At 38.5% G+C, this 140,558-nt stretch overlaps 13 protein-coding genes, 1 long non-coding RNA gene and 1 pseudogene across 34 annotated transcripts; 8 read left to right on the top strand and 7 right to left on the bottom strand.

Annotated features, from left to right (window-relative positions):
* Positions 1-1,815: 1,815 nt before the first annotated feature.
* Positions 1,816-5,927, bottom strand: LOC133739756 (glutamate receptor 2.7-like). 2 transcript variants are annotated; one of them, XM_062167554.1, is made up of 5 exons: positions 4,952-5,927; positions 3,557-4,818; positions 3,052-3,355; positions 2,584-2,981; positions 1,816-2,458 (listed from the first exon to the last, which is right to left on the bottom strand). In XM_062167554.1, exons 1-5 carry the CDS (start codon positions 5,205-5,207, stop codon positions 2,033-2,035), a joined length of 2,646 nt encoding a protein of 881 aa, XP_062023538.1. In that variant the 5' UTR covers positions 5,208-5,927; the 3' UTR covers positions 1,816-2,032. The 2 variants fall into 2 exon arrangements, with proteins under 2 accessions (XP_062023538.1, XP_062023537.1); XM_062167553.1 differs by having other exon boundaries at positions 3,557-4,845.
* Positions 5,928-6,017: 90 nt separating this feature from the next.
* LOC133735731 (uncharacterized) lies at positions 6,018-7,687 on the top strand. Its single transcript, XM_062163161.1, has 2 exons — positions 6,018-6,112; positions 6,509-7,687. The coding sequence occupies exon 2, from the start codon at positions 6,510-6,512 to the stop codon at positions 7,617-7,619; it is 1,110 nt and encodes a 369-aa protein (XP_062019145.1). The 5' UTR covers positions 6,018-6,112; position 6,509; the 3' UTR covers positions 7,620-7,687.
* An 8,359-nt stretch (positions 7,688-16,046) lies between these two features.
* On the bottom strand, positions 16,047-19,726 carry LOC133740974 (glutamate receptor 2.5-like). Its single transcript, XM_062168909.1, has 4 exons — positions 17,690-19,726; positions 17,183-17,486; positions 16,713-17,110; positions 16,047-16,588 (listed from the first exon to the last, which is right to left on the bottom strand). Exons 1-4 carry the CDS (start codon positions 18,929-18,931, stop codon positions 16,217-16,219), a joined length of 2,316 nt encoding a protein of 771 aa, XP_062024893.1. The 5' UTR covers positions 18,932-19,726; the 3' UTR covers positions 16,047-16,216.
* A 714-nt stretch (positions 19,727-20,440) lies between these two features.
* Positions 20,441-22,321, top strand: LOC133740911 (protein DCL, chloroplastic). The gene is made up of 2 exons (XM_062168851.1): positions 20,441-21,046; positions 21,896-22,321. Exons 1-2 carry the CDS (start codon positions 20,591-20,593, stop codon positions 22,070-22,072), a joined length of 633 nt encoding a protein of 210 aa, XP_062024835.1. The 5' UTR covers positions 20,441-20,590; the 3' UTR covers positions 22,073-22,321.
* Positions 22,322-25,412: 3,091 nt separating this feature from the next.
* LOC133736264 (bZIP transcription factor 46) lies at positions 25,413-29,267 on the top strand. 4 transcript variants are annotated; one of them, XM_062163701.1, is made up of 5 exons: positions 25,413-25,565; positions 25,911-27,013; positions 27,850-27,921; positions 28,029-28,058; positions 28,712-29,267. In XM_062163701.1, exons 2-5 carry the CDS (start codon positions 25,925-25,927, stop codon positions 28,784-28,786), a joined length of 1,266 nt encoding a protein of 421 aa, XP_062019685.1. In that variant the 5' UTR covers positions 25,413-25,565; positions 25,911-25,924; the 3' UTR covers positions 28,787-29,267. The 4 variants fall into 4 exon arrangements, 2 of the variants coding, with proteins under 2 accessions (XP_062019685.1, XP_062019686.1); XM_062163702.1 differs by having other exon boundaries at positions 25,447-25,565; positions 25,898-27,013; XR_009859475.1 differs by lacking the exons at positions 25,413-25,565; positions 28,029-28,058; positions 28,712-29,267 and adding an exon at positions 27,540-27,637 and having other exon boundaries at positions 25,603-27,013; positions 27,850-27,877.
* Positions 29,268-29,696: 429 nt separating this feature from the next.
* LOC133736262 (THO complex subunit 5A-like) lies at positions 29,697-33,475 on the bottom strand. The gene is made up of 7 exons (XM_062163697.1): positions 33,243-33,475; positions 32,521-33,148; positions 32,004-32,341; positions 31,595-31,854; positions 30,670-31,255; positions 30,448-30,579; positions 29,697-30,275 (listed from the first exon to the last, which is right to left on the bottom strand). Exons 1-7 carry the CDS (start codon positions 33,456-33,458, stop codon positions 30,009-30,011), a joined length of 2,427 nt encoding a protein of 808 aa, XP_062019681.1. The 5' UTR covers positions 33,459-33,475; the 3' UTR covers positions 29,697-30,008.
* Positions 33,476-33,623: 148 nt separating this feature from the next.
* Positions 33,624-38,511, top strand: LOC133736263 (uncharacterized). Of its 3 annotated transcripts, XM_062163699.1 has the most exons (13): positions 33,624-33,717; positions 33,824-33,869; positions 33,961-34,009; positions 34,162-34,247; positions 34,377-35,455; positions 35,579-35,770; positions 35,847-36,013; positions 36,106-36,337; positions 36,852-36,987; positions 37,318-37,412; positions 37,545-37,668; positions 37,848-37,869; positions 37,950-38,511. In XM_062163699.1, exons 1-13 carry the CDS (start codon positions 33,641-33,643, stop codon positions 37,991-37,993), a joined length of 2,349 nt encoding a protein of 782 aa, XP_062019683.1. In that variant the 5' UTR covers positions 33,624-33,640; the 3' UTR covers positions 37,994-38,511. The 3 variants fall into 3 exon arrangements, with proteins under 3 accessions (XP_062019683.1, XP_062019682.1, XP_062019684.1); XM_062163698.1 differs by having other exon boundaries at positions 37,848-38,511; XM_062163700.1 differs by having other exon boundaries at positions 36,121-36,337; positions 37,848-38,511.
* Positions 38,512-41,038: 2,527 nt separating this feature from the next.
* LOC133740290 (uncharacterized) lies at positions 41,039-44,492 on the top strand. 2 transcript variants are annotated; one of them, XM_062168224.1, is made up of 8 exons: positions 41,039-41,320; positions 41,407-41,545; positions 41,654-41,734; positions 41,801-42,463; positions 42,602-42,965; positions 43,144-43,225; positions 43,537-43,785; positions 44,209-44,492. In XM_062168224.1, exons 1-7 carry the CDS (start codon positions 41,153-41,155, stop codon positions 43,738-43,740), a joined length of 1,701 nt encoding a protein of 566 aa, XP_062024208.1. In that variant the 5' UTR covers positions 41,039-41,152; the 3' UTR covers positions 43,741-43,785; positions 44,209-44,492. The 2 variants fall into 2 exon arrangements, with proteins under 2 accessions (XP_062024208.1, XP_062024209.1); XM_062168225.1 differs by having other exon boundaries at positions 41,663-41,734.
* Positions 44,493-44,589: 97 nt separating this feature from the next.
* LOC133737978 (triacylglycerol lipase OBL1-like) lies at positions 44,590-71,247 on the bottom strand (annotated as a pseudogene).
* Positions 46,603-56,425, top strand: LOC133735533 (uncharacterized). Its single transcript, XM_062162937.1, has 12 exons — positions 46,603-46,768; positions 46,927-47,002; positions 48,886-48,993; positions 49,181-49,283; positions 53,320-53,458; positions 53,553-53,806; positions 53,882-54,088; positions 54,167-54,256; positions 54,346-54,432; positions 54,563-54,865; positions 54,986-55,123; positions 56,165-56,425. Exons 5-12 carry the CDS (start codon positions 53,329-53,331, stop codon positions 56,219-56,221), a joined length of 1,266 nt encoding a protein of 421 aa, XP_062018921.1. The 5' UTR covers positions 46,603-46,768; positions 46,927-47,002; positions 48,886-48,993; positions 49,181-49,283; positions 53,320-53,328; the 3' UTR covers positions 56,222-56,425.
* A 3,654-nt stretch (positions 71,248-74,901) lies between the features above and the next one.
* On the top strand, positions 74,902-77,014 carry LOC133736313 (uncharacterized). The gene is made up of 5 exons (XR_009859504.1): positions 74,902-75,059; positions 75,614-75,904; positions 76,166-76,220; positions 76,562-76,640; positions 76,774-77,014. It is a non-coding gene; the product is annotated as an uncharacterized LOC133736313 (long non-coding RNA).
* A 3,621-nt stretch (positions 77,015-80,635) lies between these two features.
* On the bottom strand, positions 80,636-85,778 carry LOC133740210 (triacylglycerol lipase OBL1-like). The gene is made up of 5 exons (XM_062168147.1): positions 85,313-85,778; positions 84,410-84,597; positions 84,279-84,312; positions 81,704-82,338; positions 80,636-81,555 (listed from the first exon to the last, which is right to left on the bottom strand). Exons 1-5 carry the CDS (start codon positions 85,623-85,625, stop codon positions 81,292-81,294), a joined length of 1,434 nt encoding a protein of 477 aa, XP_062024131.1. The 5' UTR covers positions 85,626-85,778; the 3' UTR covers positions 80,636-81,291.
* Positions 85,779-106,175: 20,397 nt separating this feature from the next.
* Positions 106,176-107,296, bottom strand: LOC133741193 (transcription factor HEC2-like). The gene has a single exon (XM_062169130.1). The coding sequence runs from the start codon at positions 107,060-107,062 to the stop codon at positions 106,304-106,306; it is 759 nt and encodes a 252-aa protein (XP_062025114.1). The 5' UTR covers positions 107,063-107,296; the 3' UTR covers positions 106,176-106,303.
* A 3,880-nt stretch (positions 107,297-111,176) lies between these two features.
* LOC133738364 (protein ROOT INITIATION DEFECTIVE 3) lies at positions 111,177-114,817 on the bottom strand. The gene is made up of 8 exons (XM_062165892.1): positions 114,492-114,817; positions 114,286-114,399; positions 114,069-114,202; positions 113,833-113,977; positions 113,230-113,429; positions 112,622-112,749; positions 111,743-111,981; positions 111,177-111,569 (listed from the first exon to the last, which is right to left on the bottom strand). The coding sequence occupies exons 1-8, from the start codon at positions 114,684-114,686 to the stop codon at positions 111,396-111,398; spliced, it is 1,329 nt and encodes a 442-aa protein (XP_062021876.1). The 5' UTR covers positions 114,687-114,817; the 3' UTR covers positions 111,177-111,395.
* A 6,457-nt stretch (positions 114,818-121,274) lies between these two features.
* LOC133739993 (probable linoleate 9S-lipoxygenase 5) lies at positions 121,275-129,930 on the top strand. Of its 14 annotated transcripts, XR_009860961.1 has the most exons (7): positions 121,275-121,461; positions 121,736-122,031; positions 122,131-122,371; positions 127,748-128,827; positions 128,962-129,006; positions 129,269-129,314; positions 129,591-129,930. XR_009860961.1 is itself a non-coding variant. In XM_062167819.1 (4 exons), exons 1-4 carry the CDS (start codon positions 121,275-121,277, stop codon positions 127,813-127,815), a joined length of 792 nt encoding a protein of 263 aa, XP_062023803.1. In that variant the 3' UTR covers positions 127,816-129,930. The 14 variants fall into 14 exon arrangements, 3 of the variants coding, with proteins under 3 accessions (XP_062023803.1, XP_062023805.1, XP_062023806.1); XR_009860959.1 differs by having other exon boundaries at positions 127,748-129,006; XR_009860960.1 differs by having other exon boundaries at positions 129,269-129,930.
* The last annotated feature ends 10,628 nt before the right edge of the window (positions 129,931-140,558 follow it).

Here is a 140,558-nt window from a genome sequence, read left to right on the forward strand (position 1 = left end):
CAATGAGCTAAGTACATCATATGTAGTGATTTCAAGCACTAAAATAAATGAATGAATATAAATTTCTGCATATATATCATATCATATATTATATCCATCCAAAGATAAAGTAGTGCTTGGTACCTATACTGTATGGTGGATGTTGAGTTTATAATACTCTTAATAAGCAATATGGAAAGTACTATAATTACAGGGGTACTACATGCTTACCTATATGAGTGTAAAGGTGGTGCCACCTTTTATGCTACTTGGACTAGTCTCTAGAGCACTCATAGACACAAGGCCAATTCACATGTCGGCCTGTAAAAACACTTTAAATGGAGTAGAAAGATAGTGTGCGAAATGTGTCGGTTAAGTGACATAGAATCACAAGTTCAAAGCTAAGGCCACTTCGCCATTCTGACTTAACTTTAATGTGTTCTCACCAAGCTAAAATTCAAGTCCACAAGACACCTTAGTTTATGCACTAAGCTTTCCAAGATTATGCTCAAGAATTTTCAAAAAAAATTTAAAATTATATTTTCATTATATATATCTTTATATTTTGAAAATGGTGGAGGACTGTTGGAGAAATTTTCAAAATATAAATTTTTATTAAAGAAATGAAAAGATGTTATTTATGTTTACACCTTTTGGATATGTCTGATTGAAGTAATATGACCAAAATTCAAATGATACAAATGAAAAGGCACCTTACCATTTGAAACGGTACATATACTTCTATATAAATGAATCATTCTCTATAGAATGACACAATCCAAGAGAATCCTAAGAAGATCTAAGCCTCCAAGATTCACTATTGTCATGTTTTCTTACACATAAAACTACTAGAAATTAATAGTGCACAATTAGTTCCTAGTAACATTGAGTCATCTTGTAAACCTTCTTTTGAGATTTAGGTTGGTTTTCGTGAGTGCAAAACAAAGACCAACAACAACATTGTGCCGGGCTTCATTGCACCCTAGAGGTATATTTGATCATCCCCTTTGCACACTTGATAGTGGGGTAAATAATGTCTAAAGGAAAGTATTGCTACAATGTGCCTTAAAAGTATAAGCGCTCTCATGATCCATACCCATAAATTTGGTTCTAACAGGTTTTCTAGTGGAATTTAACATGTTGTAATGAAGCGGATCAATTCTCTACCCATAACAGAGGAAGTAACCCGGTCAAACCAATAAGTTATCGGACCAATGGGATGGTATCACTAACACTATTTAATTTCAATTTAGTACCTAGTCTTTCAATATCAAACTCAATTTTAGATATTATCTTGATATTTGTGCCTTTTCACTATAAAAGTTAATCAGAAACTAATCAATTTGAAGATCGGTAAAGATAAAAAAAAAAAAAAAATTTAAATGAAAAAAAGTTTGGATTAAAAGAAACCTACAAATCTGTTATTGAAGTGTAGGTGTTTATGTATATTTTATTTTAATTCCCACCCCACTCATCTCTAAAATCAGGAAGATTTGAACCCGTAATCTTCAACGTGCACATTAATAGTCACACTCTTGGAGAAAACTAGCAATCTCGATAAGTCAAGTGTTGTCCATTTATATTTAGTAAAGTGTTGTCCATTTATATTTAGTAATCCTAGCTTAACTGGAAAATGTCCCAGTGAATATGATGCTAATGTAATAGCAGTTCTGTACATTTCCAACATTTCCATTTAGTTTCGTCTATTCCTATCTCAACTAGGAAATGCCCTTGTGAAGATGACCAAGCAACGTTTGATGTGCCAACATTCCTAATTTATGTAATAGCTTCTTCTGTTTCATCTTATTATACTTTGTGACACAAAACCTCTTTTGTTTCTATAAAATGTAGAACGTACATATAATCAATAAGGACTTAGTACAAGGGACTTCACTAACAGTGCTCACAAATTTCCACTGAACCTCAAGTGGAATTTCGTCAACTATACATTTCATTCAATCTATAACATGTAAAAAGTTACATCTCCGTTTTTACAATTTGTCAGATAAGAATTAAATCTTGAGAGCTTACAATAAAACTCTGTAAACTAATCTTACTGGTGCGTGATAATCACTATATCACCACCACTGCTCATGTTCCTTGTAGAGCAAGTTTCCAGGATGGAGGTTGTGGAGCAATGCTTTTGAGATTTTCTGCAGCTCTGAATCAAGTACATAAAAGCCCATCTTAGAATTCCTGTTTTCATTAGTATTGCTCGTATGCAGCTCATATTCTGCAGATGTCTACCGGCGATACGCCCACTCGTAACCAATAGAGCAAATGCACAAACCAAACCTGAAATTAGAAATAGGCCGGAAAAGGGCTCATAACCTATTGGACCATCGTTCAAGTTGAGTGAAGGGGAGCAGTTAAAGGAGGAGAGCATTTGTTTTTCTAATAGCTCCACTTGCTTCCTCTCGTTTACATCTAGGATTGCCTTTGACAGGTCAATGGCCAGGGGAGATCCCTTCGGAAAAACCTGAAGCAAACAATTGAAAAATGCCCCAATGATCAGTTACTAGTTCATTTTCTAAAAACTCGATCACAAGCAATGTATTCGATAAAATGTCTCAAAGGAAAAGATAAGGAGGGAGAGTTACGCACAAATGCAAAGCCGCTAGGCTTGTATATAGGACCTGCTTTCGTATAGCCCTTGCAGTAACATGCGAGAAAGACTTTAGCATGGGGGGCGACGAAGAAAGCTGCTTGAATATCTCCATTCTGGAAGGCCTTTGGGTAGTCACTTATGGAGGAAATTCTCTTGATGTTTTCTGGTCTGAACTCTAGAACATCGATCAGGTACCTTACTATAAAAGAGTTTCCATTACATCCAACAGTTCCATTTTCTTCCTTAAGTGTTTCAACATTGAGCACAGATGGCTGGACTCGAGAGATGGTCATCATGGAAGTGAGGCTCGCTGTGAAAGTGGCTGTTACTACTAGAATCACTACTAACCATGGAGCTAGCACCAGCCTTGCCCAATTACTCTGAACTCGTTCTCCTGCATAGTGTAGTTGTACGTTAAGACAATCACTTGACTCTAAAAACTTCAGATACTTACAAAGACTTACTTTGCACGAAGAATAAGACGGTGACAGAGAACCACAGGATGGCCCCAATGCCCTCTAATTCAAAGTTTTGCCCATGTTCGCATTCAATAAACCAGACAACAAAGCATACAGAAAGGTGTGTAGTGATCATGAGCAACCACATGCTTTTGCTGAAGGCATTCATGAACATCCATTTTTCCTTCAGCTTATCTGGCTTTACAGTGACTACCATCTGAAGTCCAGAGCTTATATATGGTTGTGAGAACTCAACATAATGATACCGGTCAGCTATGACTTCTATATCACCAACAGCTGCATCCAAGCCCTGTTTTACATTAATAAAATGGTCATAGATCAGTCTCTGTAGAGCCTTACACACAGGCATACATGTTTGACACCTGTCATTGTGTCAAAGAAACTTCAATGTTGCATTTGTTAAGTTTTGATACCATGTTAGACAACAACGGGACTCCAAACCTGTGTCTTTTGGACCTGGGATTAGTCTAGAAGAAAAAATAATGTATACCTTGTAGTAGACCTGTTCCACCAATTCATCATATGAGCCATTGAAGGGAACATACACATAAGAGAACTGATAAGGCAGGTTTTTGACAGCTGCTTCAAAGATATCAATTGAAAACCCTGAGATGTGTGTCTGCTTCTTGTCCTGGTCATATGTGACTTTCACAAATTGATTGAAGGCACCCCTCGCCGGAATCCCTATCTTCAACGGTCTCTCTCCATCAACAAGAGTCCACCCCTTTGGAGCTGCTTGTAAGCCACCTGGCCAGTTGATTGGACCCAAAACTTGAACATAATTGTGGTTAGTCCTCTCCTTCATATCAAGGTGTTTGTTCATGTCCTCTGAGAAACCAAAGCTTGGTGACCAGAATGCAATCTCACTGTAGCTTCTGCCAAACACATTAATGATTTGAAAGGTTGGTTGTTGTGATAGCATGCCATTTTTGAACTCCATCATGCCACTTAGACCTTGGAATTCGGTGGACACAATTTCTTGAGACAAATGTTTTGAAGTAGCATTTTTCATGGCTAGAGCAATGGCGTGCATTGCGTCATAAGTTCGAAGAGCAAAGATGCTTGGACTAGAGTTTTCTTCTTCTTCAGGGTATTGCAGTCCATACAGTCTGCGGAACCTGGTTTTGAACTTGGTGAAATTGTGGGTTGTTTCGATGAAGTTGGTTTTGATACCAATCACACCTTGCATGTTGTACTTGATAGAAGAGTCAACAGAGTCAAGAAGGCTTGCAATTTCATCTGTGACAATCCACACATAGCCTTTGCCCATCATCCCCCTTTCCTTTGCCTTTTCAAAGAGAAAAACTGCTGTATTTAAAGAGAACTGGGTAACTATGAAAACCCTGTTGCTCTTGCTCCTCAACTTCTTCAGCTCTTCATCAAAAAAGGCATCCGGATAGAAGAGAGAAGAGCGGGTTGGGAAAGCTTGGTGGTGTTCAATCTCTGAGTTGACTAATTTAAGTGAATCAGAGAGGAGGGTTATCATTCCAGAATTGGAGGAAAAGTCAATGTTTTGTTCATAAATTGCAGTCACCTTTCTCCATTGGAAATGACCAACTAAGGCTGCCAAGCATTGCATATGGATAACAATGTCATTTGCTGCTTGGAGAAAATTTGGCAGTTGAAGTGAGGCTGATGGTGGATTTATGGCAGTGGAAGGAAGCGATATGATGGTGAAATTCTGGCTGCGATTGTCAATCTCGGAGACCAGAGCAGCTTCTTGCTTTGTCAGTGTTCCGATGATGGCTTCAACTTGTTTGACATTAAGTAGATTGATTACTGCAAAAGAAAACAACCATAGATAGCCAAATGTAAACAAACTAGCTAGTAATGTTTCTTTGGTTTTCGATACTAAAAGCTTGGAAATAAAGTGACTATAGATTACCAGCAGCAGTTGATTTAGCTGAATTGCCTTGTGAATCTCTGAGGTCTAAGTTTACTGTAAGGCAGCTCGAGTGAAGAAGGTCTTGGATAGCCAAATCCATGGCTATTCTCTGTTCTTTGCCCACACGAGAAGTGAAATCAACTACAGCTCCTATTCTTGCAACTCTGTGTTGTTGGGTTTTTTGACATCTGTCCCCTCTTCCATTGGCCAGGGCTGAATTCACCAGCAACAGCAAAACCAAGAGACCCCAAGACATTCTTTTGCTTATTTTCTTAGCTTGATATTCTTCTGAGAATCATATGAGAATCGAATCCTGGGTTTTAATTATTGACCTTGAGTGACTTGAGAAAGGAACCAAAGAAAGTTTCATATGTTGAAGGATATCGACATAATGTGTGCCTCTACAAACTAGGGTTTAGAGTTGTAATAGGAATGTGTTCTAGGTATTCAATTGTAATCGGATTCTATTACCTTTTTGGTACCTTGTAACTCCCTATTTAAAGGGCTCCTATTATCAATAATAAACACAATTTTATTCTCCTACAACACGTTATCAGCACGAGTTCTAACCCTAGCTTCAGAAGAAAAAACCCTAGAACTTCTTCACTGCCGCCAACCCAAAACAAAAAAAAAAAAAAAAAAAAAAAGCAAAAAAAAAAAAAGGAGAGGCCGACTAACAGCAGCGCCCCCGTGCCCACGTCGAACTACACCAGCAGCCCAGCCTCCCTGCATCCTGCAACCCGCGCACCACTGCTGCCCCAGCCCTCCTCCGATCAGCACACCGCCTGCTTCCCTGCACCCATACCACCGGCAAAACTGCAGCAGCAAGCCCTCCTCCGCATAGCCCAGCAGCCCTCCGCCCTGCCCAGCAGCCCAGGCCGTGATCTGCAACAGCCCAGCCCTCCTCCGATCTGCACACCGGCGAACTGCAGGGAGAAGAACCAGAGGAAGAAAAGTCGCGAAAAAAAAAAAGGGGGAGGGAGGAAGACCGAAAAAAAAACAGAAAAAGAAGGGACCCGACCCGAAAAGAAAAAAAAGGGGAAAAGGAAAGGAGGGGACCCGGCCGGCCAGAAAGAAAAAAAAAAGGGGAGGAAAGCCCAAAAAAAAAAAAAAAAAAAAACACGCCTGCTCCAACACGCGCGTGTCCTCAAGCAAAATCACGTAAGTTTTTGTAATTAAGGTTGTTGCTTTCTTGTATTTAAATTCCTTTTATTTTCTGCATAATATTGGAATATATGTTGCCAAATGATTTTGAGTACTTAACAAAGCGGAATTGTGGGGATTCACGCTTAACGAACTAAGAGTGTTCGTATGAACTAAGAGTGTTCATAATTAAACGAACTAAGAGTGTTCGTGTGAACTAAGAGCGTTCACAATGCTTGGACTAAGAGCGTCCGTAAGCATCAAATTGTGACCATATTAAACATCATTGTTGGTCTAATCCAAAAGAGATTCTTGGAAAATGATTTCTTGGTAGCATAGCTCGGAAATCTTATTATTTTAGTTTTCGTGGAAGTTTAGCTCCGAAACTAATATATCTTCTCTTCTTATTTTCAGGATGTCGAATGAACCTAGACTCGACTTTTCCATGCTTGACTCAACAGGCTCGGATTACCACAGTTGGGTAACCGATGTTGAGAACCATCTCACTTCAAAGGAAATTTTACCCATAATCCAGGCACCTAACCCGGATCTTATGTTCAACCGAACATCTACAAAGCATGCTCAAGCAGTTATCTTGATGCGACGCCATATGGACAAGGCACTCAGATTGGAGTATATGTCGATCAAGGATGCAAGAGAGCTATGGGTAGCGCTAGAAGAGCGCTTTGGCAATGTCCAAGATTCCCTCCTCCCTGACTTGAAGGTTCAATGGAACAATCTGCGCTTTGCTGACTTCAAGTCTGTTGCTGAATATAATTCAGAGGCTCTTCGCTTACAATCCATGTTGAGATTCTGTGGGCAACCTGTCACAGAGCAAGAGCTAATTGAGAAGACTCTCTCCACCTTCCCCGTTTCAGCCATTGTGGTATCAAAGCAATACCGTACTGAAGTCAATGCTGGACGGATCACGAGGTTTCATCAGCTTATCAATATTATATCTGTAGCTGAGAAACATGATAACATACTCGTGAGGAATTATAATTCAATGCCCATTGGAACTAAGAGCGTTCATGAGGCGAATTATAATGCACCCAAAGGAGGGCGCAAGGAGCGGAACCCTATGAATAAGGGATATGAGGGACGTATGGGTCCATATAACCGCCCTAACCAGGAAGGAAACCGCAAGTTTGGTGTGGATACACGTGGTGGTAATGCCACACGTGGGAGAGGAGGTCGTGGTATCCCTAGCCGTAATGGTGGCGCCATGGGTCGTGGTGGTGGCACCAACCCTCCTAGGGAACGCCCGCAACGTGCACAACGTGCACCTCAATTAAAGGGAGGCAACCACAATGATGAGTGTCATCGATGTGGATCAATTGAGCATTGGTTCAAGCAATGCAAGGCAAGTGAGGCACTAGCTGAAAGATACAGGGCATACAGGGACCTGAGAGAGCAAGAAGTGTACCTTGCAGAAGAAGAAGAAGATGGTGGAGATGTCAATCTCACCATAGAGGACTTCAAAGCTGAAGATGAAGTGCACATGGATGCAACAGACTTTGATTAGATTAGTCCTTTTTATTTTTCCAAGAACTTTTGTAATGGCAATTTGCCTTAGTCAATAAATGACAATTGTATTAACTCTTTCTTATATGGCAGACCCAATAAAATGTGATGTCTAGGAAAGTCATTGAGATTCTTGGTACTTAAGAGAGCCTCGCTCCACCAACATCTCTCTCTACTTTCCTGGTCATATTTGATTGGAGTTACCAAACGGATAGAGTGACTACAATGTGTCTTACTTTGATTTTATTTTGGATTAGACTTTGGAAACTTTGATGTAATCATTGGCTATTAATAAAGTGTCAATTCTTTTACTTAATGTCTTGGACATACCTTAATTCGAACTTTATTATATAAGAGCCAATGATTTTCATGTGGAAACACATTATGAGAATGGACAGAGTTCCTTTGCATCACCTCTAATGACTACGGACATAAACGAGTATTAGAGAAACTTATGTGTCGCTCTAGTGGGTTGTATGCAACCACTATTTGAGTTATTGAATCCAACTATGTCATGAGAGACGACTTATGGGATTTTGACACATATAGGCTTTGACATGATGATCCGTGTATTAAAGACTTTACACGAACATCCATTTTCAGAACGAAGAAAAGTAAGAACCAAGAATTGGTTCGAGGAGCTGCACATGCGCCTCATGGCGCCATGATTGTGCAAAGATAGGCCATACATGGCCAGTGCCGCCTACCCCCTGCGGCAAATACATGGCATTGACGCCATAAACTCCTCTATCTACTTCTCAAGTCTATTGTGACACTATGGCTTCACCAAAACCTTTATTGGTTGATTATAAAGCCCATGTTTCGTTCTGTAAAGCCTGTTATTTAGGATTGAGACCATCCTATGCAAAGGAGATTGAGGAAATAATTCCATTCTTACAAAGAATCTAAGGGAATTCTATGGATTTGATCAACCAACTTGCGGACCGTATAGATGTTTTATGGTGTTGGTTGATACGCAAACACGCTGGTCATGTGTTGTGCCATTATCCACTCGTAATGCTGCTTATACTACACTCCTAGCACATAACATATGGCTACGGGCTCACTACCCAGATCATCCCATTCAGTCAATTTGACTTGATAATGCTAGAGAGTTTACATCGACAGTTTTCGATGACTATTGCATTTCATTGGGTATTGATATCAAGTATCATATTCCCATGTACACACCCAATTGGTCTCGCGGAAAAGCCACCATTAAATGACTACAATGGTAGCCCGGACATTGGTAATGCGCACCAATATTTCCGCTTGGGTTATGCAATAACGCATGCAGCTATGCTAATTCGTCTACGACTCATAGCAGCCACTCAACTTTTATTTGCGTTACAGCTAGTGACTGGGTTCGAGTTTAATATCTCGTATTTATGCATATTTGAGTGTGCAGTTCATGTGCCAATTGCGCCGCCACAGCGCATCAACATGAGTCATTGCAACGAATGCATATATATATTTGTTGGACATGAGTCTCCAACTATAAGTCCGCTATATAAAACCCTTGACAGGCGATCTCTATTTCGCTGGATTTGCGAATTGTCACTTTGATGAGACAGTCTTCCCGTCGTTAGGGGGAGATTAGAACGTCAATGTTCAACAGGAACGACAGGAATTGTCGTGGTCTGTCCCCACTATGTCTCATCTTGATCGCCTAAAAGTGACGAGATCACATATACCTGCTGCAAACATGCCTGCAAGGATTGATGTCCCCACAAGAGGACATGGTGCCACCCAGAAGATGGGTACGGCAACACCACCATGGATGGTGGTATGGTGACGCCACAAAGGTGGCATAATGGCGTCATAGGCCATGGGTTCCGCTAGAGAGAGTAGGAGACCCATAGGTTCGATGGATTCTCGCCCTAAGAAGAGAGCGAGTTTGGCACAACTTGATCCATTGATCATTGATACTCAAAATCCGTCTCATGAGAATATTTTGGATTGTGGTTATGTCCAAGAGACATCATTGGGGGACGCCTCAATGTTAGAACCAATTCCTGAGAATATAGAGATCTCTACGAACTACACTAGTGTACATGGGGACGTGGAATTATTGAGACCAATGACATCGAACCTTACTCCGTTGAAGAATGCTAACGTAGAGAAAATTGGCCTAAATGGAAAGATGCGATCCAGGTTGAATTGGATTCACTAACGAAGAGGAAGGATTTCGGGCCTGAGATGCCAACACCTCCTAACATAAAACCTATTGACATTAACAGGTCTTCGTTAGATAGCGTGATGAGAAAAAGAGATGATAATCTCGCCTTATGGCGCAAGGCTTCTCACAAAACGCCCTGGAATCGACTACGAGAAGACATATTCTCTCGTAATGGATGTCATTGCACTCCACTACCTTGTCAGTTTGATAGTTTCCAAATAACTGAACATGCAGCTTACAAATGTGGTCACTACATATCTTTATGGGGATCTAGATACGGAATATAATGAAGGTTCTTGTGAACTTCATTTACCCAAGTCAAGTGGCTCTAGACCACGGAGCGCGTTTGCAACGAGGTTGAAACGCTCACTAAAGTGACTACTTGATTGGGAAGGGATATGATGAACTATGCCCACGCGTTTCCATGACAAGTTCCGGATTTGCAATTGTCGCGGTTTATGTTGATAAACATAATTGGAACCCTTGTGAGTTAAGGAAAACCGCTGAACACCTGAAATCCGAGTTTGAGAGGAAGGACCTTGGGAGAACACGGTTTTGTATACCGTGTCAATAGATGCTTAGGCATTTTGATAAAGTCAAAGATGCACTCCCATGGTCGTCCGTAGTCTTGGCCCTAAAAGGGATCCGTTTCGTCCCAGGGATGATGACGAAGACGTGTTAATAGCAGAAGTGCTTACTTATGTACAATAGGCGCATTATTGTACTTAGCACAATACAAGACCGGACACCTCAATTATTATGAACTTGTTGGCTAGATATAGCCCCGCGCCAACGCAACGTCATTAGATTGACATAAAGACAATCCTTCGATACTTGAGAGGTACGATTGATATGGGTTTGTTCTATCCCTACAGAGAAAAGAGATAACGGAAGTGTGGGATCGGACCCCACAAGGCAAAATGCCACCTTCCGTGCTCCTCCTCCCCTCCATCAAAATGACAACAGGCACTTCTAAATATTGAAGTGAACCAAATCCGATCTGAGGATAATGTAGCGGACTTATTTACTAAGTCGTTACCAAAATCCACCTTCGAGAAACATGTGAAGAGCATCGGATTAAGGAAGTTATCCGAACTCCCATGATTGTAGCAATCAGGGGGAGATATGGACATCAGGGGGAGGTATGATGTCTACATGTTCGATCTCGAAGAGTGAATGACGTGTTGTGCTCTTTTTGTCCTTCGACCAGGGTTATTTTTGTCCCACAGGGTTTTTGTTACCTGGCAAGGTTTTTAACGAGGCAACAATCAAAGCGTCATCACTAAGTTTGAGCGGCACAAGGGGGAGTGTTGAAGGATATCGACATAATGTGTGCCTCTACAAACTAGGGTTTAGAGTTGTAATAGGAATGTGTTCTAGGTATTCAATTGTAATCGGATTCTATTACCTTTTTGGTACCTTGTAACTCCCTATTTAAAGGGCTCCTATTATCAATAATAAACACAATTTTATTCTCCTACAACATCATAGTTTGAAAATGCTATTATTGGCATTGTTTCGGGGACACTTGCGGTGAAGGTTATGTAACTGTCACCGGGCTAATAGTCAACGCCGGGTTTAGTTTTCTTCTGCTTAGAAATATTCATGTTTTGGTTGGGTGCATTATTTTATGAGAAGTCAATACTCAACAGAACCAGTTTTTCTTCAGTTGAAAACTTGCAATTGATCAAGTTGGGCACTAAACAATGGTTTTGTATTAGGCCCTGGCTAATATCAGAGGCCTTCCCCGCAACTTGCGATATACATTGATAATGCAAACATTGCAAAGACATAGTTCCACTATTGTTTGAGGTCTTCACTCTTCAACTGAAAATTCCAGACGCAAATGGGGGCCCTAGCTGCATCAGAAAACTTCCTGCATTACCTCTCAGAAATAGCATGTAGATGATGAGTCCTTGTTTTATGCGATGGGGGTATGTTAACTGTTAAAATATAAAGAAAATCTCTTGGCATACGTGGAGTGGTGGACTATACAGGAAATATATATCTCCAAGATGACATAGTCGATGTGTGAGAGAGAGAGAGAGAGAGAGAGGAAGTAAAAATTTATTCAACTGGTTGTACAAAGTACACTCTAACTGTAGTGTGAATTTTAATTTAGTACACCGAGTCTTTAGAACCTTTCAATGTCAAACTCAATTTCTTGGAAATCTTTTCAATGCTTTGATCTCCGTCACTTTAATATATAGTTATGTAAAAGTCCTGAACATACGTAACAATATGATGAGATTCATCTCATGTTAAAAAAGTATTTATCATTTGAAATCAACTTAAAAAAATGATAATGAAAACGCAGATTGTTAGTTACGTCCTGAAGGAGATATCCTACCAAAAGTTGTTCACAACATCTGCGTGGATTAATTAAATCTCAAATCGAGTAATACATAACCCTTTTACCTGACGCTTAAAGCGAGATAGTGCTTGTGACCAAAGCAAAGCAATTGACAAACCTCGGGTCTTATATTGAAAGATTTTGAACTTCATGCACATAGTTGAAATTAATTCTCTAGAACTTAACAATTGTAAAATAAGTTTTACGTTTTGAATTTCGAATTTGACTCGATAAAGATTGGTTGTCTGTCGTATAATAAATAGTAGGAAGTCCAACTTAGTAATTTTGATTTTCAATATTTTTGTGAAGTTTGTGTTGGGCCTTGGACTTTGGTGGCAGCAGAGACCCAGGCAGGCCCGAAAGTGAGAAGCAGAGCTAGAGACTGGAGAGCCGAACGCGCATCGTTCAGTTCTTTATCTACAGACTTTCTAAGAAACAACCGACTCTGATTGATGATGATGATGAAAAATTCTATACTTGAAGAACCATGACAACAGCTAATTGAGCTTTACTCGCTACCACCCAAAGCCAAAGCCGCCATGGCCTTTCTCTCCAAACTACTGCTGCTCGTCCACGAAATAAATAAGGGGAAATTCATTATAGACCAATTTCGTATAAAATTTAGTGGAAAAAATCCACCAATTATTTTTTTTCAATCTACACCCAATTATGCCAACTAGGATAAAATATTGTCTTTTTTTTTTTCCTGAAAATTACACATATTGCCACTATTTAAATCTGATAAATAGAAGTCAACTAGTAAGATTAACGTTCTTTTCTCAAAAAAAGTAAGATTAACGTTCTTTTTAAATACCTTAATTGTAGATTTTTTTTATTAGTCCCATTATTCCAGCAATTTTCCTTCTACTCATCATTATGGCTAGAATTATGGAGTTTTTCTTTGCACATTTTTTAATTCAAATGTTTTATAGATTTAAATGAATTTAGAATTTACTTTTTGGCAATTTAAATTTCCTATTTTAAAGGTAGATTTTGTGCTCTGAAACTCAACTAATTAGTATTAGTTGTTCTTATTTATCTATTGTGTTTTGCAATACAACTCTAGATTTATGTTTTTCATCCATGCATTTACTTGCAACTTGACTTAAAGGTAGAGGCTTAAGTTTTTAACCTAGCTAATAGAATTTTTTTTTTCCTAATTACAACCTAAAGATTAGACACGTATGTTTAACTAACCTCACTTATAGGAAATTTCATATCAACCTATGATTCATTTTTCACGTCAACCTCTTTCTTAGGTATTCTATATATCATTGCAATTTGACCATATTTCTTAGGTTGAATCTCTAACTTATTCCTATATGCATACACCTATCTATTAGGTAACAATTGGGAATGAACAACCATCAAATTAATATGACAATATACAAAAGGAAAAGTTCAAACTTAGAACAAGATACTTTACCACAAGATTTAGGGCAGAATGATGAAAAAAGAAAAGATTTGAAAAAACTAAATCTAATGAATAACATACCTTGTTAGTAGATACCACACTTTTGAAAGCCAAAAATTAGAAAGAGAATATGATCACGAATGCATAGGTGATACACAAGTTCTCAACAATAATTTGAAATTTTTTCTTACTTCTTTCTTCTGGTCTTAAGGAACATGAACTAGTATCTCTATAGTTTGAAATCACGGTGCTGTATATAAAAGTTTTGAAAAAAAAATTTGAAAAATCAAAGCATGCACGAATTAAGCCATATGATTAACTCTTTCCATATGACTTTCTACAAACTACTAAAGGGTACAATGCATGGGATCACAAAAGTGGATGAAGATTGTATTAATTGAACAATCTACTCAGTATGGAATGTTTCATGATGTGGATTGGATGTAGATTGAAAAGAAAAAGTGATTGGGTTTAACTTAATAAATCATTGTAAAATTGGGTTTAAAGCTAATTTTCTCAATAAACAAAGATATATTATTATTGTAGTCATGTAAATTGTCCGCGACCAAGCCAAAATCTAATATGAGCATTATTTTGTGTTTCACAGACACTAGTTAACATTGTACCTAGTCTTTCAATATCAAACTCAATTTTAGATATTATCTCAATATTTGTGTTTTTTCACTATAAAAGTTAGTCGGAAACTAGTCAATTTGAAGATCAGTAAAGATAAACATAATTATGACTCAATAAGTCAGCTTTCGTGACCTAGCAAAACGCTCTGCTAGGGTTTGTGGTGCGGCTGCCATTCTTGGTGGTCGTGTCCTATACCTACTCCATTCATGGAGAAAATCTCAGGCTTTTGCCTCTTCATCTTCGTCTTCCTTGTCTTCCGAGGCAGTGCGTCTGTTGAGCGGAGGTTGGGCGCTGATGGGGCTGTGTTGGTGGGCCAAGTTGTTGTTGGTACACCATCGGAGGGATGCGGTGATTACTGGGAGGAGTGGGATCCGGGGAGCAGTCTCGACGATCTCAGGGTTTTGGGGCAAGGTCTCGCTGCAGATACGGTGGTGATGGGAGCTTGGTCGGATCGTTGGTTGACGGATAAGGGCAGAGGGGATCTGGTTTTTTCTTCTGCTGGTGGCTTTGGATCTTCATCTGCGTGGGACTACGACGCTAGGCTGAAGAACGTCGGATTTTGGTGCGAGGTGAGGGGATGGGGTTCTGGTGGTGATGGCCGAGCGATGGGGTCGGTGTGTTGGGACTTCGATGGCGGTGTTTTGTTCGTCAGCGTTGCTATTGCAGTTTGGCATCCTCCATTTTGGCATCCTCCATTACAGGTCCTTGGGACGCGTCCGCCGGTGCTGTTGTCCAGCTCGTTAGCATCAGGATCCGAATCTGGGATCCGAGTGGGCTTGGTAGATGGAGCCGGATCTGGGATCCGGGTGGAGTTTGGTTTTGGCCTGTGGCCCACAATCTTTGTTGGGCTTTTTATGATTTGCTAGAATGGATTGGGGCTCCTGTGCCTTATTGGTATTGGATCCAGGACCCAATTCTAAGGTATTTGTTCGTGAAAGATCGTCTGCCAACATGGCCATGTTCTGACACCCTTGGCCGACTTCGATCTTTAGGTGGGAGAGTGCCTTCATTCCGAAGCCAAGTTGATTTTTGTCAATTTGTGCGTGGGAGTTCGATGGGTAGTCAAACCACCGACTACTCAATTCACTACACGGCTGCAATTCGTAGTGTACAATCAGCACTGCGTCTCGACGTTGCTGCTCCTTGCGTTATTAAGTTTTTTTATATTTCATATGTATTTTTCTTTTCGGGCTGTTTTATTCCTTTCTTGATGTCTTTTGGCATCGTATCGTTGTAATCTTTCACTTTCAATAAATGGCTAACCTCCTTCGATTAAAAAAAAAAAAAAGGATCAGTAAAGATAAAAACAAAATAATGAAAAAAAAGTTTGGATTAAAAGAAACCTACAAATTTGTTATTGAACTGTAGGTTTAGATTTTTATTTTTTTTAATCCCCACCCCATTCATCTCTAAATCAGTAAGATTTGAACAAGTAATCTTCACTCTTAGAGAAAACTAGCAATCTCGATGGGTCAAGTGTTGTCCATTTCAATTTAGTAATCCTAGCTTAACAGGAAAATGTCCTAGTGAATATGATGCTAAATTACTAATGTAATAGCAGTTCTGTATGTTTCCAACATTTCTATTTAGTTTCATCTATTCCTACCTCAACTAGGAAATGCCCCTTGTGAAGATGACCAAGCAACGTTTGTTGTGCCAACATTCCTAATTAATGTAATAGCTTCTTCTGTTTCATCTTATTATACTATGTGAGTTTGTGATACAAAACCTCTTTTGTTTCTATAAAATGTAGAACATATAATCAATAAGGACTTGGTACAAGGGACTTCACTAACAATGCTTACAAATTATTTTCACTGAACCTCAAGTGGAATTTCGTCAACTATACATTTCATTCACTCTATAACATGTAAAAATTTACATGTACGTTTTTACAATTTGTCAGATAAGAATTAAATCTTGAGAGCTTACAATAAAACTCTGTAAACTAATCTTAGTGGTGTGTGATAAACTGATAATCACTATATCACCACTACTGCTCATGTTCCTTGTAGATCAAGTTTCCAGGATGGAGGTTGTGGAGCAATGCTTTTGAGATTTTCTGCAGCTCTGAATCCAGTACATAAAAGCCCATCTTAGAATTCCTGTTTTCGTTAGTATTGCTCGTGTGCTGCTCATATTCTGCAGATGTCTACCGGCCATACGCCCACTCGTAACCAATAGGGCAAATGCACAAACCAAACCCGAAATTAGAAATAGGCCGGAAAAGGGCTCATAACCAATTGGACCATCTTTCAAGTTCAGTGCAGGGGAGCAGTTAAAGGAGGAGAGCATTTGTTTTTCTAATAGCTCTACTTGCTTCTTCTCATTTACATGTAGGATTGCCCTTGACATTTCAATGGCAAGAGGAGACCCCTTTGGAAAAGCCTGAAGCAGACAATTGAAAAGTGCCCCAATAATCATTTACTAGTACGTTCGTTTTCTAAAGACTCGCAAACAATGTGTTCAATAAAATGTCTAAAGAAAATGATAAGAAGGTAGAGATACTCACAAATGCAAAGCCGCTAGGATTGTATATAGGACCTGTCTTCATATAGCCCTTGCAGTAACATGCCAGGAAGACTTTAGCATGGGGGGCGACGAAGAAAGCTGCTTGAATATCTCCATTCTGGAAGGCCTTTGGATAGTCACTTATGGAGGCAATTCTCTTGATGTTTTCTGGTCTGAACTCTAGAACATTGATCAGGTACCTAATAATAAAAGAGTTGCCATTACATCCAACAGTTCCATTTTCTTTCTTAAGTGTTTCCACATTGAGCACGGATGGCTGGACTCGAGAGATGGTCATCATGGAAGTGAGGCTCGCTGTGAAAGTGGCTGTTACTACTAGAATCACTACTAACCATGGAGCCAGCACCAGCCGAGCCCAATTACTCTGAACTCGTTCTCCTGCATATTGTAGTTGTACGTTAAGACAATCACTCGACTCTAAAAACTTAAGATACTTACACATAGACTTACTTTGCACGAAGAATAAGACGGTGACAGAGAACCACAGGATGGCCCCAATTCCTTCTAATTCAAAGTTTTTCCCATGTTCGCATTCAATAAACCAGACAACAAAGCATACAGAAAGGTGCGTAGTGATCATGAGCAACCACATGCTTTTGCTGAAGGCATTCATGAACATCCATTTTTCCTTCAGCTTATCTGGCTTTACAGTGACTACCATCTGAATTCCAGAGCTTATATATGGTTGTGAGAACTCAACATAATGATACCGGTCAGCTATGACTTCTATATCACCAACAGCTGCATCCAAACCCTGTTTTACATTAATAAAATGGTCATAGATCAGTGTCTATAGAGCAGAGCCCTACACAGCCATACAAGTTTGATATGTGTCATTGTGTCAAAGACACTTCAATGTTGCATTTGTAAAGTTTTGACACCATGTTACACAACAACGGGACTCCAAACCTGTGTCTTTTGGACCTGGGATTAGTCTAGAAGAAAAATTATGTGTACCTTGTAGTAGACCTGTTCCACCAATTCATCATATGTGCCATTGAAGGGAACAAACACATAAGAGAACTGATAAGGCAGGTTTTTGACAGCTGCTTCAAAGATATCAATTGAAAACCCTGAGATGTGTGTCTGCTTCTTGTCCTGGTCATATGTGACTTTCACAAATTGATTGAAGGCACCCCTCGCCGGAATCCCTATCTTCAACGGTCTCTCTCCATCAACAAGAGTCCACCCCTTTGGAGCTGCTTGTAAGCCACCTGGCCAGTTGATTGGACCCAAAACTTGAACATAATTGTGGTTAGTCCTCTCCTTCATATCAAGGTGTTTGTTCATGTCCTCTGAGAAACCGAAGCTTGGTGACCAGAATGCAATCTCACTGTAGCTTCTGCCAAACACATTAATGATTTGAAAGTTGGGTTGTTGTGATAGCATGCCATTCTTGAACTCCATCATGCCACTTAGACCTTGGAATTTGGTGGACACAATTTCTTGAGACAAATGTTTTGAGGTAGCATATTTCATGGCTAGAGCCATGGCCTGCATTGCGTCATACGTTCGAAGAGCAAAGATGCTAGGGCTAGAGTTTTCTTCTTCTTCAGGGTATTGCAGTCCATATAGTCTGCGAAATCTGGTTTTGAATTTCGCGAAATTGTTGGTTGTACTTATTTCTATGAAGTTGGTTTTAATACCAATAACACCTTGCATATTGTACTTGATAGAAGAATCAACAGAGTCGAGAAGACTTGCAATCTCATCTGTGACAATCCATACATAGCCTTTGCCCATCATCCCCGTTTCCTTTGCCTTTCCAAAGAGAAAAACAGCTGAATTTAAAGAGAACTGGGTAAGTATGAAAACCCTGTTGCTTTTGTTCCTCAACTTCTTCAGCTCTTCATCGAAAAAGGAATCTGGATCAGAGAGAGAAGAGAGGGTTGGGAAAGCTTGGTGGTGCTCAATCTCTGAGTTGACTAATTTAAGTGAATCGGAGAGGAGGGTTATCATTCCAGAATTGTAGGAAAAATCACTCTTTTGTTCATAAATTGCAGTCACCTTTCTCCATTGAAAATGACCGACTAAGGCTGCCAAGCATTGCATATGGATAACAATGTCATTTGCAACTTGGAGAAAATTTGGCATTTGAAGTGAGGCTGATGGTGGGTTTATGGCAGGTGAAGCAAGTGATAAAATGGTGAAGTTTGCGGTTTGATTATCAATCTCAGAGACAAGAGCTGCTTCTTGCATTGTCAGTGTTCCAATGATGGCTTCAACTTGTTTGCCATTCAGAAGATTGATTGCTGCAAAAGAAAACAACCATAGATAGCCAAGTATATATAAGAAAACTAGCTAGCCAGTAATGTTTCTATGGTTTTCGTACTAAAGCTTGGAAAGGAAGTACTATAAATTACCAGCAGCAGTTGATTTAGCTGTACTTCCCTGTGAATCTCTGAGGTCTAAATTTACTGTAAGGCAGTTCGAGTGAAGAAGGTCTTGGATAGCCAAATCCATAGCTATTCTCTGTTCTTTTCCCACACGAGAGGTGAAATCAACTACAGCTCCCATTCTTGCAACTCTCTGTTGTTGGGTTTTTTGACATCCGTCCCCTCTTCCATTGGCCAGGGCTGAATTCACCAGCAGCAGCAAAACCAAGATACCCCAAGACATACTACTTTTGCTTATTTTCTTAGCTTGATATTCCTTCTGAGAATCATATGAGAATACAATAAAAGGTTTTAATTTAATGGATCCAAAGAAAGATTCAAAGTTTGAAAATGCTATGACTGGCCTTGTTCTTAGGACGCTGCATGCAATGAGGGTTATGTAACTGTCACCGGGCGTCATCAACGCTGGGTTTAGTTTTCTTCTGCGTAGATCACTATTTTGGTTGGGTGCATTTATCAAGTCAATACTCAAAGTTTTCTTCTGCGTATATCAAGTCAATACTCAAAGAACCAGTTTTTCTTCAGTTGAAAACTTGCAATTGTGATCAAGTTGGGAACTTGGTTTGTATTAGGCTCTGCCGCAAATGTCATCCTTTTTTTTTTTCGGGAAGGGATTGACTATGTCATCTTGAGAGAGAGTGACCAGGCCAAGGAAAAACATAGTCAAGTGATTGTTAGAAAGAATATTCTAACCATAGTGATAAATTTAATTTAGTACACCGAGTCTTTAAAACTTTTCAATGTCAAACTCAGTTTCTTGGAAATCATTTGAAGATTTGATCTTCGTCACTTTAACAGTGATGTAAAAGTTATGAAATACGTAACAATATGATGAGATTCATGTCATGTTAAAAAAGTATTTATCAATTGAAAATTTGAAATAACTCAATAAAATGATAATGAAAACACATTGTCAGTTACGTTCTGAAAGAGATAGATAGTCTTAACGTATCAGAGTTGTTCACAACTTCTACTTGAATTAAATCTCAAGTATCGAGTAATACTTAACATTTTTACTCGACGCTTAAAGTGAGATAGTGCTCGTGATTGAAGTAATCGACAAACATCAGGTCTTATGATGAAAATTTTTGAACTTCATGCACAAAGTTGAAATTAATTCTCTGAAACTTATGATTGTAAAATAAGTTTTACTCTTTTAGTCTCGAGTTTGAGTCGAGAAAACTACCTGTTATACACGTTGTAGATTTTGATTTTTAATCTTTAGATGAAGTTTATTTTGGGCCTTGGGCTTTGGTGGCAGCAGAGGCCCGAAAGTGAGAAGCAGAGGTGGAGACTGGAGAGCCGAGCGCGCATCGTTTCAGTTGTTTATCTACAAACACTCTCAAGAAAAACAACCGACTCTGATTGATGATGATGATGATGATGGGTCTTCTCTACTTGAAGAACCATGACAACAACTAATTGAGCTCTACTCCCCACTACCCAAAAGGCAAAAGCCGCCATGGCCTCTCTCTCCAAACCACCGCTGCTCGTCCACAACCACCTAAGCTCCCTCGCTCTGATTGGTCCCGCAACTCTATCCTTCCCCATCGCCAAAACGACGTCGCTCCGCACCCGCCTCTGCGCGCTGAAGACCGGCGCCGACGGCGGAAGTAGAACCGGGCGGCAGGAGGCGGACGGGCCGGAGCTGCTGCGGAAGCCGGTGGTGAAGGACTTGGACGTGGATGGGATTTCGGAGGAAGATGAAGGTGAGGAAGGGAAATGGGTTGATTGGGAAGATAAGATTCTGGAAGACACGGTTCCGCTGGTTGGGTTTGTGAGGATGATTCTTCATTCTGGGAAATATGAGAGCGGAGATAGGTTGAGTCCCGAGCATGAGAAGACTGTTCTTGAGAGGCTGCTTCCGTTTCATCCTGAAGCTGCGAAGAAGATCGGTTCCGGAATTGATTACGTCACGGTATAATAATTCTTCTCTTCCCTGGTTTCAATCTTGTTCATACATGTGGAATTTTGATCCGTTTAGCTTCCATGGATATCATTTTTAGTGTACAATTTGGATTGTGAATACTAGTATTAATACTGAAAAAGTGAAAGTGGTTTAGTTATTATAGGCATGCATGTAATGTTGGCACTCCATCATTAAACTAGGAGCTCCTGCTTTGAAGAGTGCTGAGCTTTTTACACAGCTGCATTCCAGTTCCGAAGAGGTTGGGGCTCCATTGGGGTATACTTTTTTAGGGCAGGAGGGGCTTGAGTGAGTGCTGATAGTGCTCCATTTAGTTGGTGGCATGATAATAAGGTGTAGGGTGACACTTCTACATATCTGTTACTCTACCATTTATATGATTTTAGATAGGAGGAACTATTCACACTCCCCCTTTGAGGAGTGCTTAGTCTTCTAAACAGCTGCACTTTGCACTCTCTGTCACTCGAGTTCGGATGGTGTCGGGGGGCTTTATTGCTGTACACTGTGCAAGAGGGGGATTGGGGGTGTGATTACTGCTTCCCCTTAGATATGGGAGTATATATGTTTCTGATATGATAATGCTTGCATTCTTTTGGGTAACACTTATAATTTCCTGAAATGATACTACTTCATTGAGAATGTGCGTTTTGTGAAATGATGGCGGCTGACTTCAGTGTCTGTCATGTCTGAAGGATTGACCCAAATGTGAAATCTTCTTCTGCACTGAATACGTTGTCATAGATGAGTGATTTGGTGGTATTTTCAAGTATATAATATATATTTGTATTCTAAGTGAAGTGGATTCCAATATGATGCATTTTGCTCTTTATGGGTTGACAGGTTGGTTATCATCCAGATTTTGAAAGCTCAAGATGTTTGTTCATTGTTCAAAAAGATGGCACATTGGTCGACTTTTCATATTGGAAATGCATAAAGGGGCTGATTAGGAAGAACTATCCCTTATATGCTGACAGCTTCATTCTAAGACATTTTCGAAAGCGTAGACGCGGTGTATGAAGCCAGAATCATCATTCATCTGACTCTGTATTAACCTGTATGTCAAGGAAAAATTTCATCGATTCTGTAATGCTTGTTATATGTCAATTTTTGATCCAAATATTATGTCATTTTTACGTGTTAAGAGTGAGATGTCAGAAAGTAATAGTAGATATTGAAAATTCTTTCAGAGTACATGCAATTTGTGTAGTAAAAATGTGGTAAAGAATGCTGTGAAATAAAATTGTATTTGGTCTTCGTTTTTAACTCCAGTAACTTGGATTTTCAAAAGTTTTCATTCATCATCATCATCCGGTCCCTACTCGCTTTTTTGTGATTATTGGTTCTTCTGGATTCTCAATTGAGTTTCCACTTTCCAGAGAGGAAAGTTAACCCCTTTAATCATATCTGCTTACACTTATAGGTTATGGATGCCCTGTACATGATCTTTCTGTGAGCGTCTTTGTTGTGTTTGAAGCAGATTTCTTTTGGACCTGGTCATACTAAACTCGTCGAGTAATTTTGGGAAAGATACAGCACTGTAGACCTGGTCATGCTTTAAAAGACCACTATGAAAGCTTTAAGACTTCAACCTTTACACATGGTTCCATCTTGCCATTCTAACGAGACGACGGCCTAACATCCTTCGGATTAACATATCTGTTGATGAGTGAGTGGTCACCTGCACCCGAATTTTCTTTCTTTCTATGCATGAAGTTGTTTTAAACGATTCTGTTGATGTATTTAAAGTTAGGGAAACATGTTCGACGCAATGACTCACAGAAAAGAAACAATTTAAAGCACTCGATCTCTATTACACTTAATTCTCCATCACCCCCGGAATAAAATTGCCTCATAAATCGTCAGCCCCAACTCTCGAGCTCTCAATTTTCATCGAGTCATGTACATACGTGTCCCGGACATGATCGGAACACCAACTGTCATCTGCATCATTCTCGTCTGCCCCCAATCCAGTGACAAGAGGATCAAGCATGCCATTGGAGGACCCAGATAGCCTATCTGCACTTAAAAGCAACCACAACCAAGACCCTTTTCATGTGGGAACATCACTCAATCAATGAATATATGATAATTTTTTTGCCACGTTGCCGATTGATTGTGATTTTTTTTGGGGACCAATTGGTTGGGAGATCTCTCCTGCTTTGCTAGTCACTACTACTGTGTTCTGCGTCGATATCCATTTTTGGTGGGTGCTTTGATAGGGTTCAAACACGTTGCATTATCACCTACTCAAAGCACTAGCACCGGAGAATGCTATCATAAACTGTGGATTTGTTTACTGGAACGTGGCACCATGTAATGGAAGTCTACCCTTTTCCTCTTTCGAATACGTAATTTCAGTTCTCTCCTGATTCTTCTCAGTGTATACAATTATACATCTTTATCTATCTTTAATGTTTCGATAAATTTATTCTATTCAATCAATCCGACTAATTCTTAAAAAGTACAACTACTACCAAATAATTAAGGGTTTTGATTAAACCAACCAGGATTAGTCTAGAGAATTCCTGTGAGTATGATAGCCATCCGTAGCCCAGATACATGTCTGAGTCATGAGTGGGCTTGTAAAATAATATATTTCAAACTTGCCATGATTGGTAAAGATTCTATAGTTAACCTAACCAGTCTCTTGTCAATTTCATCATACACAAAAGAAGAACAAAAATCCAACCCCAAAGAGGTAATTAAAGTATACAAAAATGAACCCATCTAGCTAGGCAATATTTAATCCTAAAGTCTAGAAGAGGGAACATGCTAGACAACTTTGGTCCATTTTGCTTTGCTTCCAATCCCAGAATGCCAGCAACCATGATGTTAGTGGATAAATTATCCTAAATAAACAAAGGATCGCATCACATAACTTTGGACTTTTCAGTCGAGTCATGCCCTAGCTCCATGTGCCTCTCTTAAACATCGTCAATTCTGGTCTGGCTTTTTCTTTATACCCCAAAACAAGAAAAGGATGAAAATTCGTAGTGCATGCTTTGAATGCAGGGAAAGATATAGCTATGTCTTACATGGCCTTACTTCAGAATCAAACGCCGCACATCCACATCTCGATCTCGATCTAAGCTTTCGACCTTCTGATATGAAAGGGACGAGCTCTGATGCTATCGGATTAAACAAATGGCGGGAGTTTATGAAAGTCATACTAGCTAGGGAAACCATAAACACCGGCCATGTAATAGTTTATGGATTTGTATGATCAAGGAGACAGTGAGACTTGAAGGTCAAGATCACGGCTTCTTACTTTCTTCAAGGGTATCTCAACTAACCAATTATGGCCATACAAATGTCTAAATTGCGTATGCTACAGGATAAGGATCACATTATATATGGTATAACTTTTCGACCGGGTTGCCCTCCCATACAGATATTTTCAACAGTATAGTGTATAACGCCATTCCGTAACGGTTGGGGATTCCTGGTCATTGGTTGATATCCCTTAGACTAGTCATGGAAAGTGTATTACGGAGTGATTAGCTCCTAATTCCCTTAAAAAAAAGTGATTAATTACTAATTACGGTTAATCAAATTCGGTTTCTATGCGTGTAATTTACATCAAAAATCATATGCATGTTTTTAGACATTATAAAATTTAGACTTTTACGTATGATGCAACGTCTTGTTCAACTTCACGCATGTGCGATTATGTACATATTTTAATAAAAACATCAAAAGATAGTGAGTAAAAAAAGCTAAAGTGACAACGCTCCAACTCTATATTCTGCATGCTACTCATGTCTAATGAGTCATGTTTTAATCAAGTTTGTGTCAAACAATGGTAATCCAAACATGCTATTTTCACGATAAGATTTTGTCAAATTTGAATAGTACAAAACCCCTAATAAACCATAAATGATTATTTTAATTTTTAATTTTTTTTTTTTTTTTTTTCCGACATAAAAAATGTTAGGTACACACTTGATGAGCCCTTCGGATGAATATCCTCTTTAAGACTTTAACAATTGACAAGGTTATTTTGGTACAAGCAGGCAAATAAGTCGGCCCTTAAAACCGTCGGTTCATATACACAGTAAAAACTAAAAAGCGAATAGAAACGGACGAAACTACCCTTGACGTCCAATCCAACCGCACCTAACAAAAGTCGGACCATGCTTTTTCCGTGTGAGCGTAGCACAGCCCATGCTTGCGTCGCTGGTCCTTATCCAACCCCACTAAAATCCAAACAACTCCCATCCAACCCTTGACTGCACCAAAACGTGTACGGCCAGCGTTCCCCCAGATTGCGCCATCCCATTGGCTGGGCGTCAAATTCAGAGACCCTCTACCCCCATCCCCATTGGTCCACGTCTCCCATTATAATAATTGTACGCCCCCACGATTCAATGGCTTAAAAGCCAAAGGGGGACTGGCGAAAGAGCTGCAGACACTTGGCGCTAGCAGCACAGCCCTAAACGCAAGCACCAATTTTCAGCAGCCACACACACACACACACCAAAGTTCAAAAATTCCCAAAAATAGTAACCAGGTAAAAAGAACAGAGCCTATATTAGGAATTTTTATTAATTTGTTTGGATAATTTATTTCTTCTTCATTTTGAGGGTTTATATGTGTGTTAATCTGTATTTGCTGGAAATTTTGAGCTGGGAAAGTTGTAGGTTTTGTTCTTGTTGTTGTTGCATGAGAAAACTGAGCTTTTGGCAAGTGATTTGGAGTAAATTATTACTGATTAGGGTTTAATGAGCTGAAGCGTTATGTGTGTGTTTTTTGATTGGCTGAGACTTGAAAATGGTCAATTTCTGTGAGCTTAAATGAGAATATATCAAGTAGTATTTTCCAGCTTTGAATAAGAAGCTTTAGCCCTTTGTTTCAGTGAGACGGCCAAATATGAATTTCAAGGGGTTCATGACCGATCTACAAGGCGACGGCGGAGGTCGGCCACTGGTAAACAACAGCAACAACAACAACAACAACGCCTTGGCGCGGCAGTCGTCGATCTATTCCCTCACGTTTGACGAGTTACAGAACACCATGGGAGGCCCAGGTAAGGACTTTGGGTCCATGAACATGGATGAGCTCTTGAAGAGTATCTGGACGGCGGAGGAGACGCAGACTCTGGTCCCTACTGGTGGTGGTGTGGTGGTGACGGGTCAAGATGGGTTTAATCAGGGCCTGCCTCTGCAGAGACAGGGGTCGTTGACGCTGCCTCGGACGCTGAGCCAGAAGACGGTGGATGAGGTGTGGAGGAATTTGTCGTCCAAGGAAGGAAATGGTGGGTCGAATGTGGTGCAGAGGCAGCAGACTTTGGGGGAAATGACGTTGGAGGAGTTTTTGGTCAGAGCTGGGGTTGTGAGAGAAGATGGTTCAAAGCCGCCGGGTAATAATGGGAGTGGGTTTTTCGGAGAGTTGGCTCGGTTTGGGAACACTGGTGGTTTAGGATTCGGGTTTCAGCAGCCGGATCGTAGTAGGATTTCGGAGAATGGTAATCAGGTTCCGAATCAGAGTTCCAATCTGCCACTGAATGCTAATGGGGTTAGAAGTCAGCAACAACAGCAGCAGATCCAAATATTTCCCAAGCAGCAACCTGTGACTTACAGCACTTCACAGATGGGTATGGGGCCGAATTCGCAGCTTGGTAGTCCTGGAATGAGGGGTGGGATTTTGGGGATTGGTGAGCAGGGTATGAGTAATGCTCTGGTTCAGAGTCCAGTGCTGCAAGGAGGAGGGATGGGAATGGTTGGATTAGGAGGTGGGAATGGTCGAGTGGCTGCAGTGTCTCCCGCGAATCAGCTGTCATCGGATGGGATTGGGAAGAGTAATGGTACTGATACGTCGTCCGTGTCACCAATGCCATATGTGTTTAACAATGGTTTTAGGGGAAGGAAAGGCGGGCCTGTGGAGAAAGTTGTTGAGAGGAGACAGAGGAGGATGATCAAGAACAGAGAGTCAGCTGCCAGATCAAGAGCTCGCAAACAGGTGAATATGTCTTTCTTTGTTTTACTGCTTTTTTAAGCAAAGTTCTGAAGCGATAGTTAGGATATTGTTAACCTTATCAAGTGAAAATACGAGCTCATTAATTTACTATTGGCTGGGGGTTCATATAATTGCAACTTGTCATTATAAGTGAATTCCATAAGTTTTTGGGTCATTAGTAGTGGAGTGGAGAGTGTTAGGGTCTAGAAATAAAGTCAAAAACTTTATACTCTAGGAGAGAACTTATGGTGTATCAAATTCAGCTTTTATATTGCCACTGTAATAGATTACCAGAGTTCCAAGAGTGTGGGGAATATTGAGTCATGCACTTTCAGCACATGAAGGGGAAACAGAACCTAAATATACTATTATCTTTTTTCAGTATTAATCCAAAAACTTTTTTATGTTACTTATTCTGGAGAAAGTTAAACAAATTCATCTTGTTGTCGATTTTCACTTTTGCTAGACATTGACCTTCTGCTTTTATCATCTATTGACTTTTTGCATCCCAAAACTTCATGAAAGATAGCCGCAGAAGGGTAATGTGATAGCGATTCGACATGACAAGAGATGAGATTTTGGGAAGTTACGGTCATGGGAAGTTTTAAGGATCCAGTTTGTTACAAGGTAATGGAACATTTGTTTAAGGAACATAACATAAGTCGGGAGTATAGTCCCAAAATCATTAAAAGCTTTGAATAAGTTCCATACCTTTGACCTCGGTTCTGTTTTGAAATTGAACCTCATGGGAAAAACGGATGAGTATGGTACTTCAATACACCATCATCTCGTACTTCCTTCTTCTTTCTCATATGTTTTGTATCTTGTGCTTTTTACAGGCTTACACAATGGAGTTGGAAGCAGAAGTTGCAAAGCTAAAAGAGGAGAACGAAAACTTGAAGAAAAAACAGGTTCGTTTAGTTATAGTTGACATGGTTGATGCATATACCAATTAATGACTATGATAAACTTAAGTTCATGTGGTTGACTCTCTTTCACTGTCTATTGGTTGCCACAGGATGAAATGATGGAACTGCAGAAGAATCAGGTACTTTGGTTTTTCTGTTTCCTTTTTCTAGTTGGGAAATGGGGGGTGGGGAGGGTGATCTCTTATTATTAACAAAATCTACTGCTGATGAGAAATCACTCTATCTCTCCATAATAAGAATCTGCTATAGAGTATATACATACTTTCTCAGTTACTTGTCCTTAAGAACTCGATCTTGACCTTCAGCTTTCCTGGGATCTGCTCTATAACTCATCATCTTCATTCATTTTCTAGCCAAGTACTTACAGCCCCTTCTTTTGTCCCTGTGGCAGTTTGAACTTTAAGTTAACTACTGATATACAGTTTTCTTAGAACAACTAACATGTGGTACCTCTTTCTGTTAGTTCCAATTTTTGTTTCCTCATTTTCATTCAAATTTGTCTCTGCCTCTGTAACGGTTTTAAAGATTTGAAGATAATAATAGTAATGCATAGCATGTTTTTGCTCGATTTTATTATTCCTAGTATCAGAAAAAACATTTGAACTTGTCTGCAATCTATTTGTAACTAGTTGCCATGTTACTGTTTCATCAATGCACACAAAGACAGATGAGATGAATTCTCAGATTAAAATTGCTGCTTCGCTTTTTTTTTTTTATCACGACTGAGGTGCTCTATAATTGATTGACCGTCTGGAATTTGATAATTTCGCAGGATATGGAGATTCAAAATCTTCAAAGAGGAGGCAAGAGACGTTGCTTGAGACGAACGCAGACCGGTCCGTGGTAAAGTGCAGGGATTGGGATGGGAAATGCGTTGTGGGGTAGGTGGTGGCTGTACATAAGGATCATGTGTTTTGTGCCGTAGATTTTTTGAGAGGTTTAGCGTGCTGTAGGTTGAACTTACATCTATTTTCTACATATGCTTCTCTTTTGAACAGTGAGTAGGTAGGTGAGGGGAAGCAAAATATGATCAGGGAGATATCTTTGATACATATTATAGAATATGTGTCCAGTTTCCTACAAATTAGTCAGACATGTATTTTAGCAGCATCTACCTCGGACCCTTTGCAGTATCTTTCTTTTGTTATCCTTTTTCGTATTGTTATTTCAATTTCTTGAACAATAGAGATCATTATTATGGAGTATGTATTACCACTACTGGATGCTGTATGTTGTACTCCCCGAGCTTAAGCTTCAGACCCGAAAGAGAGAATAAAAATGAAACAATAATAAAGCTTCGAGTAAAGAGTGGCAATTCTTTATGTCAAGATTTGTGCGTGTTTTATTTATTATTATTTTTTTTTTATATATTTTCTGTTTGGAGGCAGAGCATGCAGCCATGCATGATAACACAAGCTTATAAGGTGTTTGCTTTTCCCTTCTCTGGGAGTAGTCAGTGTTGCAATGGTGATCTGGGGTTATGCCATGTTCTTTTTTGGATCGAGGGGTTACGCCGTGTTCTTCAAGTTTTACTTTTATTTACTGAAATGTTCGTTACTTTGATAATTTTCAATGATGGACTGCTGAACAGAAGTAAAGTTGAGAAAGCAGACAGAAAGTTTAAACGAAGCTTGCTCAGTTCTTTCCTGAAGATGCTGTGCAAATAGAGCCAAGGGTTATTCATGATGCCCCTTTCACAAACCTCAAATCTTCAACAGTTTGATTTGTTTATATCCAGACCTAATATCAAGGATCCCTGAAAGCTGAAACTATGACCATTTTCATGAATTTATATCCAAATCTAATGTGATACATTTCAAGGATCTGCGTAACTATGGTCATTTCATGTTCCACACAATTTTGGATGGTGAGTTGGGAAATAATAATAACGCTCAACAGTACTACAGTAGAACATGAACTAAAATAATGTTTTGAAGGAGCAAGAAAATCTATTGGAATAGATAGAATAAATATCCTCCTCTGATTTCTTCCGTCACTTGCTTAATGCCACAGCAGTCGGGCAGCAACAGTTTTGCCATATTCAGATTATAGTTACCGAAGCTATACATTTAGTATGGATAGCCAGGAGTGCATTCCATGTCCTTCCAGGATATCATCTTCCTGCGATCCCTTCCTCTAAATGATCTGGCAATAAGCTGACCACTAACAGGCTTACACAATCCAACATCAACCACCGAAGTACTCTTTCTCTTCTCAGAAGATGGGGATGCCTCATCCATGTAATAGTCAAACAACATTGCTAGACAACAAACTTGATGACCTAAGATGTTATTTTCTTCATTTTGAGGTAACATCTTCACTATGTGAAGATTGACCTACAAGAAGCAACAGGAAATTGTGAAGCTACAGCACCCATTCAGAAGGGGAAATGTAAAATCAGTCCTAAATTGCACCACAAACAAGGTAAAGATGAAATGCTACACCGATGCAGGTCACATAAATGAAGACACAGATGAGATTGTCTATGAAAGTGCATGAATTATTTACCTCTGCTTCGATTGCACGAAGTTCATTGTACAACTCAGAATCATCACTTTCGTAAAGGTTTTCTCCAGACATAGTGCAAATACTCAATGTGAAAAAGGGAGGCCTCAAAGGATACTCCATGCTGATCTTAATCTGCCAGAATAGAAATGATAATAAAATGCCAGAAGTAAAAAATAATGCAGAAGCAAGACAAAAATATGACAAAAATGAATTATTAGCTACCTTGGCTTCTAACTTCACATTCCTTTTCTCTAAGTCCATACTCCTGGTTAAAACAAGATGAAATTCCCTTGCCCCAGAATCCACCCATGACTTTCGAGCTACCTCAAAGCATTGAATAGGCACCCCATTTTCTTCTTCTGGCACAATATGTGCAGGTTCATCCACATCACTCTCAGTATCCAGCAAAAAATCTAATTCTTCATTATGTCTTTTATAACTTAGTGGCTTTGCCTTACTGACAGGAGGTCTTTTTGAAAGTAATGATATCCCCCTCCTGGAGTCTCCTTTGTGCTGAACAAGTTTATCATCACTGACAGATGCAACTTGAACCAAAGATGGAAGTTCCCCATCTTCCCTCATACTCTCCAACTCTTCTTTTGAAGAACCAGATCGCCCAACCGAATCAGCATCTATAGGTTCCTGAACCTGCTCCTTATCTATGACCGGCAAAGATGATGCCAGATTAGGTGGAGGTCCTACAGGTGAACAACCATGCAATCTGCACAAAGGAGCATGCAAAGCCCATGGAACACTTTCACAAGACAAAGCTGGCCATTTAAGCTTCATGAGTGATTCAAGCTGTTCCCTGTAAGCCAATCAAAGAATGGCAATTTCTCAACATAGAGGATACCGTACCACACTCACACACAAAACATCAAGAGACTTCCAAAAGAAAGGAAAGCCCTGATATAGGTATAGAGGTTATAGATAGATAAAGCAGATTAAGTTTCCAAAGAAAGCAGCAGGGAACAAAAAACACAACACTAGCTAATTTATATCAGAAAAAGATGCCAGTACAAGTAACAACCAAGTAAACAAAAATGTTAATGCTAACATTCAGAATTGATCAACGATGCAGTATCCTTATCCTACAAATTTTCTAGACTGTCCTTGCAAGACTCTAAATTACAGAGGAATGACTCACACGAGAGCCATCTGAGCTTTCTTCCGAGAGCGAATTCTTCGCACAACTGTCTGTACTCGACTTTGCTGGCGATAAAGTGACAGACCAGACATAACAGCCTCAGTTTTAGTTATGTCACTAGTTGGAGCATCATGGACAGCAAGCAAAGGTGACACCTCAGGCAAGAAATCAATTCCAGCCAAATGCTGGGCCCACTTATATGGACGGGACGTTCTGTTTTCATCAAATGCAGGAGTCTCATCAACAATGAGCTTGGCTGACTGTATCAATGAATGCAAGGTAGCGATCAGTGTTATATGAATGCAGATAAGAGACAAGAGAGAGAGAGAGAGAGAATGGTGGGGAGGGAAGGAGAAGCAACAATGGATAACCAAAGACCACCAGCAACAAATATAGAAAGCATTCTGACCTGATGGGGAAGCTCAAGGCCAGTGTCATCTGGGAATAGGTTGCATAAGATGTTATTCTCCGCTGCCTCATGAGATCCTTCAACTCCAACACATACGACATTCAACTTCAACAAATACTCAAACTTGAGGGTTATAAGTTTTGCAGACTTGGGATCAGAAGCTTCATCGTCATAAACATTAAGGATAACTTTCAATGGGTGCACTTGATATACTCCTGATTGATCAGGGTTCTGCTTGATTGGAGCTCTCTTGGACCTCTTTCTCCTTCTCTGCCCATCATCTTCCTCATCTGGTGCATCATCCTCTAACCTACTAGTCTCTCCATTTGTAGAAACACCTGGTCCATTACACAATATTAGACTACTAGTTTATTTCTTCTTCCTCTAGTTTCAGACTAATAAGCAGGATCGAAGCCCAAAAACTAAAACTTAAAACAAAGCACTCAATAATCCATACCACACCAGCAGTAATCAACTACATTGTATGCTAAACTAGCTACATAGCATGAGTTGTTACCTGTGTCTCTATTTGCTTGTTGGTGGGCAAAAGCTTGAGCATCCTTCACACTTCCTACTATCTCCAAATCAATCTTTTCTTCAAATGCTTCCTTCTGCGCCAAGAACTGCGAGTAAACCACATAGAGAGGCGGTGGCAGCAACTCGGCCGAGTGGTGCTGCTTGAGCTTCTTGGTATGCATATTCCCAAACTGGTTCTGCACCGGCAGTGACGCCTTCTTCAGAGACTTGAGGTGCGAGGGAAGACTGTTCAAGAACTTCTTTCGATTCGCAATAGTCTCCTGCAAACCCTTCTTATGTATCTCCAGCTTCTCATTAAGCTTACACAGCTCTTTGCGCTGAAACAGTTCGAAATTGAGCCTCTTGAGCATCAGGTCCTGCGCCGCGTCGTTCGACAATGTAGGCTCTTTGATATTAGCAGGAGCATCTCGGAAGAACTCTTCTTCCGGCACAAGGTCAATGTCCGGGTACTTGGACTTGAAGTCTTTGCAAGCTTTGATGGCCTTCACGTAGTGACTCTTCTCGTACATCAAATTGTGGAGCTGCAACGTCGTCAAGTCCACCGGAGTCTTTGCGCTCTCCGTCTCCGATTTCACGCGGTCCTCCTCAAGCAAGATCGAACGGTTCGCCTGCAAAATGCAATCCACCAAATCTGATAAAAAAAAAAAAAAAGCCCTAATTCTGATCAAAAGCTTCACAAAAGCCCTAATTTCGATTACGAACCTGGCGGAGGGTGACGAAGTTCAGGAACATCTGAGTGACGAGCTCACGGAGCTCCGATTTAGGTTTGGCTTCTTTTTTAATCGAGAGCATTTTGGCCACCACGTTTTCCACCGACGATTTGCTCTCTCGCAAAACTTCGTACGGCGACTTCTCCGGCTGCGGCGGAGCAGCTTCTTCCTCCACCAGCATCCCCTCCTCTATTTCCTCGTCTTCCATTTTACTCTCTCTCTATCTCTCTCTTCGCTCTCCCTTTTCTTATATTCGTCTTTCCACCAAAACGCACCGTTTTGAGTTTTTCTTTTATTTGTTTCCCTCCTAGAGTGGACGGCGTCGTTTGGCTTTTACGGCGGAGCTATAAAAACGAGGACGCCGAATAATTCGAAGCCTGAGAATCTGAGATGGTTGAAGCTGAAGACGAGGGGCCTGCTGTGAGAGCTCTCGGATCTCTCTTGAAGCTCACCCAAGTCTTTCTCTGGTGCGTTTCTTTGTCTCTGTTTCTCTTCCACAAAGATACTAGGGTTTTATGAGGCAGTAGGGCTCTTTGATTGTTCGGTTTTACTGAGTTTTTGTGTGCTTGACAGGGACGATGGCACAAGAAACGACAGGTCGTTTTCCCTGGGACGGACTGTAAGTGTTTGCTTTCCTTTGAGCTCAATTTCAATTTTTCTTGCTGAAAGTATGAGACTCATTACTGAATGAATTTCGCCTATGATTACAGAAACCAGCTCAGGATGAAGGAGACGATGGCTCAAACGCTCTTTCCTCAGGCTAGTGGATTCATCTTCATGCTTTCTTTGTTATTTTTAACTATCTGTTTTGAATTTCTAGGAGCTTGCCGTGTGTTTAGTTTTTTTCATTGTATAATTTTGTCTACTAAGGTATCTAGTAGTAAGTTTTAGTTGGAATTTCTGGGTTTCAGAATGTGGAACTTTGCCGGAGGATATGGAACTTACTAGACAGATGAATGAGTTGGGGCTTCCGGTCTCATTTCGCACAAATAAGGAGGTAAATTAAGCTTAGATTCAATTGAAGTATTAAGTAGTGCTTCTTCAGATTTCATATTTAGCACTACAAGCACAAGTAATATTAATGATGTTTTGTTATGCTGAGACTGAGACTGAGACTGATTTGCAGAAGCAGAAGAGAACAACTCAAGGAAAAAGAAAAGGAATGCGACAGAAGGATTCGAACGAATCTCAAGAAGTTGTGGGTGGAGCCCTGGACTCTTCCAAAGTGAGTGTGGAGGAGATTGTATCTCCTATTATATTTGATGATAACCCAAGCAGTTCTTTGTGTTGTATGTCAATGATGGGCCAAAGTGAATCATCTTCCTCTGATGTTGCAGCTGATGCCAATTATCCAGCAAGTTCAGCTAAGATTACTGGTGATTCTATTAAGGAACATAAGCGTGATGGAATAGTCGGCATTGTTTCTAATGAAGGCCAGGATTGTGATTCCTTACACAATGGTGCCATGCTCACTGATGCAACAACAATTTTAGCAAGTTCAACTGGGTTAGATGCTGTACTTTACCCAGGCAGCTGCTCTGCAGATGCTGCTAATGGTCATGATAAGACGGAGCCAGGTGAAAGACTTATGCAGCATGACCACGTAGAGTGTGCAATAATGGTTACCAGTGAAGCAGAAATAACCGAAAGTTGTGAGGAGCATGTCCCTGAGCAGCCATGTGTTTCTGAATCAGTCTCATGTTCCATATATCCAGAAGGTCTTGAGAATGGTGCAATTGACAGCCAACAAAGTGGTGATTTTGGAGACTGGATGGTATATTGGGATTCTTACTACATGAGAAATTACTTCTATAATATTAGAACACATACTTCAACATGGTACCCACCCGTGGGCATGGAACATTTAGAAAATGTTGATAGCACATATAAGTCAAATGAAGGTGTTGCTGGAGTAACTCAGATGGATGTTACCACAGACTTAAAGGCAACAGATTTATGTGGTTTGAGTAAGTTTGACTCATTTGAAGAACCAATAAATGTTGATGTTTTACAATATCAACGATATGAAGAGGTTTCAAGGGATGTTGAAATTACTGCTGCCAATACTTTATCGGATACATCCACTTCAACTGTCAGTGTAAGCATATGTCCTGAGCTTCCAGATGAACTTAATCAGAGCAATAACAGGTGCAATGATGGAAATGCATCATGCTTGTCATCAAATGTCCAGGACCACATTGCTAGGTATTTCTATGTTCAATCGATGTGTTTTTGTTTCTTGGAACTCACTATTCTGATTTATGGTGTAATATGAGTATATGAGATTGAGACTTTTCTTTTCATTGGATTGTGGCATTGTGCTCGCAGTTGCAGAAACCAAACCATGGAGCAGGTTGCTGATGAGGTCTGCAACAGTGATTTGCAACCAATTTTTGCAGGAAAAAGTGCTGAACCAGATACTTCTGATCTCTATGATAAACCTAATGAAGTTTACTTTTGTGAGGAAATTCCTAAATATGGTGAACATGATGAGGCGATTCAAACATTAGATACAAGCAGGTAGGAGTTAGAATATTGTTCTTGTTTGTTGCTTGTTTATCTGATATCTATAAAGTTTCTATAATCTTTTGTCCAGCATGTCCAATTCATGCACTGAAGAAGTTGAGGATTGGAATATGCATTCTGAAACTGGAGCTCCTGCAACAAATGAGTTGGAAATGAAATCTGACCCTGCTTTAGTAAAACGGAAAAAGAAAGTGAGAAGAATTCGAAGTCACAGAAAATTCTTCAATGAGAATGAAGGTATGAACTTAATTTTGCTGCTGCCTTTTTAGTGCATTTGCAATTTCTTTCTTCAGTAACTTTGTTTTCCAATAAACATTCTCATATTGCAGAAGTTCTATTTGAAGGATTGCTGGAGAAGTGTTCCACTGATATTGGTAAATATTGGTCTCAGAGATATCTATTATTCTCCAGATATGATGATGGTATAAAAATGGATGAGGAAGGATGGTTTTCAGTTACTCCAGAAGCTCTAGCTATGCATCATGCCCAACGTTGTGGTAGTGGCATTATCATTGACTGTTTTACTGGAGTTGGTGGTAATGCCATCCAATTTGCTCAGATGTAAGTAATATCATGATTGTTTTTATGATTTTTAGTTTTCTGCTAGTTCCTCCTGGTCTCATAGACTGTGGATCTGATCTTGGCAACCTAAGCATACTTTATTTTGGTTGATAACTTTGAATATGGAAGTTCAGTTACCAAAGACGGTCAGGTATGTAAATACATGCGCACATGCAACTGCAACTGTATGTATTTTGCTTGCATGCATTGTGTCCATGCGTACATATGGTAGTAAACTTCTGACCTGATCAAGCATTCACCCAAGCTTCTGAAGTTGAAGTTAACAACGCACCCTCAAATAATGATCAAACTAGATGGTGGTTTACCCTTAATCGGTTTAGGTCTAACAGAGTTGATCGTTTCTCACTGATATAGTTATTTCAAACATCTTGATAGGGTACTTGCATACTTTTGGCATTATGCTTTTAGTGGATACTTTGGACAGTTTCTTTTTTTTCCTTTGATGAATAGTACTCTGACTTGACTTTTCTTGTTATAAACACTTATATTGCAGAAGCAAACATGTAACTGCCATTGATATTGATCCAACAAAGATTGATTATGCTCAACATAATGCTGCTATCTATGGAGTAGACGAAAGGATAGATTTCATAAAGGGGGACTTTTTCCATTTGGCATCAAGGTTGAAGGTACTATAGCTGACTCCTTCTGTGTTTTCCAATGTTGTGATTGGTATAGATGGGGTTTGCAAAATGCTTTCAGTGATGCTTTGGCAGACCTTGTGCTAGTTTGATTTCTCATGCTTCACCTCTATTTGACTATTTGCTGAGGAGTACCATGACAATACGTTCTACAGATATATTTGGCATTTCTAATTTTTGTTGACATTATCCTGGTTTTGTTGAATGAACTTTAGACATATTTCTGCTAGATTATGCAACAGATCCTAACACCCCATGTAAATATATTTGAAGTCATTCTTTTAATTTCTTCAATTATCAATATTCCTCTTACTGCAGGCAGATACAGTCTTTTTGTCACCACCATGGGGAGGACCTGGTTATGCAAGAGAAGAGACATATGACATTATGACAATGCTTAAGCCACATGATGGGTATGTTCTCCTCCACTTTTTAAATCTTTACTCTTAAGTTTCCAAGCTCGGTGGCTTGGGGGAATCATATCAATTTTCTGCCCCTTCCCCTCTTTCATTACTTCATTGTAACTCAGTGATGTACTTGTGCAGATATTTTCTCTTCAACACTGCTAAGCAAGTTGCTTCTAAGATTGTCATGTTTCTCCCAAGAAATGTTGATGTCAACCAATTAGCAGAGTTGTCTCTTTCAGGGACCCCACCATGGTCGCTAGAGGTATTTTCTTTATCTCTCTTTTAACGTTCATGCCTTTAATTTTCTTCTCTCCCCTCTCCTCTTCCTTCTGTCACTGGCAAACTAGTAAATATATTTTGGAGCCATCTTTCAGACTAAAGACATAATTTGAATAGGTTGTTATACACTTAATTAATGAGTGTTGTTGTACTTGGTCTCAGGTGGAGAAAAACTTTGTAAATGGTAAGTTGAAGGGAATAACTGCTTACTTCAGTGACACGGCAAGGAGAGAATGATATTCAGTTTTATCCTTACTTTGCCAGATAATGAACAGCTATGGAGGATTGAGGGTATTGCCTTCACATAACAGTAGTGTATGAGCTGCCATGAGAGACTACGCCTTAGCAGAAAGAAACAGCCTCCTTGGAAGAGGCGTGCGGTTGCTTCTAACTTACTCTCCTCCTGCACTTGATCTTTTTTATTGATATCGAAGTCACAGAGATTTCAGCATTGTGTTAACATACAGTCCTGCAAACTAGGAAACTAGAACTAGAAAACTAATGTCCTCCCCCAAGCAGTTAGGGAAAAGGGGGTTACTGTTAGCATTTGTCCTTGGCGGCCTGTTAGAGACTAAAGAATAGTAGCTCAAAGTCATATTCCATTTTATAAACTCGGAATCAATGTGTTTGGTGACCAAGGATGGTCCTAATGGGAGGTCTAATATAGGGTGACTGGTGAGGAAGGTGGAGAGTAATGCCCGCCAAATACATTATTATTATTCAACGGATGTATGATCCAATGGAATGAGCTTGAGCTTTGTAATTGATAATTAATTTCCGTCAGATTAGAACTTTCGGTTAAATTAAACAACACCAGTGGAGATTATGCGAATATTTAGAGCAGTGGAGCTTCATTAACCCTTTTTGAGCGGCACAAATTGAGGCAATGTAGCTGCCATTAGTTGGACATAATAATAGCTATAGTTACCCGCCGCACCAATAAATCATCCTAGACCGAAGTGGGAGGTTGGGTAGAACGAGTTATGTACTCAACAATATGTTGTACCAAAATGAAAAAGGAAGGTGAAATCAGACAAATGGCATGTAGAGAAGAATATTGAGTCAACTCAATGGAGCTTTGTTGCTGAAGGGACAGAAAGAATGCCCAAATTCAAACCCGTGATTGCCTTTGGCTTTTCTCTCAAGTCTCAAAGAATGAACATGTTGTTTGTATTGCTGGTTTAAATCAACCTCTCCCATCAATTCAATCACGATGACCACCACCGGATTTTATGCAATTGCATAGTTTGTCCAGTTTCACCATTAAATCTAGGCTTTTCCTAGTCTACTAGCGACGAGAGAATTATATTAATGTATGAGATTAAAACACGTAAACTACATTTGTTTGACCGAATCATTACTAAAATTATATGATTTCGAATGTTGAGATCAGCGAAAATTTCGGCATTTTGAATTACTATCATTTCAAAAATCCTTTGAACGGAACTGTAGGTTGGCATCAGAGTCGCACAATCATCATCGGTGCATTTGAATTTCCTTTCATCATTCACATTCAAAACCTGAATTCCATTTACCCCGACATCCGAAAAAGAAGTCCATGTTACTCCGGCCCACCTTCAAACCCGGACCCGAAGACTAACCCAAAAATACTGCTGACACATGACCAAGTGGGTCCTACTATCATTTTCTTATAGTTAATTTTACCAAATCACCACCTCAACATTAAAAGAAGCAAAACCCTTTGATCCGGTGATCCCCACCTGATTAGTCAAAAGCATAATCCATTTGATCAAAAAGCCGCATAAATTGCATAACCAAGGGTCTTTTTGAATTTATTAATCCAATATTCGAACTACAAGCTCAATATTATTTTATCTGCAAGTCTGCAACAGGACTTACGAAACTGACCAGTGTCCCAGTCCAGCCCATTAGTATAGAATTATGCAGGATATTTTCTAGATTGCATATCAAATGAGAGATTGTTGGTAGCGGGGATCGAACTTGTGTGAGTTTACACCTCAAGTCCGCCCTTACCAGCTGAACCGACTCTCATTGGCTAGAAGATCGTGAATTTTGCTCTAGAAAAAACGCTCTCTCTCTAGGACGCCGTTGGCAGCGCTGGTACCTGTCCGGCTGCGCCCCGGTGTTGGCGACGGCTTCTGGCCTAGCCGGCCAACGAGGTGTGTGGCCGGACGGGTAGATCGTTTGGTGGGCGTGCCTACAGCTCAGAGGATGGGATCGGGAGGTGTACGACCTTTTCTCTCTCGGTGGACGGGATTGGCTGAGTCGTGGCTGCAAGCTGGGATAGGAGGAAGACTGGGATTTTGCCAGGTCGGAGCAGTATTTGGTGGGGGCCAGAGGTCGGCGGGCTCGGTTCGATGGATGAGATCGGGTTGGTTGACTGATGACGGTGATCAGACGATTGCTTCGGATCATGGAACAGAGTTTCTAGGCTCTGGTTGGTGTTGGGTGGGAACCGCGATGGTCGGCGTCATTCGTCGATGGTTGGACGGCGTCGAAGTCGCGTGGATGGTCCAACGCCAGTGGGGGCGAGGCAGGTTTGGTGGAGGCGCATTGCAGCAAATGACTTGGGCCGGGAGGACTGGGTGCGGCCCACTTTCTGGTCTGACCCTTTGGGCTTGGGTACTGCTTGTGGGCAGAAGATTGGGTTGGAGCCTATTTGGGCCTTGCCTTAGGTTATAGTTTATTTAATGTTTTTATTTACTTGCTTTGTTTAGTCATGTCGCGCTTTATGCGAGCAATAAGTCCCCACATTGGCTATGTAGGGGTAGTCGGGCTATGTGCCTGTGTGTGCATTCTAAGTGCCTTGTCTGCTCTAGGTAGGCGGCGAGTTCCTTGCTTCGTCAAATGGTCGCTGCCTCCTAGTGGCAGGGTGAAACTTGATGTCACTGGATATATTTTCCAGTGGCAACATGGTGGGAAAGCTGTGAGAATGGATATTATGCTATGCTGTCTTCGAGTTGTCGACCGAGTTATCTTTCCGTTGTGTCACCGTTGGGAAGCAAATAGAACCGTCTGGAGCGCGTTCTTTGCTAGTTGGTGTGTATTTGAATACAATTGTTTAGTAGAGACTCAGGATATTAGGATGTACTCTAGGTGCCTATTGTAATCAGGGATTTAGGCTCATTGTCCCCCCCTTGTATTCGACGGTTTCATTAATCAAGGCTTGAGGGTAGCCGCACCTGCCCTTTTTTTCAAAAAAAAAAAAAAAAAAAAAAAAAAAAATGATCGTGAATTTAATGTAAAGAAAACAAACTAGTTGTTATAATTTTCGGTTGTTAATATAATTAAAAATAAAATAAAAAAAATAAACCGAAAGCGTGATTTGCAGAGCATAATGACAGTGATTTTAACCCCATAAACAAACCCCTTCCTTCTAATACCCGCCATTTCACTCTCACTACCTAAAACCCCCAACGAATAACCGAATCTTCTTCTCCTTCTTCAACTCTCTCTAATGTGAACGATCCCTACTAAAATTGACAATGTCGGAGCAGAGATCCGGGTTAAGAATCCGAGACGCCAGCCCGGACTCGGTTATTTACACACTCGAGTCCAGCCTCTTCTCCTCTTCCGCTTCCGCCAGCGTTGACCGCTGCTCCTTCGCTTCCGAAGCCCTTGACCACGACTCCACCGCCTCCGAGATCTCTCCGGTGACCAACCCCCACCCTCTGCATGCTTTAATTTCATGCTCATTATTGCAAATGTGGAACAATCTGATTTGAAATTTTGGATGCAGAACTCGGCGGCGCACCGTCACCAGCTTGAAGAGAGCTCCAGTGGTCCGGATCGCGATACAGATCCGAAGACGAAGCCCGCTTTACACATCACCAGCCACCACCAGGGTCGTCGATCCAGAAAAGGAGAAAAGGCCAAAGGTAATACAGCTAAGCCTTCTGGACGACGTCGCTTTCTTCCTTTCCTTTTCAGTTTTTCCAAACGATGTGACTTTCTGTTTTCCCTGACTTTCACTCTTTGGCTTGGAGCTTGCACAGTTCAAAAGCAAGACAACGACGCCGACTTGGTTCTTGATTCAGCACGAAGCTCTTTCTCTCTCGCCTTGAAAGGTAAGCCCCCCAATTTTGTCCACTACAATCCAATCCAAAAACCAAATGACCCCTTGTGTTTTATAGAATGCCAGGACCGTCGATCTAGATCTGAAGCTCTGTCCAAGAAGCTAGACCGGCCGAGACCCGCTTCTTTGGATTTGAACAATGTCACCGCCTCGTCTCCGAGATTGGGGACCTTAAAGAAGAGCTCAATGGCGTCTCGCAAGTCTGGAACCTTCCCAAGTCCCGGAACACCTACTTACCGGCATACTAGTCTTGGAGTGCACAAGGGTTGGAGCTCGGAGCGAGTTCCGGCCAATGCTAATTTGGGGGGCAGGAAGAATACAACTGCTGCTGCTATGTTGCCATTCAACAATGGGAGGACGTTGCCGTCGAAATGGGAAGATGCAGAGAGGTGGATTTTCAGTCCGGTTCAGGGGCAGTCGAATCAGCAGGCCCAGAGGAGGCCCAAGGCGAAGAGTGGTCCGCTCGGCCCTCCTGGAGTTGCATATTATTCATTGTATTCACCAGCAATGCCGATGTTTGATGGAGGTAGCGTTCCTAATTTCATGGCTGGTTCTCCGTTTTCAGCTGGGGTTATGGCAGCGGATGGAATGGCATTCCACTCCTCCGGTGCTCATAATGGAGCCTTTTCCAATAGGGCTGAGCCTTTCATTGCTCGTTCGGTTAGCGTGCATGGTTGCTCTGAGGTGTTGGACCAGCAGTCATCCCTGCCTGAGTCTCAAGGTACTAGTTTGATTTGGTTACATCAGACAGTGCTTTTCACTAGTTGAATTCAGAATTGTATCATAATTATAGGTAATTTACAACTGTTGTATACTCATGAATGGCTATTCTTTGCTCTGTGTCCATTGGTAAATACAGATGAAAAGCTTGATGGGGTTAAGGATGCAGCCACCAATGTTTCTCGTGCAGTTTCACGAAGGGACATGGCAACCCAAATGAGCCCTGATGACAGCATTCACTCGTCTCCCAAGGAGGGGCATGATTACTCTGCTTCTACGTCCTCTTTCTTCCCTATTGAGGAAATGCAGAGCGCCCCTTCTTTGAAATTGGAAGTCAGGGATGTGCAGGTAGATGAACGGGTCACTGTGACAAGGTGGTCCAAGAAACATAAAGCCCGAATACCTGGGAAGGGCTCTGATATTGTGGATAGATGGAAAAAGAAAGATGCTGATGTTCGATCTTGTGCTTGGGATCTCTCTGATTCAGCAAAAAACGTTTCAAAGTAAGTTTTCTAGAGAAATCTTATAATTTTGTGTATTTATTTTATGAGGTTGGTTAAAGATAGATAATGACAATTTGTAGCTAAAATTGGATTCATCTAAATCTTATGAATAAGTTGCCATAATAAAAAAGTCAGACACTACCAATATGAATTGCTAATCTCTCTTGTGTTTCATCAGAGTTAAAAGAGAGGAAGCTAAAATCGCTGCATGGGAGAATCTGCAGAAGGCAAAAGCTGAGGCAGCAATACGGAAACTAGAGGTTTGTCTCTCTCTCACAATGTGTTTCTAACTTTCTATACAATGTCACAGCCCAAATGCCCTATCTTGAACAAACGTTCTATCCTCGGCTAGTATATGAGCTGCTAGGCACCTTTACCTTGTAACCAGATTTTCATAGGCAAGTCAGGAAATAGATAGATTTATGGTGATTACTAAAGTGATGGAGTTATAGAGGAAATGCGACTAAATATAATAGTACAAGATCTATATCGTACTTTCCAGATATGTGCCAATTGTATAAGACATGCCGTATTGTGTTCGAATCCGACAAATATCTTTAATCTGTTTCAGATGAAGCTGGAAAAGAAGAGGTCATCATCCATGGATAAAATTATGAACAAGTTGAGATCAGCTCAGAAAAAAGCTCAAGACATGAGAAGCCTAGTGTCAGACAATCAAGCACATGATGGAAGGAGCTCACATAAAACTTTATCAATTCGTAGGACTCGTCATATGGGTTCTTTTAGTGGTTGCTTTACGTGTCATGCTTTCTAATGCCTCAGCCAGCCATTTGTTGTTCCACTTGTGCTATAAAGCAAGGTACCTTGTCTCTACTCAATTGTAAACTTTTTAGAAACTGACGCTCCTCAATATCTAGTATCTGCTGTTTTTTATGATCAAATTTGGTTGTGAAACTTGTGATGACGTATTAACATAATATATACCGTATGAGGTTTTTGAAAGAGTTAGAAATTACACACTACTGTGGAACATGTATCATACATATTATTGTTGGGTGCAGTACAATTTTCTGTGCTTATATAGTTAACTGAAAACGTCTAATTTAATATATATATATATATATATATATATATATATATATATATATATATATATATATATATATATCTGTGTGTGTGTGTGTGTGTCCTTGGTCTGTTCTAATGAATGATACGAACCTTTTTCTGACTTATGCGGTCTTATATATGATGCTAATGAACTGTCATTTGCATCTGTTTCCAGGTCAAGTAAACGAGTTATGGAGGATTAGAGCATGAATGGATGGTGTATATCAGTTAGCAGCTACTATTTTGACACTAAATCATTGTCAACACTTTTCTGGTGGCGTGAAGTTCTGATACCTCAAGTTCAGTATTAGATGACTAGGATGGTAGTAAGTAATTCTTGGGGAATTTCAGTGACTAATAATGCTTCTGTGTATGTAAATCAAAGACTTTTATTTTCCCACTATGAATGCTTGTTCTGCAAATTGAAATACAATCCATCTGGTTGAGCTTAAGTTTTCATATTACAAGGGAAAACCACCCTTGGTTATTCTCTAGATTGAATAATTAAGTTTTGAAAATGCTGTATGCCATGCTATTCTGTTCCAAGTCTTGCATGTTACTCGACTTTAGGACTTTCTTTAGGAATAAGCAGGGTTCCCAATCTTGTAAGATTGACGTAATCTTGAGGAGCATTGGGCTGCCAATCCTGGAATTACTAATCCCACCAGCCTCCAAAATCTCATAAACCACCCCTCTTTGTAGTCTGAACCCCTTACCAAAGGGAGTATGAAGCTCCTTAACAACTCCCACACTGCATTCAGCCTCCTAGGTATGAACCATAGCAAACTAAAGTAGTTCTTGTTGGGTTCCTCCTTCAAAACCTGCTCAAAATCAGAGCACATGTTTATGTTAGTGATACTCGAGATTTCTCTCATGCCTGTCCCTCGATTAATGCGTCATACATCTGGGAAGAGAACATTGTCATAGTACTACTACATGTTCAGAGAGCGAGATAAGAGAAAGACTGACCTTTCCTCTATAGCAGCTGTTATAGTAAAGACTTGACCCGAAGTGCTTGAACATGAGGGCTTTATCATCATAAGGTATTCTAGGCACCAGGTCATTGCTGTAAACATACCTCATGTATCTCACATCATATTTCCTAAACTTTTCCTTCATAAACACCCCAAACTTCCCATCTCCAACCCTAGGCTGTCCGAACGTGTAAACCCCCTCCAACCTCTCCAGCAACCAGGCATACTCACAGTCATGCATTGCTAGCACCCCGGCAAACAAAATCGCCAACGCCGCGCCCAAGCTGTGCCCCGTCAATATAAACTTGGCATTCTCATCCTCTTGCAGTAAATCTTTCAGCATTTATCTAATTGTGTAGTAAGCAAACTGAGGATGTTGGTGACTGCCTTGTAGTTGATCAGTTTCTAGTTCAAGTGGCCAACGATTGTTTGGTTGCAGGCCGAGAGCTTTCATGAAGCCGCCGTGCGTCTTACCGACTTTGTTGAACTCGCACCATGAGATGTCGAAATCTGTCCTCCATGCATCCGCATCAAATGGAGCAGTGCCTCTAAATGCCACCACAATCAAGCTAGGGTCAGACAATGTGTCTTTGAACAGGAACAATCAAGCTAGGGTCAGACAATGTGTCTTTGAACAGGAAGGCCTGTGTTGAATATCGTCCTTGGTAACCTGTAAAATGGGCTGTACTTTAGGTGTGGCTTTCTGACCATCACTGGGCCCAAAACTTACTTTTCAAAGAAAAATAAGAAAAAACTGTAAATATCTACTGTACAATTATCTTCAAGTCTCGTATCAAAAAAAAAATATATATATATAGTTTTGTTTTGTAATGAAAATCTTAAATACAATAAATAAGAAACAACATATTTGGACTCGTATTATAGAGAAATATATGTAAGAGTTAAAGCTGATCCAAGATCCATTATTTATTTTTAAATCCATTTTTATCGAATTGGTTTTATTTTAGCGTGATTGGAGTTTCTATATACGAGATATTTAATTACTAGATCAGTCTTATCCAGTTATAGTAGAATTCTCTGTAAAAGTATACTAGAGTATCATGGGTCTCTTACTTTACATACAATATACTAAAAAAGATACCATATCGGAAATGAAATCATGCATAAGATAAAATAATGAGAATGATATATAGGTCAGTTACAAGCTAGCTAGGTTTGCTCCTTACCATTCCAAAAGTTGTAAAATCCCACGAATTTCATCTGCATATCGAAAAAAAGGAAGGTCAATTACACTACTAAAAAAAACTTCAATTGCTTCGCCTTTTTACTTCGGCGACAGTTGCCGTCGCAATTGACACCCTATTGCTACGGAAAATGTTCCGTCGCGATTAAGGTTTATCATTTGCGACGGAAAATCTTTGCCGTAGTAATTTTGTAGTCAATTGCGACGCCTTTTCCTCTTGCCGTCGCAAAACTTATTTGTATATGTACTTTACAAAAAAAAAAAAAAAAATGACGGAAAGAAAGCCGTGGCAACGCATAAACGTCACCGTATTACTCTTGGCGGTAACCCAAATAATTTTCCCTCTGTTTTTTCTTTTGTTTTTTTGGCCAAATGTCCTACTAACAAAACACTCAGCCCTAATTCTTTTTCCCAAGGTCTCAAACATCACCGCGCTCTTTCTCACTCTCGCCCAAACATCACCCTCTTTCTGAGCTCCGGAACCTCACCGTTCCCGTCGTTCTAAACATTCTGATAACCGAATCTTCTTCTCACCACTCTTTCATTTTCAGCTTTTGGTATAATTTCGCTCTTGGTTGTATTCATGTTCTGATTTTGGTTCTGTATGGGATGTGATTGGGAAGAAGATCTAGTCTGTTGATTGCAAATTACAGTAGCTTTAGGAGGTAGCTGGTTGGGTTGTGGATTTTGGTTTTTGATTGTGTATGCTTTACAGCTCCTCGAACGGGAACCTACCGAGGTATTTGGGCAATGGCGTGCAGGCCTACTTCTCCTATCGAGTAATCATCAAGGTAGTTTTACTTGATTTTGTCATTTCATTTTGCTGTTAATTGTAGATTTTATTGGATTTAGGTTAGGGTTTATGGCTCGATTTGGTTTTGTTGATTGCTTAGTTGACAATAGATACTTGGCTGATTGTTAGCTTAGAGTTGTTTCTATATATTCTTGGGTTTTGTTCGAGTCAAATGATTGGAGCAGGACTTGATGAAATTGAATTAATTTCCAGAATAAGTAAAACTTGAGCTGGTGTGATGGGACGGCTGTTGAGGGTAGGCATTACAAGTCTATACGAGAGTCTCAATTTGATATAATTATAATTAGATGGGTACAATTCTCATCTCGCAATTTGCCTGAGCTTATTATTAAGCTTTATGCTAGCCTAATGGGTTGAGAGGTTGTTCTATTGGTTTGATGGGATTGTGGGTGTCACAGGGCAGTCTCACTACCCATTTAGGAACTACCAAGAGATAGGCATCCTTGACTAGTCTTATGCCTGAAGTAGTCTTATGTTGCAACTATTTTGCACTATTCTCCAAATTTCTCTAGTTTCATTGACTAGCTTGGAATTGGTAATTGCATCGTTGGGTCACATGCTACAAAATGGTTTGATTTTTCAACTGTGATTTTATAGTTTTGGGACAAGTGTGGCTTGCTTACTTTTGCATGAATTTGCTCATTGAACATAAAACTTACCGTATATGATATGCTTTATTATTTATAACTTGAGCTTAGTCAATATGACCCTTGCTAGTGGGATGTTTTGGTCAAATGCTACCAATTGATTGGAGCAGAGCTTTTATATTGCCTTCAGATTAGGCATTATATGGGGATTGTGTTTGGTTGTTCGAAACCTTGTTCTCGTATTCCTGTTTGTGCTTTTTCAGGGGGATGGTTCATGAGATTCCCTTTTTAGTTGATATTCATGGATCAAGCAAGCAATCTAAATGTGTTCTTGTATGTGTGCTTAGAACATGCATTATTTATTCAGATATAGAATTGAACAACAGTTTAATGTAAAAGACCAAATATTTAGTTTGTTCAGCTTATCTCTTCAAAATTGCATACTTAATGCTAAATTGTGATTATAAGTTCAGTACTCACCAAAACTATAGGAATTGTTCAAAAGAAAGGTCTTAAAATCTAAATGTTACTCTAGGGAGTTAGTCAATACTGCATTAGGTAACTTGTTTGGTTGAACCTTTGAATTAGAATAAAAAGAAGAAAGTGATTATTGTATATAGTTATTCAATTCCTTTTCAGATACATAAATGAGATTTTTCTTTCTTAGCCTCTTATCAATCCTAATGCCTCCATCCAAAATTGTAATCTATGTACATCAAAAAATTGCTTCAGTTCCACTAATCATTATAGTTTAGTTTGGGCCATAAATCTCTACGATGTAATGGTGTTGAATGAATCGATCTTTGTGGACAGCAATATATTTCTTTTCTGAAAAAAAAAAAAAAACAAAAAAAAAACTTGGTAAGGGTGATAGCTTTTATGAGATGTCAGCTTTGCTCCTATAGAGAAACACTCTATACGTAGGTCAAAATCAGGGCAAGAATTGCACTTGATTTGGATCTTCCCCGTAATGTCTTTATTGCAATAATTGTAGTGATAAGCCCTTTTTCCTTCACTCTTCCCCTGACCTGGGTCCAAAAGAGTACAGAGAATCAGAAACAAAACTTAAAGAAAACAACAAGACAACTTCTTCATAATTCTCATCTCAGAATTCTTCAGAATCATGTATAGATTTTGTTGCATTCACAACTTCGTTTATACATTCAATCAAAGATGCATTTTTGTTATTATGACATTCTGTTCATATATTTGTTATTATTCAATGGTCTTTTGTTGTACTTGACATTCAGTTCTTGTGGTTCAATGTTGATAGACACGCAGCAGCAGGGTCTCTAGTTTTAAATCGGTTTCTTTTTCCATTACTAGGAATCGCTTCCCATCTCTGACTTCAAGACCTGGACGCTTTCAAGTTTCCTATTCGGTAGGTTATATCATTGTAATACTACCGTGACTCTTCTTCTTTTTATGGTTGCCTCAACAATGTCATAGATAAATTTTTACATTCTTGGATTTTAATCAATAGGTCCAGTTTAATTGTTTGGGTAGTAGCTTTTTGTTCATTGTGCTTCTGTAATGACAAGCAACACTCATTTTATTTTCTGCTGCAGTTTAAAACATCCATTAGTTAAAAAGGCTGCTCATCTTCAAGTTAGCAGTGAAGAATTTGGAATTAATTTTGGCAATCCAAAGCCAAGAGCTTGATATTACCAGGTTAGTACTTCATCCCCATTTTTATATTTCTTCTATTTTCATTTATTATGGAAGAAGTACTAAGTTTATCTGTGGCAATGTAATATGGCTATGCTATTTTTTTTTTATTGATGTACATTAGTCTTTTAGAGTTGACACTTGTTTATCTTAAATAAAAAGACATTATTTAATTTACGTAAAATATAACTTGCACAAGACATGCATACATATTCTGATGTAGCTTAATGAAACCAAGACAAACTTCTAAATAATGGAAAAATTCATTAACACAAATATGTATAATAAATAAACCTTTAGCCTTTGACATACATAAACTTGACTCAATGTTTTGTTTGATTGATCTAGAAAACTTGCATCTCACTATGGATAAGAGTTGGATAAACTTAGGCAACAGATGGTCAAAGAGGGTTATTGATGGTTATGAAGACTTTCTGAAGTTTGCATACACCAATAAGAATGAAAGTGAACTAATAAGCTGTCCATGTAGAAAATGTTGCAATCGGCCCATTTATTTGGCCAAAGAAACTGTGCGAAAACATCTCAAAGATAATGGGTTCTTGAGAAAGTATACGAATTGGATTTACCATGGAGAATCTCCAATTACTACTAACCATGCCAACTCTGAAATTGAAACCGAAGTTGATTTAAATGTCCAAGATGATATGTTTGAAATGCTGCATGAAGCTATGGGCATTCCAAATATGGGTGAAACTGATGATCCTCCATCAGATGCTCCCCAAGTTGGCCCAAACCAAACTACTTCTCATTTTTTAAAGCTGTTGGAAGGTGCACAACTTCCACTATATCCGGGCTGTAAACGCTTTACTGCGTTATCATTCATTGTTCGAATGATGCATAATAAAGTGTTACATGGGTGGTCAGATAAATCATTCACGGGGTTACTCAAGAACTTGGCTAGTGCTTTCCCGGAGGGTGTGTTACTTCCCAAGTCCTACTATGAGGCTAGAAAGATAACAAAAGATTTAGGTTTCACCTATCAAACTTGGGATGCATGTAGGAACAACTGCATGTTGTTCCGAAATGATGACATAAACCTTGATGAATGTAAAGTATGCAAGAAGTCTAGATGGGAAGACAAAAAAGACTCTACAGCTGATGTTGGAACTAGCAAATCTAAAAAAAAAGCAGTAAAACAAGTTAGATACTTTCCTCTGAAGCCACGGTTGAAAAGGCTGTTTATGTCATCAAAAACAGCAAAACTAATGAGATGGCATGCAGAAGAGAGAAAAAATGATGGTGTTTTTAGGCATCCTGCCGACTCTATGGCTTGGAAAGACTTTGATACTAAGAATTCTGACTTTTCTAATGAGATTCGAAATGTGAGGCTTGGGTTAGCATCTGATGGGTTCAACCCATTTAGGACAATGAATATAGTTCATAGCACTTGGCCGGTGATTGTGTTTCCCTATAACTTACCTCCTTCATTGTGCATGAAGCAGCCATTTCTATTTTTGTCACTGCTTATTGATGGTCCTAAAGGACCAGGTGACAAGATTGATGTTTATATGCAGCCATTGATAGAAGAGTTGTTAGAATTATGGGAGAGAGGTGTAGAAACATGGGATGCATCAAGCAATGAAATGTTTACATTGCATGCTTCCTTATTGTGGACTATTAATGATTTCCCGGCCTATGCAAATCTGTCCGGGTGGAGTACAAAAGGTCAGTATGCTTGTCCATGTTGCAACTCAGAAACTGACTCTTGTTGGTTGAGTAATGGTAAGAAGCATTCTTATGGGGGTCATCGTCGGTGGCTGCCCAATGGCCATAGGTTCCGAAAGGATGGAAAGAATTTTAATGCTAAACTTGAATTTAGAGCAAAGCCTAACCCATTGTCTGGAGTTGATTTGTTGAGACAAATAGAATCTGAAGGTATTGTCACCGAATACAAAAGAGAGGATCTCCTAACAAGGAAAAGAAAACCAGCAGCTGTAGAAGTAGATGCTCATGGAAAAAAAAAACGAAAACCACATAATTGGAAGAAAAAAAGTATCTTCTTTGAGTTGCCTTATTGGAAGCACAATTTGATACGTCACAATCTTGATGTGATGCATATAGAGAAGAATGTTTGTGACAATGTATTGTGGACCATATTAGGAGATGCAAAAAGTAAGGACAGCTTGAATTCTAGACGGGATCTGCAAGAAATGAACATTAAAAATCATTTGCATTTGAAGATTGATGAATCTGGTAAACCCAAGGCACCTGATGCAGAGTTTGAGATGAAAAACAATGGCAAAGACTTATTTCTAAATGTAATTCATGAATATAGAGCACCAGATGGGCATGCCTCTAACATTTCGCGACGTGTGCGTTTGCAAGATAGGACCATGGGAGGTTTAAAGAGCCATGATTGTCACATTCTTGTTCAAGAGTTGATTCCATTAGCTATAAGAAAATCCTTGCCCAAAAATGTGGTTGAAGTATTGATTGATTTGAGCAATTTTTTTAAGCAATTGTGCTCAAAAACAAACTGTGCAGCAGACTTGGAAAAAGCACAAGAGGGAATTGTGTTAACAATTTGTAAGCTGGAAAAAATATTTCCACCCTCGTTCTTTGATGTAATGGAGCATTTACCTATCCATTTGGCGGAGGAAGCACTTATTGGTGGTGCTGTTCAGTTTCGATGGATGTACCCAATTGAAATGTATCTCTTTACCTTGAAAGAATATGTGCGTAACCGAGCTCATCCAGAAGCTTCAATTGCCGAAGGTTACTTGATGGCAGAGTGTATGCATTTCTGTTCTCTTTATCTAAATGATGTGGAAACCAAGTCAAATCGTCCAAAGAGGAACAAGGATGGTGATGGGGAGAAACATGGGATTAAATTCAAGCTTACCAACATTGAATGGGTACAGGCTCATAGATGGATCTTGTTCCATACGGATGTTGTCACACCTTACTTAAGGTATGTGGTCCCACTAACTTGACAACAAATTATAATTACATTATATCCCTTTGCTTACAAACATTGTTTCCTTATCCTTACATCTGATTCTAACTTGCTAGTTTCTGACTTAAACAGAAAACATATTGCTGTCCTTAGAAGCCAGAACCCTCGTGCTGATGATCATCAAATTCAACGTATCCATTTTGACAGCTTCCATACATGGCTTTTCGATCATGTATGTTGAAAGTGTTCTTAAATACTTATGAGTTCAGACTTGCATTAGTATTTTCACTTATTAATTAGTATTGGTGGTGAAACAGGTCAAAAACTTGGAAAACACAAGTACTGCAGCTGTGCCTTTAGAAATCAGTGTATTAGCAAAAGGACCTAGTGATCAAGCAGTGAAGTTTAATTCATATAAAGTGAACGGATACAACTTTCGTGTTAAAAAACTTGATGATCAAAAGGAAACACAGAATAGTGGTGTAACTTTGAAGGCAGGTACCATGAGTGTTGCTAGTCGGAATGACAAGCATCCTCGTGTTGATCCTTTGGCTTACTATGGACAATTGATTGATATTGTCAAAATCAGTTACTCAGAAGATTTAAAATTTGACTTGTTTAAGTGTGATTGGATTGACACTGCATTAGGGACAAAACAAGACTGTTTTGAGTACACTTTGGTCAACTTTAAGCATTTGTTGTACAAACATGATCGAGTGGGTAATGAACCTTTCATTTTGGCATCCCAAGCACATCAAGTTTATTATGTTCCTGATCCATTGGAGAAAGATTGGTTAACTGTTGTCATATCCCCTGCAATAGAGTTATCTGATGCTGATAGTTACCCTGAAGCTGACCCATATATGTTGCTGGAAGTTGATGAAAATTCAGCAGCTTTGAATGATTCAGAATGATAGAATGAGATCATTTATGTTTTCTTTGCTTTTGTGTATTTGAATGGAAAACAATGTCACTTTTGGTGTAATATAATATCCACTAATTAATATTAACATGGTCTGTTTATGCATTTTTTGTGCATTATCAGAATGATAGGTGCTACTTTATGTTCTATAGCTAGTTCATATTTATGTTTATGGTTTGTTTCATCATGTCTAAGTACAGGTCATTAAGATGAAGAGAACAAGACAAGGAGGCCGACCTCGTACCATGTCTCAACTCTTGGAAGAAACTTCATCACGTTCTGGAAGCACAGGTCGCAGCGCAAACGAATCAGCACAGCTAACTCCTACAGCACCAGCAGGTATACCCATTTATACTTATTAAATTAAGGAACAAATTATTGTGCTGCCGGCCTCCTCATAATATTATATTATGTTAATGTCATATCTGAATAGTGGAAGAGCAAGTCAATACGCCAACAAGTAAAGCCACACGAGGACAGAGCAAAGGCATTCCAGAATGGAATACAGGTGTCAAAGTACATGTTCAATTTAATGGAATCAATTTCCAGCCGGTGGGAGAAAGGGCAGGTCAGCTTAAGTCACAATTGGGTCAGATAGTTCGAAATGGCCATAGAGTTCCACTAAATATTCTTGACTGGAAGAAAGTTGGTAATGATGTGAAGGAAGAAATTTGGGAAGAGGTTAAGGTACATGAAAATCAATACTACTATTTGTTACATGTGTAAATTTCTTGTATGGCACTAATGTTATCTTAATTGTAGAAAAACTTGGTGGAAGTCCCTGAAGGTTATAAATCAGTATGCTTGGAAAATTGTAATTTGCTTTGGAAGGACCATAAGAGCAAAACAAAATCGTTTCACTATGTGCCCAATAAGGACGATCCTGAACTTAGTTCTAAAAATCCTCCACATATTGTTGCAGAGCAATGGTCTGAGCTTGTTGCATATTGGAGTAGTGAGGATGCAAAGGTAAAATACACAACTAAGTACATATGTATGGTGAGCTTCACAAGTTATTTTAACACCTTGAATTTGAAAACGTTGCAGGTGATAGCAGAAAGAAATTCAGTGAACCGAGAGCTGCGTGGCCCATGTCACAAGACCGGTAGAAAGCATTTTGCCCAAGTGCGATATGAGGTACTAATTTCAGATGTTTGGATCATTGTTTCTTTAATCCCATAAATTGCTTTCTATAATTGAAACATGACCAAAATTTTATTCAACAGATGGAAAAAGCTGGAGAACCAGTTGATAAGTTTAGTGTCTGGAAGAGAACACGTGACTTAAATGATCACCTTGTGCAAGAGTTCATTGTAAACCACAGTTTTTGACGCTTAGACACAGACACACACACCTATATATGTGTATATCAGATTCATTTGTGATTATTATTAATTTTAGTTTGTCAGTTCAGTTACTGTTATTTAAATGTACGTAATGCAGAAATCATATGAGGAGAAACTTAGAAAGGAGTCAGAGGAGGATCAGAACTTGACTAGTGTTAAAGATCGAATTTTCCACTCTTTGATGGGAGATGATGGTCATGGGTATTGTCGTACTTTTGGAGCTGGTGTGCCTCGTAATCTAGTATATCCAAAGGAATCAAATATATCTCAAAGCACAGATGATCTCGTACAAAAAATCACTGAACAAGTGCGTCAAGAGTTTCAACTGCAGCTTCAGCAACTACATGCTCGAATTGATTTTCTGCAGAATAAGGACAGTAGCACAGAGTCTCCTAAACAGGTTGAGTACAAACTTAATATGCAGATATATGGTTTATAAATTAGACTTTTGTCAATTGTATTACTACTTGCACTAACTTAAATTTATTATGTGTATATATATGTATTATATATTTCTTAGGTTGCTGATGCAACTAGCGGGCATGAAAATTTGAGGGAGTCTATAGGAGATGAAATAACTCCGAATGCAAATAGTGACCAGCCATTGTTGGAGCAGAATTCTCCAGTAACATCCCCTTCACAAAATGGATCTGAAAGGGTAATTCTCTTATAAATTTAGGCAATTGCTACAATCTTCTTCTATTAATTGTTTATATTGCTCTTACATATTGTATTTCTAGTTGATGCTTGACATTATCATAAACATGAGTTATAATTGGCTTGCTTGCAAATGGTTGTTGTTTCTGGCTAGTTATTGAGGTCTATACTTATGATTTTTTATGTCCTTTCACCTGGAAATTGGTTATGTTTGTGTTTCAAATGTTTGATTATGTATTTGTTTGTGACTTTGAGCTCTGTAGCTTGTTGTGGTTTTCACCGAAGGATATTGATGAACTTGTTTTTGCTGTATGGTTGTTGAGTATGATTAGATCTGTGATTTTTTTTTTTTAAGATTGTTAGTTCGTTCAAGTTGATTTACTACTGGGTCAGCTTGATTTTGCCTTTTTGAAATTTACAGTTTGAGTAAAGAAAAAGTATTTTCAGATGAGGAAAGTTATAAAGCCATATGTGGATGATGTAGGAAGATATGTTCTGAGCTATGTTTTTGAAACTGTTTTGTGGTTTGGTTTTCAAAATTTAGATAGACTTTTTGGATTGTGCTTCATTATCTGGTTTGTGGATTTGATTAGTTCCATGTGACTATTTCCGTTGAAGCCATATTAATAGGTGTTGCTTTGTTGATATATTTATCTCAAATGGTTTTGTTGTCTATTTGGGTAATGATGAAGCAGCTATATTTTCTGTGATTCCAGCTACCATGTAACTACACTCAGCCATATTAATTAATAGGTGTTGCTTTTCTTTTCCATTCATGAAAGGCTTTTCATTGTTTTGGTTATGATAGATTATTGTTAACAACCCCTGGTTGTGTTATACTACTTGCTAAAGATGATATTGAGTTGAGATGATCTTTAAATATATGAGGGTTAGGTGTTTTGACTATCTGTTACTATTGAGGTTCATTAATGTCTTAATGTTTTTGGTTTTGTTTGTACAGAAACCATCATGATACTCTTTGTTGTCTATCTTGCCTATTGGACATTAAGCTAACATTGGTTTTTATATGTTGATATTACAGGTTCTCATGGCAAAAAGAGCAAAGCAAATGAAAGCAAGTGCAAAGCTCACAAAATGACAAAGTAAAATGATGCACTTGTGATTGTTGTTTTATTTTAAGAGTGCTTATTATAATGTTCAATACTTACAAATGACATTATTTTCTCTTTAGTATTTGTATTTGTATTTGAATATGCTACAATGAGTCAATGGATATGTTTAAGTATATTATTCATGAATTAATGTTAATTTCTTATTTGATTTAATAGATCCAAATATTTAATGGCTTAACTATTATTATTATTATTCATTTGTTTAATTTTGTGGAAATGGGCTAAATAATAATAAATAAATAAAACTGGCATTTGCGATGGCGATTTCGGCGTCGCAATTGGTATGAAAATATATAATTTTATCTATTTATTAAAAAAAATTAATTAAAAAATATAAATATATTTGCGACGGCAAACTAACCGTAGCAACAAATTTGGCGGTAATTAAGGTTTTGGCGGTTATTTTCAAAATGTATACATTGCGACGGCATCATAGCCGTCGCAAATACCTCCACATGGACTACCCTGATGAGGACTTTGCGACGGAAGCTTGGGTAGCAAATTGCCGAAGCAAAATAATAACTGAAGCGACGGCAACAGTTTTCCGTCGCAAATACCTTTTGCAACGGCAATTTACCGTCGCAAATGGATCTTGTGACGCCACCTATTGCAACGCTAACATTTCCGTCGCAAATGCTCAATTTGCCGTCGCGAAAAGTATTTGCTACGGCAAAATGCTTATTTGCCGTCGCAAACTGCCGTCGCAATTGAAGTTTTTTTTAGTAGTGAATTAGTTCATTGTTATCACCGTAAGGAACAAGAGGCCAATGAGGTTCACAGTATTGGTTTATATCCTTCCAGTGATGATTAACGACGGATTGAACGAGATCTTTGTTCTCGTATGACAGCTTAGCCGCTTTGTATCTTGTATCCTCAGGTTTGATGCTCTTGTGAGTCTTGTCTAATTCAATTCTCCTGTCAAGATTCCCCGACACTGATGTCGATAATAATGAATCCGGCTCGACCACCTCTCCTGCACACCAATGTTTAAAACTAAGTTGAATGGTTTATGTAAGATCAAATATGGACATAACACATATCATCATAAAGTAATTGATGATTAGCTTAATATCAATCCTAGTTTAACATGGATACAAACAGTGAATCAATACTAGTGACTTAATGAAGTAGTGTATCAATTCATTAAGGATAGTAATCCATTGCTTAGTCTACAAGAAAGACTACAAGTTGTGATACATTAGGAATCTAACCGTGAAACCTAAACCGACAAGGAATGCTTTAATGGGAAGCTTCTTGAGGTTTAAGTCTCATATATATACAGATGAATTGGTCCCTGATTACTACCACGACTATTGCATAAGTTCTGTCCATTAAGAAGCAAGTTGGTAAGTAACAGAAGACCACATTCAGTGATCGAGTTAAGTAGCTGCATAAGATGGAATCCATGCCAGTGATTGCTGAAGGTAAGTCTTGATCCCTTTTATGATTGTTGTGCATATGTTGTGAGCATGTATATGGTTTTACAATTGGTATCAGAGCATAGGCTCACAAATATGAAAAATCGTTTTAGGGTTTTGCAAAACAAACATAAATTTTTTTTAAGGGTTTTTGCTTTACGGGTCAAGTAATTGATCAGGTTACTGACCAAGTCACTGGTCATGTAACTGATCAGGTACCTGACCAAGTAAGTAACTGACCAGGTAACTGACCAAGTAACTGGTCAGGTACCTGATCAAGGTAAGTTACTTAAGTCGACTGCTGCATCTGGTTAATTATAAAATTCACGCTTCCGCTATGATTTTTTAGCAGCAAATTGGGAAAAAAGCAAAAACAGGTTTTTCTGTGAGATTGATTTTGATTCATAGCATGATAATTGAATTTTTGATTGTGCCCAAGAACCCTAATTGCATTCCCGGCGTGCGTTAGGCTAGAGTAGATGGTGACCGGATGAAATTTACAATTTCTTGATTGTTCTGTGGTTTCTTGGAATCGAATCAATTTTGGTTATGCTTGAATATACATGTTGAATTGATTGATGATATGGTATTGTATCTGTGATTGTGTAAAATTGTATGAAGAACAGAAATCTCCCAGATTTTGTTTACACGTTGTTAAAGTTGACAGATACAAGAGCTTAATTTTCTTACAAGGATGAATCTGGATAGAATGTAAAGTAAAAGAGCTCATATGTTTTGTGGTTTTCTGTTGGCATAAGTGATTATGATGCACAAAGCATCCTTCATTGATGTTGGCAGAAAACATTGATCAGGTACGTGTAACTGGTCAAGTAACTGACCAAGTAACTAACCAAGTAACTGTACCTGATCAAGTAACAAAACTGAAATTGTGTTTTGTGTTTTAAAACTATGCTTCAGTTTTATCTTCCAAAGAAGTGGTTAAGTATGGTTTTAGAATACAAAACAGCAGTATGCATGCTTGATGAAAATAAATACGGATACTTAGAAATTTTTCTTCTGTCTAAAGATGTGGATAAATTTCTTTGGATAACTTGTTTTCATTGAACATGGCATATTGATAAAGAACTCCAGGATATTAAGTTTCTGCTCAAAAGTGATGCTTAATATTGTTTTTGTTATGGACTGACATGAATGCAAGTATGGTTGTTTAGGTTTTCTGTATGTTCTTGTTTTGGTTACTTAAAGCTAAATAAAACACAGAAAACTTGAACATATTTTCTTTACAAACTGAGAACTCACTCGAATTTTTGTTTTGGTCCTTAGGTAACTCTTACATGAACTTGAACAGTGTCTTGATGTTAACTGGAACCAACTATAGAGCTTGGCTAGACTCTGTGGAAAACTATATGGGAATGCATGAGAACATAGACTATTGCTTTACTGAGGATAAGCCTGAAGAGTTGAATGAAAAGAGCACCAAGAAAGATACTGACCTTTACAAGAAGTGGCATAGATCAAATAGAATGGCTAAGAACCTCATTCGAACCTCTATGTCTAAGACTGTCAGGGGAAGTATAGAAGAGCCTGAGCTAGCATCAGATTTTCTGGAACTCATAGGTGCTAAGTTTAAAGAAAGTGAAAAAGCAGAAGCAGCTAGGCTAACCAAGGAGTTTCATGATTTGAAGTACATGGGTTCAGGGGGAGTTAAAGAGCATATTATGAAGATGATCAATATAAATGGCAGACTCAGGGAACTCTTGATGGGGGTTAGGGATGAGCAGGTAGTGCATTATGCACTACATTCCTTGCCTAACAGTTTTAGTCATCTTAGGACCAGTTACAACTCTCAAAAGGGAAACTGGACTCTAGATGAACTTATATCCATCTGTGTGGATGAGGAATCTAGGATCAAGGAAGAAAAGGAACTTGCTACAACCATTAACCTCATTGAGAAGCCTAAAAGGAAAAAGCCCCAGAAGCTCAAGCCTACCAAAGCCATAACTAAGAGTTCAACAGCTGCAGTGGCCAAGGAAAATAGGCCATTCAGGTTCAAGTGCTACTTTTGCAAAAGAGTAGGACACATGAAAAAGGATTGCACTGGCTATAAGAACTGGTTAGCCAAAAAGGGTAAGATTTTTTCTAATACAGTTTTTTCCTTAGAAAAAATTAATCTTATAAATGTTGAACCACAGTCTTGGTGGATAGATTCAGGCTCACCTATTCATATTACTAATTCTTTGCAGGGATTCATAAGGAGGAGAATCCCAAAAAGTGATGAAGTGAACCTGTGTGTAGGCAATGGCATGAGAGTGGCAGTCAAGGCTATTGGAACCTTAAAGCTCGATTTAGGTTTAGGAAAATTATTAGTTCTGGACAATGTTTTTTATGTACCTTCCATGAGAAGGAATTTGGTTTCAGTTTCTCTTTTAGTAAAATCTGGTTGTAGACTTGTTATGGATAGTAATGGAATTCTTATTTCTAAAAATTCTGTTCAAATTGGTTCTGGTGTTATTATGAATGATTATTTACAGTGAAATTGTTCAATGGCTCAACAAGAAATTTTACTTGTTGAAAATAACACCAACAGTACTAGCACTTTAACAGGTGTTAAAAGAACCAAACTAAATGAAAAGTCTGCATTTTTATGGCACAGAAGACTCGGCCATGTTTCAAAAGAGAGACTGAAAATTTTGGTGAAAAACAACATCCTAAATGAACTTGATTTTTCTGATCTAACAGACTGTGTTGAATGCTTTAAGGGAAAAATAACTAATACTAGAAAGAAGACTGCATATAGAAGCCAAAATTTATTAGAACTCATACACATTGATGATTGATATATGTGGACCATTTAGGCATCAAACTATTTGTGGGAATGTGTATTTTATCACATTCATTGATGATTTTTCTAGATACAGTTATGTTTATCTACTTTCAGAAAAGGCACAAGCATTGAAAGCTTTTCAAATCTTTAAGTCTGAGGTAGAAAATCAACTAGAAAAGAAAATCAAAACAGTAAGATCAGATAGAGGGGGTGAGTTCTATGGCAAGTACACTGAATCCGGCCAACAAAAGGGTCCATTTGCCTTGTTTTTGCAAGACAATGGAATTAAAGCTCAATATACAACACCCTATAACCCACAACAGAATGGTGTTGCAGAGAGAAAGAATAGGACTCTTTTGAACATGGTTAGATGTATGATGTGTACAATAGGTTTGCCTAAATTTCTGTGGGGTGAGGCTTTAAAAACTGCAAATTATATTTGCAACAGAACACCTAGCAAAGCCATAGAAAATACTGCTTTTGAGCTTTGGTGTGGCAGAAAACCTAGTCTTCATCACTGCCATGTTTGGGGATGTCATGCAGAAGCTATGATTTATAATCCAAGCTTGAATAAACTTGATCCTAAGACAGTTAGTTGCTATTTTATAGGTTATCCAGATAAATCTAAAGGCTATAAATTATATTCTGCTCATCATTCACCTAGAATTTTTGAAACACATCAAGTAAAGTTTCTAAGTGAAAAAGTTCACAATACAAACCTTGAGGATTTAACCTCAGATTTTGAGGAAATTGTGTCGGATGAGAATATAAGTGTTGTATTGCCTTTAGAACAAGATGTAACTGATCGAGTCACTAGTCGAGTAACTGACCACGTAACTGTCCCTGATCAAGTAACCGGTCATGTAAATGGTCATGTCACTGACCATGTAACTGACCAAGTAACTATACCTGGTCATGTAACTGACCATGTAACTGGTCAAGTACCTGTCACTGGTCAAGTCACTGACCAAGTAACTGACCATGTCACTGGTCAAGTAACTAACCAAGTAACTATCACTGGTCAAGTAACTGACCCTGTAACTGATCAAGTCCCTGTCAACCCTCAGCCTAGAAGATCACAGAGAGCAAGAAAACCAACTTATAGGGGGGAAGATAGTGACTACATTGTTTATCTTCAAGAAGCAGAAATTGAAATGGACTGTGCAGAGGACAATGATCCAACTACATTTAACCAGGCTATTGAAAGTAATGAATCTCACCAATGGCAGCTAGCAATGGAAGCAGAAATTGATTCCATGAGCCAAAATGCAGTTTGGGAATTAGTTGAACCTGACCCTAATCAGAAACCTATAGGTTGTAAATGGGTTTTCAAAACCAAAAGAGATGCAAATGGCAATGTAGAGAGACATAAAGCAAGATTAGTTGCCAAGGGTTTTACACAGAAGGAGGGCATTGATTTTACTGAGACTTTTTCTCCAGTTTCTACAAAAGACTCGTTTAGGATAATCATGGCTTTAGTGGCTCATTTTGATATGGAGCTGCACCAAATGGATGTTAAAACAGCCTTCTTGAATGGTGAACTAGATGAATTGATTTATATGAGGCAGCCAGAAGGTTTTGTGCAAGCTGGAAGTGAAAACTTAGTATGCAGGTTAAGAAAATCAATTTATGGCCTTAAACAAGCTTCTAGACAGTGGTACAAAAAATTTGATTCTGTGATTTCTACTTTTGGATTTACAGAGAATCTTGTTGATGAGTGTGTTTACTTGAAGACAGTTGGGAATAATTTTATTTTCCTAGTTCTTTATGTGGATAATATACTTTTGGCTAGCAGTAACATTAAACTGCTTAAAGACACTAAGAGCTTTCTGTCAAATAATTTTGACATGAAAGACTTAGGAGAAGCATCCTATGTACTAGGTATTGAGATTAAAAGAGATAGAGCACAGAGACTACTTGGTTTGTCTCAACAGAATTATATTACCAAAGTTTTAAAGAGATTTGGTATGGAGAAGTGTGCAGCTGGAGAAGTCCCCATGTCCAAAGGAGATAAACTAACCAAGAAGCAAAGTTCCAAAAGTGATGTTGAGAAAGAAGATATGGAGTCAAAGCCTTATGCTAGACTTGTAGGAAGTCTCATGTATGCACAAGTCTGCACTAGGCCAGACTTGTCTTTTGCAGTAGGGATTTTATCGAGATTCCAGTCTAATCCAGGCCATGAACATTGGGTAGCTGGGAAGAAAGTGTTGAGATACCTGCAGAAAACTAAAAGTCATATGCTAGTTTATAGGCAAGTGGAGGATCTGAAACTTGTTGGATTTTCAGATTCTGATTTCGCAGGGAATTATCCAGACTCCAAGAAGTCAACTTGTGGATACGTGTACATGCTAGCAGGAGGTGCAGTTGCTTGGACAACCATGAAGCAAACTCTAGTTTCAACCTCCACCATGCAAGCTGAATTTATTGCAGTATATGAAACTGTGTGTGAAGGACTTTGGATCAGGAATTTCTTGATGCAGACTAAAATGTTAAGTCACATTGTGGCAGGCACACTTGTGATTTATTGTGATAATGAAGCAGCAGTTTTCTTTAGTAAGAACAGTAAAAGGTCAAATAATTCTAAACACATTGATCTAAAGTGTTACAGTGTTAGAGAAAGGGTAAAGCATGGTGAAATAGCTGTTTTGAGTATTGACACAAATTCACAGCTAGCAGACCCCTTCACCAAGGCCTTGTCAGTAGCAGCATTCCAGAAGCATACAGCCAGCATTGGAGTTTTAGCTAATCTAGATGCTTAGGTTCAGTAGAGAGTTAATCTAGTTGGAGCAATTTAAATTTCTAAGGTTTTTGAGTTCTTGTATTTTTTAGTTGTGATCTTTTGACTTTATTTATCACAACTTATTTGTAATGACAGATTTTATTATTAATGAATTTTGAGGTATTATCAGATTTTGGTTATTGCTGCAGTTTTTGTTGAATGTTCTGAAAATTATCGATTTTGTGTTTAAAGTTATACTTGCTATCAGATGGCTTAAATCATGTGAAGCATGATGTTAAGGTTCAAGCAATATTTTTAAGCCATCAGTGTTCAGTGAATTTGCTTGAGTTTCTAGTTTTAGAAACATAAAGTAGGACCTAATATATGTTTACTTGTTGATACAACATTAACATATATAGTATCACTTCTAGTTGAACATATGTGGATTGCAGAAGCTTGTGTTAGTGGTTTTGAAACTCTGCATTTTTGTTAAAATGTATACTGTTTCTTGCTCTGCATAAGTAACTGTGATCTGACCATGTTGGAATGGATTTTCGATTTGAGTTTGTTATCTGGCGCGCACTTCAGTAAGTTAAGAAGGTGTTGATGTTCTCTGGTGCAAATCATCGAGCATGATATGTGCGAGTTCAAGGGGGAGATTGTAAGATCAAATATGGACATAACACATATCATCATAAAGTAATTGATGATTAGCTTATTATCAATCCTAGTTTAACATGGATACAAACAGTGAATCAATACTAGTGACTTAATGAAGTAGTGTATCAATTCATTAAGGATAGTAATCCATTGCTTAGTCTACAAGAAAGGCTACAAGTTGTGATACATTAGGAATCTAACCGTGAAACCTAAACCGACAAGGAATGCTTTAATGGGAAGCTTCTTGAGGTTTAAGTCTCATATATATACAGATGAATTGGTCCCTGATTACTACCACGACTATTGCATAAGTTCTGTCCATTAAGAAGCAAGTTGGTAAGTAACAGAAGACCACATTCAGTGATCGAGTTAAGCAGCTGCATAAGATGGAATCCATGCCAGTGATTGCTGAAGGTAAGTCTTGATCCCTTTTATGATTGTTGTGCATATGTTGTGAGCATGTATATGGTTTTACAGTTTAGACATTCATTACACAATCTTGATAATTAACATTCCAAATTCCAACGCATCAAAAAAGCTTAATCTTCTTATTCAAAAAAAAAAAAAAAAAAAAAGCTTAATCTTCAAAAGTTGTTTAGACATTAGCACAGTTCAATTTTTTTTTTCTTGATCAAAACTTGGTTCAAATTTTCAATTGTTAAAAAAAAAAAAAAAAAAAAAACAATGTTAAGAGTCTTATTTTTTTCTCTTAATTTAAAACCGAAATTCTTTCAAAACCGAAGTCCCTCCCCAATTTATTCTAAATTTAAATGAGAAGATTGGTGGTGTCAGAACCACAAACCGTTATATGATTCAATTCAGGGATTTCCTAAATAATGCTGGATTGGTATCCCTCCCCTTTACTGGTAATATGTTTACTTGGACTAATAAATATCAGGATGAACATAGGATTAGTGAAAGCCTGGTAATAACTTGCCTCCGTCTCCTTCTGTATGGTTCTTCTGTCTTCCCCTGTTTATGTCCTCAGCGTTCCACTTGGATCAGTTGGACAGGAGCATTCTTAGAGGGTTTGTTTTATAGTTTGTTTCTATTTTTCTTTTGGCATAAAAAAAAAAAAAAAAAAAAAAAAAGTCCTCCCCATTTTTCTAACCCATCTTAGAGCAACTCCAACAGCTTCCCTATAATTTCTGTATAATAGGGAAGCAAAAGTCAAAGCTTTAGTATCTTTTTCTTCTCCAACTCCAACAGATTCCCTATTTTACAGCAATCTCTAAAATCTCCATATTCTTCCTTAAAATTTTAGAGATTGCTGTAAATATAGGGAATTTGGTTTTCTCTTTCCTCACTTTCTCTAAAATAAGGATAGTTATAGGGAATCTGTTGGAGCAAAAGAGACTCATTTTTCCCTAAAGTAGAGAAAAATTAAAATATGGGGAAATCTGTTGGAGTTGCTCTTAATAACTGACCTCCTTTTTCCAAACAACATTAGTTTGACAAGTACGTGAATCAAAGAATGAATGCATACGCAAACATGCTGCATGCATCATCATGAGTCCTCATGAGAAATCCTTCATCCTGCTTAATTATTATTTATTAGGAGGAGTGGAAATGACTCGATATATGTAATTCAAGATAATTAAATCCAAGTATCCAACCTACTGAACCTACATAATTGATTACTTACCTGTTAGCCAGTTTAAGAAGAGCATGACTGGTCCGCCGTTGGTCGAGACAAGGTTGAGCCATTTCTGGAGCACATCCCCTATTCTCGCCATAGGTGAAAGCTGAGCTACAGAGAGAGAACTGAGAAAATATCTGGATGCAATTTCTGTTATATTTTGACTTAATGAGTTTATTACAACAGTTTACGTATATATAGTAGTTGATAACCCTAATCTAATGTACAGGAACGTGACACTTGTCACTCATCTGTGAAGAAGCTAACAACCTTCTAACTAACTATTCTTGACTGCTTAAGCTACCTAACTTACACTAACACCCCCCCTCTCAGCTGGATGGGTGGTGAAACAACCATCAAGCTGCTGCACAGATATGAATGTTGTGGGGAGCAGAGTCCTTTAGTAAACAGGTCTGCAGGTTGTTCTTAAGTGGAGACAAACTGAAGAGTAATGGATCCATGTTTAACTTTGTCTCTAGTGAAATGTACATCGACTTCGACATGCTTTATCTTTGAGTGATGTACAGGATTAGCAGCTAGTGCCAAGGCAGAGATATTGTCACAGTGCAAGGTAGGAACTTGAACAAGTTGGATTTGTAAATCAGTGAGTAAATGCTTGAGCCATTGTAGTTCTGAAGTTGTGTCAACCATACTTCTGTACTCTGCCTCTGTAGAGGACCTTGAAACTGCAGTTTGTTTCTTGCTGCACCATGAAATTGGGGAATGATTAAGCAATATGACAAACCCAGTTGTAGATTTCCTATCATTGGGATCTCCTACCCAATCAGCATCACAATAAGCTTGCAAACTCAAAGGCACTTTAGATGATTGTTTCCGAAATAGAATACCATGATTTAAAGTGCCTTTAACATATCTAAGTATATGTTTTGCAGCATTTAAATGAGCATTTGTGGGACTGTGTAAGAACTGACACACAGTATTGACACTGTAGGCAATGTCAGGTCTTGTGAAGGTTAGATATTGCAAGCATCCAACTAGGCTTCTGAAAAGAGGAACATCACTAGAAGATAAAGGTGTACCACTATCTTTGAGTAGTTTAACTCCGGATTGACAGGGTGTAAGATGAGTGTGACATGCATCCATTCCAGCCTTGTGTAACAAATCATTAGCATATTTATGTTGAGATAGAAAGAGACCTTCTGGAACATAATGAATTTCTAGGCCAAGAAAGAAGTGGAGAGCACCCAAGTCTTTCATATCAAATTCTTTTTGTAATTCTGCTTTTACTTCTGAGATCAAGCTTTCATTATCTCTTGTAATTATAATATCATCAACATAGAGCAGCAGGTATACTCTTGAGGTGACTGATGTTTTGATGAACAAAGATGGATCTGCATGAGATGATTTAAATCCAATGGTAGGCAAGAAGGAAGTGAACCTATCATTCCATGCTCTTGGAGCTTGTTTTAACCCATAGAGTGACCTTTGCAATTTGCAAACATATGATGGAAATGCTGAATCTTCAAAACCACCAGGCTGAGACATATAAACTTCTTCATTAAGTTGACCATGTAGGAAGGCATTTTTAACATCCATTTGATGTAGTTTCCAACCATAATGAGCAGCAACAAAGCCATCAGCATTCCTTTTAATCTTGAAGATCCACTTGCATGAGACTAGGTTCTTGTCAGGAGGTAAAGATACAAGGGTCCAAGTTTGTTGTTGTTGTAAGGCATCATATTCCTCTTGCATGGCTTGTTTCCACTGAGGTATTTGCAGTGCCATTTTGTAGTTAATTGGCTCAGTTTGAGTAGGATCTGCAGAATCAGATGACATGACAGACAGAAAACATTTCTTCTTAGAGATACCTCTTTTCCCCCTTGTGAGCATATGATGATCATTATGCACAGAATCAGTGAGACCTTCAACTGGATGTAAGACATTGGCTTCTGAGATTTGAGATTTAGTTCTAGTAGGACTGCACTCTAGCACAACAGATATTTTACCGGCACCATGTTGAGTATTGATGGCAAGAGATCCATCATCTTCACCAAAATGAATGGATGTAGTGGAATTTGAACTGAAGGCAGGAGAAGATTGTGGTAGAATATTGGTGTGAGCTTGTGAGGCACTAGATGAAGTAGTTGCTGAAGCATTGTGGTAATGATCCTGAACCTGTAACTCATTTTGGGAATTGAAGACAGTAATGTTTTGAGATTGAGGGATAGAAGGCTGACCTGAATTAGCTGATGGATGTAAGACAGATGCAGGCATTTGATACTGTGAGATGGATTGAGTGTGAGTAAAGCAAGGTGTTGAAACAGGTCTATGATCTGAATGAGGTGACACAGGAGTAGTATTAGTGGTCACACAGGTTGTGGCATATGGGAAACTCTCTTCATCAAACAGTACATGTCGAGATATAATATACTTCTTAGTTTGAAGATTATAACAAATGTAGCCCTTGTAACCGGTTGCAAATCCCAGAAAAATGCACTTGGCTATCTTAGGTTGCAACTTATCTGTTCTAGCAGTAAGCAAGGGATAACAGGCACAACCAAATATCATGAGTATGTCTAAGGAAGGCTAAGACTTGTAGAGTTTTTCAAAGGGAGACTGCATATTCAGCACTGGTGTAGGCATTCTATTAATAAGATATGCACTCTCAAGGCACAGGCATGATACCAAAACTAATTGGGGACTGAAGCAGTTTGAAGTAAAGTGACTGCTATTTCTCTTAGATGCCTATTCTTCCTTTCTGACACCCCATTCTGTTCAGGAGTATAAGGACATGAAAGCTGATGATTTATACCTTTTTGATTGAGAAAGCTCTTGAAAGAATTATTAACATACTCACCACCACCATCTGATCTCAAGGTCTTAATTTGTACAGAAAATTGAGTATTCACAAAGGCACACAGAGATTGAAAATAAGAGAACACTTCATTCTTATTCTTCATTGGAAACATCCAAGTATACCTAGTACAATCATCAATGAAGAGTACAAAATACCTATATCCATCAATTGATAGACAAGGAGAAGGCCCCCATACATCTGAATGAACAAGTTCGAAAGGAACTGAACTTCTGTTTTGTGATTCTGAAAAAGGTAATTTCTTAAACTTGCCTAAAAGACATCCTTCACAAACTGAGGTTCCTGACTCAGACTCGAATGGAATGTTACATTTATTCAACATTTTATTCACTATATCAGTAGCTGGATGCCCAAACCTTTTATGCCAAATGGACTGTTTGATGTATTTGCCCAGAAAAGCTGTAGCAGAAGTAGTAGATACATTTCCAGAAACTTTAGGTGATTTGAGTGATGGCAGATCAAATGGAATGGGATATAACCCTTGCTTACTCAGTCCTTTGTACAATATCTTGGCCAACACTTTGTCCTGAATCACACACATAAACTCATCAAACCATACTGAGCAGTTATTGTCTTTGCATAATTGATAAATGGACAAAAGATGAGCAGCTAACTCAAGTATGAGTAACACATTTTGCAACTTTAAGAAACCAAGCATAGCATTACCAATGTGAGTAATATTCATTTGTTTACCATTACCAACTTGAATAGTGTCAGCAAGAGGATATGGAGCGATGTTGTTGAGTAGCTGAACTTCATTTGTCATGTGGTTAGTGGCACCTGTATCAGCTAACCAATACTGAGGAGCTTGAGTAGCAGCAGCCATCATAGCATTCATTGCATTACCTGCATTCATTGCATTACCTGCATTCATTCCATTGCCACCATTGGCCTGAAACTGAGTTTGTTGCTGTTGTTGGTTTGGCAAGCCAGCTGGAACTTGTTGTTGTTGCTTATTTGGGAATCCAATGATGTAATAACATCTCTCAGCTGTGTGATTAAATCTGCCACAGACTTGGTATCCTCCATAGTTCTGAGTCATGTTATTCTGCTGTTGATTCATCAAATTTGGTAGTGACCTGCAAGTTCTGGCCCCATGACCATTTTTGCCACATATTTGACACAAGATTCCACCATTGTTTCTATTGTTGTTGAAACCAGGATTGTTGTTGTATCCAGCATTGGTGTTCACTCTACCATTATTAAGGCCAGTATTGAATCCATTGTTGCCTGCATTTCCCCTTGGGCCAAAGTTGTTTCTGCCATTGCTGAACCTTGATGGTCCTCTACCAGCATAGAAACCTCCCATATTGATGTTAGGATCAAAGGCATTGAAGGGATTGAATGAGGTGAAGCCATATGGCATAGCTGGAATTAGAATGTATTGTGTCTGAGTTGAAGTAGGTGCAAAACCAGGAGGAGCAACTGGAGCTGGTGGAATAATAGAGTTGCCTTGCATAGTGGTTGTTGTACTTGGAGTCATTGAATAGCTGGTGCTTGCAGAAGAGCTAGAGCTGGCTGGAGATTGTTTCATTGCAAATGAGTGAGCAGCAGCCATCATGGCAGAAAAAGGAGCTGACTGAAGAGCAGTGGACTCATTTTCTATATCAATTTCAGCAGCCTTGAGTAAGGTCTTTAGTTCTCCCACAGAACAGCTAACAAACTGAGCTCGGATAACTATTTTAATTGCTGCATACTCGGATGGAAGACCCCTTAAAACAGTGACAACAATATCTTCATCATCAAGAAATACACCAACTGTCTCCAAAGCATCTCTAGCAGCTTTAATCTTGTCAAGATATGACTCAATACTGTCATTTCCTTTCTTCAACTTCTGTAGATTGGACTTAAGTTGCAAAATATTATGTCTATTTGGAGCTGCAAACTTATTTTTCAGGTTTGTCCACATTTCTTGAGCAGAACGACTGCCTACAGCACAGGACATGGCAATAGGACTCAAGGTCTGACCAATCATGTTGACTATGCTTTGATCCTGAGTTTTCCAAGCTACATAGTCACTTGATACAGATCTAGTAGTGCCATCAGCAGACGTGATATACTGAGCAGGACAAGGTGTTGTGCCATCAACAAATCCATACAAATTTTGGCCTTTCAAGAATGACTCAAGTCGAAACAGCCACATAGGGTAATTAGTCTCATCAAGTAGGACATTTGGTAGGTAAACTGTGGTCTGAGTAACAGTAGTAGACGCCATGAATAGATCTAAAGTATATGAGTCTTGAGATTGCAATTAGAGTAACAATAAGCTTCTGAGTAGAAAAATCTTCAAGAACTAAATCCGATAGTACTATTGCAGTAATCTGAGGTAAGATTGAAGCAAACAGTAGCTAGATCTGAGCTAAACTTCACTTATCTTGTGTAATTTGCAGAACCGAGCTTGAAATTAGTACTGGAGAAGCTTCAAGAACGAATAACAGAGCTGATGAAGAAGATGAGTGAGCTTTAGGTCACTGATCAACCTGGGCTCTGGATACCATGAAAGCTAAGCTAGAGAGAGAGAACTGAGAAAATATCTTGATGCAATTTCTGTTATATTTTGACTTAATGAGTTTATTACAACAGTTTACGTATATATAGTAGTTGATAACCCTAATCTAATGTACAAGAATGTGACACTTGTCACTCATCTGTGAAGAAGCTAACAACCTTCTAACTAACTATTCTTTACTGCTTAAGCTACGTAACTTACACTAACAATAGGAACACAGCAAAAGAGTCATTGCACTACAACAGAGATGAAGATTATCCACCTCCGTTCTAAATTCGCTCCATTCTTCCCTTCCTCTTCGGAGGAATTGATGAATCTTCTGTTTTCTAAATCGGAGGAAAACAGAAAGCGAATAAGCTCGATGAGAGTTACTTCTTTTGGCTTCAAAAACACGTAATTGTCACATACATGTTCCTTAGAAGCCATGTTAATATTGAGTTGGAATGGCTTGGAAGCAAGGAGATTGATCGATGAGCTAGCTATGTCAAATGTCTGACAGGAATTGAAGTACCATAGAAATGTAGGGAATGGATTCTCTATGTGCTCTATTATATACATATATTTTACAAGGGTTTTTATCATAAGTGGAGTCTGAACTTTTTCAGACGGGACAAAATGGTACCTAGACTTTTAGGCCTCGTTTGGTTCGTGGAATGGAAAAGTTGGGAAAGGAAAATTGATCATTTCTTGTGTTTGGCACACCCAAGGAAAGGAACAACTTTCCTGCATGAAGGGAAAATAGGGGGGTAAAATAGATCCTCCCACATGCTATGGGATTCATTTTCCCTCATACTTTCGCTGCATTAATTGCGTATTAATTGCCTAATTTAAAGATTATTTTAATGGTTGTTATTACCAAATTATCCAAGAAACTTTTGAATCTTGAATTGTTTATGTTTTGATAATAAGGATATTATTGGAATATTGATGTTACCTACTTTCCTATTCATGTAGAAACCAAACATCGGAAATGAAAGTAAAATACATTTTTTCGATTACTTTATCGGTGTTTCCAAACATTGGTAGGGAAACTAGTGGAAAATTTACTTTCTCATACTCATGGTGGGAAAGACTAAGGACCAATTTCCTTTCCGGCAACCAAACGAAACCTTAAAGTGATCAAATAGGTACCTGAACTTCCAAAACTACATCAATAAGGTGCTTCTGTCTATATTCCATTGTCCCTCAGTTAAGTACAATGGAAAATCAAACATTTTACTTAAATTGACCACTAAAATGACTGTCATAACTCCAATACTATTCATGTGGTTAGAGCACCCACTACCTAAGATCAAGGTCCTGGGTTCGAGTCACCATGGAGGTGGGAGTGAAATCCTTTGATCCTCTTGGAAAAAAGAAAAAAAAAAAAAAAAAACTTTCCATCATATATTACCGTTAATTTTTTAACAACAGTCCCCGACAAATGGGCCACTCCGAAGTTCGGTACATTTTCTTTCATAAAAATCAAAACGGTACATGACTTTCAAAATCCGATTCACTTTTAGTACATAATGTCAATAACACCGTTAACCTTAGGGCTGGGAATAAACCGACCCGGAGGTGCCAAACCGGCCTGAAAAATCTACTCGAGGATAGAATCGGACTAAATATTGCCAAAAAAATCAGTTTTCGGAACCGGACCGGCTTTTTCTGGTTCATAATCGGGTTCAGTCGCTAAACCGACCGGATTAAAACCGAACCAGCCGAATAATTAAATATTTAATTTTTATTTAAATTTACATAATTTTTATTTAGACTAATACTATTTTTAATGGTTGTCAAGTTTTCATTGGTTGAAATCAGGTTACATATAGACCCTAATGCACCTGATTCCTCTCAATAGAAAAAAAAAAAAAAAAAAAAAAAAACCCTAAGACTAAAGTCTGACTTTAGCTGTCATCTCTCTCGTCGCTCTTATCTCTCTCTCTCAGACTCTCATCTCTCTCGTCTCTCTCATCTGAGTCATCTCTCAAACTCTCATCTCTCTCTCTAAGATTCTCATCTCTCTCAAACTCAAGACCCCTTCGATCCTCTCATACTGAGGACGATGACGAACGACGATCAACGCTGATCAATGCCGCCTACCAACGACAACGACCAAGGACTGCCGATCAACCGAAACCGAACCAGGCCGACCTGAAATTCGGGTTACCGTAATTTTTGTAATTTTATTATTTTATTGTCAGTTAATATGCATGCTTGGCTATTAGGGTCATTATGCTTCATTTTTTTCAGAATATTTTGTTGTATAATCGATCTTTTTTTTTGTTTCTTAAATTTACTTTGTAAAAATTAATTACAATTCTGGGTTAATTTTTGAAGAACAATAAAAATTATTCAAGAAAACAAGATGCTGGAATATTGGATACTGTTATTATTTATCGGAAAACAATAATTGGAGGTACAATATGATGGAAAGTTTTACATGAATAGTGTTGAGGAAAAGAGTAAATTGTTTTTTGGAGGAAAAATAAGATAGAAATGATGAAAATGTGTTTATCCACGTAAGATGAGGTTATGATAGTCATTTTAGTGGTTAATTTGAGCGAAATTTCTGATTTACCCCTGTATTTAACGGAGGGAACGAAATATAGACGGAAGCACCTTATTAATGTGGTTTTGGAAATTCAGGTACCTATTTAATCACTTTGAAAGTTCATGTACCATTCTGTCTGGTCTGAAAAAGTTCAGCCCCCACATATGATAAAAACAAAGGGAAAAAGCCACAAACAATACCCCAATTTAAAGTCATTCTACACTATGGTACCTCATCTTCTAAATATATCACTTTGATACCTCAACTTATTATTTATGCATAAGATTCATACACGCCGTTAATAACACCGTTAACTCAAGTGTTATGTAGTTTTTTGCTATGGGTATTTTCGTCAATTTATGTTTTCCCACCAAAAATTTCATGGGAGATGATCTAAAATTCCTTTCTTTTTGCTGAAAATAAATCTGTCATCAAGGAAAATATTATATTTGGGTTTATGGAAGATCAATTTAAGTTATTGTACTGGAAATTTTGACTTATTGTTATGATCTCAAGGAACATAATAATTAAAATGAGAATAGGTGAGAGATTTATCGTTTTCAGCCTGCTAATTCACAAATAGAGAGTGATTTGGATAAGATCAGATTGTCTGCTAGCTTTATTAATTGTTGATTCTATATCATCTTATTTTAGCTCTTCAAATGTAATTTGTTGGGTAGATACTAGTTTTCTTTCAAGTTTAGGGTTTGAGTCTTTCCCCTTTTAATTGAAGAACTCTTCAGACAAAGAAGGAAAAATGCTTGTTCAATTCATTATGCATAATCAATTTCAATACCAATCATAGCAGATTGTCTCTAGTAGAGTTGTAGAAATTGCTTGAAACTTTTAGTATTTATGGTTGTTGTAGTTATTTGCTTACTCTTTAAATATAGATCCATGGTTATTTGGTTTCATCGGCAATGAAGAAAGATGTAGCAAGTGTTTTTGTTGTGTTTTTGTTTTTTAATAAAAATAAATATGAATTAACGGAGTGAGTTTTTATTAAATGGCAAATAACATGAGATTTTTTGTGGGAAAATATAAATTAACGAAAATACCCATGACAGAAAGCTACATGACACTTGAGTTAACGGTGTTATTAATGGCGTGTATGAATTTTATGCATAAATAATAAGTTGAGGTATCAAAGTGATATATTTAGAAAATGAGATACCAAAGTGTAGAATGACTTTAAGTTGGGATACTGTTTGTGACCTTTTTCCAAAAACAAATATTAAAAGGAATATTGGAGGGTGCAACTAGTTTTTGGGAGTTTTGCTGAAAAGTGAAAAAATAACGTAAAGAGTTGTCAAATTGTTGTTTTGATCGTCGTAAAGCTGAGTTGTCATATCAAAGGGAGATTCTTACGTATCAAATTATAACTATACTAAAACCCAACTCGCTAGAAGACAAACAAAATGAACAGTTACGTGACTATTCTACCCCTCTCTTGCCTGATGTTTTACGAAACTGTCCTTCCAGCTGTTCAATTTTTGTGGAACCGATTGGTTTCGGCCTGGTAGTCTGACACTGTGTCTTTGCTCCACAGACGTGTGTGACAGAGAGAGTGAGGGGCTACTTCTTTCATGCAGAAAGAGAGTGAGAGACACATAGCCAAGGGAGTAGAGGAAAAAGTTTCAATTTTCTTTCATATTGCAAGAACAACAACTTCCAATATGAAATTTTCCGTTCGATATCTCTGGTAATTCCCTTTGTGCTCGGTTCGATTATTCGCCTGAGTTCTGTTCTTGGTCCTCAACTTTTATTTTATTAGTTCTGATATTCACGATGTATCTCAATCTATTGGTTTCTGCAGTGGGAAAGGGTGAGTTTTTATTGGGATTTTCGATCAGCAAAGCATATGTTTCTCTCTGAATTTTGGTTTTTCAGTTTCTTTTTCCATCATTTTTTTTTTCTGGGTTTTGAAATTTGATGCTTGGTTGATTTGTGTAGTGGGAAAGATTGGGCTTTTATTGAAATTTTCATCAACAAGGAGTCTGCTATGTATTGTTGAAATTGAATAGGTCCTATGTATTTGTCTTTGCAACATTGTTTCAAGAACTACGTAAGTGGTGGAAGTGGAAATTGTTTGGTTTTTATTAATTACTATTCCTTATAAACTGATTAATATTAGGGTTTTAAAAATCTGATCTCAGGGTTTTAGGGTGTGCAAAATACATTTGTTTTTGATTCTTTGATTTTGTATAATCTCTAGGATGTCTTGGATGTTTGATATTACTTTTGGTTGTGTTTCAGTCAAAACTATGAATTCCAAGAAGTATTGTGTCGTCCGAACACGGGAGTTGTCTTGCCACTATTCACATGTAATGTTATAGGTGAATAGTAATCATTTTATGTATGGTATATGTGGATTGTGTTTTTGTGAGTGACATAGATTAATGTTATTTAATTGTTTGTTGTTATTTAGTTACAATGCAGGCGCAGAAAGAGGCTCCTCCAGACATGCAATGCATGGACACTTAGTTTCTCCTTCAGAGTGTAAAAACCAATGATAGTGCAACTCCAAAGGATATTACTCCAGAAGTGGTAGTTACATTACACAATATTGTGAATAATGATGTGTGTGGGTTCTTTATGTCAAATGCTATTCATTTGTGTTATTGGGGTTGTGTGGTGTTTGATAAAGAGGCAGGACATTTGGTTAAATACTTACAAATCTATAGATACTTCAGTTTTAATCAACAAAGAGTCAAGTTTTAATCTTTCCCTAAGACAGTTACCTCTTTTGTTTTTCAAGTGTTTGAAATTGTATTTGATAGTTTTGTTTGGATATAATCTGTTTTTCAGGAAGAACGTGAGTTCCTTATTCCGTCAACTATGGTATGATGGCATGAACCATCATGTAAGTTTCATATCGTTAGGTTTCATAATGTGAGTGTCTACATGCTTGCTTAAACATTAGAGTTTGTCGTTGTATATGCGTTGCTTTGTTTTTCTCTTCTTAGGCTTATTCATTTGACTTCCTCTGTCGAATACAAATAAGTTTGATAATGAATTAACCTCTTTCTATGTTGTTGAATGAAATGTTCAGATTCTGGGTTACCTCTGCACATACATTTCACAAGCATGTTACCAAAGCTCTATAAGGATGTTATAAATATAAGAACAGAAGTGTTTTTGCACTGACATTATCTGATATAACCAAGGGAAATTGTTCTGATTATGATCTTGATGGTAAACCAGGTTTTTACAATTGGAACGTGTGAAGATTCGATATTGTGATGGAGCTTCACCTGCTGGAGATGCAGTATATAAGAATTGCGTACTAATTTGCTCTTCAACCAATGTTTCCTTTATCTTTTACTGCATTCTTAATTTTCAATGTTTTATAGCAATGTTGCCCCAAAATGACAATGGATAGATCTTGAAATAACAGATCATTTCTTTATATGTAGGTGTGAATGCGCGTGTGAAATGAATGACAGACATCGTTGCTCTATTTCAGAGGGTAAAAGCTTTGGGAAGCCATCATTCTTGATCTTCTACCCAAAGGTTTAGGAAAGGCGCATAAGGTAAAGCGATCTCTAATTTTGCTACGTATATATTGATCCTACATGCTACTATTCAGATGCTTATTATTCCATCTCTTTTCCAGGCTTAGTTATCAGGTTGCTCTGAACATGATGATTTATTTAAGTATGCAAATCAATTTAGTTAGACTGCAGGCTGACTTTCTTAACATATCAAGTGTTCCTACATATTAAGATTCTATGGACTATTATATTTTCCTTTTTGGAATCTGTAATGTCATCTCAGACACCGGTTGACAAATTTTAAGCTTTCTTAATCACTATACCTTATACAGTATTTGTATTGTCGACCCAGAAAAGTTTAGGTGTGCAAGGGATACATCATTCGGAAGAGAAGGCATTTGAACTTCTGGAGCCAGTCACCAGTTTTCCTTTGGATTGTACGTACCAAACTACTTCTAAATTGCAATTTTACAAAGAATTAACTCAGTATTGCATGGAGTGTATAAGAGTTAGAGAAAGAGAGAGAGAGAAGAGAGAATCATGTTGTAGATGTTCAGTCCAGATTATTAAAAAAAAAAAAAAACACCTCATGTCCTTTTGATGTAGTCATCAGTTTTGAAGCATTCTTCAGTTTTGTTTTGGTGTTGTTTATTACTCGCATTTGTATTTTTTTTTTCAGTTGTAACTGCATATACATTATAATTAAGTTTTGTATTGTCAATTTTATTTTTCTATTTTGAATTTTTGTTATGGTTTACTAATATTATCTTTAATTGTGTTTGGATAGGTGGGACAGTTTTGTTGAAGTTGATGAACTGTTGAAGTTTCCGTAAAATCTTTATGAATGTTTATTTTAACAACTGTTGTTAACGAGTTGTGAATTGGATTTTTATACTAAATTTGTTTGGCATCATAAAAACTACTACAGTTTTCCTATTATGTAAAGCTGTTGTAATTTCTTTTCTATACTCTTTACTGATCAAGAGTTGTTAATATTGAAAGCAACTATATAATATTTCAAAGCTTGATATTACTTGACCATTAGATAATATTCATATACAATGGATATGGGTCACAATTGTGAAAGATAGCAACTTTATTTTGCACGACTTGATTACCTTTATCCCGCAGCGACGCGCGGGTTTGTTTACTAGTTGCTAATTATATGGCAACTCCAATCCATGACATAAAACTTACATCTTCCCCTAATAAGGTCGACAATCATTTATGACATGTTTGTAGAGTATGTTTAGTCACAATCCTTATCTCTTGATCGTCGATCCTCTGTATACCTAGCTATACTCGTTGTAATATGCATGAACACATTATGGGAGTAGTCAACTATTTTTGAAATGCAATTATGATAAATAACCGGCTATGAATGTGACAATGAATACGGCTATAAATTCGGTCATGATTACGACTATGAATACAATAATCATTGTAGCTATAAATACAAAAATAATTGCAGTCATACGTATAGAATTAATGACAGCCGTGAATGCAGTATTGATTGCGGTCATTCGTATGGTAATGATGATCGCCGTAAATGAGGTAATGATTGCATCCATAATTACAGTGATGATTACAGTAGTAAATGCGGTAATCATGACAATCATAAGTGCGGTAATCATGATGGCCATTAGTGCGGCAATGATGACGACTAAGGTAATCAACCTAGGCGCTGGGCGGCTCCACCCATTCCGATTTTGGCCTAGTCGAGCAAGCTAGGCGCTGGGCAGAAAATCGGCCGCCTAGGCGGTGCTGGGCGGTGTTGGGCGGGAGCTGGGCGGTCGGGCGCTTTTGTTTGTTTTTTTTTTTTTTTTTCATATCTCTTAAGACATGAAACGAAATCGACGAAGATTAGAAGATAGGGTTCTGGTAAGTCGAATTTCAATCGAATTTCTGACTCATAATCTCACAAGTTCAGTCGAAGGCTTGAACTCTTCACTCTTATTTGTTGTCTGGGTTCACGCTCGGTGATTCTTCAAGATCAATTTCTGGATGAAGGGCCGTGTTGGGGCAGCAGTAGCGGTGGTGGTCTGAATGAAGCCGGATTGCCGGAATACTGGCTTCTTAATCAGATGTGGTGGTTTTCGGCAATTAACCCGTTGAGAGAGAGAGAGAGAATGCTCTGTGCGTGTGATGAGAGAGTAGAGATAATTGAAACCAAAGAGCAATTTTGAAGAGAAATGTTGAAGATAAAGACTGGAGATGAAGTAGAATGATCGGTGATTGATGAAAATATTGAAGATAAAGGTTGAAGAAGACTCATAGTGATGCGTGCCCATCAGACCTCTCTCCCTCAACGTTTCGTCTACAATATCTATTTTAACAATATTAATTACTAAATGATAATAATAATTAAGTATGGTTGTTATTATCTCAGAAACATATTTTTTCCAACTTTTAATTAATTGTAGGACATAATAATCGAAAATATTATTGTAGGACTTTAATAATAATTATTAATTATTAATTTATGTGATAAAAATAGTTAAAAAATTAAAAAAATAAAAACCGCCTTGTCCCCGCCTAGGCTCCCGCCTAGGCCCCTAGGCGCTAGTCCCCGGGTCACCGCCCGACTAGCGCCTAGCGTTTTTTAGAACCTTGATGACGACTTACCGACTAAGTAAGCCTCCACCTATAGATAGAGGACTCGCAGCTAGCTAGGTACGACATCTCATTCTGACTCTGATTCCTCTTACTACTCGACTAAGAAATGTACTGACTTAGGCATCAGAATGTTTTTTGCAAGTACCCCCTTTCCTCCTCGAGCCGACGGCCAAACTTCGAGTCAACGCTCAAAGGAAGCTTCTCGATCGTTCCTGGTCAACTCCCGCTCCAGTCCGCATTCATTAGTGAGTCAAAATCCTCTACAAAATTTTTCGTCACCAACAACACCTTTTTATTTATCGTAAGGGAAAAAAGGGTAAGAGTCGAATTTTTATCTCAAACATGAGATAATTGAAAGGCTATATATACCAAGACCGAGAAAGTTATCTGTGGTAATTTTGGTTGTACTAACGGTGTTGCTTCCAAAAAACAAATGTTAATGAGTAATTAACTCTAAATAGTCACATTATTACCAGGGTTTCATCATTACGATCGTTAATTAAGGTAGACTTTCAGTTTCAGCTGAATATTTAGAGTTCACTTATGTACAGTAGCCATCATTATCGATCGTTAATTAAGGTAGAATTTCATCTTCAGCTGAATAATCAGGGTACGTATATCAATTTATGTACAGTTGCCATCATTATCGATCGTTAATTAAGGGAGAATCTCATTTTATTCTGAATATTTAGGGTTTACTTACGTACAGTAGCCGTCATGAAATTCTTAATTGAAAATTTAAGACACGAAAGTTTTGAGAGAATTGGTTGACCATGATTAAAAATTCAAATGACACGGATTCTGATTAAAAATTAAAGAATGTAAACATAACCACGGATAGAATAGAATAGAGCAGATCAATAAGTAATTAGTCAAGCTCAGTTAGTTTGATTGAATCTTAAACCGCAAATCAAGTCGTCCCCTTGTTTTCTCAGAATCTCACCTTAAATCAATTAATTTGTGCCATATAAATCGTGATAATACGTAAAATATATTTCACACAAGAATTTTTTGATTTTACTTCAATATTATATTTATCATTGCGTAACAAGTACCTTGATTGAAATTTCAAAACTAAGGAATTACAGGTCGTGTAAGCAACCTAGCTAGTCGAGAAGGCAATAACTAATTCCAGATTCCTCGCATAATGTCTATAAAAACCAAGGAATTCAATATATATATATATTATTTATTTTGAATCGGTAAAATAGGAATTCATTAGCTTAGGCCAGAACAGCATGAATTCATATCATCCACTGCCACAGACGGGCTAGTAGGACGAGTGATATGCTAGCACCACTCACTATTACAAATCAATGCTCACTTATTTCAAGTGAGCCTATAAACTACACAGAAGCATAATAAAAATTTTTTGTCACAAACATAAAAAACAACTTAAATTTTTTCCTTGTCCTTCTCACAAGGGCTAGGAGATTTAGTAAATAGACAAGCTAGTTAATGGAAAATCCTTCGGGGTCCCAAATACGAAACCCTAAAGGACCTAGGCTCATAAGCAATTGGGTCCAAATCCAAACATTGCATCCACCTACTTTGAGAACAGCAGGCCTGTTTGATTTAGGCCACTCACATGAAATGGGCCGCCCAAATAATTTGGACACCCTACCAGAATTAGGGGTCCTCTCACCGGCGGCCATTTTCCCACTATGAATGCTTGTTGTGCAAATTGAAATACAATCCTTCTAGTTGAGCTTGAGTCTTCATATTACAAGGGAAACCACCCTTGGCTACTCTCTACTCTCTAGATTGAATAATTAGTTTTTGAAAATGCTGTATGCTATGCTATTCTGTTCCAAGTCTTGCATGTTACTGGACTTTAGGACTTTCTTTAGGAATAAGCAGGGTTCCCAATCTTGTAAGATTGACGTAATCTTGAGGAGCATGGGCTGCCAATCCTGGAATTACTAATCCCACCAGCCTCCAAAATCCCATAAACCACCCCTCTTTGTAGTCTGAACCCCTTACCAAAGGGAGTATGAAGCTCCTTAACAGCTCCCACACTGCATTCAGCCTCTTAGGTATGAACCATAGCAAACTAAAGTAGTTCTTGTTGGGTTCCTCCTTCAAAACCTGCTCAAAATCAGAGCACATGTTTATGTTAGTGATACTCGAGATTTCTCTCCTGCCTGCCCCTCGATTAATATGTGTCATACATCTGGCAAGAGAACATTGTCATAGTACTACTACATGTTCAGAGAGCGAGATAAGAGAGACTGACCTTTCCTCTATAGCAGCTGTTGTAGTAAAGACTTGGCCCAAAGTGCTTGAACAAGAGGGCTTTATCATCATAAGGTATTCTAGGCACCAGGTCATTGCTGTAAACATACCTCATATATTTCACATCATATTTCCTAAACTTTTCCTTCATAAACACCCCAAACTTCCCATCTCCAACCCTAGGCTGTCCGAACGTGTAAACCCCCTCCAACTTCTCCAGCAACCAGGCATACTCACAGTCATGCATTGCTAGCACCCCGGCAAACAAAACCGCCAACGCCCCGCCCAAGCTGTGCCCCGTCAATATAAACTTGGCATTCTCATCCTCTTGCAGTAAATCTTTCAGCATTTGTCTGATTGTGTAGTAAGCAAACTGAGGATGTTGGTGACTACCTTGTAGTTGATCAGTTTCTAGTTCAAGTGGCCAACGATTGTTTGGTTGTAGGCCGAGAGCTTTCATGAAGCCGCCGTGCGTCTTACCGACTTTGTTGAACTCGCACCATGAGATGTCGAAATCTGTCCTCCATGCATCCGCATCAAATGGAGCAGTGCCTCTAAATGCCACCACAATCAAGTTAGGGTCAGACAATGTGTCTTTGAACAGGAAGGCCTGTGTTGAATCTCGTCCTTGGTAACCTGTAAAATGGACTGTAATTTAGGTTTGGGTTTCTGACCATCACTGGGCCCAAAACTTACTTTTCAAAGAAAAATAAGAAGAAATTACAATGTACATTTATCTTCGAGTCCTTTTATACTTTTTTGTTTTGTTTTGTAATTAAAATTTTAAGATACAATAAATAAGAAACAACATCTTTGGATCCGTATTATTATGTAAGAGTTAGAGGATCCATTATTTATATTCAAATCCATTTTTATCAAAGGAAAATGATTTGTGGCCTCAATCTTAGGTGTCATGCCATATCACCTACACACATCACCAATTTGTCAAATCATGACATGTAATTCTTGAGAAAAAGATCATCTTATCCTTCCAAAATCAAATGAATCTAAGTTATTTTGGCTTTCTTCTAAACAAAAACTATTTTGGTTTTTTTGTTTCATTTTTTCTTTTCATTACACTCATGATTAGATTTAAACAACAATTTTTTTTTCTTCAATCAAAAATAGAGAAAAATTCATGTAATTCAATCAATAGATTTGCATAACATATGTATATATATTTTTTTTTTCATTTTTTTTTTTCACCTTTTTTATAAAGAGGATCAAAGGATTTCACTCCTACCCCCATGGTGACTCGAACCTATGACTTCGTCATTAGGTAGTGGGTGCTCTAACCACTCGAACCTATATCATTGCCCTTTTATCAAATTGGTCATATTTTAGCGTGATTGGAGTTTTTATATACAAGATGTTTAATTATTATACCAACCTTATCTAGTCGTAGTAGAACTCTCAGTAAAAGTATACTATAGTATCATTGGTCTATTACTTTACATAAAATATATACTTAAAAGGGCAATGATATAGGGCCTCAATGAGGCCTAAGATTTGTGGCCTCAAATCCTAGGTGTCATGCCATGTAAGAAAATTCAAATTTTATTTTCAATTCCACCTAATAAATCTTGTCACATCATACTATTGCAACACCAACTTTACCCTTTTAAATTTCCTTTTAGATGTTAGGGGATGAATCAATTACATTAAAGAATTAAATTAGGTGACGAAAAAAAAAGATAAGCTATTAATTATGTATTCATTTAAGAGATATGTCTATAAATTCTTTGACAATTATTTTTCTTCATTTAATTAAATTCTTTCCTATAATTTTTCTTTCCAAATAGCATCAATATAGTCAAGAAATAGGCATTAACTTTTCTTTTCAAATATTGATTAATTTCCTCCAAAAAAATAGCATTAATAAATTGAATTTGAAAAATACATATGTCTAAATTAAGAGGTAAGAAAAAATTTCATCGATTAATTATCATCTACAAATCTAAATATAAGGAAAAAAAACAAACAAAAATAATAATAAACTCAAAATATAACATGTAAACCCTAGCTACATATAGAGAAAAAAAAATTAACATAAGAATACATATAATCATATGAATATGTACTTTTCACATTATACTTTCAAAATTTACAAGAACCCAACAAATGTTGAATTCATATACATGTGTTATGCAAATCTATTGATCGAGTGTATGTGCAAATCTATTGACTGAATTACATGAATTTTTTTTCCATTCTTGATTGAAGAAAAAAATTGTTGTTAAATCTAAGCATGAGAGTAATGAAAATAAAAAATGAAAAAAAAAAACAAAAATAATTTTTGTTTAGAAGAAAACCAAAGTAACTTAGATTCATTAGATTTTGGAAGGATAAGATTGTCTTTTTCTCAAGAATTACATGTCATGATATGACAAATTAGTGATGTGTGTAGGTGACATAGCATGACACCTAAGATTGAGACTACAAATCTTAGGCCTCATTGAGGCCACAAATCATTTTCCTACTTAAAAATATACCATATTGAAAATGAAGTCACGCATCTAAGATAAAATGACAATGACCTACATATCAATTACATGCTAGCTAGGTCTGCTCCTTACCATTCCGAAAGTTGTAAAATCCCACGAATTTCATCTGCATATCGAAAAAAAGGAAAGTCAATTAGTTCATCATTATCATCGTAAGGAACAAGAGGCCAATGAAGTTCACAATATTGGTTTATATGTGGTACCTTCCAGTGATGATTAACGACGGATTGAACGAGGTCTTTGTTCTCGTATGACAACTTAGCAGCCATGATGGAGAGAGCCGCTTTGTATCTTGTATCCTCAGGTTTGATGCTCTTGTCTAATTCAATTCTCCTGTCAAGATTTCCCAACACTGATGTCGATGATAATGAATCCGGCTTGACCACCTTTCCTGCACACCATTTTAATCGTAGGTCTATATTAAGTTTTCCCTGTTTCGACTTCAATTTGAGTCATGCATCCATCCACAGGAGAGAATGATCATCGATCACCTAAATCTTGGTGACTTGGGCTCTTTTGGTTAGTAATTCATTCAAAAATTAGGAGAAAATAATAAGAATTTGTCATGACTATCTCCCAGCATCTTTTATCTTTTTAATAGTCATATTGTGCTTATGTCCAAAACTACATTGAATGGTTTTCACATTCATTACACAATCTTAATAATTAACATTCCAAATTCTAATGCATCAAAAATGCTTAATCTTTAAAGTTGTTTTGTAATGCACAATTCAAAATTTTTTTTTTCTTGAGCAAACCTTGGTTCAAAATTTCAGTTGCTAAACAAAAGCACGATGTTAAGAGAGTCTTAACTTTCTCTTAATTTAAAACCAAAATTCTTTCAAAACCGAAGTCCTCTCCATTTTTCAAAATCAAAACCCATCTTAATAACTGACCTCCGTTTTTCAAATAACATATGAACAACATTAGTTTGACAAGTACGTGAATCAAAGAATGAATGCATACACAAACATGCTGCATGCATCATGAGTCCTCATGAGAAATCCTTCATCCTGCTTAGTTATTAGGAGGACTAGAAATGACTTGATGTATGTAATTCAAGATAATCAAATCCAAGTATCCAACCTAGATAATTGATTACTTACCTCTTAGCCAGTTTAAGAAGAGCATGAGTGGTCCGCCGTTGGTCGAGACAAGGTTGAGCCATTTCTGGAGCACATCCCCTATTCTCGCCATAGGAACACTGCAAAAGAGGAAAACCCATTGCAGTACAACAGAGATGAAGATTATCCACCTCCGTTCTAAATTCCCTCCCTTCTTCCCTTCCTCTTCCGAGGAATTGATGAATCTTCTGTTCTCTAAATCAGAGGAAAACAGAAAGCGACTAAGCTCGATGAGAGTTACTTCTTCTGGCTTCAAAAACACGTAATTGTCACATACATGTTCCTTAGAAGCCATGTCAATATTGAGTTAGAATGGCTTGGAAGCAAGGAGATCGATCGATGAGCAAGCTATGTCAAATGTCTGACAGGAATTGAAGTACCATAGAAATGTAGGAAATTGATTCTATGTGCTCTACTATATATATACATATATTTTACAAATATTGAAAGGAATATTGGAGGGTGCAACTAGCTAGATGCTTAATTTATTTGCATAATTAACTAGTTGGTCTTCCTTAACATGGTGCGATGGTGGCTTTTCGAATAGGAAATGAAGGATTCCTAGTCTTGGGAGTTTTGCGTAAAAAGTCAATATATAACTTAGAGTTGTCAAATTGCTGTTTTGATCGTCGTAAAGCTGAGTTGTCATATCAAATTGCTAATTATATGGCAACTCCAATTCATGACTTAAAACTTACATCTTCCCCTAATATGGTCGATAATCATTTATATATGATATGAATATAGAGAATGTTTAGTTAGAATCCTCATCTCTTGATCATCGATCCTGTGCCTAGGCCTAGGCGCCTAGCTATACTCGCTGTAAAACGCATGAACACACGGTTTTCTTTATCATAAGAAAAAAAGAGGTTAAGAGTCGAACTTTTATCTGAAATATGATGAAGGCTATATATACAATATACCAAGACCGAAAAAGTTAGCTCCGGTACTTTTTGTTGTGCTAAAGCTGATGCTTCCAGAAAACGAGTGTTAAAGATTAATTAACTCTATTGTTACAAGTATCGCCACATTTACTAGGGTTTTAATTAATTATCATCATTACTAGTACACGAAAGTTTCAGAGAATTAGTTGACCATGATTAGAAATTCAAATGACACGGATTAACTGACGTACTATAGAAGTATAGATTAAAAAATGTAAAAGTAAACTCGAATAGAATAGAGCAGATCAATGAGTAATTAGTCAATCGTCCTTTGGTATACTAGTCTCCAGCTCAATTAGTTAGACTGAATTAATCTTAAATAGCAAATCCAGTCGTACCCTCATTTTCTCAGAATCTCATCCTAAATCAAGTAACTTGTGCCATATGAATCGTGATAATACGTAAAATATATGTCTTCGGTATACTAGTCTCAAGCTTAACTTAATTGATTGAATCTTAAACAACAAATTGAGTCGTACCCTCGTTTTCTCATAATCTCACCTAAATCAAGTAACTTGTGCCATATGAATCGTGATAATACGTAAAATATATGTCTTCGGTATACTAGTCGATCTCAAGCTTAACTTAATTGATTGAATCTTAAACAACAAATTGAGTCGTACCCTCGTTTTCGCATAATCTCACCTAAATCAATTAACTTGTGCCATATGAATCGTGATAATACGTAAAATATATGTCACAAAAAAACTTCTTTATTTTACTTCAATATATAAATATGATTAGTCATTGCGTAACAAAAAACTTGATTGAAATTTCAAAACTAAGGAAGTATAGGTCGTGTAAGCAACCTAGGTAGTCGAGAAGACAATAATTTCCAGAATTCGCCGCATAATGTCTATATAAACCAAGGAATATATATTCAGTTGTTTACTAAGAAATAGCTGTTTTTCAAAATTTTATAGTTAAGTTTATTTTGTTTGACAAGGTCATTTTGGGTTTAGATTAGATTATCCAGGAATATACATGGTGTAGATCTTACAAGTCAAACTTTTAGGTAGAGAGTAGACTTTAAATTAGTAAGGGCATCTCCAATAACTAGCTAAATTTAGTTTTCAGCTATATATAACTATTTTTAAAAGAAAAATTCAACTCCAACAGACTAGCTATAACTAAGTTAAATTTAACTTTAGCTAAAATGGCTAGCTATATTTAGCTAGACTGCTAGAGAATCCTGCATAGCTAAAGCAAAAGTTATATTTCTCTCTCTTCTTTTGTCCACATTTCAGTTTACAATTAATTAAAATATAGTATATTATTTACAAATAGCTACTATAGCTAGAGAAACATTGGTAAATCAATAACTATATTTCACAACTTTAGCTAAATTTAACTAAAAAGTAATCTCTACTGTTAGAGATGCTCTAACATATGAGTAGCTAGTCTCATATGAGTACGTTGTATTAAGGGTTTCTCCTTGTAACTTCTCTATTTTAGCTATCGAAAAAAAAAAAAACATATGAGTAGGCTTGGAAAAACCTTTGCAGCTTCTTCGATCATACATAAGTAGAATTTTTTTTGGACTAAATTCAGTTTGCCCCCTCCAACTTTGGGGCAAACATCAGTTTGGTCCCTGACCTTTTTTTTTAATCATGATGGTCCTTGCACTTTTATTTTTCATCACACACGTCCAAAATTCAAATTTGGATCGAAAGATGACGTCAGATGCTGAGCTGGATCCGACAGCAGGGCCCACTTTTTAGATTTTGAACCCCTAAGAAGGGCATAATGGACATTTCCAATTTAATCTAATTTCTTTTTTCTTTTATTAGCAGTGTTCTAAAACTCGGCCGCCTAGGTGGCGCCTAAGCGCTGGGCAGCAGCAGACCGAGGAGAGTTATGGCAAATCGGAAGCCTTAGGCGGATAGGATTTGGGCGGCCGCCTAGGCAGCCTGGTCGTCCACCTGGGCGGTCTGAGCGGCTAGGCGGTTTCCTCCTTCTTCTTCTTCTTTTTTTTTTTTTTTTTGCCCTCCCGAAACCTAAACTCGACAGCAGCAAAACTCAAAACCCATTTGACCCCAAAACTGAAAAAATAGACCGCACCTTTATTCGCTCTCCCCACCAAGCCACCGTGCCTCTACTCCACACGTCCACCGGATCTCCCCACGGCCCCTCCAGCCACCGCAGCTCCACGCCTCTATTCTTGCCTTCTTGGTAATGATTAATGCATTCTGTTAATGAAAAAATTGATGAAGAGAGAAGGTGGAGATGGTGGCTACTGGCTTCGCAAAAAAGAGAGAGAGAGAGAGAGAGAAGGGAGGGGGTAGTTAATTATGTCAGAGAGAGTATAATTGTGGCTGTTTTTAGTTGGCAGAGAGGAGGATAAGATGGGCACGTGCAGGCCAATAAGAACATAATTGATTAATTGAATGCTGCTTTTTTTTTTTGTTGGATGATTTTTTTGATGACTTTTTTTGTTGCGTAATTGAATAACTTCAGTTTGCTCTCTCCTCTAGTTAATTAAATAAATATTTAGTTTATTTTTTTGTTGAGTAGAATAAATATTTAGTTTATTACTCTTTATAAATTTATAAATTTTAGTTTATTACTCTTTGAGTCTTTATAAATTTATATATTTTTAATTACACATATAAAAGCTATAAAAATAAAATTAAGATTAAAAAAATGTAAGCGCCTAGGCGCTCCTCCCTAGCCCACCGCCCGACTAGCGCCTAGCGATTTTTCGAACCTTGTTTATTAGAATTTAATCTAATTTCTAATTTTTTTTCCTTTCTTTTCTGTATTTTCTCTCTCTCCAAAGCCTAAACCAAATCGATCCAATAACTTCTCAATCTTCTCCTCCGTCCTCCTTCAAGCTTGAGATTCAGGCCACCGCACTTCTCAGCAAACTACAATTGGATAAACAAGGGGGTTTTCAGGTTGCAACTACAGTTGGATAACAACACAAGCATTCAGCAACCTCAACCTGCCATTGAAAATTCTCCAGTTCCCCTTTCACTATGACCAAACCGATCTGGCGACCGCCGACTCGTCCCTCTACCCATCGATCCCCTTCTGCGCAACCTCGAAAGAAATTGAAGTTCTTCCGAGGCCAGATCCATGATCTAATTCAAGAACGAAGCTTTGGGCCAAACCTTATCCAAACCTTCAATTCAATCCCAAATGATCTTCCACCCAGGTCCGGTATCACCTCATCCAAACCTTCAATTCAACTCGTCTTTGGCTGACTCGTAAGGAGGCTGTGGATTGGATGTTGAGGGTTAATACTCTCTCTCTTCTCCGCTTCTCACCGTTTTGACTTTTCTGCGGTGGTGGAGGTAGCTTTTTCTTCTCGGAGGCGGAGGCGAAATGACGAGAATGCTACCGCCTTCACTGCTGACGTCGGCGTTGATGGAGGTCGCGGCTTTCGTGCTAGCCTAGTGGGACGACATCAACGAGTCGACTAAGTGGTAGGATGACATCTTCTAGTCTCTCTGCGCCGCCTACGCCCTCGTCTCCTCCGTCGCTGTGGTCTCTCTCTCTCTCTTTCTCAGATTGCTCTCTCTCTCTCTCTCTCTTTCTCAGATTTGTTAGGTTTAGTGATTTTGTGCTTTGATTTTCTATGGATTTGAGTAGAGGTTTGGGATCGGAGTTTATCATCCTCTGCCATGTGAATCCAGAAAGAGAGAGAGAGAAAGGGGGAGAGAGAGCGAGAGAGAGAGAGAGAGAGAAAAAGAGAGATGAAGTCTTTGAAGAAGAAGAATATGGGAAACAAGGGTAGATTGGACATTTCGTCTGAACTGAGGGTCCAAGTCTGAAAAGTGGGCCCGCATGTCGGGGCCAACTCAGCTTGTGACGTCATCTTTCGATCCAAATTTGAATTTTGGACGTGCGTGATGAAAAATAAAGTGTAAGGACCATCATTGTTAACGTTAGTGACCGAGGGGTCTCTAGTTAGCTTAAAAGAGAGATCGACACAAGAGAAGTATAGTGGTTCGTCTCCGCCAGCGCAGGAGACTACGTCCACTTGAATGTTTAACTAGTGTGTTCGGGCCTTGCGGCCCAAAGGGATTACAAAAGATGTAATGGGATGGTGTTTAAGTGGGAGGAGGCATTCCTTTTATAGGGGAAGGAGGCTCCCTCATTTACATTGTTTTCGATGTGGGACAAGCAACAACTATTTCTAGTCTAGAAAAGCATATTGTGGAGGCAACTTGGCAAGGCCGGAAAGGTGGCTTCCCGGCGACGGATTTGCGACTTCCGGATACCGTAGCGTAGCTTGAACATAGGGCTACAAGATGCAAGTAGCGGTTGGGCCTCACCATGGCTTGTGGGTGTCCCAAAGAGGGTGTTACTTATGTTTGGTGAGATAGCAAATACTCCATATTGTTGGAGGTATGTACAAGTCCCCGAAGTCCCCAAGTAAGAGGAGCTTCTTGGTTGGGGAGTTATAAACATGAAGTCACCAAGCATAAGTAACCGGGCGGTACGGAGCCTCTACAAGTCCCCGAACTCCGTAAGCAAGAAGGGACTCGTTAACCTGCACAACAAAGATAAAAAACAGGCATACGTAGAATGCTCGTTGCATTGGGCGACAAATGTGAGTTGTATGGATATGCGTTGGCATATATAAACGTATGGGGTGCGTGATACATGTTGATGCATATACGCGAATGGTGCCGAGTATGATCGATTATGACGTACAAACTCGAGAACGCGTATGGATTGCATATGATAAATGTAAGTTGCATGAGCGGTGCGAAGGTAAGCGTTTGTAATTCGTGAACGATGACCGCGCGTACGGTTGTGTCTGTTTGGTTTTCGCTCGTATTAATGGAACGCGAAAAGAATTTGATTTGTCGCGGTCGGTAAACGACAAATGGTAGAAAAATTCAATGTTCCATTAACGTGTGGTGTGTCGAGTAGACATGAGCGTAAAGCTCGAGGATTTCCGGGAAGGCATGAGCGGAAAGCTCGTGAGCGGGAAACTCGGGGTTTCCGGGAAGGCATGAGCGGGGAGCTCGTGGGTTGCCGGGAAGGCATGAGCGGAGACTCGGGGTGCCGGGAAGGCATGAGCGGGAAGCTCGTGGGTTGCCGGGGAGGCATGAGCGGAAGCTCAAAGGTTGTCGGGGAGGCATGAGCGGAAGCTCGTGGGTTGCCGGGAAGCCATGAGCGGAAGCTCGGGGTGCCGGGAAGGCATGAGCGGGAAGCTCGTGGGTTGCTGGGAAGGCATGAACGGAAGCTCGGGGTGCCGGGAAGGCATAAGCGGGAAGGCATGAGCGGGAAGCTCGTGGGTTGCCGGGGAGGCATGAGCGGAAGCTCAAAGGTTGTCGGGGAGGCATGAGCGGAAGCTCGTGGGTTGCCGGGAAGCCATGAGCGGAAGCTCGGGGTGCCGGCAAGGCATGAGCGGGAAGCTCGTGGGTTGCTGGGAAGGCATGAACGGAAGCTCGGGGTGCCGGGAAGGCATGAGCGGGAAGCTCGTGGGTTACCTGGAAGGCATGAGCGAAAGCTCAAGGGTTGCCGGGGAGGCATGAGCGGAAGCTCGTGGGTTGCCGGGAAGGCATAAGCGGAAGCTCGGGGTGCCGGGAAGGCATGAGCGGGAAGCTCGTGGGTTGCCGGGAAGGCATGAGCGGAAGCTCGGGGTGCCGGGAAGGCATGAGCGAAAGCTCGGGATGCCGGGGAGGCATGAGCGGGAAGCTCGTGGGTTGCCGGGAAGGCATGAGCGGGAAGCTCGTGAGCGGAAGCTCGGGGGTGCCGCGAAGGCATGAGCGGTAAGCTCGTGAGCGGAAGCTCGGGGGTGCCGCGAAGGCATGAGCGGTATGCTCGTGAACGGAAGCTCGTGGGTTGCCGGGGAGGCATGAGCGGAAGCTCAAGGGTTGCCAGGACGGCATGAGCGAAAGCTCAAGGGTGTCGCGAAGGCATGAGCGGTAAGCTCGTGAGCGGAAGCTCGTGGGTGCCGCGAAGGCGTGAGCGCGAAAAGCTCGGCGGTTGCCGCTGAGGCGAGAGCGCGAAAAGCTCGGCGGTTGTCGCTGAGGCGAGAGCGTGAAAGCTCGGGGGTGCCGCTGAGGCACGAGCGCGGAAAGCTCGGCGGTGCCGCTGAGGCACGAGCGCGGAAAGCTCGGCGGTGCCGTTGAGGCACAAGCGCGGAAAGCTCGGCGGTGTCGCTGAGGCACAAGCGCGAAAGCTCGGCGGTGCCGCTGAGGCACGAGCGCGAAAAGCTCGGCGGTTGCCGCTGAGGCGAGAGCGCGAAAAGCTCGGCGATTGCCGCTGAGGAGAGAGCGTGAAAGCTCGGCGGTGCCGTTGGGGCATTAACGGGTAGCTCGAGGTGATGCCCTGAGGCATGAGCGTGACCGTTGCTAATTATGCTGGGCTGTATGTACAAGTCCCCGAAGTCCCCAGTCAAGGAGGGTGTTCTTGCGGGTTGATACCAAAGCGTAGCTTTGTGCCGTATATCAAGCATAATTAGTGCGAGTGCGTCGTTCATCTAGAATTGGTTGGAGCGAAAGCTTTTGCCCTTTCGGGTGGGCCCCTTCCAGGCCCTGCGAGGAGTCCCCCACTCCTGGCTATAGACCTCCGAATGATCAGAAAATTGTTTGATGAGGGGAGCTGCGTTTAAGCAGTGGGCGTTAGGTAGCGAACCTAATCTTAGATACCCAAGCGTCGGGGTTAACTGCCGGATCAATGGCTGTCGTGGGCTGTGTTAACTAGTCCCTTACTGCAATGCCGCGTAGCGGTCATTGTTATTATGAGGCGTTGCCTTACCGCTTGGCGGTTGGTCGTAGACCATAGACTCGTAAAGTTTGTATCTGCATGAAAAAATGACAAACACATAGAGCAAGTAATAATATTTTGTTTGAGTGTCCCATGTTTATTTAATTGGGTTGCAATTAAATAGAAGCATGACATATGTGTATAGCATGTACTTGTAATGTATATCATTTTTGCATTTTTGTAGATATGCTAAAGGATCATTGAGATCGGTAAGTGAAGCATGGCATATCTAGCATGTGAGACCTAGAAAGTGTTGCTAAATCTACGAAATGTTGTAGGCATGCTTAAAAGTTATGGAAGGTTACGTCAAAGCTGTATACACTTTGTTGTCTGCTTGTGCTCTCACATGCCTATCAGTCCTTGACAGCATGTTGTAATATTTACATATATGTGCATATGTGTTTCCTGGTCGACTGAATCATAAATATGCATCAACCATGCAATATGCACCAACTGAACCATAGATCGCTCTGTCTTGGCATCGTGCATGGTCAGTTCATGGACAAATGAGTGCGTCCTTGAAGACAGGTGTCAATGCCATGCATATTTCCCTTAATCCCACCTCATTTTGTCTTGATCTAATATGTACTGGCATGCAAAATTGAGGTCGGGCGGTTTATTTTCCGTTGGGCAGTGGTGGCTCCGCGGAGGATGTTGGGCGGAGCTGCTCGGCGGAGCAGAGGCGGTACTGAGAAGGAGAGTCGGGCGGAGCTGAGTGATCAGATTAGCTATGCCTTTGTGGGCGGTTCGGTAGTGCCGCTGACATGAGCGGTGTCGCGGTCCGAAAGTTTGGCAGAGCTCGTGCCGGAAGCCAGCGATGGCGGAGGACCTGGTTCTCAGCGGTGGTTAGTTCAGCGGAGGAAACTTGGCCGGCTGTGATTGTCTGGCGGATGTTGCGTTCACCAGGAGCCTGGCGGAGACCACGGAGCTCAGCGGGGAACTGGAGCTCGGCGGAGACTCGCTTGGCGGAGGCCTGCCGGTGGAGGTGGCTATCGGTGGTCCTGCAACTCAGCGGAGGTTGGGCGGTGGTTCCACAGCGGAGGACGCTGGGCAGAGGCGCCTCAGCGACGACGTTGGTACAAGCGATCAGCGGAGATGGGCAGAGCGGAGCTGAGGCGCTGGCTGGGCCGCTGGTGATGGGCCTATGGAGCGGAGCACTCGTCAGAGCTGGAGCGAAGGTATGGTGTTCTGGCGGAGAAGTTGAGCGGAGAAGAAGATCTGGCGGAGGTGGCTGGGTGTCCAGAGATGGTTTGCCGCCAATTTTTCAAATTTTTTTTTTTTTTTTTGAGGTTCAGCGTTGACCAAGCTAGCCCTACGTTGACCAGCCCTAATGGTCGTTGACCGACTCCTCCGGGCGTTGACCAACCCCTAATTTGATGTTTACTGAAGTTCATGGTACGTGACGAAGCCATTGTGTTGGCTTCCCACAGACGGCGCCAATGTTAACGTTAGTGACCGAGGGGTCTCTAGTTAGCTTAAAAGAGAGATCGACACAAGAGAAGTATAGTGGTTCGTCTCCGCCAGCGCGGGAGACTACGTCCACTTGAATGTTTAATTAGTGTGTTCGGGCCTTGCGGCCCAAAGGGATTACAAAAGATGTAATGGGATGGTGTTTAAGTGGGAGGAGGCATTCCTTTTATAGGGGAAGGAGGCTCCCTCATTTACATTGTTTTCGATGTGGGACAAGCAACAACTATTTCTAGTCTAGAAAAGCATATTGTGGAGGCAACTTGGCAAGGCCGGAAAGGTGGCTTCCCGGCGAGGGATTTGCGACTTCCGGATACCGTAGCGTAGCTTGAACATAGGGCTACAAGATGCAAGTAGCGGTTGGGCCTCACCATGGCTTGTGGGTGTCCCAAAGAGGGTGTTACTTATGCTTGGTGAGATAGCAAATACTCCATATTGTTGGAGGTATGTACAATCATGATTAAAAAAAAAAAAGGTCATGGACCAAACTGATGTTTGCCCCAAAGTTGGAGGGGGCAAACTAAATTTAGTCCATTTTTTTTTATATTTCTTACTATTACATATGATAACACGTTGATCTAGCAGCCACGGGGAACCATAATGAAAAGGTATTTCATATACCTTTTTATTATGGTATAGCAAATTGAGTCGTACGGTCGTACCCTTGTTTTCTCATAATCTCACCCTAAATCAATTAACATGTGCCATATCACTACAAGAATTTCCCTTATTAATAGCATTTCATGATAGCGTTTTTTCACGAAGTGCTATAATTGATCAGTTTGACTATGGGTCAAAGTCACAAACGCTACAAAACAATAAGAAACGCTATGATTATATTTGATTACACGCGGATCTGTTGCCGCCTCATGAAAATTAAAGCGGGGACTTACTTTGTGCAGGCGCGATCAATTGAATTTTTAAAAAATTAGTCTCCGCACAAGTAATAAGGATAAGGAAAGGTTAAAAAGCAGAACATCAGTGAAGGAAAAAAAAAAAATAGAAACGCCTCTCCGCCTCTCTCCTATCCTGTCTTTGTTCAATCTTTCAGATCTGAAGCCTAGCCAAGATCTCACAAGTCCCTTCAGGTAAGCTCTCTCTCTCATATCTCATCGTCTTGCTATTCCGTATTCTATATGTTTGAAAGGCCCAACGCCGCTCATCGTCATACCTCTGACCTCGCCGCCTCCCCTAGACGCCTCCACGATGCCATTGAAGAGCTCAAGTGTCGCCAGCGCACCGCCGAGTTATGCGTCCTCACTTACTTACAGTTCTTAGCCTCACTGCGGGGATCTGTTTCGGACAACGAACCCTAAACACTGCTCTTCGCCCACATTACCAGATCAAATTTTTGGTAATACTTATTACAAGGTTTTGTTGGGTTTTGGTTAGTTGACCGCTTTACCTAAACTACTCATGTTTATGCTTTTAAATTTTTGGTAGTTTATTCATAGACATGGTATCTGACTTTTGCTTTGGTTTTTGGGTTGTTTTGGCGTGGTTTGTCGCCTCTGTATGGGTATAGAATATAGATGGAGGCAATGTCACTTTTTGATTCACTTCTTAATTGGGTATTTTAGAAATACTTTGTCCAGGATGGTTTTACTTGAATTTCACTAGTTTTGAAATTCTAGGCAAACTTTCATGCTTTTTGGAATCTTATTTTTCAATGAATAATGTTGAGTGTTTACTCTTGTTTGGGTGGTTTGTTCCACTTTGTATATTTTGATATGTCTTATAGCGTTTATGACTACAGAAAGTAGGTAGTAGAAGAGAAAAGAAATATGTTCTTCTATACTCTATTTAATTGTTATTTTCTGGAAGAGTTAAATGCAACTCTGAAATTATGATTTGAATTTTGTAGAATCGTTAGTTTCATTGCATTGTTGAACTTCACTTATCAAAAACTTATGGAGTGTTTGTTAAATGATGTGGATTGCAGTATCAAGTTGCTCAGGCATATATGGTCACAAAGATGCAGCAACAGAACACGAATAGTACGGAAGGGGTGGAATTTTAGAGAATAAATCCTTTGAAGATGATGTATATGGAAATTGAAGATGATGTATATGGAAAGGTCAATACAGTCCTAATATTCATCGTGTACAAAGGTAATTCCGTAACCTTTTATTCCAGATAATTGTTTTAAGTAACTTGTTATTGGCTGATTTGTAAAACATATAACTTGGGAAACAGATATCTCAACTGGTGCATATCTTTGATTGTATCTAACTTTTGCTGTCTGCACTTTTGTTCATATTACAAGATGACCTGTTTGGCACTGTTTTGTTTTTGGAGTTCAATTTTTTACATGTTAATTTGTAGGCTCTGATGGCAATCACTCCAAATTTCAGCCTCTGTCTCTTCCTAATTCCAAAAAGAGTGCTGTTGTTCTTTTATTCTCTACTGATTTAAATTTTAATCATTTTCATGGACAATTAAGTGGTGCACTGATTGTTAGTTGTTATATTTGGTCGATTGAGTTCACCAAAATGTTGAGAGTTTTAATCAACTAATCCCCTCCTTTGAATCTGTTTTCCCTTATCAGCAAATGGAGGAGCATATCAAGACACTCATTGTCCTATCTCACTACTTGGATGCAGTTCTTTTCCTCTCCATCGTCCACCATACTAAACAAGCTCAAGACTCCACAACTCCCAAAAGGTATGAAACTCTTGACCTTGCTTTCAATTTTAGGCCCTATTTTGCACTACTTTGATCCTTGTTTTAAATTAGGAATTTGTTTATCTTCTTAAATCTGCACCTAATTTAGAATATATATATATATATATATATATATATATATATATATATATATATATATATATAAGTTGATGCTTATTTTGCTTGATATATATTCACACCTAATTTAGAAGATATATATAAGTTGATGCTTATTTTACTTGATATATATTCACTGTCTTGAACTTGATTTAGGGAAACTATGACTTTGCTAGCTCTGACCTAAAGACTAGGCTTAATTTGCATGATTAAGGACTCTAGTCACTATTAGCTTTATATAAGCTAAGTTTTGATCATTGCTTTAATCCAGGAAAATCTGTAATCTGCACTTGTTGAACTTTGTGCTAGTTTGCTGCAGGAAAATGGATCCTTATTTACTGGCTATCATTCTTATGGCTGCCCACAATAGCAAAGACATACATTTAATCATTCTTTGGTAATCATTCGCAGAAGTCAGCTTGCTGTATATCTATTCAATATAACTTTGCAATGAGGCTTAGTGGCTTACGAGATAAGGATGGTTTTATGTTATCTACTTTCAACTCCATCAGCTTTTTGTTTGAAACTAGTATCTAGTCCTCACACTTTTGTATAGATGAAAGAAAGCATGTGCTAGGAGTAACAGATTAGTGTCTTTATAAAGGCTTTTTATTTTGAGTAGGATTTCCATCATTTGTACAAAAGGAAAACAGCTTTGGCTGAGACAATGTAGTAGTTTTTAATTTATGAATGTTAACACTTTCTCTGTCGATTGCTACCGAAATTATGTAATGAGCAATTGTTCATTTGTTTACTTCTGACAGCACTTAAAGATGTAGGATAGCCGATAGCAGGGCCATTGAGTGCTATCAAATATTATCTATAGCATTTTCTAATAGCTATGACATAGGTATTAAGAACATTTACTAAATGCTATTGATTGTTCAATAGCGTTTTGGAAGTGCTATTGATTGTTTCACAATAGCATTTATTAAGCGCTATTGAATCTTATACAAACGCTATAGATGCGGAATTTTTCATAGCGTTTGTGAAACGCTATAGATGCGGATGTTTTCATAGCGTTTCCGAAAACGCTATGACTGACCTTGTACCTATTATAGCTGGGGCAGACATTGCGTTTACTAAAACGCTATCAAATCCTACCATAGCGTTTTTCGAATGCTAGATAATACGTAAAATATATGTCTTTGGTATACTAGTCTCAAGCTCAATTAGTTTGATTGAATCTTAAACATCAAATCGAGTCGTACGTACCCTCATTTTCTCAGAATCTCACCCTAAATCAATTAATTTGTGCCATATGAATCGTGATAATACGTAAAATATGTCACACAAAAACTTCTTTATTTTACTTCAATATATAAATATGATTAGTCATTACGTAACAAAAACCTTGATTGAAATTTCAAAACTAAGGAATTATAGGTCGTGTAAGCTGTTGGAGAGGAAATATCCCACATTGGAAAAGTGACAAATAAAATATAACTTATAAGTGGGTGGATCTCACCCAATTGTACCGAGACATTTTGTAATTAAAACTCAACATCTATCAGGTGGTTAAGTTGGGACAGTATCGGTACAATGGTGGGCCACGGGCCACGCTTGTCGCTGTTTAACATAAGCAGCCTAGATAGAGGTAGTCGAGAAGGCAATAATTTCCAGAATTCGTCGCATAATATCTATATAAACCAAGGAATTCAATATATATATTCAGTTGTTTACTAAGAAATAGCTGTTTTTCTAAATTTTAATTATAATCAAATTTCTTTTGTTTGACAAGGTCATTTATAGAGGTAGTTGAGAAGGCAATAATTTCCAGAATTCGTCGCATAATATCTATATAAACCAAGGAATTCAATATATATTCAACTGTTTACTAAGAAATAGTTGTTTTTTTCTAAATTTTAATTATAGTCAAATTTCTTTTGTTTGACAAGGTCATTTTGGGTTTAGTTCAGTAGTAGTCTGGTTAGGTTAGATTATCCAGGAATATACATGGTGTAGATTGTACATGTCAAACTTTTAGGTAGAGAGTAGACTTTAGATTAGTAACATATGAGTAGCTAGTCTCACATGAGTACGTTGTATTAAGGGTTTCTCTTTATAACTTCCCTATTTTAGCTATCGAAAAAAAAAAAATACATATGAGTAGGCTTGGAAAAACCCTTGCAGCTTCTTCGATCATACATATGTAGAATTTTTTTTATATTTCTTACTATTACATATGATAACAGGTTGATCTAGCAGCCACGGGGAACATAATAAAAAGTTATTTCATATAATTTAATTCTAAACGAACAATAAGAACATTATGTGTAGAAAGTCGATCTTCAAATTTTTTGTTGAGTATTTTTGTATCTGTAGTCATATGACTAATTTGATTTCAGTGATATATTTAATTAAAAGCCCAAAAGTACCCACCAATATTTGGGAATGGAACTCACCAGTCAGCACTTTGTTAAGCGTCTTGTTAGATTTGCCAAATTGTAATGCTTGGACGTATGCTAACAGTGCCTGTTAAGTGTGTGGGATTGGAAACTAAGCACAATCCTAATTTAGGATTGAAAACTGATATCAGTTCTGATACAGGACTGAATACCTGAAGAAGAATTCCAGCATACCAGCAATCCTAGTAAACATATAAACAATGTAATAGACCATTAGACAAGATACTCTACCATATATGAAACCACCAAAATAGACTAAAGCAATTTTGCACTCTACTCATAAGGATGCCAATGTCCATCCTTATGCTACAAGCCACGACAAATATGGAGCAAACAAAAATCTTGTCTGCCACGCCTTGTTTGGCATCTCTATGCTTGTAGTAGTTTAAAATTGTGTTCTCTTTTGTAATCAATTATTTACTTCAATCAAGCAAATTTCATTTCACTTCAGTGCCTACGCTAACGAGGCTATACACACCAAAGGGCGTTATATGTTTTGCTAACTCTGTTAGAATCACCTTCTGAACCTTATCCCATAAAAAGAAAAAGATTTCCGAGACCATGATTTTCACAACAAACTATGGGCTATAGCACACCCTTTTTTGGCCAAAATGACATATTCTTATTTTCTCAGTAATTCTAGAACTAACGAAACTCAATTTTTTTTTTTTTTTTTACAATTTTTCAAAGTTAAAAAACCAAGAAAAGTGTAAGAAAAAAGTAGAAAAGAATTTGTGATCCGTTACTTGGATTTGCTCATAAAATCATGTTTTACCTATGGTAAGACCGTAAGATTATGGAACAGAAGAATTTCAATAAAAAATAGTATTGATAAGGGTTTTTTTGACATGCCACAATACGTTCAAATGTGTCAATCTATGGTATGACTACTTTTTATTCAAATTTTCCTAGTCTATAATCTCACCATTGGTCAAGTGATGGGACTCAAAAATATGTTATCTTTTACATTTTTACTAATTTTTGGTCTTTGGAAAATAAAAAAAAAACTACTTTCGGGACTTGAAAAATTCTGAATTTTTTCTCATAGTTCTTGACATTTTCCTTGGTTTTTCGGGGGAAAAAAAAAACACAATTTTTTTACATAATAATGATCAAGTTAGGGGTGGTTAAAATAGTAGATGACTAAGTTATAACAGTTCAAATTCTCTAAAATACATACCCGTTAAAACACTAGAAAGTGAGCGCCACGCGCTAGTGAGTTTTGCATCAGTTTCCTTCCCCGTCCGGCGGCACGTCCTTGGGACGTCGTCGTCGGATGGGTCTGTCAGGTGGTGGACACGGGTGTGGCCTCTTGGCAAGGACAAAGATGTGGTTGAAATGCTGGGATGTCGGCCGCTTGGGAGCCAGATCGGAGCCGTTCGGTTTCCATGGAGGTTGTGGAGGATGATAGGGATGCCTAGCGGTACCGGTGACTACAGGTGGAGCAGTTTCGGGTCCCAAGACACAGCAGCATGGAGTTCAGGAGGGGGTGAGTCGGATTTGTCAGTTCGACATCCCAGATCTCTTCTGGATCCGGTTTGGGTGAGGTTTGCACAGGCTTGGACGTCTAAAGATTGGGGGCGCAATGGCGTGTTGGTGATTTCGTCGACAAACGGGGGCCGTGATGCGCCGGTGATGGCATGGGTTTCGTCGACAAGCAGGCGCTGTGTTGCGCCGGTAATATCAAAGCAGGCCGGACGTCCTGGTGGTGCAAGTGTGCAACGGTGGAGTTGGCGGCGGGGTCGTGTGATTGGTGGTTGGCACTGTTCTTTCTTGGTCACCCACGGCTTGGGCTGTTGGGATTTGGGCTGATGGTGTTTAGACTATGTCTTTGGGCCAGGTCAATTAGTCAAACCCGGCTAGTGTTTTTTTCTAGCTATTTTATTATGTTAGTTATAAGTTGTCTTTTATTTTCAATAAGTACCTACCAAGTTCAGGTAGGGGTAATCGGTTGTTGGGCGGTGGATGTGGATGGCAATCGGTTGTTGAGCGGTGGGTGTGGCGGCCTGCTGGGACAAAAGGGGGTTGGGCCGGGTTTAATGTTTATTGGGCCCTTGTTGGTGGGCAGTTTTTAGGTTTTGGTTTCTTTTGTTTTGTTTTTCAGCAATAGGTCATTTTTAAGGTTTTGTTCTAAGTTTTAGCTATTGGGTCGGGTGCACTGCAATTTTTGGTATAGACAATCTTCTCTTCGCCGATCGAGAGGTCGTTCCTGTTCTGGAGTTGGGTCAGCAGCGGTGGCGAAAATGTCTGGCAGTGACATACTGGCATAGACAATCATCCTTGGCCTTCTAGTGGGTTGTTCCTGTCTGATTTCGGGTCGGAGGTGATGGCGATTTGGAGCATTTGTGGATTGACGGTGTTGACATTAGGGTGACAATGGTATTAGGGTTTCATTTAGTCTCAGGTCTGGCGGTCCAGCATTTCAATTTGGTCGGGTTCGAAGTCACAACGAGTGTAGACTTGGTCGATCAAAGGCAGGTCAGGAGGACTCTGGGTGGCGAGTTAGTGTTGACAAAGTTGTGTGTCATGGATTCACTGCTCCTGCGCATATTGTCTTTGCCTTTTAATTGTTGTGTAAGTTTTAGTCTGTAGTTGAGTCGGGGTCTTTTTGACTCCATCAGTCAGTCATTTTGGAGTTCCAGTGTGAAGTCCAGTGGTCATCTCTGTGTATGAGATGTTGCCAAAACTCATTGTATCAGTTCATTATTAATGAAGTTTCTTCTTGATCAAAAAAACGTTAGGGGTGGTTCTGTTATCCGAGATTCTAGAAGTAGTGGATCGAATTGGGACAATTTTTTTTTAGAAGTTGTTGTGCTGTGTTGGAATAGAAATACAGATACATGCCTCCTATCATAAGAATGAGAAATTGATGAATTGAAGAATAAGTTTGGATTGTGATCAGGCCCTACTCCTACAAAATCCAATCCGACCAACCAACATGTCGTAATCAATCCCACTTTTGGTTTCTACCCTTTGTTTTTTTTGAAGTTGGAATTAATTGTTTTCTACTCTATTACGCTCGACAATTTCATTTACTTAACCCTCTTACTAAGTTCTTCTTTTTTTTCTTTTAAATCAATCTGGGGCGCCTTCAATCGCAACCTAACCCTAGTTTACAACAATTCTCAATCAAGGACTTCTCTCTTGTAAGGCAGTTACATAATCACATGGAATATCAATTAAATTATGTAACTGAGGAGTTCATATTAATTGATCTTCTATAGGATTGATAATGATATTAGTAAGGGCTAAATACAGATTACTACCTTATAGTTTGGGTCCAAAATCAATTCAGTCCCTGAACTTATAATTTCATCAAAAACACCCCTGCACTTTCAATTTTGATCTAATAGGTCCAATTTGTTAGTTTTTCGACAATTGAGTTATTTAACTTGTTAATGTAGCTCATATATGGCCTATGTTTTATGATGTGGTGTCTGCAAGCCACTTCTAGTCAATTTAAGAGTGAGTCCTACTATTAAAAATAAATAGTTTTTCAACAAATAATCCAACTATAACTTGAACCCATAACAAAATATTAACGAATTGGACCTATTAGATCAAAATTGAAAGTGCAGGGGTGTTTTTGATGAAATTAGAAGTTCAGGGACTGAATTGATTTTGGACCTAAAGCACAGGGTAGTAACCAGTATTTAGCCTTATTAGTAATTATCGAGAGTGTTTGAAGATCGAGACAAATGCAAAGAAAGTACTGTGCATTTTGGAAGGGTCTGTATCTGCATTGCATGCTCCATTCATGTTTAGAGGACAAGGGGACACCTCTTCCTCCAACATTGCATGCAGATTGCAGAAGACCTTCAGGTTTAGGTTGAAGGTATATATGTTGCAGATAGATAGATAGATCATAGATGTCTAGCTTAGCCGGCCAGATGTCTCGCTGCGGATTTTCTCACATGGCATGGGTTTTCTGAGTAGTTGTTTGTTTGACCGTTTGTATTTTTTAATTGTACTCATCATGCCTATCTTTTTCTCTGCTAGATTTGTGTACTACTGGATTTTGTTGGGATGATGTATGCTGTAGATTAAAGGAACATATATCGGCTTTAATCTGTCTTTTGCATGCATGCATGCACCGACTCTTTCCGAATTGAAGCAACCTAGCTAGCTACTCTTGATTTAACCTCTTTCATGCTTATCGATTCTCCACTTTAACTTATCGGGTACATATCAAGGAGGGGATCCATAAACACCTCAAAGGTCAAATTAATATATCTATGGAACAACGTTCTTATCTTAATTCAACCTCTATCATGCTTATCGATCCCCCTGGCTCCTTAACTTTTGTGGTATATATGCTAATTAAAAAAGAAAAGATATGTAGAGTTAGCACTGTCCAAGTGCATGCATAGTAGATGTTTTGAATTGAGGGGTTGAAGGAGGACTGTGCGTACGCTGTTGAATAATGATTAATGAAACCTACAGAGAGCTTAGCTACTGGGGACCAAAACTTAATATTGAGATGAGTTGGATACTTTCTTTTGTGAATTATTTGAGATGGAGTTCATGATCAGTACGTAATAACTAAAAAATAAAAAGGAAGTATCTATTCAACTAGCTAGTCATGCAAGATAATGAAGAAAGCCTAGCTTTTTCTCTTCTTTTTTTGGTCCGAAGGTGAAGGAAGCAAGCTTAGCTTAGCTTCAAGGTCATCGATGGATCAATCGAAAACTCAGGGCTGCCTGTGTCGCTGTATATACTTTTTCTTAATTTACACTGAGAAGAAAGTTTGTCGGTAGAGAGAGGCTAAGGTTGTGTGTGATCAAATGGGAAGCAGATTGACGAAGTGGTGTTAGCTCAGTGGTTAGAGCACCCACTACCTAAGATCGAGGTCATGGGTACGAGTCACCATGGGGATAGGAATGAAATCCTTTGATCCTCTTTTTTTTTTTAAAAAAAAAAAAAAAAAAAAAGGGGAAGCAGATCATTAATTAAAAGTTGATTTCGCTGGGGCTAGGGTTTAATTAGGAGATCATGATTTTGTTAAACGTAATTAAACGGCTAATTAATTCACAAACAGTCCCTCTTAATTGATATATACTAAGAATTAAGTACGCAAGTTTCAAATTATTAGAGTTTAGGGATGACTTAGCCTATTCGCCGCAGCTAGCTAGCTAGCTAGATTAATTAGGTAGCTGGTTCTCTCTCTTCCGGTTCCGGACATGATCACCGGCCGTTCAACAGTCCAAATTGGCAGAAACATCCACGGTGGAGGGCCAAGTAGGATTGAGTTCACGTGTTGGCAAGGCAATCGAAAACAATATTATCACTTTGCCTAATCGTGAAAGCAAGCAAGCAAAGCTAGCAGTGAAAGCACCACCGGCCGTTACTTCTGTCAGACCTTCACGTGGACTTCCCATGCACTCTCTTTCTTTTTCCTTCAAGCCAACAATACAATTACTATATTTTTTGCTTAATTAATCTCTAAGCTATATCAAGTTCTCAACTCTCAAGTCTAAAAGATTTTATAATATTTTGAAATATTGAAATTTTGAAAGTTAAAGTCAATAGATTAGTTACTATTGTGATGTGCATCTTACCGTAAACTAATATGCTTCTCTAGTATGACATTGTTATGAAACATTCCGAATTTGAGTATCACTTGAACTTCCAATTTATATCATGATCACCAAACAAGAAAAAGACTACATAGATTTCAGGCAAATACTTAGGTGGGGGTTTCCTCACCACGTGTCCCTACGGTAGCCCAATCAGGAGGAAGAAAATTTTTTGTCTTTTCCGAAAACACCCCTTCTCCTTAAATATATAATACCCAAAACACCCCCTTGCTGAGAGGTGATTGGTCTGCCGTAGGAACACGTGATGCGGGTGCCCACGCAAGTTTCTCTCTAGATTTCATGTCCAGAAAAGATAGAAAGACTGCAACTGCATATTGCAGACGTTAGTCATTTCTGTACTAGTGCGATCCAGGGACGTATCACAGGCTCAAGATAACAATTGTTAATCAACACCAGAGTGGGGGATCATATACGTACAGGTGTCGCCAGGAAAATGCAAAAGCATTCAACTTTCACGTGACAACAATATTTTGTCCCCTGATTACATTTCTAGATTTCACAACAACTGGTCCATCAACATTATTAGCTCTAGCTTCTCCGATTTGTTTTTTCTCTTCAGGCACGCACGAGATAGTTTTGCTTAGCCTCCCTACCCCCCATGTCCAAGATAGTTTTGTTTCCTCAGAAATCTGAAATTTCTGCGCGCCATATATATCGAACATGTTGCCCAAGTTGAAGAACAACCTGATTTAGCTTTTGAACCTATATAGTTTTGGGATAAACAACCCGATTTAGCTTTTAGTTGATATAGTTTTGGGTATAACTGCTACATGGATCTGTACGATACAATTTTCTCCTATACCTATGTCAACGTTTTTATAGTTCTTCTTCTCCAACCGAATGAAAATATAAAGGAATAAAGGGAAAATAAATTCATGAGACAAAATTGCAAAAAAAAAAATATTCTCGATGAGGCTTATTAATATGATAGCAATAATAGAACATGGATTACAAGGTCAAAGAGTAAAGGAAATTTAGCCATGCACATGTTCCTTTACATCCCTCCAATCAAACGACGACTAATAATAATCCCTAAGTCGACGTTAATCAATCATCTCCAAAATGCTGCACATTCTGATGATGCTGCGGAGGATGAGCTTGGTACGCTTTGGCCATAGAATTAGAAAGGTAATTACTCCCACTTGACATGGCCACAGGAAAACCAATCCCGGTTTGCGGTACCCTATTATTATTATTATTAGTATTATTATTATTATTATTATTATTCACGGCGGCTCTCTCCAGCGTCTGAACTTGAGACTTCAAAAACTTGACGTAGTGAATAGCCTCGTCCAGCATGGACGCAGTGTCCATTTTAGTCCCGCCGGGGACTAGTCTCTGGAGTATTCTAATCCTCTCGCTAATCCTCTCCCTCCTGTGACGCGCCGCCACGCTCTGAGGGTCCTTGGAAATCTTCACGTTCCTTCTCTTCGGCGGCTTCACCGACTCCGGGTCTATGTGGATCGGCTGCATCGAGGCGATTCTGAATATCATCTCCCTCATCGCCGCCATTGAAGCACGCTTGTCGGAAGCCAGTTGAGGTTGTGGTGATTGTTCAAGTGAGTTGGTGAATGATATGGTTGATGGGCTTAGGTTAAGAAATGAGGGCGGAGGTAAAGAAACATTGTGAGGGTTTTGGTCATGACAGTATTGTGGCATGGAAGTTGCACTACCAGGAAATTGTTCAGAGGAAGGGAGGTCGGAAACGACGTCGTTGTAGGCGCCGCAGAGCTCGGAGATTTTATCCATTTGCATCATCATCATCATTTCCATCTGCTGCTCTGATTTTAGTTGGTTAATATCCATTTGTTACTCTGGTGTTGCTAGCTAGCTAGCTAGTAGCTTATATATGGTACGTATCTATTATATGTAAGGAAAAGATGGGAAAGGAAGGAAGTACAAGAGTTAATTGAAGCTGCTGAGAACTTTGTGCTGGAAACTGATGAAGTAAGCTAGCAGAGGGATGGGGAAGATAAAAAGAGAGTGAGAGCTTTATCAGAATGTTTTGCAGTACAGGAGAGAAACACACAAAGGCTGTAATATAAGAAACAAGAAATGGGAGAGGAAACCAACCAATTAAATAGTGGTATTGGGAACACACTATCAATACAGTGGGAGAAACATATAATATAATATAATATTTTATATATATATATATATATATATATATATATATTTATAGTAGTTTCCCTTCAAAAAAAAATTTTATCTCTTTCCTTTAAACAATGAGTGATACAAAATACTGTATATTGCATATATATTCTATATGGTGTTATCATTGTAAGCTTGTATTATTACAAATAAGCTCATGCGCTTTTTTTCTTGTTTTCCCATCATATTTTTTTTCCTTTGTTGGGAAAAAATGTATTCCTTTGTTGGAGGTAGAAAGTTAAAGAAGTCCATATCAAATTAGCAATAATTTTTGCTACCTTCCTAGATTCGGAAGAGCATCACAAATGGAGCCAAACGCTATATCATTTTCATTATCTCCACCCTTATATCTAATTAAGGCCAAGAATGAAAATGGAGCATTATTATTACTTTCACTTATCTTCACATGTATCTTGGTCAATGGTCAATTTACCAAAAAGTTAAACAGAAAGACAACCCAGTTTGTGATATGAATCATCATATCAGAAGTGAATGTGATGTTGAAGGGATTGAAGGGCTCAGATCTACCCCAACTGCTAGATGGCATGGAGTAGCATAATGACTCGATCATCAATGAGTACTTTTTGTGGTGCATGAATCATGTTCTTTTCTGAAGAGACTGAAGAAAGTCCTGGTGTACGTTATAATGTTTATGTTTTTGAGTGTGGGACTGTCATCAACTGAGGTGTCTTACAATAACTTTGCCCTTAAAATTAATATCGCTTTCGTTTTGAAGAAACAGAAGACCTAAACCCCACTCCCACATGACAAGTTGTCAGAAATCTCACCAGCACTTCTATAAATATATGATAAGAGATTCTTATGTAGGACAAACGTACCACGTGGTTGGTAAGGCTGTCCAATCAGTGAACATGTAATTGGGTGTTTTGGGTATTTCATTTTAATGAGTAAGGATAAATTCAGAACACACTTAAAATTTTCTGAGTTTTGATTAGACTGTCCCACACCGTCTGGTACGTTTGGCCCATGTAAAAATTTCTCATATATGACAGACACATTCCTTTCCTTTCCTGGTTGGCGGTGCGAATCCGGTGCCGTTTCGATCAATGTGGACCTGTTCTCAGTGATAATGGTCCAATTGGAATGAGACTCCAAGCTACCTATAGCTACGTATTATCTTTGATATAAAAATTATTTAGGGTTTCTCTCTTCTTCTTCTTCTTCTTCAAATTGCTCGGGAACGCCTTTCGAGACGGATCAGGTTTCTGATCTGATGAAACCTGATTCATGTGCTGGAATTTCCAACCAGCTAATTACTATGCAGCTACCAGAACTCGGATGAATTCTAATATTTTTACAGTAACAGTATCTCACAGATTAAAAAACAAAACCAATATCTGAGCAACCAGATACCTAAGACCAGATAGGTATAATTCAGTAAGAGTGATCGAGTTTTACATTTTATACTGGATGGTTCATGGATGAAAACCCTACTCCATTCATTAAAATGCATGATAATATAGTATATAGTTTTTGTTCCAAGTGAGACATGAGTAAAGAGACATGGTTCTTCTCTGTAACAGGAGGTTCGATTGGATTGGATAAAAAGAATCTGAAAGAGAGAGATCTTGCTGTAGGTATTGTTGGGTGGGTTTTTAACTTTGCATTATATCACTGCCTCTGCTCTACCTTATCTTCTTCCCCACACTACCATTTATAATACTCTACTTGTACACAGATATTATTATAATACACACACCAAAAACCAGAAGGCATATACACACAGGAAGACATATTCTAATAGTTAATAGTCGAATTCTTGCTTTGCTTGGCTTCGCTAGCTTGCTTCTCCCACTTTCTTTGGTCTTGGTCTTTTACCTTCCCTCCTCCATTGGGAATCGCAAGCCAAACCAGCAGCAGACTCAGCTCTGAGTTCTTGCGCTCAATAATTTATTTATTTAATGGCAAATGGTCCCATATCTGATCTCTTCCTCTGTTTCTCTTTCTGCATGATTTTCATCACATTCAGATTTTTGGATGGTTGTTTTTATTTTCGGTTTCTGGGGAGACCCCCAATTGGGCAAAACAGGCAGTCAAAGCATCTTTATGTAATTGTTTGGGTTCCAAGTTTGGTGTGTCCATTTTTCATAGTAGAGGCCTGACATTTACTCTTGAAGTGAAAAGGAACTCTGGTTTGACATTTACTCTTGGTAAATTCGCATATGCTTCTTTGGTGCTACTTTGCGTCATGCCATACTTGGTGATCTCACCAAATGGTTTTTGTCAAAAACAGGAAAAATTGGACTTTGAGACACACCACATCGAAAACCACGCGTTCTCTCATGGTACTATAATCAACTGAAAGAAAATTGTAAAGGGTCTTCAATTTTCATTGTCTGGGCAGTAGAATCTACACTGTTACCTTAGCTTAATAGGCATGGTCCTCAACCTCTATAACCCCTTCTCTCACGTATTAGAGTGGGGTTGGTCCATTACAAAACTTCGAAAAAATTTAGGCCGGGCCTTGAAAGAAATTTTCATTTGTTGAACAACTCTAACAATTTCCCTATATTTTAATTTTTCTCTATTTTAGGGAAAAATGAGTCTCTTTTGCTCCAACAAATTCCTTATAACTATCCCTATTTTAGAGAAAGTGAGGAAACAGAAAACTAAATTTCCTATATTTATAGCAATCTCTAAAATTTTAAGGAAGAATTATGGAGATTTTAGAGATGAGTAGTGCTAGAGACCCCAAAAAACTATACCAAATTGCAATCCCAAATGATGTGGCATTTGCCACCTCATCCCTAATTATTTCTAACATGTATTAGTTTTGATTTATAGTTACAACTAATTGCTATATTATTATTTTTAAGAAAAATTGATAAAAATGATATTGTAAATCTGCAATCCCAAAATTTATCTACAACATCATGGATCTTCATATACCGCCATTGCCCTCGTTGCATGCGGCACCAATGTCTACTATCAATATATGGTTAAGGGCTTAATGCATATGTTAAGGCCACAAATGAATGCGAAAGTCTATTTGTAATCACGGAGAAAACCTGGTCTAAATGGTTGTTGGTGCATAAGCCCTTCAATAATCCCATGATCGAATTCTCCAAACATGCTTTTGTTCTTGAGATAGGTCCTGAATGTCTGGGTTGTTAAAATCATCATCGCTTGAGATTGTAATAAAAAAAAAATTGCTGTAAAATAGGGAATATGTTAAGGTTGGAGAAGAAAAATAGGCTAAAGCTTTGACTTTTGCTATCCTATAATACATAAATTATAGGAAAACTGTTGGAATTGCTCTCTTTATGGACCGAGTCTAGTCATTTGGGGCATCAATATCAAACATGAATTTCGTGATAAGTGACATAAAATTGATTGATAAGCATTCTACTTCTTAATCACACCTTAGCAACTACCTTGGAGAGGAGAGAGTGATCAGACACGTTGGCTGAGCAATAAGTCTGAGAGAGGTTATTGCAGAAGAGAAGAATAACAGAAACCAGGATTTTGTTTCTACCTAAGAAATGAAAAAACGAGATTTTGGAATTCGGTTTTCAGATTAACTGGTTCTGATCAGGGTCCTTCCTTTATACTTGGAAATATACTTATTTGAAAGAAATGTCCACTAGGATTATCCGAGCATAACTATTACAGTTCAAACTCTGAAAGACTCGAGGACAGACCAACAGAGTAAGATGTCTGTCCTGTTTTTGCATACAGAATTGGACGAATGTGACTATAGTCACCTGAAATGAATACCATGGCTGCAAATCTCAATCAAATCACAGACTAAAGAGGGTGCAACAGAATGGAATTTTCATATATCAAACAAGCTACTTCAATATTACTGGAACTGAAAGACGTACATATGGAAACTGGTAGTCCAAATAACAGAGATACAAAACTCATAGAATGAAGATTGATTGCAAAGAACAAAACAAGAAAGGAACATACATCTCATAACCCTATGCTGATTTTATCTGTAGCTGTTGCGCCAAATCAGCTACATTCAGGGGGCATTTCCATTTGGGGCTCCTCCTTTATCACCATCGACAAGCTCATTTACACAGAACTGGTGCAAATTGTCATACATTTTCTTCCACTGCTGAACCATTTGTATGCATTTTTTATTCTCAAGCTTTAGTCTCTCAATCTCCATTTCAGCTGAAGCAGAACCTTGTTGCTGAAAACCAAAATTATTTTTGAGAGATCAACGTACTCGAAACATTAGTTTGCCCATACGAACGCATTGCACCTCAACAATTTAGAAATATCCTCTTCTTTTTGCCTGAATCTATGCCTATATTTATGTCAGTGAAGTGAAGTCTTAAGAATATTTAAGAACCCATAACAAACCTGAAGCTCTCTGATTTGACGCTCCATCACGTCGGAAGTGACAAACACTGCATCTGTAGATTTACTGCAAGTATCCTGGAGACCGATGACTGCCTTAAAACCTGCATCTTTATCTGCTTCATATATACGCTTTTCTAGTGGAGGTGGTAATGAGGAACCATGCCTCCTAGAGGAGGCTTGTGAATTTGGGATCATCTGAGAAACTTGCTGTCTAATAACTAGAATATTATTCACTGGACCTGCACAGTATAACACAAATTTCATGCAACATCCTAACAAAATTATGTACAAAAGGGTAGACTTAACTAAGAATTTAGTATATCAATGTGGTAGCAATGACCGGCAGACTAGTTTATAGTAGGACCGCATCAATATCAATGAGACAAAGATGCATAAAGCTGGGGGAAAATATCTAGTGCAACTTCATTAAAAACAAAACATATCACTGATATTTGTTACATTATCACATTGTCTGGGCATGGTTCTCAACTTGACACTTAACAGTACATCAGATCAGGGGAACCCAAACTTATTGGGTGGGATCATATTTGAATCTGTTCAGCTCAATTGCCTCATAAAATTTTATGCATTAATTTCAATACCAAGGGCAGTCAAAAATCTTCAAGCTGAAGAAAATAAGAAATTAAAAGGAAAACAAAGCCACATATATACTGATATACATATACTCTGTTGTTAAAATTAAGGATGGTATATGTTCCAATAGATGCCACAGTTCGATACGCAGCTCAGATAGTTAATACTGGCACAGATAGAGACAACAGACACATATAAAATTCATAATATATACGTTATCAAGAGCTTCCTATCAAAGATCCTACAGAAGCAAGAATGCAATAATTAAAATAACCGTGGAATAACCTTTTGCATGTTTGAGCACACGGACAATGTTAGCAGTTTTAGCATCCCATACTCGAACCACGCCATCCTCTGATCCAGAAATCAAATAGTTTCCAGATAGTCCCCACGCCAAGCAAGTAACTGCCTTGCTGTTGAAAAATTAAAACAATTAAAGAGTTTAACTTATTTTAAAGAAAATAAAAGTTTCCCTGATGAAAGATATAGTGAGCTGAATTGACCAGATATCAAAAGTCTATCAGAAGTAAAGAATTGCAGGGTTTTCAAAGGCATGCAACAACTTTTTGGCACGTATACTTTCAAGATAGAAAATAGCACGCTGCCACACTGTCATTCCTTGAGTGAACGAGAAAAGGGACTTTATTTTCACTCTTATGTATGAAGCATTAAGCGTACGATCATGTCTATAACCAAAACAAATGCAATTTCAAAATTGGTAAGTGTATGGGGAGGGGGGCGCTGTGCCTATATGTGAATGCAAAAACACAAACACATGCTTATGCAAAGACTCATAATTGTAAATAAAGACAACTAATATGAATAACAGAGCTGCCTACAATGAGAATACCAATAAGTTCAGAAATAGTCAAACTATAAGACAAGAGAGAAACCTGTGATTTGAGAAGCGATTGAGGATATGCATTCCATATTTGCTGCTAGCTGTCCTTGCAGTATTAAGTGCGGCCACATATATATTTCCATCTCTACCACCAGCAAAGAGGAGATTTTCACCGGGATCCATTGCAATTGCATCAATTATTGTGGGAAAAACAATATTTCTCAATAATGTTTCTCTTGAAAAGCTCCAAATCTATGAAAAATATACATCCATGTCAAGATGATACATACTACATGGGCTAAATGTCACACACATATGTGACTTTAAGAATGCATCATTATTTTGTCGGGATGAACATTGTTCGAGCAGAACACGTGTAATAAATAACTAGAGTGGCCTAAACAATTACAATGCAGAGGAGAGGAGAGACAGCTAAAAAGGAAAAACAACAAGATACTCCACTGATCAACAGAACCAGCCACATTTTGATGAATTTTCCGTTACAACAAACAATATCATGATAACATATGCAGACCATAAGAAAATAAATTGATAATCTGCCCCTAACGACAAAACATATAGTAACCGATGATCAATCCATAACGACAAAGCATTATTATAGTACCATAACCGGTCCAAAACAAGCATGTAGTACCTTGCACGTTCGATCCTCTGAAGCCGACACAATAATGGGATCATATCCAAACCCTAACACCATATCCGTTACAGAAAGCGAATGCTCGGTATAACTAAGCAAGTACCGATGCTTTTCATGTTGACTTTGATGATCATCAAATATCCTGTTACATTCAATAGACAGAGTTATTATCTCCGAATTAAAACACCTACATTGCATCAGGACAGATAAGTTTTTAAGATAGAAACTATTACGTTACAAGGTTCCAGACTCTAATTTCTCCATCCTCAGACCCCGAAAACAGTATGGTGCCATCATCTGAAAATTTCAAGCAACTCACAGCTCTATAATGAGCATCCCACTTCTTAAGCAGCCTACCGCTAGTAACCTAAAAGAACAAACAAAGCCTAAAATCAAACAGGAACCACAATTATTCTCAACAGAGAAATCGAAAAAATGACGAAAACTAACCTCCCACAAGTAGATAGTCCCAGAGACACCTCCACCAGCAACATAGGTGCCCTCTCTGTTAGCAGCAAGCGGCTTGATCGGTTCGTCTTGCGAGCTCCTGGCATCAGGTTGAGGCTGCGTAACATCAAAATCAAAAACAGAGCAAACAAAAGAGTTAGCTATATCAATTGAGGAATATCATCGAACAAGTTGTGTGCATAACTCACTTTGGACCAGGCCCAGTACTTGACAGAGCCATTGGTCTGACGGAGCTGGGAGGAGGCGAGGAATCGGTCGCCGACGGAGACGAGGCCGTGATTGGGAGAGGCGCAGGACTTGAACCGGAGGAGCTCGGCGCCGGTGTTGAAGTCCCAGCAGGCGATGTCTGCTTCGACGGAAGAGGAGGCCACCACCACCTCCATTTAGGGTTTTCCGATGAGTTCAAGTCCTGGGCTTTGAAAGAGTGTAACCGTTGGTTGGGTTGTGGGGCTTTTCTAGGGTTTAAGAGTGGCGCGTGGCGCGTGGCGGGGAAAGAAAGATTCCCAGAGTGCCGTTCTCGTGCCCAAGGGTTTTAAGAAACTTTTCAAATATGGGTTATTTCCTTTTGTGCGTCCAAAGTTTTATGTATTCACACAAATGCCTCTCACCAAAATATTTGTATTCCCATTTTTAACTTTTTAAGTATAGGAAGAAAATATTTGTAGTGAATTGAGAACTGAATGGTATTAGCGATCATTACAAAATTGGTCGATGCATGATGGAGAGCACAGAGCAAGGGAAGAAGAAAGAAAATTAGCAAACTACATATACCCCCTTGATAGGATTTCAAAACACAAAAAACTCCACAACATTTGGTTTTGAACATTTAAGGACAAAAATTTACACTTAAGGACAATATGCTCTCCACTTGCCACATGTCATGAGTTAATTTACTTTTTTACCCTTAACTACTTATTTTGACTTGTAATCATTTTATAATGATTAAATCTTACAAATAAGGACAATTTGCTCTCCACTTGCCACATGTCATGAGTTAATTTACTTTTTTACCCTTAACTACTCATTTTGACTTCTAATCTCTTTATTTACTTTTTTTTTTCGAGAATAATCCATTTATGTTACTTTTTTCCCCCTTAACTACTCATTTTGACTTCTAATCCCTTTATATTACTTTTTTTTCTTTTTCTGAGATTAATCCCTTTATGTTACTTTTTTTTTTTTTTTTTTTTCTGAGAATAATATGTTTATATTACTTTTTTTTTTCTTGAGAATAATCCATTTATGTTACTTCTCAAAAGCAAAAAAAAATATATATATATCTTTCTTCTATACGTTGCTAAGAGAATGAACTCTCATCTCATCGCCTAATCCTACTATTGCAATCGTCCAATCCTGCTACTGCACTCGCTGCACTCATACTCGTCAATTTTTGCTACTGCACTTGTACTCGTGTCCAGTTCTGCTACTCATGTTCTGCTACTGCACTCATCATCACCTAATCCTGCTACTGCACTCGCTGCACTCATACTCGTCCAGTTCTGCTACTTGTGTTCTGCTACTGCACTCGTCATCGCCTAATCCTGCTACTGCACCCGTCCAATCTGCTACTGCACTCGCTGCACTCATACTCGTCCAGTTCTGCTACTGCACTCGTCATCATCTAATCCTGCTACTGCACTCGCTGCACTCATACTCGTCCAGTTCTGCTACTGCACTCCTACTCGTCCAATTCTGCTACTGCACTCATGCTCGTCCAATTCTGCTACTGCACTCGCTGAACTCATACTCGTCCAGTTCTGCTACTGCACTCGTCCAATCCTGCTACTGCATTCGCTGAACTCATATTCGTCTAGTTTTGCTACTGTACTTGTCATCGCCTAATCCTGCTACTGCACTCGCTGCATTCATACTCATCCAGTTCTGCTACTACCTTCGTACTTGTGTTCTGCTACTGCACTTATCATCGTCCAATCCTGCTACTGTACTCGTCTAATCCTGCTACTGCACTCATACTCGTCCAATCCTGCTACTGCCCTCGTACTCGTGTTCTACTACTGCACTCGTTAAAAGGTAAAAACAAGAACTTACAATATCATATCATTAACATAAACCATAAACTATAAAGTAGCAGATCAATTCAGTAGCAGATCATATCATTGACAGTAGCCGATCATATCAAAGTAAACTACAAAACCTTAGTGATACTAAACTCATGAATCTGCTCCTCATGTATATCAAAGTAAACTACATAACCTTTGATTAACAAAAGACCAAAACCTTCAAATAAACTTCACAAATACATTCATGAAGAATATGTACTGCACACATAGTAGCACATAACAATAATATGTACTTCACACATGCACATTATGAGTGATGGGATAGTGAAACAATAGAGATCCCACAGAAGTGAAAATCATATTTTAGGCTCCATGTTTGGTTTCAAACAAAATCTCCAACAATAATAAACTAAACACAGTAGCACATAACAACAATAAACTGCAGAAAGAAACTTCAAATAAACACAGTAGCACATAACAACAATAACACAGTAGCACATGATTACAACAAACTAGTGACTGTCAAATCCTCAACCACCTTACAGATAAAGAGAAAAAGGAGCATTAACATTCTGCCGTGAGTGTTAGTGCTAAAAGAGCTGCAGGACAATAACTAGCTGCCTAATAAAATAACAACAGGTCAGTCCTAAGTTGAATAAAAGTCAGTGAAACTCCTTCTCACAACACTTCAATCAAATGCAATCACCATATCAAGGCTACGCACAAAACGTAAATGGTAATTCTCAATCACCTGTGAAGCATATTTAGGGTGATTAAACTGACAGTTACTGCCATAACCACACAACCCAGTCCTCAAATAATATATGCAATCGGGTTCACCAAGTCGATCAGGGTATAGGTTAGACTGAGTCACACCACCCCCATCTTGATTCTCATTGATTGTCAACCGCCAAAACGCCTCTGCAATAGATGTCCAAATTAAATTCTGAAAATCAGATCTCTCAATTTTTAAAGCCTCAATCTGCATTATATAATCTACCACAGCTCCTCGAAAAGCATCAACCCCGAGCATACAAAATTTTAGAGCTTCTAAAACGTAAAGTAGTAAACTAGGATCAAACAAATCTAACACTGAAACGTAAAATAGTAAACTAGGATCAAACAAATCTAACACTAAGAAAGGAAAGTCTTTGAAGGCATATATCCACCTCCCAAAAGAACCGAATATCCACAACATGGTAAAACACAAAGCAAAAGTCTTTGAAAACCCAAATTAAAGCGCTACTTGCATCAACATCATAGCTTTTAACAACCAAATCAAATCAAATCAAACACAAAAACAAATTCCATTCACAAGCCACAATCTGCATTGCACCTACCATCAAACCTAATCAAAACCAGACAATTCAGCAATTCCACGCATTATTACAACACATTGCTCTCATCATGATCAAAAAAATTCACAGAACCATATATACACATTCCAATCACATCAGATCGTTACACTCCCAAATAGGTGCATCAAAAAAGGGTGTTACCTTCAACGGTACCGTCAGATTGATTGGGAACGGCATTCTTCAGAGCTTGCCGAGTGTCTGGCATCGGTAGCACAGAGATTGAGTGCACCCTCCCTCCCCTTGAGTTTCCAGCAATCCAACCGAGAAAAGCTTGAGACTTTCTCGGCGAAATGAAACCGGAATCGCAGAAATCAAGGAAGGAGAGAATACGGGAAACAAAGGGTGTGATTGTGAATGTGATGATCAAACAAAGACTGTGAGAGAGAGAGAAAGAGAGGGGAATAGAAAGGAACAACAAGTTCAGGCCCACAAGTCCAAGCACCATGACGAATAAGCATATCTCCGTGAGAGAATGACAATCGCAGATCTAGAGTCCTCAATTGCAGCTAAAAGTTCAGGCCTAATGGATTTTCCTTTCTCAAGCTCTGGGTCATCCCGAAAGGTGAGAACTCCTTTCTGATTTAGTGCAGAATACAGGCGACCGGTAAAACCCTTGCGGGTATCTTCCCCCCTAAAATTGGGTTATCGGTCTCCATTGAAGCTGAGCACGGAATCATAGCTACTACTGCGTTGGCCGCTGGGTTTCTGATTTGGGTTTGGACGTTTTGCGTTTTGGGATTTTACGTTTTGGTCGTTGAGGATTATGCCAGTGGCATGATCGTAAATTATAATAAAAATTGAGCATTTTAGTCATCTTCTATCAAAATTCAAAATCAGGCCTGCTTCATTTGGTTTTGGGCCTGAGCTTGTGTCCTTATTTGTATAAAACAAATTGAAGGTGGGTTTTCTGTGTTTATATCTTTGGTCAGATGCTACTATGTAATTTTCTAAAAGAAAATAGAATGTTATCATCAGAGTGTCAGAATAAAGAGAATAAAAAAAAGATAGAAATAAGAAAATAAATAAAAATTTAATTTAATTATTCACGGTTTGTATACTCAAATTGATCAAATTTTCTTTACTAATACATAAGTATTACATTTGTTTGTACTTTTGTCATTCGAATGACAAATCATCTGTTTTTGAGTATGTTCTTGGGATCAGAACTACTTTCTTTGGGCCCAAGTAGCTTTAACTTTAAGCATTGAAACTCTTATAATGGACTTTGAAAGCCCAGCCTCTACTTTTGCTATGGCACAATAGATTTATATAAATATTATTATAATATATTTGTAGTGAAAAGTGAAAACGTCTGCCTTTGAAAAGAATTACAATATGTACGATCGTGTCATCGTGTAATGTAAAAATTAAAATATAACGTCACATGCAGTAATACAGACGACTATATTACATCATTAAAAATAATTCATCAAGGAGAGAAGTAATCCATGCACCTAAAACAATTTCATTCACTAATGTTAACGAACAAGTACTATAGACCCATGTCCGTCATCATGAAGTTTGACAGAAATTCTTGCTTCTCAGTGGACCAATGCAGATGTCTCGTCCAAATTCAAAAGTTGATTTGACCATAATACCCAGTGATCAAACCGGGATCTAGTCATCTAGGGGTCATTATTTGGCCCTTCGGCCCTAAGCCCGCCCGGCCCATAGGGCCGAAGCCCAACCCGGCCCTTGCATTAGGGAGGGCCGGCCCGACCCTTTCTCAAATAGGGTAGGGTAAGGGTCATGCAATTGAAACCCGGCCCGGCCCTACCCGTTTAAGCCCTAATAATTTTCTATTTTTTTCTATTTTAAAAATAATTTTTTTTTTCTATAGCATACAACTTATCTCTTTTTTGGTAATTGATTTCCTCAGCTTTATTTTCTTTAATTCTTGTTTCCTTTGTTAAATAAAAATTAATTTAGAGTTTTAAAGAGATAGTTAATTAAATATAACCACATTAACTAATATTTATAAATGTTATAACTTATAAGTTAATTTCAATATATATATATATATATATATATATATATACAGATCTTATCCAGAGCGATGCCTCGCTCTGAAATTTCAGAGCGAGGTTACGGTTTAGGGTCAATTTTCGGTCGCATTTCCACATCTCGACCGTTCAGTTTTTAGCTACTAATGTATAGATCATCTCTGCAAAATTTCAACCAAATTGATGGTCGTTAAGGCATTGATAACTGCCTTAAAGCTAATACGGTTTAGGTTGGACATATTCAGTTCGTCCACTGGTTTAAGTGAGTTAGATACCTTAAAGATCATCAATTTGGCTGAAATTTTGTATAGATGATCTATACATTAGTACCTAAAAACTGAACGATCGAGATGTGGATATGAGACCAAAAAGTGACCCTAAACTCTAACATCGCTCTGAAATTTCAAAGCGAGGCCTCGCTCTGGATAAAATCTGTATATATATATATATATATATATATATATATATATATATATATATATTAAATATGATCAACAAAAAACAATGAGTCTTATATTGCATATATGACCATGGAGCCACATTTTAAGGAAAAAAGAATAATGTATTTCTTTTTGTTAAACAAATTAAAGCCCTTTTAGGCCCATTCAAGCCCTATTTGGAAGGCCGGCCCGACCCGGCCCTAGTGACTCGGGCTTTTCGGGCGGGTAAGGGTTAGTATATTTAAGCCTCGGCCCTACCCTACCCGGCCCTAAATTTTGTTGACTTTGACTAGGCCCGGCCCGGCCCTACCCTAAGTCCTAAACTTCAGGGTAGGGCCGGCCCTAGCCCGGCCCATGATGACCCCTACCGTGATCCTATCCTGACCTGATGCACGGACTCGAGTCTCAGCCCAACCCGATCGACCTGCAAACCTAGTGCCAAACCGAATTGAATTAAGTTCAAGTGTTCAACATCTCTACATCGACAATTGCTCTAGTGTAATACCATGCAGAAAAACCAATATAATATCAACATGGAACCATCAACTAATTCTAATTGTGTCTTATAAAAAAAAAACTAATTCTAATTGTGTTTTAGTTTTTAAAATTACTTAGATTGTGACTCTTTTTTTCGTATCATATTAGATAAACTATTACACAAAATGAATATAATTTATGTTTTTCTTTCCTAAATAGATACTAAATTTTTATACACTTCTATAGTTGAGATTTGAGTTGAGTACTTGAGTTAGTACTTTAGTCGTCACTAATTTGAGATTTTCATTGTATAACATATGTTGCATAACATACCGCCAAAAAAAAAAATGTTGCATAACATGAACTTTCGACAAACTTTCATCAAAATTCACCTTTTCTCCTATCCAGACTCTCTTTTCTTTGCCACGGTGCCCAGTTCAGGGGAAGAGAAAGATTCGGATGCAGGGAGGGAAAACATATCGGTATCCTAGCTCCATTTCAAGCCTAAATATTGGAACATGCACATGACTGTACGTGAAGAACTCTCGCTTCCCATAATTAATTAGACCTCCTCGATCACTAGCTTGTTTCCTTATAAATACCACAGTGGCCCTCTCCCTCTTCACAAACCAACTTTCGCCAACTACGTGCTCTTTTATAACCTTTGCTTGAATGTTCCGAATATACAAGATGTTCCAAACCCATGGTTCCAACAAAAAGATCAAAGGAACCGTGGTGCTGATGAAGAAGAATTTTTTTGACTTCAATGACTTTAATGCTTCGGTTCTCGATCGTGTGAAGGAGTTTTTGGGCCGACGAGTTTCTTTGCAGCTCATTAGTGCTGTTAATGGTGATTCTTGTGAGTTTTCTCATCTCATCTCTATTCCATGCCGAACTAAATATGTGTGGGGTGATCATGTTCTTTTTCACTCGACACTGTAAAACTTACATAAGAATCTTATGTTCCCGGACTATGAACTTAGACAGCACATTCACTAGAGAAAAAATGGTCTTGATCGATAGTCTTTCTAGACTACATTGCAAGAGAGTGTAAATTTTGTTTACCATATATATATAGTTTTTCTGTGGTTTTTTCTTTTTCTTTATAAACTTGGTTCCGTAAATTTTTACAGCAAATGAATCGCAAGGGAAACTCGGAAAATTAGGATATTTGGAGAAGTGGATTACCATAATCAGTCCGTTAACAGCAGGGGGAGAGACTAAATTCATGGTTAGCTTTGACGACGTTGAAGGCGAAATAGGAGTTCCAGGAGCATTCTTAATAAGAAACAATCATCACAGTGAGTTCTTCCTTAAGACGGTCACACTCGAAGATGTTCCCGGTGCGGGTCAGATCCACTTTGTTTGCAACTCATGGGTTTACCCTGCATCCAAATACAAGAAAGACCGTATTTTCTTTGCTAACAAGGTAATTACTGATATTATAACTTGATTCAAACTATTCGAAAAACATGGTTTGTTGATAAACTTGAAAATGAAGATGAGAGTTTCTATATAATGTTTGCAGACGTATCTTCCGAGTGATACACCATTGGCACTACGCAAATACAGACAACAGGAACTTGAGCAGTTGAGAGGAAATGGAACAGGAGAGCTAAACGAATGGGAGAGGGTCTACGACTATGCTTACTACAATGATCTCGGTGACCCAGACAGCGGTTCCCACTATGCCCGTCCAGTTCTTGGAGGGTCTAGCCAGTATCCTTACCCTCGTAGAGGAAGAACTGGTCGACCACCAACAAGGACAGGTACATTAGCCTTTCACGTATGTTTCATTTAATTAATTTTAGGAAAATGATTGTTGGTCTCACATGAAGTTTAAGATTTATGATCTCAATCATACGTGTCATACGCTATACAAATCACCTATTTGTCAAATCATGTCATGTAATTCTTGAGAAAAATATCATCTTATCATTCCAAAATCTAACGGCTCTAAATTATTTTGGCTTTATTCTGAAAAAATAAAAAAAGAAGGTTTTTTCTTTGTTTTTTTCATTACACTTTTATTTAAACATCCCAATTTGCTTAATACACATACCACATTTTAATAAAATTTTAAATTATTTTTCTACCTTTTATTATCTTAAAAAAAAGAAAGATGAGAAAAAGAAAAAAAAAAAAAAAAAAACCTCCTCCTTCAAGTCCTCGAAACTATGAGAAGATATCAACAACTATATATTCAACCTTTCAAAAAAACAAATCAATAATTATTCAAAATATTAGTTCACAATCTTCTTAATTATCTAGTTTACTAATTAATTTAACAAACCAATGAACTCATTCATCAAATAATGGTTTGACCTAACTCTCCCACTCTAAGTCAAACAATTAATAAATGAGTATTCCTTTCAAAAAAAGTAATAAATGAGTACAATGATCAACTATAGCAATAACTCTCCCACATTATCCAACTATACTTGCCCCATCTGGTAGACTGAAAATTAATTTTGATGGTGCTTTCAAAGCGAGTAATGGTTGTGGTGGTATTGGTGTAAATGTGTAATGGTCAGGGATAATTTGGGAGGAGTGTCACAGCTTCGGCTAGACCTTTTGTACAAGCACATTCGGCTCTAAATATGAAAGCTGAGGCGTGTAGAGCTAGTTTTCTTCTTGGTATTCGCCAAGGTTGGTCGGAAATAGATATTGAGAGAAACTCTGCCCTATTGATTGCTGCACTACAGAGTGAGGAGTTGAATTTTTCAGAGATAAATCGGGTTTTAGATTACTGTAAAGAATACCTTTCTGCTTTTCAGTCAAGTAGAATTCGACATATTTTCCGTGAAGCAAATGGTGTAGCTGTAGATAGGCTTGCTCACCTTGCTAGTTTGTCTGCGTTAAATGATGTATGGTTAGATAAGACTCCTGCTATTATTTAAGATGTTCTCTACGAGGATTATTGTAACTGTTTTAATGTTGCACGGGGTTCAGGTTTTATATCCCCTCCCGGTTGCCTATTTCAAATTTAATAAATAATTCAGAGCGTGGGACTGAGCCTCCCAGTTAGACTGGGTTCCAAACCCTTTAAAAAAAATCAAACAATGAAATAAAACCCAGAAATCATTCTCTATGTCTTAGCACTAAATCATATTAATCAAGCACTGAGCACCCAAGGAGGGGGGGGAGGAGGAGAGAGAGTTATTGTTGCTGAGTTGCTCACAACAAGTGCAGTTGGGGAGAATACATTTGACAAAGAGTGCAGTTGCGCAAAGTTATTGCTGTCGACAACGAGTGTAGTTGGGGCAAGTATAGTTGGGGAGAGTTATTGCTACTGACAACGAGTGCAGTTGGGGACAGTTATTGCTCTTGACATGCAGTTGAGGAGAATGATGAGAGAGAAAAATGATGGGTAAGAAAGGAAAAATTGGCAAAAATTGGCAAAAAAAATTTGTGGGTTATGTATTAATAAAACGGGGATGTGTATATATAATTACTCAAATAATTGGTAAAATACATAAAAAAAGTATCACAAAAAATATTAATAATTGATGAAATACATAAAAGAAATAGTAAAAATAAAAAATCATAATCCATATATATTAAGGAACTTTTAACAATTTTTATTTTCTCAATTTAACTATTTCTCAAAGAGAAGTTTTAAATACACACCTCTAACTACTTAATACACACTCTCTACTAGGGGTGGGTTCGATTCCGAGCCTAAACCGAAAACCGAACCAAATTTGGGCTCGGTGCGGTTAGGTTCGGTTTTTGTATTTTGAGAAGTTGACACCGAAAACCGAACCCCCGAACGGTTCGGTTAGGCCCGGTTTCGTTTTTTTTTTTTTTTTTGGAAAACAGAATTTTACCAAATATACTTCTTTGGTATTGTAACTCGAGAAGTTTTTGTTTCTTCAAACCTATAATAATAATCTATAACAATGAGTTTACAAGTTTACTAATGCATGCTTTGTAATTGAAAATAATCTATAATTCCATACTTCATAGTCCATATAATTCAATTGATATAGTCCAATAGTCCATCAAGTTCTAGCATCAACATATGAAATGGTCAAAAAATAGAGTCCAAAGTTTATAAAAGTCCATCATTACATCAACTCTAACTTCACAAATTAAAAAGGATTAAATACTCGTTACTCCTCATACTTTTGCATGAAAAATAGTTTAGTCCAAAATTTTAAAATTAAACAGTTTAGTCCTTATTCTTTCTATATATAAAATATATAGAGAGAGAGAGAGAGAAAAGTTTAGTCCTTATCCTTTAGTCCTTATCCTTATTCTTTAAATTTTAAATTTTAAAATTAAACAGTTTAGTCCTTATTCTTTCTATATATAATATATATATCTATATATATATTATATAGAGAGAGAGAGAGAGAAAAGTGAGGGGTATAATAGTCATTTTAGGACATGTTGTGTGAGGATTAGAAAGAATAAGGACTAAACTGTTTAATTTTAAAATTTTGGACTAAACTATTTTTCATGCAAAAGTATGAGGAGTAACGAGTATTTAATCCAATTAAAAATGTATAAGTTTACTAAAAGATTAAATATTACAAAAAGATGAAGGAGGGCAATGGCATGATCTCAAGCTCGGAAAGATGAAGTTTTCGACAGAAAGCTGCATATTGTTAGACTATATCAATACATAGTCATAAAACAGAAATGCAAAAAAGAAAATAAAGCAAAACAGATTACAGAAACTGCAATACACTATGCCAAAAAATGCTTCAGACCATACCCCTCAGACGACAGAAGAGGTTTTTTCTGTTGTCTGATTTTTTTGAACATCTTCAGACGACAGTTTTAACTATTTCTGTTGTCTAAATAGTATCAAAATCAATACTAGATCAATTTTTTCAAGTTTGTTGTAATTTAGAAAACTCAGACAACATAATTCTGTTGTCTGAGTAAATGAAGAAATTATTTCTTCTTGTGTGGACAAAAACCTATTTTTGGCTGAACTAAAACTTATCTATCTTTTAATAGACCTAGACCCGGCCACGTGCTTTCCCACACTTGGTGAAAAAAAAAAATCATAAAACTCATTTTCCATCTCCCAAACCTAGCAGCACCTCTTCTTCGATGCTCTTCTTCGACGCCCACTACTCGCAGCTCGCCGCCTCTCTCGCGAAATCTCCCTCTTCATCCTTACCCACATGGACAAAAACACCATTTGCTATCGAAGCAAAAGTCTATCCTCCAGCAATTGCAGTGGGTAAATTTCTCTGTCATCTCTCCCTCATCTGCATACCAAATTGGGGGTATCGGATTTCACCCGATTTGACTCCCACCGTAGCTTCCTCCGCCACCGCTGAGTATTGGGTATGGAGAACCTGGTCTTGCTGGTCAACGAAATCCAAAGAGCTTGCACAGCTCTCGGTGACCACGGCGAAGCTGACTCTTTGTGACTCGCTTCCCTCTATCGCTGTCGTCGGTGGCCAGGTCAGCTCCCGATTCATTCCTCCACCTTCACCACGGTTTTCTGTCTTCATCTTCGCCTTCTATCCCATTCTCTCACTCCCCTTTCTGTGACCATAAACCCTTAACTATAACCATATACCCAAATACCACTCTGCCATCTTATTCTTGCTACTCTGAAAATGTAATTTTCTAATATTCATTTGTCTAGTGTTTGATTTCTGACTAATTTTAGGTTTGGTTTTGCCTACAATTTAGGTGTATATTTGCAGTGGGTGATGGAATTGCTTGAGCTTTTACTTTTGATATTGAATCTCTGTTTATATTGTGTCCTTCTAATCAGATTCTAGTGATCGATAAATTGCGTGTTTGGAATCTTATTTGGGTTGCAGGAGTTTGGCTTTTGGTACACTGGTTTACTGTGTGTGCATTTATTTCCTTGTGAACTTGGGATTACAAAGCTTCCAATTGGGTCTCTGCTGCCATATAAATTCCACAAGGTCAATTCTGCATTTCGGGGTTTCTGATTTTAATCTGGTTTGGGTGATTTGGTATTTTGTTGGGTTCATTTCAGACTTCACTGTGGTGTTTAGATTTCTGTTCTCTATTAATTCCAGACAGAAAAAACAAATGAAACAAAGTGTAAATCATGACTGCCTGCCCAAAACTCTAATTTTCTAGCAAAGTTTAATTTTTGATTATGAAAAGCTGCAATCTTGCTGATATTTAGTTGTGTATACCAGTCACTTATTGGTCCTTGAAGCTATCAGGGACAACCCACTTTCGAGTTTCGACAATATCAATGCTGTTATTTACCAATGTTATGTTTGATGATGTACATTATAGTCTCAGCTTAAATCAAAGCAAGAGTTTAGGGTGAAAAAGTGTTGTGTTATATTGTGTTAGGGGTGCTATAAGAGTCGGCAAATCCTTATTTGAGTTTGAATGTGGGTGCTTTCGTTTCAGGGCTTGTCATTCTCTGTATTTGGGGATTATATTGCCCATACTTACAGCACATCTACTTGTATTAGACTTCCTCACTGTAACTTTTCAGTAATGTCAGAACAAAATACCTGTTAGTGGAAATTTGAGAACTAGAGTAATTGAGTTTTGGATGAAAAGCAAGTACTAAATCATAGAAATGGGCTACAGAATGATTCAGTTTGTTTTCAAAATGAATCACTTTTCAAAATATTGTGTAACTTTTGTTGCTTCTCCTCCTTTTCGTTTGGTTACATGCTCCTCCCGCTTTAGTGACTGCAGAAAGATGAGAAACGAATATATGTCTGTGCAGTGATATAGAAAATAGATGATGATAAGAGCAAGACTACACATTTCACCAAAAGAAATGGACATGTAGAAACTAATATGCTGTCCCACCCTGCACTGCCCTGAGAAAGTCTGAATCCCATATAAATACTTCTTTACCTACATTGCAGAAACAGTTTGACCCTCCTCTCCTTCCCTCAACATGTTTAAATTTCTTAGCTTTTATCATATGTAGGAATTAATGATATAGAAAAGGATATGATTTGGCTTTGACCATTTGTGTACAACTCGATTCTTTACAAATGCATGGATATATTTCACTTCTTCTGTGGAATATAGACATAGGTTTTTGCTCCCACTTCCTTGAGTTTATCTGTGGTTCTTTTCTTTTCTTTTTTTTATTATTTTTTTATGACTAGATTTCCATTACTTCTTCATGTTATGCTGTTGACTTTTGAACATTGAATTTGCAGGAAAAGATTCACCATGCTGCAAGCAATGGTATGAGAACCTTAAGGAGATACAAGGAAGGATTGTTTAACAGTAGCACAGCTCAGATATATTATAGAAAATTCTCAGCCATTGGCAATGCTAAAGCTGATAGACCCAGAGACCAAGAATGCCTTGTTTGGTTGGGCACAAGCTAATTCAATCTTTTTTGTTTAGTTCACAAAATACTTTTGATTTCTTTGTGAACGTAAAGATACTATAGGCCAAAAAAAAAAAAGATACCATAGGCCAATTGTATTACAGAATACTAAATGCTGTAGCTAACCGACCTCTTTTGTGCAGGTTTAAAACAGAACATTAGCTAAAGTGTCGGAGCTCCAAAGTTTAAAGTGAAGGGTGAGGCAGTTTGTTTTATATTTCTTTCTTGCACCTTTTGTTCTTTTTGTGTTAATACTTTAGAAAGGGAAACGATAGATTATGACAAGTTTTAGCTATATGGTTTTGGGGTCACCGGTATATGGTTTTCAGGTTACCAGTGAGTGAATTGATGCCATTTCATGTTCTCAAGCCGTTTCATCTCATTCTTAAATTCATCACACTGAGCAAGTTGGTTTTCAATGAGTCACTGTTTAGTCTGCTTAATTGCATTTCTAATTTTCTTCCCGTCCGCGAGCTCTAGCTTTGGGAGATGAGTAGTGTGTTCCTCATGTTATTTCCATAGAAGTAGAAGATTCATATCAACTACGAACATCAATAGTACTTGATGTAATTGCTTTATGGGATTTCCATTTGCCTTTAGTTTTGAGGTTTACGATCATTTTCTGGACTTTAGCTTTTCAGTGATACAGATTTTTATCTTTTGAGTATTTTGATCTTATTGAGGTATTATTGACTTTCAATTTGGGAAGGAGGGAGAGTCTATATCAGTACATGTTAATTGTATTTTAGTTTTTGCTTTATCTGTTTTACAATTAGTTTCATTATTTCATTATTGTTTTCTTTGGGTTGTGCAGGTTGTATGCAATAGAGTTTTTGTATCATTTTACTGTCACTGTTCCTTTGTCTGTTGCTTAGCATTATCTTTGTCTCTCATTGTTATTCAGGTATAAGTGCTACAGTTTATTAACTTGATTTTTGGTTTTGTCTATATTCATCGTTTTCTTTTTTCGTATTCAATTTGTAGTTTGTATAGCCATGGTGGTCTTGAACTGTCTAAATTCTGTTGTTTACTCTGCAGACACTGGAAACAGTGTTCTATCAGCTTCTGTTACTGTGGATTCAGGTATGAATTTAAAACCTTTATGAGTTGTATGCAACTGGTCTCATTCTTTTTTTTCTTATAGGTCAACTGAAATCGTATTGTTCAGTAGTGATGGAATGCTATCTCTGCTATCTGTGTTATTAAATTAACAAGATTCCAGTGTTTGTATTAGAAGTTTGTATGTTGAGATTTTACTAGTATATATGAGATTAAGACATCAGTGAATAGCTATTTGCCTATCAAAGATGCTTATGTTTGACCTGGGAATGATCCGCTGGAGTAGGAAGCACACTTTCTGTTGGAGAAATTTCCTAAGATATAAAAAGAAGGTAATATCAAACTCCCACTTTGTACTTATCCTACTTGAAATCGTTCATGCATGAATTAGAATTGCACTCATTGTTGATGCTTTTGATAATGCAGTATAAGTTTTTATTGGAAAACACGAGTTAAGTTGAGCTTATTATTTGTTTGATTAATTTGATTGGAATTAATGTACATCTTTGCAGACTTTGAAGTTCCTTCAGATGATGGCAAAAAGAAGAAAGCCATAACATCAATCGGAATATTAACAGCAGCACTTCTGCTTCTGCTTTTGGTTGCAGGTATTATGTGGAGTAAGGCCTACATAGGAGGAAAGATCGCTGCAGATAAAGGTTTGAAGCATGTTAAAGTCTAGTGTGGTCAAAGTCGTAACTAGTATCTTTTATCTCCTAAGATTCAAGTTTCGCCTTGTCCACAATGTCTAAATAGTTCAACTGTTGTCTTTATGAACAAGAGATAAGCTTAATACTTTATCTTAATTGACATGGAAGCAGAGCTCAGAGAAATGGATTTGCAGACATGATTTTTTACTTTAAAACAGATATTGAAATGGTTGTAACTATGAATTGTATTTTGGATGATGTTGATGCAATGAAACATAGGCATCATTTTGAATGCTGATTTTAGTCCAATTTTATGGTTTTGATGATTGTAAATGAATGATGTTGAAATGGTTGAAAGGCAACATATGTATATATATGCAGGTTTCACAATTTATGTTGTATCAAGAAAATAGAAACAACATAAACAAATGATCATCTGTTGTTTCTACCACGTTCAAACAATAGAAAAGTAGAGTGCAAAGAGCTCTCAGACAACAGAACTAGGTGGTTGATATATTGTTTTTACCTACTTCAAACAACAGAAAAGTGGAGTTCAAAGAGCTCTCAGACAACAAAAGTAGGTGGTTCATATGTTGTTTCTACCTACTTCAAACAACATAAAAGTATATTTCTAATCATTCTCAAACAACAGAACATAACTAAAACAATGGTTTAAAGTCCAAACAAACAACAGAAAAATGAGATTGAATACTAATTCAAACAACAGAAATTTGGGTAAGACTATACTCCAAGTGACATTCAAACAACATAAAAAAACTACTTCGAGTAGAACCTCAAAAAATGTTTCGACCTAGCAAAAATCTGCTAGGGTTGGGAGAGCGCCGCCCTCGGCCATGGCCTCTCTGTACCTTTCTCCGTCCTGAATGGAGTACACCTACGGCATCTTCTTTGGAGTTGCCCAAATCTTGTCCGATTATTGCTGGTTTTTCTTTGTCGCTTGTGTATTCTGAGCCATCGTGGATCAGAGGCGTGGAGACTTGGGTTCCAGATCGATTGTCTCTTGATGTGCATCCTTATGCATCCCCCATGGTGGTGCCATTTTGTGGTGGCTTGTCTAGGCCTAGGCGAGCGCGACTCAAAAGTAGTGTCGTGATGCCGGAGGCGTTGGCAGATCTGGGTCTATCTTGGCGGGCGCGATTGGAGCTTTTGCGGTCTTCCGGGTCGGGTCAGATTTGGTCCGCGATTTCTCTCCACGACTGGCATCATTCTGGCCGTTCGGCGTCCTTTTTTCTGCTATTCGACATCAGGATTGCGGAGAGAAGTTGCGGTGAGCTACAACAGCATGACTGGTGGCGTCGTTTCTGTGAGTTGAAGGCTGATGTGCATCTTCTCTAGGAGTTGCTACCGGCGGCTTTCTTCTGAACAAGTCGTCTGGGTTTGTGGACCATTGTCGCCGGCTGGTGGGTGGCTCGAGCCAGAGTTGGCGCGGCGGCGGAACAGCAGCTCAGATCAGTGGTGATTGGGTGTGGTGGCTGTCGGGTGCCCAGAGAGGAACTGATGCTTGGGGGCCAAGGAGCTTAGGTGCCCTCATTAGATTCACATGGGCTTGGGTTCTTGTCAAGGATGCTGTGTCAGACTTGACTTTGGACTCGGGCCTGATTTGGATCCGTATTTGGGATCCTGGACGCTTACGAACCCGGATCTTGGATCCAAGACAGCTGCTCATATTGATCTGGTACTGGTTCTGGTTCTTAGGAGTTCGTTTGATAATTTTCGAGTTTTTGACACCCTCAGTTACTTTCGAACTCCTGGTGAGTGAATCACCTCTTCTAGGTGATCATAACACCGGTTACGGTTACGGCTACGGTTACTGTTACTATTACATTTACACTGCTTTCGTGACATATGCAGTGCAGCGATGTCGTTCGACATCAAGTCACATCCTGGTTACCTCTCATTCAATATGCGTTTGTGCATCTTATTATCCTTTATTGTTTTCTCTTTATTATAGATGCGATTGTGCATCTCATTATGCTCTTTTGTTTTCTTTCGATGCTTTTGCATCGCCTCATGTAACCTTCGGTTATTACATAATATAGTTTGTTGTTATTCCTTCAAAAAAAAAAAAACAACATAAAAAAACTAAAACTGTAGTTAGAAATCAAATCTAACCACAAGAATCACAATTATCTGTAGTCCAAAGAATTCTCAAACAACATAACTCACGATATAAATGTTGTTACATACGAAATCAGTCGACATATAACTGTCATTGTTCTTCAAATCAAACGACAGAAACAACATAAATATGTAGTGATATGGTGTTTCAGACGACAGAAAGACCCCGATTCTTCAATATTAGGTACTTCAGACGACAGTACCTTAAACTGAATCTGTCGTCTGAGTGCATTATCAATGACGGAGAATATCTGTCGTCTGAGTGGCTAAGAGACGGCAGCCACCTAGACGACAGATTTTTACTTCATCAGACGACAGATATGGTCTGTCGTCTGAAGATTTTTTTGGCATAGTGATAAGAAACCAAAAACAGAAACTGCAGTAAGAAAGTGCAAAACTCAATGAAAAGTATTCTATACACCGCCGGTGTGCGATACACCGGCATTTTGAACATTGACCATGTGGTCCCGTCGGTTTGTCCATTATTAACGTTATTAAGCCGTGAAGCTACTGTTGTAGTAAATTTTAAAGGCAGAAAGTAGGAAGGGATGAGTTAAGGTGAATTGGGTTTAGGGTTGGGTAAGTACTGATCTGATCTCTCTCTCAGTCTCACTTCATGTCTGCCCTTAGCTCCCTAAGCCCTAAGCCCTAATCCTTCCCGCTCCTCCTCCTCCTCCTCCTCCTCCTCCTACAGTCTCAATCCTAACCCCGCCGCCCAGCCTTCCCTCCTCGCCTTCTTCGGCGGGACCGCCTTCAACGTCGTCGTCAAGGACCTCAAGACTTTCACCACTCGCTTCCCCCATGTGCTTCCCGTTTCCGACGACGGAGGTGGCACCGCCGAAATCGTCCGCGTCCTTGGTAATTTCTAGCGTTTTCGTTTCGAAATTGAATGTGCTTTTGTTCGTGGATTTGTGTTTAGAGGTGTTTATTGTGCAATTAGGTGGTCCGGTCGTCGGAGACTCATGGACCTCCAAGAAGCAGAAGAAGCTCACCCGCACCGCCGATGAAGACCTCGAGTCAAAGCTCGGTTTCGATCTATTCTCCGAACGTGAAACTAGGCTCGGCTTTCGCAACGGTAAATTGCTCTTCCATTTCTGCTGTTTCTATAGCTTGGATAATTTGGGATTTGTAATATGTAATTTGCGTTTCGAAGAGATTTTTAGAGAAATTTCCCTTTTTCGAATAGAGCGGGATTTGATACATGCTGAACACTGTATTATGTAGGTGAGCCGCAGTATTATGTCGGGTTGAGGAAGGTGGCGAAGGATCGTACAACGAGTTGGGTGATAGCTAATTTTAAAGCTATTGATTTTCCTTATTCTCCTGCAAATATGTCAATCGTAGTATAGAGAAATAAGGGTCTCCCGCAAAGGATTAAGTTAAACTAAGTGCTTCAACAAAAGTCACAAAAACGTGACTGCAGCTCCTGCAGAACAGCAGTCGAAAAACAAACTAAAAACTTAACCAAAACAACCCAGAAAAATATGAAAATTTACAAAGACGTACTAGACACACAAGGCGTCCAGCACACAAAATTTGGTGAATTTTGGAGTTGATTTGCTATAGGAATAAAATACAGAAAAACAGGGAACAGAAAGAAAAATGAAACTGAACAGATTTAAGATTGGTTGATATCAAGATGATGAAACTAGCTAGGAAGAAAGTATCCACCCCTAACAATCACATACAACACACTTTGTCCAATTTACTACCAATTAACTTAGTTGAAGACGCTCAGATTGGCTCGGTACGCTTGAACATAACCTATTACTCTTTCTTACTTTGTACGCTAGGCAGGAAGTGCTCTACACCTAGACTATTCCCAAGCAATGAAACCTAAAGGTACGTTTATCAGATTGAACATGCAGAGATCATTAAGTTTGAAAAGAGTTTGAGCAATCACTAGGCATTGCAAATAACTTAGAGCCTTGCTAAACCTAGGATTTTGTTTACTTGCTAGTGAAAACTACTAATTACTTCTCTAGACAATTTGAGGAATCCAACTATTGATCCAGGCATCAAACAATCAAAGTATTGGAACCCGAGCATGCATACTAAGTAGGCCTCCAAAGCATACAAACATAGAATTCATCAATGAGAAATTCGTAAACAAAACCTCAACTTTATTAATTGGAAAACAAATTGAATGTCAAAGCATGTTGTGGATCATGTCTAGGGGCTTCAACTACCCCATAACTACTGGAAATTTAGTTACACATAATGGGAATCAAAAACACAAAGGAGTTCATGGAGAAAGAAGACAACAAAAATCAGAAAATTGGAAAATACGGATCAGCGATCGATCTCGGGAATTCTAACGATCGATCGTTTATGGTGTGGTTCTGCAGTCTTGCTTCTCCTCCAGCTCTGGTGCGTCTATGCTTCTTCGTATGTGAGATGGTGTGTTTCTTCAACGTCCAAGGAGAGATTTTATTCAGTTTGTAACTCTTTCCTTCTTTCCTTTTGGGACTTTAACTCTTTGGCTTCAACGGACCTCTTGGTTATGTTCTGATTGATTTAGGATTCATTGACATCCTTCTATCCAATAGGAGCAGCCAAGAGAATTAATTGCTGAATATCTTTTCCTTCATATTGCCTTAAGCTTCCTTGATTCATCAAGAGTCCACAATTCTCCATCAATTACACATATCTCCTTCCTTTTGCTCTTATTTCTTTCCTTACTTCGGAAAACCTAATAAACATAAAAATAACTAAATTAACCAGAAAATAAGATAAACTAACAAAGTAAATATGGGAATTAACAACATTATTATCGCATTATTATGCTCCTATCATTGGGTAACCCGGATGGGGTTATTCAGCTGGGTTTGGATGAAAACACGGTGGGTCGAGTTGGGTTTGGCTTGTTTTGCTTAAAGTCTCCAGCTTTTTTGAATATATTTTTTTTTTTTTGGTTTTGATGTGGGAATTTTGATGGGTGTAGTTAGCTTTGGACTTGGTTCGAGAGTGGCTAATGTAGAATGCAAAGGATGCAATACTGGGTGGTGAGGAGCTTGGGATTAGTGGGATTGCTTGTTACCAGCCTGCTGATGGTTTAATGGAGCTGAAACTGGTACTTCTTTTATACCCTTGAATCATTTCTTGTGTGTTCATGATTGTTCATTCGAATTGTTCGTAAAAAGTATAGTCCTTTTTGTTTGATATGGAAATCTGATTAGCTTTTGAACTTTGTACTTTTGGGGCATATGCAGCTCCATTAGTGAATTTGAATTTAAAAGTTAACGACCCCGATTTAGTGATGATAAACACATGCATTATATTTAGGGGATATTTACCATGACATGATGTCATGATATGTATAAGTTTTTTCCCTTAAAACACGGAGTATATTTGTAGAGAGTGAGTTAAGTGAAGCAGTTGCCTTGGACAGTTGGACCTTGGCTTAACATGTTACGAAATATTTCATTTCTTGAAAGCAGATCCGATTTAAAAGTTAACTGATAGAAGCTCAATTATAGTACTAGACTACTAGTTTATATCTACTTGCATAGAACAAAATTTTTAAAATATATCTAGAGATTAATTAGTAGATCTCAATTTTACGATTCGCCTTATACCGCTACATTTAAGGGGTGACATAGTGAAACATGATAGCCATGGCAGCTGAGATGAGCTAGGGTTTACAAAGATCACACAGAAATTGAGAGAGAAGAGTCGAGAGAAAGATTAGGAGCTACACTTCAATTAACCAAGCTTTCGTTACAGGAAAATGAGAGAGCTCAGCTATTTATACTACATAGCTAACTAACTAACTAATACAATTGGAAAGAATGGAAATCCTATTAAGGTTCCGAATCCTATTAAGCCTAATAACATATTTTGTTAAAAAGACTAACAGCAAGGTCAACACGATTTTACATCATGGTCAACACCCTCCCTCAAGCTCAGCTAGGGTGACTAGTCTTAGATTGACACAGTGAGTTCGAAATATAGGTGAGGCTAACCCCTTTGTCAGTACATCTGCAGTTTGTTCTGTAGTGGAAACATACTCAAGACGAAGATCATTGTGTTGAACTCGTTCACGGACAAAATGAAAATCATTGTCCAAATGCTTGATCTTAGAATGGAACACTGGATTGGATGCCAATGCTAGAGCAGACAAGTTGTCACACTTAAGCAAAGGAGCACAAGGAACTCGAATCTTCAAATCACACAGAAGATGTCTAAGCCAACTAATTTCAGCTGCAGTATTGGCCAGACTCCTATACTCTGACTCAGTAGAACTTCTGGAGACACTACCTTGTTTCTTAGACTGCCAAGACACAGGACATAGACCAAGATAGACAACAAAGCCAGTAGTAGATCGTTTCTGTATCACTTCTCCAGCCCAATCAGCATCACAAAATGCCTTGATATTCACAGCATCATGCAAAGCACCACAAGAACTATAAAAGATACCCTTATCAAGTGTTCCCTTCAAGTATCTTAAAATTCGTTTAACAGCAGCATAATGTATATCTGTAGGGCTTGTCATGAACTGACATACAGTATTAACTGAATATGCTATGTCTGGACGAGTGAAAGTTAAGTATTGTAAAGCTCCTACTATACTCCTGTACATAGTGGGGTCCTTAAGAGGGGTGCCTTGATTTGATGTCATCTGAGAGTGAGGAAGACAAGGTGAGGTGCAAGGTCTGACAGACTCCATTCCTGTCTTAGCAAGCAAATCTCTGGCATACTTAGATTGACTAAGCAAGATGCCTTGTTGAACTTTGGTGACTTCTAAACCAAGGAAATATGACAATGAACCAAGATCCTTCATGTCAAACACCATGCTTAACTCAGAGATGACTTCATGAATACCAACAGTATCTGAACCAGTAATGACTATATCATCCACATATAGTAATAATGCAACCAGTCCTGCAGATGAATGTCTAACAAACAAGCTTGGATCAGAGTGAGAAAACTGAAAACCTAAGCTTGGTAGAAAACTGGTAAATTTCTCATTCCAAGCTCTTAGAGCTTGTTTCAAACCATAAAGAGATTTTCGTAGTAAGCAGACATGATTGGGATATTGAGGATCAACAAAACCTTGCGGCTGAGACATATAGACTTCTTCTTTTAGTTCCCCATGCAAAAAAGCATTCTTGACATCTAACTGCCTCAATTCCCAATCATTCATAGCAGCAAGTGCAAGTAAAACTCTCACAGTACTATGTCTAACCACAGGACTAAAAGTTTCCTCATAATGTAGCCCCTTAGCTTGACTAAATCCTTGAGCTACTAACCTTGCTTTATATCTAGAAATACTGCCATCAGGATTTTTCTTGATTTTGTATATCCATTTGCTTCCTACAATATTTCTATTTTGTGGACAGGGAACAAGAGTCCATGTACCTTGCTTCTGTAAAGCCTCAATCTCTTCCAACATTGCTTGATCCCACTCACTTTTACCAGAAGCTGCTCTAAATGATTTTGGTTCAACAATTTCACTTATATCAGACATAGCAGTAAATCCACTAAAGAATGGAAGCTTAGTGTATAGTTTTTGTTGAGCAACTGCAGAATAACAGTAAAAGTCCTCAAAACTCTTCTGCTTAACAATGCCATTCTTGGCCCTAGTCATCATGGAGTGGTCATTATAGTTTTGGTGAACTATGAAATTAAGTTCTTGAGGAAGATTATGATCTAGATTTCCACCAAACTGCAAAGCATTCACTTCATCATTATTAAGTGCAGAAAGATCACCTGTCACAGTATCTGTAGACTCAACATTGTTCATTTTATGATGAGGGACTTCTTCAGTAATACCAGGACTAATCTCAGTATGCTCAACAATTTGATTCACATTATCAGCATCAGTGAGATTTTCACTTGTACTCTCAGAGACATCAACATCTGAATGACTATAATTATCAAAACCTGCAGAGTCATTACCAGAATTATTTTCTTCAACTTCATGAATTCCTGCTACATCTTCAAGGTCATGAGTGTCATTATTAGATTCATGAACCCATATATTTTCTGCACAAGTTGTCCTATCAGCATCAGTAGTGGCCACATAGTCTGTGTTAGCACCATTGCTAGAAAAGGGCAGGCCTACTGTTGAAGTAGATGTATTGATACTAAGAGTAGTATCTAAATTTTCATTTTGTAATGCTGAAGTAGATGGGACAGGCACCCAGGGATGAAGAGTAGTGAGTGAGGAAGAAGATGGAAAGAAAGTAACAGGATCAATGGGAGATGGCTCAGGTGGAGATGAAGAAAGAAAGGGAAAAACATTCTCATCATGAATGACATGCCTAGACATCCAAAGTTTATTTCTAGAAATACTATAGCAGAAGACTCCTTTGTATCCTAGAGCATATCCTAAAAAGACACACTGTGTGGTTCTAGGATCTAACTTGTCATGAGCATAAGGTCTGAGATAGGGATAGCAAGAAGAACCAAAGATTTTCAGCTGAGAGATATCTGGAGGTTTATGAAATAGAAGCTCATATGGTGATGACATGTTTAAGGATTTGCTAGGCATTCTGTTTATAAGATAGCAAGAATGAGCAACACTATGGAACCAAAACTGTTTAGGGACACCAGCTGTAGATAACAATGATATTGCAGTTTCTACTATATGTCTATTTTTTCTCTCAGCAACTCCATTTTGCTGAGGAGTGTGAGGGCAAGTGATTTGATGTAAAATGCCTTTGGATGAGAGAAAATTATGAAAAGCTTTACTATTGAATTCACCACCACCATCTGTTTGAAATTGCTTATTTGTAGAACTGAACTGAGTTTCCACAAAGGCACAAAAATGCACAAATTTGGCAAGAACATCAGATTTATTAGTAAGTGGAAAAATCCACACAAACTTGGTACAATCATCTATGAAAGTAACATAGTATCTATATCCCTCAATGGATAAGCATGGAGCTGGTCCCCATACATCAGAATGCACCTTGGTAAAGGGCACAGATGTTGTTGTCACAGAATCACTAAAAGGAAGTTTGTGCATCTTGCCTTCTAAACAATAAGAACACAAAGACCTAGAGGCTGAACTAGGTTCTTTAATTTGTGAACTAGACAACATTTTAGACATGACAGGTTGAGAAGGATGACCTAATCTTTGATGCCATACTGGAAATTATGAGGATGAGCTGACAAAAGCAGATGGAGATGGCTGGGATATGGATGATACTGGTGGAGACTTGAAGAGAAATAAACCTTCCTCACTACTCTTTCCTTGGTAGAGAACTGTTTTGGATGCCTTGTCCTGCACAGCAATATTAGCTTCATCAAGAGTTATAAAACAACCATTGTCTCTGCATAGTTTGGTGAAAGATAACAAATTCATAGCTAAGTCTGGAACATGCAGAACTTGTTTCAATTGTAAGACATGATCAGCAGGTTTAATGCAACTAGAGCCAGTGTGTGCCACATTCAAACCTGTACAATTACCAATGGTTATCTTGTTGTCAGAAGAATATGGTTGAGCAATTGTGAGATTTCTCAATTCTGAAGTCATGTGGTGAGTTGCTCCAGAGTCTCCTATCCAAATTTCACTGTTTGAATGAGTGTTTGATGGAGCAGCCAAGTTATTGGATGAAGAAGCACTACTGCTAGGATGAAAACCACCAGGAAAACAAGAGCTGGATGATCCATTAGATACCAGACATCCTCCTCCTTGAGTTTGATGAAACACACCATTAACACTACTTGTTGATTGAGCAGTTAGAGCAGCCAGAGAAGCAGGAGGATCAGAACCTTGATAAGCAAAGTTGGTTCTATGAGAACAGTTCAAAGCAACATGTCCTTTGAGGCCACATATTTGGCAGGTGGGAATAGACAAAGATGGATGTCCCTCAGGAACATTAGTTCTGTAAAAACAGTTAGCAGCTGTGTGACCTTTCTTAGAACAAATTTGACATTCAGGAGATGGTACATTGCTTGAAGGCCTGAATTGTGACTAAGAAGTTTGTTGAGGTTTGTAGTCAGGGTTCTGATAGCAAGTACTTGTAAGATGACCATGTTTGCCACATATTTGGCATTTATGAACACGAAAGCATGTGTCCACAGTATGACCCTTTTTACCACATACAGAACACTCAACAACATTCCCATTATATTTAACATCTTTATTTTTCCCTCCACCCTTGTTATCCCAGCCTCTACTACTTCCATCTCTTTCTCCAGTCCTTGTCTCACCTCCTTGAGCTAACATAGCACTCATGGTAGACAAAAGAGAAAAGCTTCCATCAAGTCTTCTTTCTGCAGCAAGCAATTGAGACCTCAAATCTCGAAGAGAAATAGGTGTTTCTCTGCCTCCAACAACAGTTCTAACAATGGAGTATTCATCAGGGAGACCATTCAAGATGACAATGATGATGTCTTCATCTGGAATAGAAACTCCTACTGATAAGAGCTGATCTCGAGCATTCTTAACACGTTGCAGATACTTCTCAATTGTCTCACTCCCCTTGCGAAGTGTTTGTAACTCAGTTTTAAGCTGCATTATACTCACTCTTGACACAGCAGAAAAACGTTCTTGAAGAGCAATCCAAGCTTGTCTAGAAGTTTTGCAACCTATTATCACATATACAATATCTTCATCCAAAGTGGCCATGAGTAGGCTAAGAAGAGCCATGTCTGTCTGCTTCCATGCTCTATAGGCTGTAGTTTCTTCCTTAGTGACTTCACCTTCAGAAGTAAGAACATATCGAGGAGGGGCAACTTCTGAGCCATCATAAAAACCAAACAATCCATTTCCAGCAAGTGTAGACTGGAACTGAAAACTCCATTTGATGAAGTTTCTTTCTCCAAGTCGCATAG

The sequence above is a fragment of the Rosa rugosa genome, chromosome 3 (genome assembly GCF_958449725.1).
Source record: "Rosa rugosa chromosome 3, drRosRugo1.1, whole genome shotgun sequence".
Classification (NCBI taxonomy): domain Eukaryota; kingdom Viridiplantae; phylum Streptophyta; class Magnoliopsida; order Rosales; family Rosaceae; genus Rosa; species Rosa rugosa.

What these genes read in the sequence shown, in the direction of transcription:
- LOC133735731 (XM_062163161.1), top strand. Translation starts at nt 6,510, where the DNA reads ATGTCGAATGAACCTAGACTCGACTTTTCCATGCTTGACTCAACAGGC.
- LOC133740210 (XM_062168147.1), bottom strand. Translation starts at nt 85,625, where the DNA reads ATGGCTTCTAAGGAACATGTATGTGACAATTACGTGTTTTTGAAGCCA. An exon ending in CTTCTTAAACTGGCTAAGAG is followed by an intron (nt 84,598 to 85,312) that starts GTAAGTAATCAA and finishes AATGGTGTGCAG; the next exon opens with GAAAGGTGGTCAAGCCGGAT. An exon ending in TCGTTAATCATCACTGGAAG is followed by an intron (nt 84,313 to 84,409) that starts GTACCACATATA and finishes TTCGATATGCAG; the next exon opens with ATGAAATTCGTGGGATTTTA.
- LOC133739993 (XM_062167819.1), top strand. Translation starts at nt 121,275, where the DNA reads ATGTTCCGAATATACAAGATGTTCCAAACCCATGGTTCCAACAAAAAG. An exon ending in TGCTGTTAATGGTGATTCTT is followed by an intron (nt 121,462 to 121,735) that starts GTGAGTTTTCTC and finishes AAATTTTTACAG; the next exon opens with CAAATGAATCGCAAGGGAAA. An exon ending in GTATTTTCTTTGCTAACAAG is followed by an intron (nt 122,032 to 122,130) that starts GTAATTACTGAT and finishes TAATGTTTGCAG; the next exon opens with ACGTATCTTCCGAGTGATAC.
- LOC133739756 (XM_062167553.1), bottom strand. Translation starts at nt 5,207, where the DNA reads ATGTCTTGGGGTCTCTTGGTTTTGCTGTTGCTGGTGAATTCAGCCCTG. An exon ending in AGCTAAATCAACTGCTGCTG is followed by an intron (nt 4,846 to 4,951) that starts GTAATCTATAGT and finishes TTTCTTTTGCAG; the next exon opens with TAATCAATCTACTTAATGTC. An exon ending in TGGAACAGGTCTACTACAAG is followed by an intron (nt 3,356 to 3,556) that starts GTATACATTATT and finishes AATGTAAAACAG; the next exon opens with GGCTTGGATGCAGCTGTTGG.
- LOC133736263 (XM_062163698.1), top strand. Translation starts at nt 33,641, where the DNA reads ATGGTTGAAGCTGAAGACGAGGGGCCTGCTGTGAGAGCTCTCGGATCT. An exon ending in CTCAAACGCTCTTTCCTCAG is followed by an intron (nt 34,010 to 34,161) that starts GCTAGTGGATTC and finishes TCTGGGTTTCAG; the next exon opens with AATGTGGAACTTTGCCGGAG. An exon ending in ATGCTTAAGCCACATGATGG is followed by an intron (nt 37,413 to 37,544) that starts GTATGTTCTCCT and finishes GTACTTGTGCAG; the next exon opens with ATATTTTCTCTTCAACACTG.
- LOC133736264 (XM_062163701.1), top strand. Translation starts at nt 25,925, where the DNA reads ATGAATTTCAAGGGGTTCATGACCGATCTACAAGGCGACGGCGGAGGT. An exon ending in GATCAAGAGCTCGCAAACAG is followed by an intron (nt 27,014 to 27,849) that starts GTGAATATGTCT and finishes TGCTTTTTACAG; the next exon opens with GCTTACACAATGGAGTTGGA. An exon ending in TGGAACTGCAGAAGAATCAG is followed by an intron (nt 28,059 to 28,711) that starts GTACTTTGGTTT and finishes ATAATTTCGCAG; the next exon opens with GATATGGAGATTCAAAATCT.
- LOC133740974 (XM_062168909.1), bottom strand. Translation starts at nt 18,931, where the DNA reads ATGCAAGAAGCAGCTCTTGTCTCTGAGATTGATAATCAAACCGCAAAC. An exon ending in TGGAACAGGTCTACTACAAG is followed by an intron (nt 17,487 to 17,689) that starts GTACACATAATT and finishes AATGTAAAACAG; the next exon opens with GGTTTGGATGCAGCTGTTGG. An exon ending in CGTCTTATTCTTCGTGCAAA is followed by an intron (nt 17,111 to 17,182) that starts GTAAGTCTATGT and finishes TACAATATGCAG; the next exon opens with GAGAACGAGTTCAGAGTAAT.
- LOC133735533 (XM_062162937.1), top strand. Translation starts at nt 53,329, where the DNA reads ATGAAGAGAACAAGACAAGGAGGCCGACCTCGTACCATGTCTCAACTC. An exon ending in AACTCCTACAGCACCAGCAG is followed by an intron (nt 53,459 to 53,552) that starts GTATACCCATTT and finishes ATATCTGAATAG; the next exon opens with TGGAAGAGCAAGTCAATACG. An exon ending in TTGCCCAAGTGCGATATGAG is followed by an intron (nt 54,257 to 54,345) that starts GTACTAATTTCA and finishes TTTATTCAACAG; the next exon opens with ATGGAAAAAGCTGGAGAACC.
- LOC133740290 (XM_062168224.1), top strand. Translation starts at nt 41,153, where the DNA reads ATGTCGGAGCAGAGATCCGGGTTAAGAATCCGAGACGCCAGCCCGGAC. An exon ending in ATCCCTGCCTGAGTCTCAAG is followed by an intron (nt 42,464 to 42,601) that starts GTACTAGTTTGA and finishes TGGTAAATACAG; the next exon opens with ATGAAAAGCTTGATGGGGTT. An exon ending in CAGCAATACGGAAACTAGAG is followed by an intron (nt 43,226 to 43,536) that starts GTTTGTCTCTCT and finishes AATCTGTTTCAG; the next exon opens with ATGAAGCTGGAAAAGAAGAG.
- LOC133740911 (XM_062168851.1), top strand. Translation starts at nt 20,591, where the DNA reads ATGGCCTCTCTCTCCAAACCACCGCTGCTCGTCCACAACCACCTAAGC. An exon ending in CCGGAATTGATTACGTCACG is followed by an intron (nt 21,047 to 21,895) that starts GTATAATAATTC and finishes ATGGGTTGACAG; the next exon opens with GTTGGTTATCATCCAGATTT.
- LOC133736262 (XM_062163697.1), bottom strand. Translation starts at nt 33,458, where the DNA reads ATGGAAGACGAGGAAATAGAGGAGGGGATGCTGGTGGAGGAAGAAGCT. An exon ending in GCCTTGAGCTTCCCCATCAG is followed by an intron (nt 31,855 to 32,003) that starts GTCAGAATGCTT and finishes TCATTGATACAG; the next exon opens with TCAGCCAAGCTCATTGTTGA. An exon ending in ATGTGAAGTTAGAAGCCAAG is followed by an intron (nt 30,580 to 30,669) that starts GTAGCTAATAAT and finishes CTATTCTGGCAG; the next exon opens with ATTAAGATCAGCATGGAGTA.
- LOC133738364 (XM_062165892.1), bottom strand. Translation starts at nt 114,686, where the DNA reads ATGGAGGTGGTGGTGGCCTCCTCTTCCGTCGAAGCAGACATCGCCTGC. An exon ending in TGTGCTCAAACATGCAAAAG is followed by an intron (nt 111,982 to 112,621) that starts GTTATTCCACGG and finishes TATACTGTGCAG; the next exon opens with GTCCAGTGAATAATATTCTA. An exon ending in GTCAAATCAGAGAGCTTCAG is followed by an intron (nt 111,570 to 111,742) that starts GTTTGTTATGGG and finishes TTTGGTTTTCAG; the next exon opens with CAACAAGGTTCTGCTTCAGC.
- LOC133741193 (XM_062169130.1), bottom strand. Translation starts at nt 107,062, where the DNA reads ATGGATATTAACCAACTAAAATCAGAGCAGCAGATGGAAATGATGATG.